The sequence below is a fragment of the Perna viridis genome, chromosome 14 (assembly GCF_037379345.1).
Source record: "Perna viridis isolate PV_CMFRI_1.1 ecotype Kerala chromosome 14, ASM3737934v1, whole genome shotgun sequence".
NCBI lineage: Eukaryota > Metazoa > Mollusca > Bivalvia > Mytilida > Mytilidae > Perna > Perna viridis.
Genome location: NC_142458.1, coordinates 25,646,877 through 25,773,445, shown reverse-complemented (window position 1 = coordinate 25,773,445; position 126,569 = coordinate 25,646,877). Strand labels below are relative to the sequence as shown.

Here is a 126,569-nt window from a genome sequence, read left to right as displayed (position 1 = left end):
TCCCTGTTCCAGTTTATCATTTACCGCTCATTGTTTGCAAAACGTCTAACAAAAGGGTAGCAAAACCCCCAAAGCCATCCTGAAACCATCCTATCACCCACTGTGTCGTGTATTTCTATTACAGTTAATGCCTTGTGACATCGAAAGCCCGGAGATGAAAAATAAAAATGAAACTTTGCTTATAAACGATGGCAAAAAAAAATAATATCGATAATGCATTTCTCAGGAATTGTGTCAGTCTGGTGATATTGCTTAAGATTGACTAATTTGACAGACAGTTTCGATTTAGAGATCCGACTTGAAAATTTAGAAACTGAGAAAGGCCAACTAGTAATTTGTAGTTCAATTATGCAGTATGTTGGATAGTTTTGTGTTAATTCATCTAGGTGTTCCATATAAATTAACATCGAACCTGAATATTTCACAAACTAGCGCACTGCATGCTACGATATATCACGAATTTTGTTAAATGTCCTTCGTAATCAGAATGGTGAATTAAAAAAAGTAAATCAGAGTTCAATACTAACCATTTACAACAATAACCTTGTGTTTTGATATATTTGAATTCGACCCGTATACTTTCCTTTAAATTCTGCTTCCATTCCATATTACTTTTTGTAAGCAAGGGACTTTTTAAGGGACAGATTTGCATATCTATGTATATGAATGAAATCTACAATTGCAATATTCAACTACACATTACCCCAGTTTCAAAGTCATTTATGTACACAGGATTCCACTTAATTACACGATTGATTAATGCGTATTTCCGTTCATTGCATAGCATTAATTTTCCGGAACCAATTAAATCATTTCCTATCTGATCCATGTAAAAATTTTTTCTCTTAATTGCATACATTTTGTAGGTCTAAACAAGACAAGACAACTTTATTGATAACCTCAGACACAATAGGTGTACAAGAGAACACTATCATATTACACAAATCACACAACAGTACACACAATAATTACAAAACATAAAAATAATGCACAACACATTATCAAGGTACAAAGTATCTAACGGATGAAAGGTTGGTTTTCACAACAATTTAGCAAGATTTCTAATAAATAATGCCAAATTAATGTACAGTTCTTTATTATAAAATTCAAGAAGCCGTTTTTTATTTATACATCTGCGAATTTTTAGTGGAGTCCGAGTTGCTCATTTACTTTTGTTACTTTGTATGTATGATTTTAGTAACTTTATGTTCTTTGTTGTGTATGTCTGTTTTCCATGTCTGGTCTTTGTCCCTGGATTACATTCTTTTGATTACCGCTATAACCTTGGTTCCCTTGATTACTCTTTGATACTTTCATGCTGACATAAAAAGAAATTTGGAATTCATTTCCGATTCCCTGCCCACAAAGATGACAAAGTCTTTGACCTTTTGGTATATTAGACCATTTACCTAACGGTATTTTCGAACATCTCAGTTTGACGATTTGGTGCATTTCACCTACTTCAAGTTTTTAACAAGTATGATTTTAACTCAAATTCTTCTCTTTTTTCTAATTCAAAATAAAATTCGCTTCTTGACGAGTTATTAGCATTTGAGGACCATGATTGAATCAATTGACCTTTTAACTGTCGTTCAGTATTCCTGTTTATTGCATAATTTTTTTTTCCCCAAAATGTTATGAAAAGTGACACTTTGTGGCTTTAACCATGTATTTTTAACAATTACTCAATTAAAAGGTGTAACTAATTCAACTGTTTGATATTATGTTTTTATAGTAATATTAATAAAAAAAAAGCCATATAACTTTATTTCTTTGATTGTAGTTACATCATCTTGATTTTATCATGTCTTAGAGTTGTTTGTATAGGAATAGGAAGATGTATAAGAAATTAAGACCATTACACCGTACCAAATTCAACATTCCTGATAATAGCATTTCACTGTTAATTGTATACTGTTTTCCTGACAAATTGGGTATGCGATTAAGATGAATCCGCTGTATCTAATATTGCCAGTGGAGACTATTAGGGTGCTGCATAAAAACTTGTGGAGTATTTAAACATGTGAAACTATTGCAAGCGGAGCGAGCCAAACTTTTTTAAAGGTTTTGCGCAGGTCAGAATATTTATTTGCAATTTATTAGCCATGATCAGAATACTTATTTTTAATTCACTAGCCAAGATTAGAACATTTGTTTTTTAGCAATTCAGATAAGACTATTTATTTTCCTACCTAATCAGATGAATTATTCATTTTCAAAATCTGTGCCAGCCCCCTCCCCCCTAAGAATCAAACGGTTGTCCCCTAATATGCAACGTATAAACAATGTTAACATGAGGAGAGTCCTTTGTTGTGAATGTCTGTTTTCCATGTCTTGTCTTTGTCCCTGGATTACATTCTTTTGATTACCACTATAACATTGGTTCCCTTGATTACTCTTTCTTCGTGATGTCATCACTAACCTGATTTGGTTTTGGTTGGCAAAAAATCCATTAGGTGGCAAAGGGTATCAGCTTTAAATCATCATAACTTTTCCATTTTTAAAGATAATTGAAAAATTCTTTTGGTTCCCAACATTGCAAATAAAATTCTTTTTATCCATGGAATTTTTAAATAAATATTCAGTAATTAGACTGTATGTACATAAGATTTTAATTATAATTTTATACAAAAATAGAGGTTTACATATGAATATCACTACAAATTTATTTTTTCAAGTATAACAGTTATAAATTCACATATATAATATGAATTATTTCATCTAAATGAAACATTTTACAGAACCAAAATTGGATATAAGATAACAAAGTTATAAAGTTTTAAAAATTGGGATTCTAATCATGCAATTGTCAATTGTTTATTTAGTTGTTTATTTGCCAACCAATTTGGCACTTAATGATATGCAAATTAGTGAATATGACATCACAAATGAGATTGGCGAACTCTCCTATACACAATCCTACCTTCAAAATTATGTGAACCGATTTGTTTACCGTGTCATTGTTTTTTCTTTCCCCTTTCGTCTACCCAGATCGTGAGCAACTCGGCGGGTGTTTCTAGAAAAGCAGAGGACGTTTTACTTATCGATCTTTATCCTTGGAATACAAATGTATATACTTATGACGAGTGTTCGAATCTTGGTTCCCTTGAATACTCTTTTAGTACCATAAATACTCTAAACTGGAGGCAAGATTTATATTCTTCATCGAGTCATACGTGTTTTGTTACAAAAATACTTGGGAATTTTAGCCCTAACAGGAATACAATAAGGACTAAATAACCATCATACATTTCTGACTTTGGGAAATACAAAAATAGAGGATGTGGTTTGATTGCCAATGAGACAGTCATCTACCAAAAGCCAAGCACCCATCAATAATTATAAACTTCTATAGGTCACCACAAGTCTTCAATGATGGGCAAACCCATACCATAAAGCAAGCTGTAAAAGGCTCCAAAATAAATGAAGTGAAACTATTCACAAAGGACGAAAATTGACCTTATCTAAAGAAAAAAAAACGTAAAACGAATCACAATGGACATAAAAACCAACGTCAACCACTGGACTTCAGATTCCTAACTTCAGAGAGGCACATAAAGTATGTTGCGGGGTTAAATATGTTTGTGAGCGCTCAACATTCCTCCTAGCCTGGCACAATGGTGGGAAAATACAACAATAAAACGAACGATCAAAATCTATCGAATTTGGATACAGAATTCAAAACAAATATGACAGCAGACGACAAACTGTATCTACCTCCAAACTGTACTCGCTTTTTCTGTAAGCTGGTTCAAAATGCAAGTGCAACTGATAAGCGCACCTTGTTCACTAAAGCAAAAATATAAAAAAGCAAAAGTTAGAGAAAATGTTTCATAAAATGGCAAAGTAAAACAAGATTTTTGTGCAAAGAAGCATTTTTAATATACAAATTAGTCATATATATTTTGTGGGGTCTTATCTTTTACTTATTGTCCAGCGGATATGCTTTCTATGCATTTTACACAAAAATGATGATAACAAATAAAACATTGTAATTATTTCTCAATTGATTACCATGCTATCCATTAAAAAAGGAATAAAACTACCTTGTTTGGAGAGTTTTTCTACAGCATGAATCACTTTACCAATGGCAGTGTCTGAATTTTATATGGACTGGTACTTTAATACTTACAATGGTTAAATCATAGTCAATGCCTTGGTATTTTGATTTTATCACCTAAATGGCGGCATTCTAAAAAAATAGATTAGGCTGTAGATATGTGTTTCTTATTTTTAGCTCACCTGGCCGGAGGCCACGTGAGCAATTGCCATCACTTGGTGTCCGTCGTCGTCGTTAACAATTTTTCTCCTCTTCTCCTCTGAAACTACCTGACCAATTGAAACAATAGTTTTTCGCATATATCTCCAAAACGGTTAGGTTTAGCCAAATGTGGATGAAATAAATGTCTTTAGCATGATGAGATCTGTCTGCGGTCAAATTGTCATTTTAATCTATTAAGCCATGTTGGAGTTATTGCCCTTTTTTTAAGTTTTTTGCTATTTTTTTTTATATTATTTCTTTCAAAAATATTCTCCTCTGACACTACTTGACCAATTGGAACCAAACTTGGTATGAATGTTTCTTGAGGTATCATGCATAGAACTGATGTGGGGATTTTTTATCCGTCGAAAAACATGGCCGCCGTTACTAAAAATAGGGGCCAGACAATAGTTTTTCGCATATATCTCCAAAACGGTTAGGTTTAGCCCATTTTGAAAGGGATAAAATTTTTCAGCATGATGAGATCTATCTGCGGGCAATTTTTTATTTTAATCTATTAAGCCATGTTGGTGTTATTGCCCTTTTTCAAAGTTTTTTGGCTATTTCTTTCAAAAATCTTCTCCTCTGACAATACTTTACCAATTGAAACAACTCAGTATAAGTGTTCCTCGCGGTATTCTGCATAGAATTGAAGTGGGTTTTTTATCCGTCGAAAAACATGGCCACTGTTACTAAAAATGGAACATAGGGGTCAGACAGTAGTTTTTCGCATATATCTCCAAAACCTTTAGGTTTAGCCAAATTCTTTCAATAGCTGAAATGATCCTTATTTTTAGGACTACAAAAGTCTTCCAATTTGATTAAAATACACGATCTGACATGTGCCAAGTCAAGAGTGTAGCGTAATTAAAGATTTAATTTTAATTAGATTGAAAGTCTTCAGGCATAAAATTTGTCAGACGCCTTCTTATAAGAGTCATTGCCCTTGACAGGGGAAAATGACAGTTTTTTTTTACACTTGTCAGCCAATGTCTTGAAAACTATGACAGATTTAGACTTTCATTTACTGAAACGATCCTTATGATAAGTCCTATCAAAGTTTTCTTGAGTCAAACTTGTTGAACAACTTCTTGTTTAATTTATTGCCCTTGAAAGGGAAAATTTAACCAGGTGAGCGGTTCAGGCTCCTGGGAGCCTCTTGTTTTACTTTAGAAGTGATTAGCTCTTTTAGATTCCCCATTCTCGTTTATAGATATCAATGAAATATTACAAAAGATATAGAATTATTTCGCTGATAGATTTTTCCATAAGTCAGTTTCCACAAACACTATTCACTTTTGGGATTACCATGACCAAGAGTACAATTTTTATATTTCCCCTCTGAAATTCTCCCTATATATTATGTATCAATTAAAGAATGTTTTATCGGTATTTGAAACGGGCTGATTTACTAGTAGATATGGTTGTTGAATTTCGCCAAAATCTGTTGCGAGATAATTAAGTTACACAACAACAACAAAAACTAGTTTGAAAATTTAGTTTATCAGAGATTGATTAAACAATGATTTTCACTAGAGTATGAATATCGAAATCTGGATAGCATGGAGCAACCCACGGTACAAAACAAGCATATCCACCCAGGTTCATAAGTACTTCGCTGTCTAAGAATCAGGCAAATTGCGTATAAGGTCTGACACATGGTGGAAAAAAATTGCTGAAGTTGAATTGTATTTTCCAAGTATATATATCTCATAACCCCCAGAAATACCAATCAAAGTGTTTGTAAAGTTTCCCTCCTTAAAATATTGATAGGTCAAATTGGGTTAATTACTTCCCTGTTTAGGAATCGGTCAAAATATGTATGAGGTTTGAAATTCAGATATCTTATTGCGTTATCTAGTTATCTGTACTTCATAACGCCCAGAAATAACCATCAAATTGTTTGCAAAGTTTGACTTTTTAGGATATCGATGGGACTGCACGATGGAAAAATGGCGGGAAAGTTTTCCTGCACCTTTTCCCTATATCAACAATCAAGAATTTCTTCAAGTCACAGATACTTCAGAAAAAATTTCAAAATACACGTAGCTTTTTGGGTTGTTTTCTTGATATATTGAATATATCAATATATAAAAGCCTAAATTAAGAAATACGATGTGTCACGGCCAATTCATTGCCTCATTCTTACACAGAATGGTACTGAAAAATACACTAATGGCGGGAAAATCTCCTGCACTTTTCGTATCAAAGTACTTAGTGACTTTTTGTATCGCACTAGATTTCTTCCAATTGGGCTTCTGGAACAAGGATTTGTGGCTCGCTACAAGATTGAAGTCATCACTACTTAAATTGTTATTGCCGTCATCATGAACTCGGCGTGGATTGGTACGCCGTGTATCCATCTGCATCATGAAAACTGATTTCTACAACGTATCATTGTTTTCCATTCCTCTTTCGTCTACATCGGACTTGATTTTTATGAGCAACTCGGCGGTTGTTTCTAGAAAAGCAGAGGACGCTTACCCTACCAGTGGACCTTGTCCATGCTCCCAATTTTTAGTGGAGTCGGAGTTTCTCATTTACTTTTGTTACTTTGTATGTATTATTTTAGTTACTTAATGCTCTTTGTATTTTTTATCTGTTTTCCATGTCTGGTCTTTGTCCCTGGATTACATGGACTATATTCTTTCGATTTCCGCTAGAATCTTGGTTCCCTTGATTACTCTTTACGTTAATATTAAAGCAGTGAAATAAATCTTGACACAGATGCTTCAGGAGAAATTATAAAAATTTGCGTTTTCTAGATAATTGAATATGCTTGAGACAAACAATTCCCAATTGAGAACAAAAATATGCCCGATTGCCAGATTCTTACACAGAATGGTATTTATGAAGGAATCAGTCGAAGAGAGACAACTCCATTTTTTAAGTTGAGTCACATGACTTTACAATCCGGTCCAATCACAGACGAAGATACAGATCTTTATAGGAGACACGAAGATACTGTTGCGTGCTGCCAAAGGATGAATTTTAGCCAAAACGACGAGAAGTGCTGTAAACAGTAAGTATATATCGAAGTGGTTTCCATTATACTGTAATTGCATTTTTTTGTTATTACATGTATATATATATGTACGTCATGTCTTCAAAATTAGTGCAACAATGTCAAATCACATTGTTTTGATTTGTGCTCGCTGAACCGTATCGGAGATTTAAAAAGCACATGTTTAGTTGTCACCATGAAATTGCACGATATTCGATTCGTGTATTTTACTCATTAAATGGACCTTTCTTGTCTATTATTTTACTTAATTAATTAAGTAACGTCTGCTTCGAATTGAAATGTTATCTTTACTGTTAAATATGCGGTTGGACATATATTCTAAATTAGATAGCCCCTGTTTCATTGTTTGTCTTATGCTGATAAACTGAGTTAGAGTTTAACTTTTTTCATTAAAAAAAAGTCTTTTAAAAACACCAATTTTAAATGATGTCCCGTAAGAGCATCCATACAATAAATTATAGGTTTTGAACCGAAAAAACGTAGAAGAATCTAATGTCATATTGGTCAGAGAGTAGATCTCACAATTTTCAAGACCGAAGCAATTCTCGACAATCTGCTCAACAACATGTTATTTTTCAATGAATATCCTAGATAGCTCATTTTTAGAGCAGAAAAATCAGCAATCTGTTTGTTGTTTTTTCTTGAATTTTGGGCATGAACTTGTTTCACTGGAGAGGACGAAAAATCTGTTGGCAAGAATTACTTGCTAGCAGGAAGTGTCACAGTGGGTTCTGCCACTGTTGGATACAAGGAACTATAACAAAAAATGCAGTTTATTTATTACAAATCATTTGCAGATTGTTAAAATGCTCAGATTTATAATAAGATTTCCATTTGTTTGGTTTAGAGTCAGAAACATTATTGGAAATCATCACTTCACACTTGCGGTTGTTATAGACGCTTTCAGTTTCTGGGTGTTTTTGGCGAGGTACACACTTTTGGTATTTGAAGCGGCAATTCTTTGCAAAATTGGTTCAGTTTGTTAGTTTAATCGGCAGAGAAAGATTTGAAAGTAATAATAACCGAAAGAATAGATACAGTATAAACTGAAGGAAGCCAAGAAGTAAGTTTGGATAACTAAAGCCTTGAAGTTCTAGTTTAATTTTGAAGCTTGTGGTTTACAAGCAAGCAGTTTCAAGAAGCTTTCAGGATAGTTGCAAACTACCAGGTTGTTCGATACTGTAATTTCTCTAGCTAGGGAATGGTCGCATTCCTTTGAACAGGTAGTTTGTAACTATCTGTGGGCTTTCTTGAAACATAGTGTTTCAAAGACTAGGTGTCTCAGAAGCTAGGTGTTCCTAGACTAAGTGTCTGGGCAAAAAGTTGCTCCAAGACTAGGTTCCTCAGAAACAAGGTTTTCAGGGACTAGGTGTCCCGGGAGCTTGATGCTCCAGGAACTTGGGTTAAGGCTAAGACGTTAGTTGATTTGCTTGATATATGCATTTGTTGTTTAGGCTTCTTGTTTTATTGGTAGTTTGGTTAATTTAGAACAATCAAGTTTTTATATGTGTCATAAATATTGAAGCACCTCAGATTCTGTGAAAACAGATACAAACGGCATTTTTAACTTATTTTGAATTTGATAAGTATTCAAACACGCCGAAAACATTACAGAACTAACTTGTGCAGTGCCTGCATCCATGTCACAGTAAACTCATGTATATTTAGATGTAGGCACATTGTATAGCTAGAAGATAAATAGGTTTTTCTATCATTTAATTAACCATAACAATTTTAATCAATTCAAGTTCAAACAATAATCAATTTTTAAAGTCTGTTCAAATAATTCTACAATATATTCCAATGTCTATCAAGTAAAAACCAGAGTAAAAGTAATCAAATAAAATCCAAAATAATGTTAACTATATTACAAATAACAGATTTGAAAATAAAATTTAAAATTCAATAATTTTCAAAAATCAAATTTTAGTCCAAAATGAAAATAATGAGTCATTGCATATAATCTTTTTACCCAGCAGTACTCAGTTGACTGGATGACTGATGGACAGTCATTTAGAGCCAGTAACATTGACCTGAGTGGCGTGAGGTTACTTAACCAAAACCTGACAGATTTCATAAAGCTTGGACACCATATTTATATCATTTTTACATAAACTCAATAAAAAAATGATATGTTATTATTACTACAGTTACATGTATGACAGATAAATGTAAATAAAAATTAACAGTAATTTAATAAGTTCATTTTTTAATTCTATGATTACAGCTCAAACTTTCAACCCTTAATCTTTCCAATCAAAGATAATTAGCTCAAGGCAAGTAGAAACAATTAACTCAAAACAGAATGTCATATGTCCTATATCCCAAAGTGTCATATGTTTTATATCCCAAAGTGTCATATGTCCTATATCCCAAAATATCATATGTCCTATATCCCAAAGTGTCATATGTCCTATATCACAGAATGTCATATGTCCTATATCCCAAAGTGTCATATATCCTATATCCCAAAGTGTCATGTCCTATATCACAGAATGTCATATGTCCTATATCCCAAAGTGTCATATGTCCTATATCACTGAATGTCATATGTCCTATATCCCAAAGAGTCATATGTCCTATATCCCAAAGTGTCATATGTCCTATATCCCAAAGTGTCATATGTCCTATATCCCAGAATGTCATATGTCCTATATCCCAAAGTGTCATATGTCCTATATCCCAGAATGTCATATGTCCTATATTCCAAAATGTCATATGTCTTATATCCCAAAGTGTCATATGTCCTATATCCCAAAGTGTCATATATCCTATATCCCAGAATGTCATATGTCCTATATTCCAAAGTGTCATATGTCCTATATCCCAGAATGTCATATGTCCTATATCCCAAGTGTCATATGTCCTATATCCCAAAGTGTCATATGTCCTATATCCTAAAGTGTCATATGTCCTATATCCCAAAGTGTCATATGTCCTATATCACTGAATGTCATATGTCCTATATCCCAGAATGTCATATGTCCTATATCCCAAAGTGTCATATGTCCTATATCACAGAATGTCATATGTCCTATATCCCAAAGTGTCATATGTCCTATATCCCAAAGTGTCATATGTCCTATATCACAGAATGTCATATGTCCTATATCCCAAAGTGTCATATGTCCTATATCCCAAAGTCATATGTCCTATATCACAGAATGTCATATGTCCTATATCCCAAAATGTCATATGTCCTATATCCCAAAGTGTCATATGTTCTATATCCCAAAGTGTCATATGTCCTATATCCCAAAATATCATATGTTCTATATCCCAAAGTGTCATATGTCCTATATCACAGAATGTCATATGTCCTATATCCCAAAGTGTCATATGTCCTATATCCCAAAGTGTCAAAAACTTAAATTACACAAAATAGTTTTTCTTTGTTTTGTTCTAAAAATATTCATAGTGATATTCATACTCACAAAAAATACTTCATAAAAAATAAAACATTACTACACTAAGTATTCCTTGACCTGTATATACATGCAAGTCATGCACATTTGTAGATGTATAATCCCAGTTGGGATTCAGTCTCGTAAATTTTTATTTGATTTACCTCAGGCAGGCTATTTTGTACCTTTGATTTACCTCTTATTATCAACCCTATTCCCAATGAGATTATCAACCCTATTCCCAATGAGATTATCAACCCTAATCCCAATGACAAAAAGTGTCTTTTTTTCTCAAAATTTATCATGAATTTCCCAACTGAAGCAAGCAGTATGAAAGTTAATTCATCTGTCAGTAGAATGAAGGTCATATTTATTGATGAGTCAGCAAATCATTATTGTCACAGTTTCTTGAGAGCAATTTCAAGACTGGGGAAAGAAACACATCTATTCTTCAATCTGCGACTTTTTATGACAGCCGATGTACGATAATTGTTTTGAAACTTCTTTTACCTTTGTCTTCCATCGGTTTTAAAATAAAATGTATCCGAAGTGAAAATTGCATTGTTGGTTATGTCTCATAATAGTAAATGAGTATATTTGTTAGTTTTTTCCCCAAATTGATAAAAAAATCCTAATCTCAGGGGCAGGGGCCTTATTTGAAAACAGGGTGGGTCGATCAATGGGGATGAAATCATATCTTGAAAAAGACACTGCATAACCTGTACACTAAATGTATTAATTGATGTAAATTAACATGTATTGTAAATCTGATGCACATATACATGTACATTTGTACTGTATGCATGCATATTGATGAGGCTTAGATTTTCATTTAGAATCACAGGAAAATTTATTGATCTGCCAAGCATTTCAATACAACTTCAATCTACATGTACAAGTAAATTTATCAGCATTTTAAAGTTTTAGTCTTTACATGTACTAAATGTACTTTTGTACATTTAGATACTTGATAAATGTTTTTTTTCTTACATGGTTATTTTATAAACTGTTAACAAAAAATTCAGATAATAAGTCATAAATCAACAAAAAACATTGATCTTAAGTAGTTAACATCCCACAACTTCCTCTATAACCCTAGTAATAGTATGAACAAAAAAGCCAGTACTGTACAATGTCAAAAATTTTTCTACTTCATGCTTTACAAGGGTTGTAAGCAAGAGATGAACCTACAACATGTACATGTACCAGTAATCAGGCAATACAAATCTTTTTTTTTTTTTGTGTTAAATTCAGAGAAAATATTTTAAATGGAGCTATCTAAAATTAGGTCACTTATTTTCTAAAATGCAAACTAATTGGGAAGTGCATTTCAATGATTAATGTAATAGTTTCGTTTTGCAACTTAAAATACCCATTTTGTTAACTGGATGTACAATGTACAAATTCGAAATGCTAAAATCTAGTGGTACTTGTAAAATCTTTTGATTTCTAAGATTGATGGACTTTTACTTTGGGTATTGTATACGGTATACATGATTGATCACCTCGTAATTACTGTATAATAAGCTTGAAAGGGTAAAGTTTTTAGTACAAGTTATTAATCAATCCAAAAGACTTTAAACCAAGACACAAATGTTCAAGTTACAGTCAAGTTTTTTTCTGTCTTCAAATGAAATTTAAAAAAAATTCTCATTTGTTTTCCTCAAGATTTTGCCAGTACTGCATTCTTTTATGTGTACAACTATTTTCACTCACTTCTTACTTTGTTGGCCCTCTAAAACTATGTCCATTGGTTGTAAAATTAGAGGCTCTGTCAAATTTTCGGTAGCATCGATTTTTTGCTCCAGGGGTTACTGCGTATTTTGTTAAAATGAAACTCTGTGATTGTGTTTTTAAAATGCAGTCTATATATACATGTACAAATGTGCATTTTACATGCATGTACATGTCCTTGAACTTAAATTCCTATTTACAGTCTGTCTGACAGGGTTTATCTTTTAAGATACCAACTTATTACTTTAAACTTTGGATTGACACTCCTTTTATCATCACATGTCAATTTGACCAGTTTCTGTTTTATTTTGAATATCATTCAGGTAGGCAAAGCATACATTATATCAATTTTGGGTTACCGGTATTGTTGTGATTTTACAATTTTTTACATGCATACATGTATATATTATGTACATTTTTTTTGTACATGTACAACTGTTTATATAAGGAGAATAGATATTGTGAATATGTCAAAGAGAGAACAACCCTACCAGGATGAAAAATGTCAACTCAAGGCTACCAATGGGGCTTTATTAAGTGACAAGGAAACCTTCAACCATAAGGTAGGCTGTGGCTGGCCCCAAAACAACATTATACACATCTATTTTTAGGTACATTGTACATGTACAAATGTACAAAATGTACATGTACTTAAATTTGTAGTTGTATCATACGTGTACATGTAAGAGCTTAATAATCTTGATATCTTATAAATATTTTGAATCAAGATTTCCAGGGTTTGGGAACAAATGTGTTGTTACCTACAATGTATTCATATGCCTGTTAATTTTGACAGTTCGTATTATAATAACACATGAACATCCTGTCAAAATTGAATGGTACATGTTTACTGCTGTCCACCACTCTGTCCAAAACTTTTTTTAGCCATTCAAACTAAACTGACAATTATTTTTATTGAAGGATGAAAGCTCCTATTGATTTTACATTTATTTTCAAAATTTACATGTAGTTACGGAGTTAAAGGACTTTTTGCATTTATAAAAAGTGTGGTTGTCTTCTTTTTATGCTCTAACTAAAAAACACTTTCTGCAAATGACACAAAACTTTTAGATATTCTTTGTATCCATAATCATAGGTTTTTATTCATTTTCTATAAAATTTCAATTTCAGGTTTTCGAATTTTGGCACATTTTAGCTCACCTGGCCATAGACCAAGAGAGCTTATGCCATCACTTGGCCTCCGTCGTTGTCATGGTCAAATTTTGGAAAATCTTCTCAAAAACCATTTTACGGAATTCCATGAAAGTTTGCTTATTTGTTCCTCAAGGCATTCCACACAAAATGACTGTTGTGATTTTTGATCCATAAAAACATGGCCCCTGTTACTAAAATTAGAACATAGGTGTCAGAAGGTAGTTTTTTGCAAATAAATCTGAAGTTGTTGCCTTTAGCAAAATTCTGGCAGGGTAATATTTTTTAGCATTAAGAGACGGACCTATGTCAAAATTTTCAAAACAATTCATCATTTGATGAAGGAACATAGGGTTCAGAAGACAGTTTTTTGAAAATGATTCAAAAACTGTTGCCTTTAGCAAAATTCTGGTTTAGGTCATAAAAATGCAATATAAAGCATTTGCTGCATTTGACAATTCAATTGATTTTAACTTAGCCTGTCTCATTCCTCAAGTTTTTCAAATAAGCAAATGGTTAACCAGGCAGTCTTAATGATTAAGCAGTAGTCCGAGGCCCAAGGCTTGTCAAAATGGAAGTGGGCCTTTAAAATTAACCACTACAGGCCAACAGTCACTATGTAAAAATTTCTGAAAAATGTATTTTGGGCCTGTGAACTGGAAAGTTAGTTGCGAAGACTGACCAGGTGAGCAATTCAGGCTCTCTTGAGCCTCTAGTTAGCACTGCAGTTTGGTTTTCCCTTTTTTTGCTCTCTAACTGAAAAATGCTTTCAGCAAATGCCATGAAACTTCGAGATATTCTTTGTATTCGTATTCGCAAGGTGGTTTTTAGCACTTTTTCAAAAAATAAATTACAAATTAAAATTGGCCAGTGTGAGATACATGCACATGTAAATCATAAGTATTTGGCATCACAATGTACCAATCATTCATTAATTATAAAAGTAGTGAAAAGGTTTTGGAGCTCCAAGTATTAAGTAGCAATCCAGCTAAGAATCATGCAAATTTTGCAAAATGTGATACACCCAAAAAAAGGCAAAAAAAAAATTTTATTTTTGTTATTAAGTTGTTTTATGGGTCTATATGATGAAGTGTACATGTATAATTATTCATTTCAATCTGTCTGTTCTAAGAAATAATTCATGAAAAATCCAATAGTTTTATTGTACATTTTTATTTACAATATATTTCAATGTCATTTACAGAATTATCTCCCTTTAATTTTGAATTCTACAGTACATTCTATATAATTTTTATCTCCCAAGAACAATAATTATATGAAAATCCACATGTTAATTTCTGTTAACTACAAAATTTTAAACAAAATATCTAAAATAAAAATATGTAGGCCTTCCAACTTTGAATGATTCTTATCTGGTGTATAACTTATTAGATGTATAAATTTATAATCAGGTGTTAAAGTGTGCTAATCCTCCCTCTTCCGCATGCATTCATAATCAAGTCCAAAATAAATCTGGCAAAACAGATATAACACCACTGGAGCAGCAGGTACTGCAATGGACCTGACTTGGCACTGGCATTTCAAATGAAATGGTGGGTTAATTCTAGGTTTTACAGCATGCTCAAACTAGAGTGCTACATTTCTACTTAAAGGCTTTGTTGGTCTTTAAAAAATGGTCCCAAAATTAACAATTTTCGGACTTAGAAACACTATAATGTTTGGCTTTTCAGCTGAAGGGTTTATCATGCACTCATGGCACAGCTCTTGATTTCTTATGGCATGGCGATTAAGTTTATGTAGTATTAGTAGCAGTAATTTTATGTGTAAATTATGGAAATTTGAGGGTAGTTTGCAACAAGTGCAAGTTAAAAGCTGACAAAATGCATTTTATGTGTATGTATTTTGTATAAATCACTCACTGATATACATTTACATTTGAAAATAATGTAACCATGTACACAAATGTACCTGATGTGCATATAGCTGAGAAAAAGGAATGTACGCACACAATGTGTTTTTGTCACCTGTGACACATCGCGAGGGGACATGGAAAGGCCGGCGGTCTGTCTGTCTGCGTTCTCTGCACTCTTTTTTGTTATGCTTTTACCAAATAAGTTTGTTTTTGGTATGTGGCCTTATTATGAAGAGTTACAGATGAAGTTTGACTTTGGCTACAGTTGTATAATTTTACGGAAATTATGGCCCTTGGACTTAGAAAATTTCAGTGTATTTACAGTTTTCCACACTTTTTTAGCTCACTTGGCCAAAGGCTAAGCGAGCTAATGCTATCACTTGGTGTCCGTCGTCGTCGTCGTGGACAAATTTTTAAAAATCTTCTCCTCTGAAACTACTGGACTGACAGGTTTTAGACTTTGCATGATTGTTCCTTAGGATGTTCTGCACAAAATGAATATTGGGATCTTTTATTCATGAAAAAACATGGCCGCTGTTACTAAAAATAGAACATAGGGGTCAGATTGCAGTTTTTTGCAAATAACTCAAAAATCGATGCCTTTAGCAAATTTTTGGCAAAGTAAATTTGTTCAGCATCATGAGATGGACCTATGCTTAAATTTTCAAAACGGTTGGTCAACTGATGTAGGAGTTACGGCCCCTGAAACAGTTTTTTTTGCATTTTTCACATGTGAAACTTTGAAAATCTTCTTCTCAAAATCCATTGCACAGAATTCAATGAAAGTTGGCATATACATGTATATTCCTTAGGGTATCCCACACAAATTGACCGTTGGATTGTTGATTCATGAAAAAAACATAGAACATAGGGGTCAGATGGCAGTTTTTTGCAAATAACTCAAAAACTGTTGCCTTTACCAAATTTCAGGCATGGGTAAAATTGTTAAGCATCATGTGAAGGACCTATGCCAAAATTTTCAAAACCATTCATTGACTAATGTAGGAGTTATGACCCCTGAAACAGTTTGTTTTGTTGTTTTTTTTTTCACATGTACAACTTTGAAAATCTTCTCTAAAAGCATTTAAGATCATTGAATGAAAATAAGCATAATAGTTCTTTAGTGTATTGTGCTCAAAATGACTGTTGTGATTTTTAATCCATGAATAGATGTGGCTGCCTATACTAAAAATGGAACTGAGGAGTATTAAGACAGGTTTTTGAAAAAAAATCCAAAATTGTTGCCTTTAGTAAAATTCTGGTTCAGGTCATGAAAATGCTATGAAAAGCATTTCCTACATTTGACAATTTAGTTGATTTTAACTTAGCCTGTCTCATTCCTCAAGTTTTTCAAATAGGCAACCAGGTGAGTGATTCAGGCTCTTTTGAGCCTCTAGTTCATAATGCTTTCACCAATTGATTTTAGATTTTGTATGTAGTCTTACTATAAGAAGTTACAGATTAAGTTTAACTTTGGTTAGGGTTGAATGATTTTTATGGCAGTTATGGCCCTTGGACATAGAAACTTTCACTGAATTTAAAATTTTCCTCACTATGTTCTTTTTTTTCACGGGGGACATTGGAACGCTGTTCTTTTTTTTCACGGGGGACATTGGAACGCTGTTCTTTTTTTCAGGGGGGAACATGGGAACACTGTTCTTTTATTCACGGGGGACATTGGAACGCTGTTCTTTTATTCACGGAGGACATTGGAATGCTGTTCTTTTTTCACGGGGAACATTGGAACGCTGTTCTTTTATTCACGGGGGACATTGGAATGCTGTTCTTTTTCTCACGGGGGACATTGGAATGCTGTTCTTTTTTTCACGGGGGACATTGGAACGCTGTTCTTTTATTTATGTGTGAATGTTAATCAACATGTTAAACCATTAAAAATAACTTGGCAGTTACTGCAAACGTAGTAATTTTCGCTATTTTTGTGGTGGACAGAAAAGCACGAAAGATAGTACACACAAAATTAATTTTTAACACTACATAACCCTTATCCTGTTTAGAATCAGTGAAAATTGATACCGCGAATATGCTCACTTGACCGAATCCGCAGAAATTACATTGTAGCAACCTCGAAATTAATACATTTACAGTACATGTATGGTTATAGATACATTGTGTAATTGACATTTACATTTGTATGCCATTTCAGTTTCTTTAAGCAGACACCTTTTTCTGTAATAATGAAATTTATTATATGTTATGTACATGAATGTAGAAAGTACCTGTAATTAAAATAAGCTCTTTGTAATCTGTTTAACATACATGTACATTTATATGTACAATGTACGTAATTTATGTTCATATGAAAGCAGTATTTCCTTCTTATAAAATCATATACATTATACCTACATGTAAATGTACATGTATCAGGGGTGGATCCAGAATTTCAGGTTTGGGTGTGAATAGAATTAAAGGCTGTGCAAAGTAAAGCAAAACAATTTTTTTGGTAGAATATACTTTTTTTGTGCTAACAGTGGGATAGTTGTTGAGCATGCTCAATGTACATTTTGTATACTTGATACAGTCTATTTTGTTATTTTTCAAACATAATTTACTAATATTTCTCTTTGTCATCATTGTCTAGATTAGGCCCAGAAACAGACCTGGTGTCCACCCCCTCAATAAATCTGTGCCTGCCTACAAATAGCTACATGTATGATATACATTTTTTTGTAGAAGCTACCTGTGTACATTGTCAGTAATGAACAGGTCAAGAACACTACATAACCTGAACACTTAATTATTTGTTGAGCAAGTCATGATATGGCCAAGAAGCTAATGTGTGGTTGCTTTTGATTGATATATTGTTTCCTGCTGGCTAGCTATTACAACAGGGGAAATATTCCTCTTATTCTTGACTTAATTACAAATCTGTAGCTTAATGTGTAGAATTTACAGTTTGGCAGAGTTAAGCATAGGCTATTCCAGATTCAGAAATTTATTTTTACAAGTGAAGAATCAATCTGTGCTTTCTTCCTTCTAAAACTAAGAAATAGTATGTACATTTACAAATGGATTAGTTTTGAGTTAAGCTATTCAATAATAAATATTTTTTAAAAGATAGCCAACACATTTTTAACCTACCAGTACATGCACATACACATTTGTACTGGTACATGTACAATGTATGTTAATCTTTTGGTTACTATCTGATTAAAAGTCTGATTAAGTTATAATTCATGTACATGTATAATACATGAAAGCAGTGGCATCTATACAGTAGTAATTTCTCTGAACTCAAAACTAATACATTTGTAAATGTACGAAGCATTTCTTAGTTTGAGAAAAAAATATTTTGGGTCAAATGGGATGTGTAAGTGTTCTCATACAAAGTGGGGGGAGGGAGCACAATCATGTCACAAATAGACACACAGTCTGATCATTACATGTTACATCAGATTTGTAATACTGGTACCTTTCTTTTCACAGTCCTAAGAGTAATTTTTCTCTCAAATAAAACAAAAAAAAATTGGAAAGAATTATGCGCATTAGTGGGTTCAAATTAGTGATGGTAAGATGTACTAGTTGGCCTTTTTCAGTTTCTAAATTTTCAAGTCGAAATTCAATTTATCGAATTATTTGTCGACACTGTCTGATAAATCATTTAAACTTTAGCCACAACTGTTGAAATCAATCCTGTCTTCATAAATGTGTACACCATTCCTGGGAAAATTGCATATTAAAAATTACTATGCCACTTACTAAGCAAAGTATTGTTTTTATTTGTCATCTCTGTCCTTTGACATGAGGTGATAACCATACTAAAATTTGCTAAAATTCAGATCAGTACACACTTTGTTCTCAGTTTTAGTTCATTGCATTTGGTGTTTTTGTTTGTATGTTTGTATGTTTTTTTTTTTTTTGGTTTTTTTTTTCAGAGGGATATGGGACAAGAATATCGTCTTTGGCAATAAATGATTTAACGTACCCTTTTGCCATAAGGGACTAATGCAAAGAAAAAAGAAAAGTTCCACTTTCATGAATGTTGCTGTTCTGAAATGCAGGAAATAGTGACGGATACATCAATATGTTTTAAGTGTTTCGGTCATCCTTTAATTTATAAGTTTGTATAAAATTTGGCATAAAATGAGAAAATAATAGTATTGAACCCCCTTCTTTATAACAGCCTCCTTGTGTATATAAAGATCCATCCCTGCACAAAATGTGAAGACAACACTTTCAACTCCACATCTGTCATTAAATTTTTCTTCTAGGTAGACACATTTTGTGTTTTCCTTACTAGGTAAACATCTAATACATCTAACATTTGTAAACAACTTAAATATTGAATGTAAATGAATGCATAGAATTGTTCTGCAGATAATGATTATAAGTTAGAAGTTAACTGGTAAAATGGATCATTGTATATTCAAACCAAGTAAATATTTAGCAAATTCAGTTCAGAGTGAAGGATGTTTATTGGTTTTGTTTATTGGCATAAATGATATGGAATCATACTTTATATTTTAGAAATAACTGTAAAAGGGAATTAAGTCATTGCATTTGACAAGGTATGTCAATGGAACTGTTTTCCTGCAGCAGTGTAAGAGATAGATACATACGCTATCTGTAGGCTCTGAGGACTGCTACATGTACATGTATATATCAGTTCTGATCCTCGATCTCAATTGATAAAAATATTTATGAATTCACTAAGCAATATTAATAAGCTTGTACATGTACAAGTTTGCTATTACTAACAAGAGGAAATGTTCTCGTAAGAAATTTGACCACAGGGTTCCATGTCAATGTAACTAGTATCCAGAGGGACATAACGACCTCATAATTGGTCTCCAGTCATAAACAACATATCATCAAAGTCAGTTTTAATAATTATAGTGAGTAATTAGTTTGTATAGGTTCTAGATTAGGTATTCATTCATGTACATGTAGTTATATGCATATAAATCGTTAACAGGTGCTTTCAGCATTTCTCTATGTGACTTGTGATTCTATGGTTGTACATTCATATGTTTGTTATTGACAGACAATTTATGTAGAAGCATTTAGTATTTTTATTGTGTAGCTTGTGATTTAACAGGGTTATATTCACTGCCTGCATTTGTTATTTTAATTGGAGAAAATTATTTTAAACCTAAAACTGGTAAGAAGTTTTATATTTCCTTTGACAATAATTTCTGATGATGATTATCAAATCAGTATAGAACTACATTTGTACATGCACATGTTGGACTGTTATGAAGTTTTCCATATGATTTGAGATATCAGTCCCCTCATAAAACGATACATTTTATGTAAAATAGGCCCTTGCTTGCACAGTCTCATACTCTCCACAAACTAGCTTTCTTTTGGCCCAGGTGTCTGTCTAAAGTTTGTTGTAAGGATTGTATACAATAGCTGACTTAATTATTTTGAAATGTCGGTCAATTACGTAAAATTGTAGTTGTGGAATACTTGGTCTATAAGAAGTTTTCTGCTTGGTTTTAAGTAAAATGATGTCTGGTTTATGTCACACTGCCCGAGTTTAATGTAAGCTATGGGTTATGAAATTGGCTAAGAAATTTTAGACAATGTACAATACAGAAATAGATTCTGGATTTTCTTATCTATGAAGAATCAATTATAGATTTTTTAGTGACAATGGTCTTGACCATAATTTAGAAATAAAGCATTTTTACCAGTAAGCTTGCTACATGTTCATGATTACATGTATGTGTATGTGTTTCAAACAGAACTGCACACAGTTTTTGCCTGAATTACCAATTTGTATACCTCTGCTAGTAGGAGGTATAATACAGTGATCATGCTGTCTGTTTGTCGATCCCTACTTCCACTCATCCATATGTCCTCAGTTTCTGCCTGCAACTCCTTTGAAAGCTAAATGGAATTAAACAAAACTAACACACTTTTTTAATGTTCATCAGATGATGCCATTGTGTGGCTCCTAAATTTAGCATTTTAATCAGTTTCCCTCATTTCATTTTTTTTTAGCTCAACTGGCCAAAGGTGTCGTCGTCGTGGACAAATTTTCAAAAATCTTCTCCTCTGAAACTACTAGACTGACAGGTTTAAAACTTGGCATGATTATTCCCTAGGGTATTCCACACAAAATGAATATTAGAATTTTTGATCCATGAAAAAACATGGCCACAATTACTAAAAATAGAACATAGGGGTCAGATGACAGTTTTTTTTGCAAATAACTCAAAAACTGTTGCCTTTAGCAAATTTCTGGCAGTGAAATTTGTCAAGCATCATGAAAGGACCTATGCCGAAATTTTCAAAACCATTCATTGATGTAGGAGTTACAGCCCCTGAAACAGTTTTTTTTTTGTTGTTTTTTTTTTTTCAAATGTACAACTTTGAAAATCTTCTTCTCTAAAACCATTTAAGATCATTGAATGAAAATAAGCATAATAGTTCTTTAGTGTATTGTCTCAAAATGACTGTTGTGATTTTGCCTATGCTAAAAATGGAGCAGGTTTTTGAAAATAATTCCAAAATTGTTGCCTTTATCATAATTCTGGTTCAGGTCATGAAAATGCTATTAAAAGCATTTCCTGTATTTGACAGTTAAGTTGATTTAAACTTAGCCTGTCTCATTCCTCAAGTTTTTCAAATAAGCAAATGGTTAACAAGGTGAGCGATTCAGGCTTTCTTGAGTCTCTAGTTTTAGGGGAGCATCGTTTACAACCTTCAGTAAGCTTTGCTCATAGCTTCGAATTTTTCTTTTAATCTTCTTTATAATACGGTTTTAAACAAGCAGACTTAACATTTATAAATCTATAGATAAATATGTTTTGTCTGTTCTGTTTTAGTTTATAGGAGATAATTACATAATAAAATTAGTTGAATAGTTTGCAGTGATGCACAACTGTTGGTTGGTAAAAACATGACACTGTTGTTATAAAATGGGGGATAAAATTAAGTTGAATAGTTTGCTGTGATGCACAGCTGTAGGTTGGTAAAAAAACAACAACTCTCTCATTATAAAATGGTGGGTTAAATTAACAGGAGGTAGAAGACAAGAAGAAGATTTATAGCTATGTACACTCCCTTTTGATTAACCTTGTACTGAGGTATTTTTATGAAAAAATCTTACTTTATTAGATGAAGAGTTATGCTTGAGATTTCCCAAACAAAGAAAATATTTGACTGACCATTATGATCCCACTCATATAAACAAAAATGTTTATATATAAATATATTGTTGGTCATTTTTGTTGGATGCTACATATAATGTAAATTCGGCAGAAATGTATTTTAGCAGTGTGTTTAAAAATGTCAGAATACCCAAATTTTACACCTGGTACATGGTATATGGGTTCAAATTAGATATACAGTGGGTTTGAAGTCCATAACCTATCTGGTATTGAAAGGGATCTCTGAGTTAAAGGGTACTGTAGTTTCAGGAATTTCCAAATTCAAAGTATCCTGGATGCTCTGAGTCATTCATCATAATACAGATTCCATCAAAAAGTCTCAATTTTGAGCTTTGACTTTAAATTTCAACATCCTCGAAACTACAAGTGTGAATTTGACCCTTAAGATTTACATACATACAAAAAATGTACTTTTGCACATTGATAGCAGTAAGGGCTTGACTTGGGTTGATAGTTACTGTGAACAATTATGTATTGAATGTGTGCCTTGTTATCTCAATGACATTACTGCTGCATGTACCTACTGTTAACCTTGTTTAAAGTGAACACTAACCTCCAAAATACTGTGAATAATTTACAGCCAACCTTGGATACTATACTGACCTCCATCATGGCATTGGTGTAAGCTACATGTACATCAGTAGTGGCTGATCCAAAAATTCTGAAAGTTATGAGGTGGGGTACTGTGATTTTCTTTAAGATAAATCTATATTCCCAATAATATGGACCCCCTTCTAGAACTGCCTATGATCATGCAGCTAAGCCTATTAAAAACAATTTGACCTATGGAATTTTGAATTTGTGGGTGCAGTTTTATTGCCCATAATACAAGCGGTTGAATTGTAAATTTCAATTTAGAAGTTAACTTTCAAAATTAGTTAATAGCTTTAGAAAATTCAAGCCAAATTTACACAAATTATGAAAAAAAATAGGTTCAGTAGGGTAAGAAGCAACACATTTTTTTAAAGCTTAATAGTAAAAAGAGCAGGACAGATGGAAGTTAGATTGGTGGGCATGGATTATACTTGTAAATATGTGAACATGACATGAATAGAAAATTGCCTTAGTATTGTACGAAGTAAATATACATTTATGTCTTACATTTGTAGGTGATTTTATTACATTTCATAATTACATGTTTTTATTCCACAGAATATAGACTGTCCCATCATTGGTCCTGTATCATCTAATTAAAAACATTGATATTGTTATTGGTTAAATTTGATTTAGTATAAATATATCTGTATATACTTCACTCTGTCATTGTTATCAAAGGAAGGATTGTTGGGATTTCCTAATTATTAACAGATTATATCTATACATTTCACATCAAAATATGTTTTGGGAAAGAACTCCTTCTGATATTGTATCTTATTGACCCCCCTTTTTTAGTATGAAAATAAAAAAAGCAATCTGGTTTCATTAATAAAAATTCCTTTTGATAATCTACTTAATTAAGATTACATTTACATGTATTTATTTGTTGTTAGTATATGTGTATTTAAGTTACACTTGGGTTTTTTTCCATGGGTGGGTGTATGATGCATTGAGCTTTTTATTTCTGTATAATCACTTCAGCATTTTGTTGCGATTATAAGTTGATTATAAACTGTACAGACAGTGTGTTGAATGAAAAAATTTAAAAGCAAAAAGAAAAGGATTTGAAATAGTTATAGTTAAATGTTCTTGGAATCGGAGAAGCTGTAGACAAATGCTCAGTTGTTTGTGTATTGTACATTATAAGTAGCTACAAATTTTCCAGTTTTTATCAGACGTTTTCTTTAGACAGCCTGTTAATGTGGTGATTATATCTATATACAGTGCATTACAATCATATGTTCTTGACCAGGTCTATGGCTATTGATTCTAATACTCCATGGTTCTGGTTTGTGATTAGATAGCAGGGGAATATACTTTCTTTCAGCCAGTGTTTGTTGATTAGCTCTAGATAACAATGGTCTGGTATTGTATAAACAACAGGTAGGTGCATACCTTTATAATTGTATATTCGGCTGAAAATTGTGGTTTTAATTTCCATATTAATAACTGTATTTTGAAGCAATGAAGGTTGTACAGGGATCAAGTTGACTTATTTTCAACTTGCCCCAAAATTGACAAAAGCTGTTCCGTATATTGTATATCAATGTACAAGAAAGATTCAAAACTGCAGAAGAAATGATTAAGGTAGACCTGGGGTAAGGGACATAACACTTCAAATCAGTGATACATGTATGTTTGTGTCATATGCAATAGGGTATGTAAGTCTCGTCACGTGACTCTGTGTGATTTCATGAGAATGGGTCCGCATCTCCCATTCAAATGCATAGAGATTCATCATTAACATAGCATTGAGTTCAAAGTTAAAAGCAAAATATATTTTTGTGAAAAAATACTGATAAAAAATGACAAATATCTAGTTCTACTGAATAAAAATGTTAAGAAAAGCATAGAAATAGAAGATTTTACATAGTGATACAGCGTTTTCATTTCCCAGAAGTGAACAATAAAATGCAGACCAGCCCTCGGATTTCAATACGTTTTACATCTAAAATTCTGGAGGGAAAACTGAATCTAGAACGAGACTTACAAATGCTTTTTCATCAGTCTTTCAAGCTTCCCTTTGAAACAGAATGATATCAGTCCAGGTTACTTTGATGGTTACATGATGTTGGTATAAAATGGTGAATACAAACATTCCAGTGATTTGTAAGAGTTGTGTCCCTTACCCTAGGTCCACATCATTCTTTAGCTTATCTATAAGATGTGCCATACATTTACTTTTTGCAGAAGTTATTTAAGAATGACTGTTATATTTTTTCAGTCTATGAAAAAATAACCTCAATCATGTGGTGTGTACTAAATAACCTGTGCAGCAGGTTATTTTAAAATGTTCACCACAGGCATTGAATTTATTTCAAGTTGGAATGTCTGTCTTCCTTATAATGATAGTAGATTTTTTTATTTGGGTTTATTTATTAAAAATGTTTAGATTCAAACTTTTTCAATGCAATGGAGAAGTTCTACATGTGCAAAAATGTAGTTTCTCATCATTATATAATAATTTACTTGATATTTCCTTTCAAAGTTGTCATCAACACTTAGTAATTTATTTTCACAGTTTAGGAATGGCAAACAATTTTTAAGTGTGGCCTTAATTTGTAAGCCTAAAAGTTGTTAGGAGAAAACAGACTGACAGTTTGTATCAAGTTAGGAAACCAAAATAACATTTTACTTGTTTAAATTTAATATACATAGTTCTGTATATGACAAGTTTGACTAAATCTATATGTATGTTTAATCATCTACATATGTTTTGACCTCTAAGTGTATTCAATGAGTCCCGAGTAATTTTTGATCAGATATTCATTCTATGCAATATTATTATAGGATAATTTGTGATTGAGAAAACATTTTAATAGAAAGTTACATAGCACATATACAACATTGTGTGTGATGAATAGAAAATATAAAACCATGTAGGAATTGCTAATTTATTGTGCAGTCCATAGGCCAAACAAAATATTATGTGCTTCTGCTGTAACCTACCCTATTTTTATTCTCCTACCGGGACTTAAGATTTTCACTCCATCTGTCCATCTGTTTGTCGTGCCGTCTCTCGGTCCATCTGGTAAAAAACTGCAAGTTTTTCTCACTTTTTTTTCTAAAAGCTTGCAGTTATTGAGCTAATTTTTGGTATGTGAGTCTACCTTGATGAGTTATTGTTCAAGTTAACATTTCGTTCCACTTCGCTGATTTTTTCCAAAGTTACCAACTTCAAGTTTTACTCGCAATACCAAAATTTCATTTTTACATTTTTTCAAAGAAAACTTGTTAACATTAGCTCAGTGTCACAATATGTTAATGTAACAAAAGATCAGGTAATTATTCATTTAAATTGGTATGGAATTTGAAACCTAATCTATCCAATTGTCCCAGCATAAAACTTTGCAAATCGGGGTCAGTGAAATGGATTTGAACATCTTTCTTGTCTTTGTTCATATCCTTTCTTCTGTTCAAAAAGGTCATTTCCTCAGTTTGTCATTTATACTTGATGATCCAAGGTAGTATTTGGATCAGTAATATAAACAACTGGTATGGGACTATGTATTGTTTTGCAATACTCTCAGAATGGTTGTTTGTATAATTTTGTAGAAATTTTTTTTTTCAAAAGCACCGTCATCCCAGTCTAACTATACTATATGTTGTACTTGACATAGACAGTCTGTCTGTCCAAAATCTCTTTGCATCACCTGGCAAAACAATAATCAGTATTTAACACATTTTATACCTGGCCATATATGAAGTGGTGAGATACATGTACATTGTATTTTGTAGTACACTTTAAAAAGTTGCCAATCTTTCGTCCCTCAATGTCTAGAGAAGATATTGAAGTGTCATGTAGTATAGATCAAGTTTAAATTTCAATTTGATTGGATTATTTACACAAAAAGTTTTTCCATTTTAAGTTGTTTAACCAGCAAATTTTTTTTTAACATGGCGAGGTTGAGAAAGACAATTATATAAAATTATTGTTTGTTTTATGTACTTTTTTGACTTTATAACACATTTTGTTTGTGTTATTTTTACTATCTGAACAATACTAGATCTCCCATGTTGCGGTATATTTGAATACTTGCTTGGATGCCATATATTTCCCTATATCATATATTTAGATTAAAATTTTTGTATATACATTATGAGTGTTTGTTTAAACCCATCTCGCATACCCTGTATGACTATATCACACCTCTAGACCTATCTAGCATACCCTTTCAACACCCCTAGAGATATATCGCATACCTTACAATGCACCCCTTCACAAACCATATTTGAAGTATGGTTAAAATGTATGAAATGTTCAAATCTATCAAATGCTGTATCAACCCTTGAGCTATATCATCCCGTGGGAGTCTTGGTTTTGGTAAAGCATGTGATACAGATTTTGACATGTAATATTCAGTATATACTATATAATGTTATGCCAAGTCATACTACTAAATGATACAAAATAAGACTAAAAGTTTTGTTAGTATTCTTAGCATAAACCACATACTACTGTTCATAATTTTTGCCATTTTCAAAGACTTTTCAGTTTTTGTCTTTATTTTTCAGTGATGTATGTTAAATAATGAAGATAATGTCTTCAAACAACCCTAAAAAGAAACAATCTGTGGAGAGTAGTTTGGTTTGTACAACACATTTTTTTCTGCTACAGTTACCTTAATGGGATAAATGATCTGAAATGGCAGAGCGTCCAAACTTGAAGGAGTTGGAAGAAAGAAATATACATATCATCAGCGAAAGTGTTGAGACACCAGGTGGTGTTAGTATTGGCAATGATTCTATTGTCAGCGACTATTCTGTTAGTAGTCAAAGCCACTTCCTTAGGGGGAAAACTGAGAAAGATGAATACGTCAAATCAAGGTTAAAAGTGGAGATTATTCATGAAGTTCTGGAAGACAATAGACCGTGTGGGATAGGGAAATGTCGACCAGGGATTTTTCAATCTTTAGCTAATATAAAAACATTTGTGATATGTATGTGCTTACTAATGGTTACCTCAGGGACAATGTCAACAGGATATTTTAACAGTGTGATTACAACAATAGAAAAACGATTTGAAATTGGCAGTTCCATATCAGGATTAATTGCAGCGTCATATGAATTTGGATCACTTGTGACTGTAATTTTTATTAGTTACTTAGGTGGACGCAGACACATTCCAAAATGGATTAGTTATGGCATTTTCTTAATGGCCTTTGGTGCATTCCTGTTTGCACTTCCCCATATCATTGCAGAAAAGTACACTGTTCACAGGGGCATATCCTCCAATGCGACTGAAGAAAATATTTGTAAACTTGTTGATGAGGTGACTAGTAGTGGGTATAAGGAAAAGTGTATAGGTGAAACTTCAGGGAACTGGGTATATGTGCTGATACTGATCTCAGCTCAGGTGCTGATAGGAACAGGTGGAACTCCGGTGCTCACGTTAGGAACGACTTATGTTGACAATCATGTACAGAAAGAAAAGGCTCCAGTCTATCTTGGTAGGTGTAGAAAGGATATGGAACATGTTGATACCCTTCAGTCAGCATGAATTTTAATTTCTTAAGTCTACAAGTTAGAGGGGGTGTTGAATGGAGTTTTTCCCTCCAATGTTGTGGAGTCACTATTTGAAAATATGTCTTAAGCTTTTATGTTTTGCAAACATGCTAAGACGTGTTTAATGATTCTGGCAGTTGAACAAGATTTCAATAATTTACAGCCAAATATAATTGAAAAAAGTCCAATTGACACAATGTTACCCCAGTTAGATTCTTGGTTAAGACACTGTTGAGTTACGGTCAATGATAGTGGAGGTTCATGTACCTATACCATTCCACTTTGTAGAATGGAGAAATTAAAAGTCATGTTGATAAAAGTATATATAAGGCCAACCTGAGTTATTTACATTTTAAATGGGTAGGAAGGAACTTTTTATTGGTATGGCCAACCAATAAATTTTCAGAAAAATAATATATTTTATGTACATAATATGCAAAATATTTGTACTGTTTCATTAACTTTTAAATTAGTGGCATGGTTTGAGGAGTACCAACCGTACTGCTTCCTACTTTAAATTAATGTATTTATCTGTTAAATATCTTCTCACTGTTCCATTATTACAAATGTACCATTTGGGTATATTATAGTTCATGTGGACAAAACAAATATTTTTTCTCACTTCATTAACCTAGGCAGAAATATTTGAGTTACATGTGCATGTACAAACAGCATGGCTTATCAGCCTTAGAAGAAAAAATATTGGGACTAAAATGGTAAACATTGTTTGGACAAACACTTTGTATGACAACTGAATACCATGAAGTGGGAAATTTTTGTGAGGTTCTAATTTACAATATTCATGAGGTTTTGGGAATCAGGAAAATATAAGCTTGCCAAATTTAAGTTCAGATATTTTACTTACATGTATTATTTTCTTGATAAAAAAATTGAAGACATGACAAATAAAGACTCTGAAAATGTAATAACTCTATACAGCAGACTCTGCACCTTACAATTTTAAAAAAATGAAAGCATTGAGCAGACACTGCATACGACAATCCAGTAAGCATCACTAGTTGTTACCAAGTCAAGAGAGCACTGCACAGGGCTGTAATAAATCCTTATTAACAATAAGTATGATGTAACAATAGGAATGGAAATTGATTTCTACAAAATAAATACCACTACAGAATACATATGGAGTAGACCATAGGATCTATATTCAATTACAGTACGAAACCTATTGTGGAGTAGAAAACTTGATTAATGTTTTAAGATACAAATCAGTGAGTTTAATGGAGTAAATAAGTAGTAAGGTAAATTTAATACAAACTAGAAAGCTCACTAACATACTTTTTTTTACCTTCAAATTGATTTGGATCAAAATCTGAAACAGAATTATATAGAGGTTCACTACATAAATATATATATATATATATATATATATATATATATATATATATATATATATATATATATATATATATATATATAACTTTTTTTTTTGCAACTATGCTTTAACTAATAATACATGTACATGTATCCTTGGTCTTTTTTAGCCTTCATCTATGCATCAGGGGTCTTAGGACCAGTACTGGGCTATGCCCTTGGAGCTTTACTCCTGCAGTATTATGTGGATGTGTTTAGTTACAGCGTAAACATTCGGCCTTCTGACCCAGCATGGATCGGTTCTTGGTGGGGGGGATTTATCATCTGTGGTATTCTGTTGTTCATGTTGGCTTTTCCGTTTTTGTCCTTCCCACGGATAATGGTGGAGGAGAAACGAAAGATTTTGGAACAGAAATCCAAAGAAGATTTGTTGAATTTTGAAGATAAAGGTTCTTTACATGGAGAGGATTATGGAAAAGCTATTAAAGGTAAGGTCATTGGGAGGATTATGAAAAAGTTCATAGGATAATTATGGGAAAAGTCATGGGGAGAATTATAGGAGAGCAATTAAAAATAAGGTTTCAGGGAGGATTATTGGAATGATATTAAAGATAAGGTCAGATTTGTACTATTTGGAAAATAAAGGAAACCTATTAAAGGTAAGGTCATGGGGAGGATTTTATATCATTGAGTTCATTTTACCTCAGTGTAGCATGCCTGCCTCAAGACAGGAGGTGTGGGTTTTATCTAAAAAAAATATGAAGTTGACGTGAATGGAAATCAGTGGATAATATAGTGGAAAATGTACCCAGTTCTGGTTTTAAATAGAAACCTGACACTGCAACGGGCAAACAGATTATTATTTGCCCATTTTTCTCTGAAATATAATATAATATTCAGTGGTCAAATATTTAATTAAACATTGTAAGGTTTGAACAAGAACAATGTACATTGTGACATTACTTTAAAAAAAGTCAATTTTGGGAGGAAATAAATTAAACAAAGATACATGTATATTGAAAATAAATTAAACAAAGATACATTGTACATGTATATTTGTTAATTTCAACAGGATGTAAAAATCCAAAACGGGTTGTTATTCATTTATACTACTTGACATTTAAATAGTCCAATTTAAAAAAGATTCAGAACACATGTAGTAAATCAAAATTAATCTTTAAGTAATTTGTGTACCACAATGTACAGTAAAGTACATTTGTATCCGTGAAAAGTACTTTAACAGCATCAGTTATTTTCTCCCATTCTGTGTAATTTATAGCCCCACCAAATGAGTGGATGGTATATTGGAATCACGTTGTCCATCATTTCACCCATCTGTCCAAATTTATAGCCCCATCCAATGAGTGGATGGTATATTGGAATCACGTTGTCCATCATTTCACCCATCTGTCCAAATTATATTGCAATTATATCTTTGCTCCCAATGAATCAATTGATTTCAAATTTGGTATGATGCTTCATTTAGATGGAGCATACATACATTTTAAGTGAATTTGGTTGCTGTCCAAAATCAACTTGATCTCAGTACAACTGGGGGCATGCAACTTCATATTGATTACAATATATGTTTTGGTTTCCAGACATTCCTCGTTCTATGTTAAACCTGTTGAAGAACAAGATTTACGTGCTGACCAGCCTCGGTATCTGTTGTGAGATAGCTATAGTCAGTGGATTTGTTGTCTTCCTGCCTAAATACCTAGAAACACAGTTTGGTACTTCTAAATCTTTGGCTAATTTATTTACTGGTAAGTCAGATAGATTGCACAGCTACATGTATGAAAGGAGAGTCTACATGTATATGTTTTCCATTAGCCTGAGGCTTGTAAATTATCAAAGACTCCTTGATTTCAAATATGTCCTACATGTACATGTCTATTGGTGTTAGTACATGTAGTAATTGCTGTGATCAAAAGCTGATAATTTGATCAACACATTGATTTTGTTATTACCCATAATTCATCATTTTAGCCAAACTTTTCAGGTTTTTGTTTTTGGTTGTCAGTTACTTTGTAACACATGGTTTAAACAGTTTCAAGATTTACATGTAACACAAATACAATTTTTGATCTGCAAAAGGTACTTGGTATCAGACTTTACCTAGCATACTTGTACAGCTGTAGGCCAAGATACTTGTACATGTATACTAATATTACCATAACTTTACTGAGTATAATTAGACCAGGTAAACTTAAAAGGTAGATTCTGATCCAACCTTCACAAAAAATATGAGGCAGTGGGAGGATTTTATTTTTATTTCTTCCTAGATATTTACTAGCATAATTTTAACAATTTGAAGTATAGATACATGCATGTTTTAAATCCATAGCCATATCAGTATTAGAGAAGAAACATTGATTTAGTCAGATTTGTGTGTTATAGTATCTCAATGCTAGAAACTGGCATAAAAAAATTATGATTTTGAAATTTCCGCCCCAATTTTTTTTTTGGGGGGGGGGAGTGGATGCAAAATCTACTAATTAATTTTGTTTTGCCTTATTATCATTTCAAAAATACATGTAGCATTAGACTCCTGTACCCAAAAAAATTGCTTGCAATCAGCAAATACAAGTACATGTACATTTGTACATGTAGGTGCTATCAGCAGGAAGAAAACTTTCATGTACATGTAACATTAAAATTGATACATATACAGGAAATTTACAATGTAACACACCATTACTGGTATTATTGGGATGTCTGAAAAACATTTGTAGCCTTAGGGACATACGTCATCATTAAATTTTGTATCTGGGTTTTTTTCTTTTTCATGTACTTAATGCCTCTCAATTCCAATCCACTAATTATTTTACTGTTGAAATTTATCATTAAGATTCCATTTAAGCAAATTCTCAAATGGATATGATAGCATATGTTATATTGATTAGACAATCTTGTAATTATTTCCCTATACGGTATGTTACAGAATAATTTCTGTCGCTAAAGAGGAATTTTCAACCATGCCAAATTAGTATGAAATTTCTTTAATTTTTACCAACTTAGTTTTCTCCTTATATGGTCAAGACTGTCTCAGCAATCACCTGTATTCATCAACCATCTGTATTCAGCAATCACCTGTATTCATCAACCATCTGTATTCAGCAATCACCTGCCCTACACAGGCAAAATTATTTCACATGATTTTCACACGAATTTCACATGAATTTCACCTGAATTGAGCAAATAAACTAAGTGACAGAGTTCACATGAAATTCGGGTGAATGGAGCCTGAAATTCGTGTTTAGTGAATTTCACATGAAAATCATGTTAATTTCATTTGAATTTCATGTGAAGCTCGATTAACATGAATTTCACGTGAAAAATATTTGCCTGTGTAAGGGACTATAGATATCATGCATTCTATGTAAAGTTAACCTGCTAATGAAGACCACCTGTTTAACTTGACTATTATTTTGCTCTATCCTTTGTCATTTAAGACAGGTTTCTCTGTAAACAGTTGCTTTGTATTACTTATATGTTCAAAGTTCAAGCTAAAGTTACATGGATTATGTTTCTGAAGTTATTCCATGAACTAAGGAATTTTTTTGGGGGGGATGGGGAAATCAAACCCACTCAAAATGATATTCACAAGAAAAGTTCTTCCACTGTTAATGAAATATGAATAAGACTACTTTCTCAACATTCCATTTGGTAACTTGTCACTATAATGTCTATAGCTTTACTTCCAAATTCAATTGCTTGATTTTAATTAGTTTGAAAAGAAAATTAGAAAATTGCATCAGTTTGACCTACAAGGTTTCTTTTGATTAATTTCCATTCAGTATCATCATCACAAGCTGTTAGTAGGTTAGTAGGTCAGAATGGTGATATGTTGGTCATGTTTTGTAAGCATTATCTGTCTAAAAATAAAACATTGAGAACTTCTTTCATATACACAATTAAATCACTTATTCATGTTTACTTGGATAAATGTTACTTTCACTTTAAAGCAACAATAGGATATGTGGTATTATTGCCAATGAGACATTTTTGCTGCCCGTGATCAATCATTTTTGTCAGATTTTCAAACTCATCTATTTTTATCCATTTTATAGCATAAATGCCTTTTGGCCACTGACCCCACCCCCCCCCACACCCCCCACACACACACACTTTTCTTTGCGTAATTTCATTAAACACACCTTAAAATGGTATTTGAGAAGTTTTTATGAAAGTCTTGTTATTTTTTCAGAATTTTTAATAGATAAAACCTCCTTAAACAAAACCTATGGAAAATCCAGAGAAATCCTTTTCCCACCATCTATCTCAAAAATGAGCACACTGACCTACCTTTTTTCTGTTTATATTGTTGTAACATGAAAGATCTTTACAGATTTCACAACCCTTTGAAATCATTGATAATTTCAACAGAGCAGGGAACACCCTACTCATCCCTCCCTTTTATATTGTGGCAATCTAAATTTGTCGACCCTATTATCCTTGTGTCCCATCCCTATGTTCATTTTATCATCACTTTCATGTTCATCGCCTGAATATAGTTGAAATATTGCTGCTTGGCATTAAACCCCAACAATCAATCAATCAATCTGTACTTGAGCTTTTTGTTAATGAATATATTGATATGTCTCCCCTATTTTGATATGGAGATGAATTATTTTTGTCCTGTCCTTCACACTTTTTAAGTGCAACGCCTCCTTAAATACTAAACCGAGTTTCATGAAACTTTGTAGGTAAGTGAGGACATGATATGTTGTTGTGCATATACATTTGTACTAAGATTTTTTTTTATCCACTAATTTATGTTGGAGTTATACCCCTTTGAACTTCGGAACAGAGGGGAGACATACCTTGTTGAAAGCAGAATCAAACTTTAGTTTTTTAGATTTATCCTGTTATTAAAACATTCTCAGAACTAATCTCCTGTGCAGAAGGTATATTTACTATTTCAAAGCACCTGTACTTCAATACTAAATCATGTCCCCTTTTATGCAAATTAGTACAGTGCACTATAAACAGCTTTGCAGATTTGTTAAGAGTACTGCTCACGCCCTGTAAAATTTTTTTTTCACATCCTGTTTAGCAGACCCAATAAGTTATTGGAGAAATAAACCAGGGAAAATATTGTCTCAAAATTAAAGATTCCTTAGACGATTTGATATGGGCAACTGAATTGAATGACAAAAACAGGAAACCTGCATTCAAATTTCACCTTGAGCACTGGGATAATCTTTATAAGGTGGTTTAAAAATTCCTCTTACTACTTAGTTTGAATGTCAGCACCGTGCCTTGGTACACTTCTTATACAGATAAAAACATTGAAACATTCTGACAGCATTAGTATTAATTATAAATTTGAAGATGGAAGAGAATGCACTTTACATACCCCCTTTTTGTCTATCAAAGTGACCTTTATGACAGACATTGCTATACCCTATAAATGGTTTTCATCTGAAAATACATTACATACCTATTTAATACATGATGCAAGTGCAGACAATAGTTATTGATGTTATCTGAAGTAATAACAAAGAACTGGAAATGGTAAACAATTTTCTTAGAAAACTATAGTGATTCATTATTGTTGAGTAGGATATAGGAGTGCACTTCTTTTTACTGCATCAAGTCATCTGTTATTGACATTTAGATTAGAGAATAATAGATTTGGTTGTTTTCAATTTAGTCCTTAAATGGCACAGAGAGACCATATCCGACAGATAATTGTCCCTGCAATAAAATCTACTTAGCTTTCAGGAAGCTTCTTTTGTAATGAAATTCCATTGTATTTATATGACAATCAATAAGTACAAAAAAATGTGTAAGGAGAGATGATTATGGAAAGAAGGTTTTGTCATATACTACTTTCTGAAAGCAAAATAGCAGTGGTCTTTTGATTCCCTTTTTCTTTCAACTTTTTGGTGAGGAAAAATTAAGTTATTCATATCAAGCTTAAATTTTGAAAGAAAACTTAGAATTTTGGTAAACATTATTTTGAATTCAGGAATAATACTAGATTATTGATTGTGGCTGGCTAATTTTCATTTTAAGCTTTTCCGTGGAAACCTATAATTTTCACAAATCCTTAAACACTTCATAGTCCATACTTCACAGTGTGGATTTACACTTGTTGAAGATTTTTTCAGTTTGGCTGTCAGTTTTGTATTTTGTTTATACCCTGTTGCAATTGTTATGTTTCACCAAATCTGTTCTTTTTTTCTGTTCACAAGTACATGTACATGTAAGTTAAGCCGACACTGTTTAATTTCCCTTACATTCGTATAACTGTACGTGTACATGTAGTCAAGACATAGTAAGGAATGAAAGCCTTTTATAATACAGCACACTAGAGATATAAAAGTCTTTATCTCTGTTGAGGAGATTGTAACCAGAGAATGTTTATTCATTTTATGTGGATTTGACAAGATCCATTTTCAATATACCTGAGTTCTTTATAGTGTCAATTATCAGAAGTATTGTCTTGACTTTCCTTTCATTTTGTGACTGTCGTTGTCATAAAAGGAACACATGATGTTGTATTTATTCAGTGTTTCCTTAAGGCTGTTAGACAGGTGCAGAGTTACAAAGGGGACTAAAAAAAATTTATACTACTTTGCATGTAGTCATCATTTTTCAACTTTTTATCTCATAAACATTTCACCCCATTCTTCGCTCACAAATTTATTTGAATCTGAGCCCCTCCCCTGAGATCATGATCCCCCCTCAGAATGTTAGTATTAAACCAGCCTAAGGACAAGTTTTACTGTTAAAGCCTGGTTTAGGTAATGTTTTCTATGAACTTTATCACAGTATTTCTACTATTACAATACAATTTTGAAAGTGCAAAAAAAAGTTCTATCCTCCATATAAATCTATAGATATTGATTTAATATCAATGTTTAAAGGAAGAATAATGGTCTAAGTACGGTTATTGACCTTAATTTATATTGTAACTGTCTTTGGAAATTTAATGGTTTGTAGAACAGAATCATGCCATGTGAACAAAGGACTTGTCACCTCCATTAGCCATGCTGTTGTTGTCCAATTAGTAGTCTCTAGTCACTGACAGCAGTTTTTGCAGAATAAAATGTTTTATCACAATATTATATTTCCACAGTGACAATTGATATAATGATATAAGTACTTGTATTTGGCCTATTTTTAAAGTTTGTAATGTCATTGACCAATCTTAAATCATTATTTATTACATTGACGACATCAACTACAATTTATACTGCAATCATTCTATTTGAGCAACCAAAATGTGTTAATTGTATATTTATTGGTGCATCTAAAAAGGTGACCCAAAATATCTATAAGGGAAAATTTTATTGCCAATATTTTGAAATTAATCTGATAATACATATTATAAAGTAAAGGAACAAAAATAAAAATCGACATATTTCTTGAATCTGATATCTGGAAATTATATCACACCTAAAAATTAACTAGATTATTTCTGTCCTAAATAGTCCAAGTCTGTGTGTACAAACATACATTTTGTAGTTGCTTTGATTTTAGGTGAAGGGCATTGTTGGTGACCTTGACCTATTAACTTGATATACCAGTACCAGTGATTGAAATTCTAATTATACCCCTAATCAATGAGTTGGTGGTATATTGGAATCACCTTGTTTGTCTGTCCAAATTTCATCACAATTATCTCAGCTCCCTATAAATGGATTTACCGCTTTCATGTATGGCTTTATAATTATGGGGCATACAATTTTAGGTGCTGTCAGATGTTATGTTCTTGTTTCCAGGGATTATGCCATTTTTCAGTATATGGAATAATACAAAAATTTTTCGTCAAAAAATCTCTGCTCCAAATAAAAAGATTGATTTCAAATTGGATGTGTGGCTTCCTATAGATGGGGCATATATTGTAAATGGCTTTGGTTGCTCTCCGAGATCAACTTCCTGTATGTTTTTCTGAACCTGGTTTGTGAATAGCTCTATTCTGTACCTTTTTACAGATATCGTGGTTGACCCATTTATTTTAAAGTGAGCCATTCTACCATTAGCAACAGTCACACAAGTCAGTGCTTCCTCTATTATAGTTAATATAAGCTGTCAAAGAATTAAAGCTTACTATACTTAAGTTTTATGATGACAACTTGGTCCTATTTTCTATACGATTTGTTTATCTAAGCTGACATTATGTAATTACTGGAAAATTACTGTAGTTTTAATATTATTTTACTATAGTTGATAGAAGAATTTCATTCCTTTTGAGCTGTTCAGCCAATTAAAGATTATTGTGGATTTTGTTACCTTGTTATACATTATGTCTGTCTGTTAAAATCTCTGAGGCAGGCTTTCTATAAGCTGATATAAGGAGATTGTCAATTTTTTGTCCTTATGCTTAATTAGAATTTTTTTAAGATGTCTGTTGTTACCATGACCAAATTAAGTTTGAATTGGTACTTAGTCCTCTTTGCCATTTGTAGATCTAAATATAAAGTTATTCAAAACTTTGTCAACTAGTAACCAAATAACGTCTGCTCTTGCTGTTAAATGTACTGGTAATATTTCTTTAACACAGCATGAGCAGATGCTCAGAAGATATTCTTTGTATTCCCCCTGCTTTGATTGTGGGCTGTATATAGTGATAATGGTGTCTCTCTGTTATTTTGTTTTTCTTTTTGTCGGTCCTAAACTTCTGTGTAGAAACAAATCCAAGAAGGAGATGGGGTAGGAGAAAGCTTGACCTGCATGTATATTTAACTAGTTGCATAATTTAACCAATAGACTTCAATTGACAAAATCTTCGTACTTTTGCAGGAGGAATAGGTATACCAGGAGCAGTTGTTGGGATACTTATAGGGGGATTTATATTGAAGAAATATCAGCTTCATCCGAAAGGTATATATTTGTAGTTAGTCAGACTTTTGTCTTTTTCTTTTCATATCAATTACCTGTTTACATAGTGAGGCACATTGATTATATATGAAGGAGCATCTTAACCGTATATGGTCATTCTCAGGTATTCAAACTCACTTTCAAGAGTGGAAGGTTCTTGACTGTTTTAAGTTTAACGAGACAACAACTCATTGTAGTCCACTTCAGAGAAACTTAAGAGTCCTCAACAAAGTGTCAATGAAACATATTCTAAGTCAAGGACCTAGGGAAATGACATTTCAAAAGTTCAAGGTCAGTAATTGAGGGTCGTGGGCCAAGCTTCGTTAAAAATCACTAATTGAGATTTTACTTAAATCTTCAGTTTCAAGTAATTTGATTGGTTGAAATTTGAGTTGAGGAAGGATTTGAAGAAAATTTCAATTTGAGATGTTTTATGAAACTTGCCCCAGGGCCAGGGGTAAAATTTGGGATTTTCAAGATGGTAGCCCAGCCCACATTTCTGTTAAATACTCTCTATATATAACTTAATTAAAATTCTACTGGGATACTGGGTGACTGCTATTTTTCACCTCTGAGGACCATGGACCATCACTAATTAGAACCGATGAATTTTTCCCCTAGACTACAGAAATGAAACTAATGTTCCTCTAATACCTTTCTATTTTGACAGGTGCTGTTAAGTTGGCTTTGGTGCTTAATACCTTTCTATTTTGACAGGTGCTATTAAGTTGGCTTTGGTGCTAGATGGTCTTGCCTTGGTTGGATTTGTAACATTCTTGATGCTGGGATGTAACAATGTCAAAATGGCTGGTGCTACATTTCCATACCATGCTTATGTCAACAGGTAAGAGTTCAAGGTCTTTATCTTTGACCCATAGAAAAGTATTACTGATAAATAACTGATATTCGTGGGATGCAAAGTGTTGAGGGTTTTGCCAATAAGTATTACAATTTTAAGTTTCCCTTGAAATGTAAAATTTCATGTAAAAAAACTATGATAAGAAGCTTTAATCATCTTTTGAAACCTTCAATTCAATACTGTTCAAACTTCATACAAAGAATATGAATTGATATCAACAAATAAACTTAATTCTCTTGCAGTTTTAAGAGTTAAAGTCAAAATGTCCAATACATGAATTGCTTATGAATGATTGGATTTTCATTTGGTTCTAAATCAAAAGTAGACATTTTATTTATATATTTGTCATCAGAATTAATTTACCACTATACCATAAGAGTAAACTACATGTCTTAAAGTAAACTACATGTCTTAAAGACCCTAATTCTTATAAGAGTAACTGATTCACTTATAACTCTATTTAGATACATACTTCTTACTGTGTATGTGTTACTCAATTTCATTTAATACAGTTGAATTTACATCTTTTTCCTATTATCTTCATATGAGAAATTCTATTAAGTTGAAAATGGATTTCTTGACTGAAGAAAGTTTGTTTACTGCACATGTAATTGTATTCTTAATGAAAACTAAATTGACTGTGGTACTAGTCTGAGTTCTATTATCATACATTCCATTAATCATTAAGTCTTTAAGGATTTTACAAGGTTTATATTACTAGCTCTGATCCTTGGGAATCAAGTCAATATCTTGTTGTGAAAATGTCAAGTTATTGCATCTACCAGCAAGTGTGCAAGATTAGTAATTATACTGTCATTGTTAAGGACACTAAGACTTTTAGAGCTGATATTCATGGTGTTTTAACTTGCCACAAGTAAATGGAGTATCCCTGTGAATTATATCGATTCTTATAGGTCTAGTCTTTTTTGATTATATGAAAAGATGCCGCCTATGTGTTGCATGAAGTGGTGACCTCTGTGGAGCACAGTTTTTACTGTCACATAAGTGAATTTTTTAGGTTAAACTTATCTATGACATTTGAAATAAGAATTCTAAATATTTATTACCATTTTATCACAGCTGTTTGAAGCACATCATCAAGTGATCCTTGCCAAGTCTATTCATCAGCCTTAATTCTAATTTAATGGTTGAACTAGCAAAAAAGTTTGTGTGCAAAACTACAAGGATTAAAACATTTATAAGACCATTTCCAATAAAAGTTTTGCAATATTTAAGTTCCAGACATTTAATAAACAAACAGCCTTGTCCATGTATGTATATTAAAGAAATACTGATATGATGACAATATTTGTATATATTCTGGCTATGTTGGTTGATATTTTTGTGTCTTAGTAATTGATTAAAGAAAGAAATTTACATAATGTCCTTTTTCAACACAATGTTGTTGTTGTCTCCTTGACATATTCACTCCATTCTCAGTTTATTTCTGATTCAATTGTTTTACATGTATTATTTTGTATGACTAAAGTTCATTCTCCAAAACTCATTTGTTAATTGCTTTGAGAATTGATCTATTTTAGATAGATACAGGGATACTGTTGACATATAGGTGATATTCAATTCTAATCTCAGTTCATTGGTAAATACAGATGTTCAGTCAGCTTTTTACAAATGAATTATGAAAAAATTGCAATATTACAACTCAACATATAAAAATTTAATGCTGATTGAAGAAAACAGTCAAAATCAATTTTTGCAAGTTGGGTTTTAAAATTATTACTGGAATCTAATGGCAGGTAGCTTAATCTTTCATAATGTAGAAACTGTTACCTTACCATATATAACATAATCAATTCTGATTAACTCATTGTCATTGTAAACACTGTTATTTATGTCTCCTCCCACTAGTGGGGACACTATTTTTACTCTGTCCATTGTCTGTATGCCTGTTCATCACACTTTTGTAAGTGCAACTCCTTTGGAAACTGCAGCACCAAATTTCATGAAATTTTGAAGATAGTAAGGACATGATCTGTGGTTGTGCATATTTCCAGGAATTAATGATCCACTGAATTTTGTAGGAGTATACCCCTTTGAACTTTGGAATGGAAGGGGGCATATGTTTTTGAAGGCAAAAACCAATCTGTACAAATATTAGGTAGATTTAGGTTACAGACCACCAATTCAACCAATGAGCATTCGGAACGTACGCAAAAATAGTCCTACGCAAAAATTACCCCTGTTCCTCATAGTGCTGTGAAAAAAGTTCTCATCTTATTTAAAAAATTTAAACAGTTTCTGAAAGGAAAAACATTTCTGTACATTTTATGGGTGCATTTTGCTTCTTGTGATGTGAAGCCTAATCTCCATAATGATTTTTAAATATACCCCTATCTTGTGAAAACACTGGGATTTCCCATGCTATTTATAGACCCTTCACTTCCGGTGACCAGTACTGCACTGCAAGTCTGCTAACCCCACATGCCATTCTGAGGATGGTGAGCTGACATATGTAGAATCATGCTGATATATAGTCCTCTGCAGGTTAAAGTTAAGGTAAAGTCCAGAGAAGCCATTGAATATTGTGAAATTAGCATAGAAGCCTATGGAAAGTGGAATTAGTGGTTTTTAGCCTTAAGTTGAAGCCATGGCAAAATGAAAAGTTTCTTGAAATAGCTTTAAACTACTTGAAGATCTTGTTAACTTTGCCATGAGAGGAATACACTACAAAAATCCTTCAAAATATGCATTTTTTTAAGTTATAGGTCCAAATTATGGAAAATTGGTCTTTTTGGCTGATTTTTATGTCCTATCTTGTAAAAAGTGTAGAAAATTTAGTAAAAATATCAAATATTAAACTTTGAGGGCTATATTTACCTAAATATGGTGGTAATAAGCACTTGAAATCAAGTTTTGTGTAGATTTGAGCAAAAATTAGGTTAGAAATGAGGAAAAACTCACTTTCATTACTGCGGTTAAGGCCATATCAGCATTCCCCTATGGCAACATGGAAAATCCATTATTGAGTACTTTTTTTGCTTTAGGTGCCCTTTACTGGTCATGTTTTAATGTGAAAACACTGTATTTACAAATTTAAAGCCAAATATATCACCTTTTGTGAAAATTTAAAGATTTAGGATTTTTTACATGTGATCAAGAAAAAGGGGGAGGCATGTCAGAAATAAATTTTTAAAAATAGACCAATTTCTCAGAAAATGATTACTTTTAAAACTATTTCTTCATTAATATTGTTAAAAAACAAGTTGTGATTGATATTTTTTATTTGAAAAGTCAGAAAAAGTTCTTTGCAAATATTTAATGCATTTAAGTATGGTAGAATATTGTCACTTTTTTGCTCGCACAACTTGGTTACCCTATATTTAAAAATCAAATATTTAAAAAAGTGCTTGTCACATCTCACTGAAACTTTGCAAATGCATTCAGTATGTGTGTAGGAAGATACCTGTATAGTTATTTATTTTTTCTAAGACAAAAAGTGACTGTTTAGGTTACAGACCACCAATTCAACCAATGAGCATTCGGAACGTACGCAAAAATAGTCCTACGCAAAAATTACCCCTGTTCCTCATAGTGCTGTGAAAAAAGTTCTCATCTTATTTAAAAAATTTAAACAGTTTCTGAAAGGAAAAACATTTCTGTACATTTTATGGGTGCATTTTGCTTCTTGTGATGTGAAGCCTAATCTCCATAATGATTTTTAAATATACCCCTATCTTGTGAAAACACTGGGATTTCCCATGCTATTTATAGACCCTTCACTTCCGGTGACCAGTACTGCACTGCAAGTCTGCTAACCCCACATGCCATTCTGAGGATGGTGAGCTGACATATGTAGAATCATGCTGATATATAGTCCTCTGCAGGTTAAAGTTAAGGTAAAGTCCAGAGAAGCCATTGAATATTGTGAAATTAGCATAGAAGCCTATGGAAAGTGGAATTAGTGGTTTTTAGCCTAGATACATTTTTCCACAAATTTTGCATTGTTATTACAACACATGACGTTTTGTCAATTTTATTATAAAACAATGTCTGCTGTGAAATTTTTATCATACCTCACTTAACAAGTGGTGGTATATTGGAATCAACTTGTCCGTCCATATGTCTGTCTGAATTTCTTCACATTTATCTCGGTTTCTAATCTCAGACTAATTTCAAATTTGGTTGTGTGGCTTTATACAGGTGAAACAGACACTGTATGTGTGTGGCTTTATACAGGTGAAGCAGACACTGTGGTGTGTGGCTTTATACAGGTGAAGCAGACACTGTGGTGGGTGGCTTTACACAGGTGAAACTGACACTGTATGTGATTTTGGTGTGTAGCTTTTTACAGGTGAAACAGACACTGTATGTGATTTTGGTGTGTGGCTTTATACAGGTGAAACAGACACTGTATGTGTGTGGCTTTATACAGGTGAAGCAGACACTGTGGTGTGTGGCTTTATACAGGTGAAACAGACACTGTATGTGTGTGGCTTTATACAGGTGAAGCAGACACTGTGGTGGGTGGCTTTATACAGGTGAAACAGACACTGTATGTGATTTTGGTGTGTAGCTTTTTACAGGTGAAACAGACACTGTATGTGATTTTGGTGTGTGGCTTTATACGGGTGAAACAGACACTGTATATGATTTTGGATGTAGTCTGATATAAATTCCATGTACAAGTGTGCTTTTTCATATTTTCTTTGTCATTGATATGGGGAAAAACTTCCAGAATTCCTGGTTTTTTTTTGGTTTTTTTTAAGTGTCTGTAGGGGGGGTTGGTCCATTGAAAATCATATTAATTTTAATTTTAGTTTAGAAATATTGATAATTTAATTATGAGTTCCAAATTAGTGTAAAAATTTCATCTAAAGGAGTATAGAAGTATATATAATTTGACCTTGAGTGCTGAAGAACATGTAGATTTTAATAAGTACAATTTATGCGTATCAGTTTATTTAATTTTTTTCAAACAATGTAGGGCTGTTAATACTTCCTCTAAATTCAGAGTTAAATTTAATTGAAATATCATGTACTATAATTCATGACTTTGAAGTTTACATTACATCAGCATTTCATGTTATAGTCACGATTTTTAAGTTATAATGCTAAGCCTCAGTTATGCCATTTAATTAGTTATAAACCTATCCTATTACTAGTAGATTAAGACATAGTATTCAGGTTTTGATGGAATACTCTGTCATTGATTGTCCTTCCCCTGGGCAATACATTTAATTAACTTCCACTCCTTGCCTTCATAATTTGTCAATATTTCGTATTAAATTTAGAGTTATGTCCCTTGGAAGATAACACAGAATTGAATTACACACTTAAGTATATCTAGTCTGTTTTTTTTTCTAAAAACAAAATAGCACCTTAATTCCATAATTGTGGCAAGATCGCTTGCTCATAATTCAATAAAGTTATGATATTGTTGCAGAATGTAACATTTTTGAAAATGTAAAATTTTAATTATAGTAGTGAAGCACTCTTCTTGAGTAAGGGAATTCGTGACTAAGTGATAGCCCTGTCTAGCTGAAGACTTCAAGTTAGTTGTTCTGTTATCTATGTCTCTTGAAGAGGGAGATTGATGGCTGGTGTTTCTGAGTGAATGCTTCCTCATGGGCTGTGGTGCTTGTTGGAGCTAGCCAGTTAAAATCCAAGTTAAATATACAGTGTTAAAGCAAGGTTAACTGATTTGCTCAAATCATGAAATGTCTCTGTTCTGAAATATTTCAAATGTATTCTTGAGATGTGGCTTTGAATAAATGAATTATAGATATACCATTATCAGTCATGCCAGATGCCCAATGTTTTCATTGAGCTTGTAAAATCCTATACACATCAACTTTTACACTTTTTCTGATTTGATTTCAGTACTAACCTGGATGAGTTTGACCTTGGTAACCTTGAGGCCAACCTGACTTCTACATGTAATATAAACTGCGACTGTTCAACCCGTGAGTCTCAGCCAATCTGTGGTATCAATGGTATAACCTACTTCTCACCATGTCATGCTGGTTGTACTCGCTTCTATAGCTACATTACTCCAGAGGAGAAACTCATGGTAAGTGTTACCTCCAGAGGAGACACTCATTGTACGTAGTACCTCCAGAGGAGAAGTAAATGGTAAGTTCTACCTTCGGAGGAGAAACTCTTGGTAACTGCTACATTGTGAAGGAGCGACTCATGACGAGTGAGTCAGATAAAGATTCCTATATTTGCTCCAAAAATTTTTCATACAGAAGTTCAAGGTCAGTTGTGGAACTTAAAACCACTGAGGATGCATTATTTATAGATGAAAATGATTACTGAAGATTCCTCCTTCATTTGATTTATGAATCCACGATAGTTTATATTAGGTATAGTGGTTCAAAAGTTATGACCAAAAGTAAGTTGAAATTGTATAGATTTTATTGGTCCAAAGGTCACAAATTATCCAAAAAAAATTGTTTTACTACATTTTGGTATGTCCGTATTTCAGAAAGAAGCGATTGCAGTTTACTGAAACTGAATAGATTTAAATTTGGCCTCAGCAGAAAACTTTATTTGTAGACATTAAATCTACCTTTTTTAAGCCTTATACCAACTGAAATAGAAATGTATTGAACTTTTTATGCTTTCTCAAATCTTAATTCTCAAGAATTGGATATTGAGTGTGGCTGATAATGGAAAAAGTTCATATTTCATTGATTCAAGTCACCAACTCATTATGAGATTCTATTTTTATCTAATTTTGTAATTACTGCAAAATACCCCTTTTTCAATTAATAATACTGAAAATGTTGCATTTTTGACGGAATATTTTATTTACTTCTGCATCTTAAATGTAAAATGCCGTTAATGAAGTGTGATTTTATAACTGGAAAATTCCACTTCTGGTGATTGCCCAACTTAATCATTATATTAAATATTTATCTTGTTACATCAATGTTTAATTCCAAAGTCAGTGCTGTGTCAAGTTTAAATAATATATCCATAATTATCTCACCTGTACTCTGTTTTATTTCTGTTGTATCATGCTGCACCTTGCAAAATTTTTGATATTGTCCATAGAACTTTATTCCTGGTTTTTAGACAGAATCGCCAATTTTCTTCATATTTATGAAAAACTTAATGCTGGTAAATTACCATGTATTCCAAAAATCCTTTCACTACAATTTATCATATGAATTTTTTCGCCTTCATTAAAGTTGTTTGACAGTAGTGTAAACTACAACACATATTGTAGATATGGAAACTTTTGCATGTTTTTTTTTTTTTTTTTTTTTTGCCAAAGTCAGGGTAACAGAATATTTGTGAAAATAAACCACATGTTGAAATTTCCTTGTTTCATTTATTTGTATATCTTTATTTGTCATCACCACCACATTACATATGTATAGATATATTGTGCATAAAAGTACAGTATTTACAACATAGTGTATGTGTTAAGCCAGGAGGGCACACATTCTTAATAATAACACATATAAACTTACAAATTTGGGCCAGTTAATTTTTGTTACATGAAGACATTAATTCATGAAACAACAAAACATTTGGTCGAGTATAAAATTTACTATGATAAACTTTTTTATAGCCGCTAAAATGTCTGATTGCTAAATTTGCAGCCATGTGAAGTGTTTGACCAATCAAACAGAGAATTATGACATGCAAAACTTTCCATGTTTACAGTTGTAGTATATTAATCTGCTTCGATTTATACATGTAATTTCTTTTATTTAGAACTTCAGTGGTTGTTCCTGTATCATGGATAACCTTAACATTTCACCAGAGGTCATCATGTCACCCATAGCAACCAATGGTCCATGTAAATCGACTTGTCATAATTTAAAACCATTCCTGTTTTTACTTGTGGTTGTGACCTTCACTGTGGCTGGTACACAGATGCCCTTGTTAATGGTGACTTTGAGGTAAGTAATTTATGACCTTGAATTCTAAAGTTGATATTTATCAAACAGTCTCAAATTCTGCTAGACTTTTACCCATTAAGGATTTCATTTGGATTCAAATGAGTTACCATTTCAACACAGTATTTCTTTTGTAGCCTCCATAAAGATAGTACATGTAAACATGTAACCATACACTTAGAGGTCACTGCATTATTCAAAATCTTCATGTTTATATAAAAAAAGCAAGATTGTATAATTATTGATGTACTTAGTGTTTGCTACATGTACTGGGTATATGTGTTGGATTAAAAAGATGTTCAAGCATTTTTTTTTTTACAAAAAGCAATGTTCAGTTTTTTCATAAATAAATGATATCAGTGATTGCCAGGGTTTCTTCATGTTGATGCTCCACAATCAAATTTTGGCAGATGTTTTGGGAATCATCTTGTCTGCCCATTTGTCAATCTTCGATAGTTCCTGCTCACATGCACTCCATGTGAGACTCACACAATTTGGGCCCTGTGCAGGTCCAGGTTTTAAAAGAATAGGCCTGCAGCAGCGCTAAGCTTGTCGTAAAAGGCGACTAAATAGTGCTCAGAACCCTAGCCGGGGGGCTAGGGCGCTTTGCCCATAAAGCAACTTGGATGTGTGCCCCAGGTGGTTGAATGGGGTACCCTTGGCGTGTTACATGCTGGGGTTGTCAGGCTATAATACGGAAAACCTGACCCCTAACCATAGTGGTGCACCGTGTTGGGAAAGATGCCACGTTCCTCACACATTAAAGAACCCTACTGTGGTATTCTCCCTGAGTAGGAACCATAGGGCTCCGCCACAGGAGGCTAAATTGCCCGACCCTACCCACCTCTCCCTATTTCCAGTGGCAATCAAAATTTGTCGACCCCATTGTCCTTGTGTCCCATCCCTTTTTCATTTCATCATAATTTCATGTTCATTTTATCATCAATTTCATGTTCATCGTCTGAATATAGCTGAAATATTGCTGCTCAGACGTTAAACCCCAACAAACAACAAACAAAAAACACACAATTTGGAGCTGTGTAAGTGTCATTTTACTTTGAACTTTCTAACTTATGCCAAATCTCATACATTTGCATCTTGAAATCTTGGCGGTCCTGCATCTTATCTATGTGAATTAAGCTTGAAGGTACCACTCCTATTTTTTTGGTTTTATGGATTTTAATGAAATGTTATATAAAAATTAGGTATCATTTGTGTATGTGCATAAAGCAAGATAGTTATTGCTGGACTCTTTGAAAGGGAGATAATCTAACAGGAATATGTAACATGTTACAAGCAGAGGGGTATCTCTCAGTGAGTTTATTCACAGCTGAGCAAGATAATTATTGCTGGACTCTTTGAAAGGGGGATAATCTAACAGGAATATGTAACATGTTACAAGCTGGGGTATCACTCAGTGCGTTTATTCACAATTGAGCAAGATAATTATTGCTAGACTCTTTGAAAGGGAAAAATTCTAACATGGGTATGTTGTATGTTACACGCAGAGGGTATCACTCAGTGAGTTCATACACAGTTATAGTTTTTGTTATGTAGGTCAGTACATGAAGAGGAGAAGAGTTTTGCTCTGGGATTGCAGTTTGTTATACTGAGGCTTTTTGGTAAGATAATATATTTAAGATAGTCTTCAGCCTATATTTAGGCAATAGTCAATATATAAATCTATAAATAGGATAACCAGTTGGTTATTGTGAATAACCAAAATATGATCACTCCTGCCTAGAATACATTAAGATTTAATTTATGCACAGAACAAGTGATCATATTGAAAAATCAATAGCTTCCATTGTGTTTTAGTGTCATTTACAGAGTTATCTCCCTTAATTTTGAATTCTATAGTGCATTCTTTATAATCAATTTCTACTACGAACAGGGGGTTATATGAAAATCCTCATGTTAATACCTGATTACTATAACATTTTAAACAAAATATAACAAAAAATGTGTTGGCTTTCCAACCATCAGTCATATTTTGCATGAATCTCAGCTGGAGTATTACTTAAAACTTACTGAATGATATGTTCAGCCTATACCCAAATAGTTTGATTTGATGAGTTGTGTCAGCCTACATTCCATCTTTATGATGTGTTGTGAAGATTTCAGCCTATACCCAAATAGTATGATTTAATGAGTTGTGTCAGCCTACATTCCATCTTTATGATATGTTGTGAAGATTTCAGCCTATACCCAAATAGTAGGATTTGATGAGTTGTGTCAGCCTACATTCTATGTTTATGATATGTTGTGTCAATTTCAACCTTATTTCAATTTGTGACATGTTTTTTTTATCCAATTCAGACTACATTTTAACTAAATGACATATTGTCTTAATTTCAGCCTATATTCCAATCTTATGATATGTTTTCTCTATTTCAGCCTATATTCCTGCCCCAATCATGTTTGGTAATACTATTGATACATCATGTTTGGTTTGGAATGAGAAGTGTGGCAATCATGGATCCTGTGTTCTGTATGATATTGAACAGTTCAGATATAAATATGTGGGTAAGTTACAATCACTCTTTTTTTTCTTTTTTTTTTTTGCCAATTAAGTTGCCAAAAATGATTGAGGTATCTGATTTGGTCAGCTGTCTGTTTGTACGTTGACTTAACGTATGACAGAGAATTATGGGAATTCGAATTGCAATTGGTCACATATGACCAAAACAAGACAGCTTCGCTTATGAGATCAACAACAATTACTTCATTATCAGACTTAAAAATCATTCCCTGACATGTAAAATTCGATCTTTCTCACATTAATTATACCAGTAGTGATAATGCTGATAGGGGAAAAAGCTTTTATCTTGCTTGTTGTAGATAGTTTTTTTTCAATCAAAAGCTCCACCTTCTAGACCTTTCGTACTCAGATTTTAAAGTAAAGATTTTAATTTGATAAAAATTCCCATTTAACTGTAAAGCTTAATTGCCCTTGATGTAAACATCAATGGTACTCTTGAACATGATATTATATTATTCTTATTTCTGTCTGAAACTTTGTCCTTTTAAGTTTGATTCAGTTCTTTTCTGTATTGTGTATTGATGATGTAAAAATAATTTCTTGTCCGATTTTTTTTTAGGAATTTCAGCTGGACTGAAACTTTTAGGTGGCATGCTGTTCTTTATTGTATGGATCATGATGTATATAAGAGATAAGGAAGACACTGGTACTATAAATGTATGTAAATCTTTGGTGAAAATTGATGTGAGGCCGGATAGCCTGTCTGTTTAGTAGGAGAAAGAAGATTAAGTAGCCATTTCATTGACTTAGCTAATGGATTAAATTTTTCGTTTTTGTTACTGGCCATCACCGATGGGTCTAGGGTTTTATCCTGGGCAATGGTTTAATTTTGTGAGACAAACCATGCTCTCATGTTTTAAAAATAAGTAAAATCAAATTGTAAACCTTGAAATGGATTCAAACAAAGGTTGATTTAAGTAAATCTTAAGAATATTGGTATTAATATAGTACCTGAACCAATCCATGAAACTAAAATTTATAATAAATCAACAATCAGTTTCCAATCAGTCAGCGATCTGTCAAACTGGTTATTGCATCACATGACCGCTGAATGGTAAATATATCTTACAGATTCCATTTTTTCTTTTGTCAATTTTTACACATATTCACTAAATGCAATTGATTAAAACATCAGTTAATTCTCTTATTTTACATTCCTTGTACAGGGATTATCCTGGGATGGGCCCTTTCAATTTTATGGCGAAATGTGTTGAGATAGAATTAAATAGTTCATTCATTTGGCTGGGCCCCTTGATAAGGCACAAAAATAAACTGTTTATTTGTGCCTTTTGACAGTAGTAAGTGATTTCTGGCCCATCGAAATTTTGCAGTGGCCCATCTTTTTTCAAAATGCCCCATTGAAATCATGAATATTTCCATTGGCTCCCATATAAAATGGGCCATTGGCCCATTTTATGATCCCATAATGTTCAAAAGCCAGGGAAACCCCTGCTTGTACTTTTAACAAAATATAGTATGTGGTTTTAATATCTTAAATTTACATCGTCTGGATATAGCTGAAATATTGCTGCTCGGACGTTAAACCCCAACAAACAAACAAACTTAAATTTACGATAACATTGATATGGTTTTATATTGCATTCGTTCCACAGGAAATTCTGAAATTTACATGAACTGATCATCCGTCATTTTACATGATAAAACTATGATCAGATCATTCACTGGTCATCAGTTATCAATGACCAGTGAACGATCTGATCGCGGTCAAATAGTTGCATGGATTGGTTCAAGGATATGTACACAATGTAAGTCTCTTAAAGATGTTGATATAAGTTAATCTCAAGTGGATGATTATTAGTGAATCTCAAATTACGATCAAAGTAAGTAAATTAAAAAAAAAAAAAATAATGCAAATCAAACCTGATTTTCTACTGCCTTAAAGCAGAATTCTAGTTTTGCAAATCCAGATTTTACTGTTGTTTTTTTTTTTAATGTATATTTACTTCCGATTTTACTAAGTTCTACTTGGTTTGTTAACCTCGTAAAATCAGGTCTGGTAAGATAAAGATCAGTAGTAGCAAATATTAAAATAGAATTAATGAATGTAAGTTACATTGTCGGTACTTCTAGGGTAAGGTTCTATGTTTATTTATAAATACCATAAAATATTCAATATATTACCTGTATACTTGTATTTAGCAAGAAATGTTCCCACCCATAGAAGTTAGGTTTATATATTTATATGATATAGACTTACATATCTTACATATTGTTTTCCAGATACGAGACATAATGAACTCCATTTCATCAGTTGATAAGATGGACCTTGATTACACACAGAGACATTTCAATGAACCATCTCCATGTCATGGTGAAGCTGTCAAACATATTGGTGATGGAGACTCATGTAAACATGTTAGGGATGGAGACAAATATGGTGGTAATGAGGATATAGACACACATCGGTGGAAAAGGAAATATAAGCACCGCCATAAAGATATCGCTGATGATGTTTTAGGAGGTGATTTAAGTGACGGAGCATCAATGCTTCCCTCAGAGTCTACTGTGTGAAATAATCTAACATTTAACCTGAGTTCAGTGCTTTTCTGGGGCCTTTTGAATGTGCTTTTGATAAATAAGTATTGTAAGTGGCAATCTTCTTGTCACATATTTGTCCTGTATTGTATAAAACATTCACATCTGTTTTGCTGATGTAAAGCTATTCATGCTGGAAAAGTAAGAAGTTCTAAAAATTGTTGTGCATTCTATTTATATACTAAAGGATTTTTGGGCTATTTAATAATGGAATATTGTTAATTAATACCTTAATATTGAAGGAAACATGTTTTTTTATGTTTTCATTGGGTAGCTGTACCACAAATTAAAGTTACCAAACAAATCTATAATTAAGATGACAATAAATGACACTGATTTCCAACAAACAGATGAAAATTAACTTCTTAGTTGTTATCTTACTTAAAAGGAAAGTAACTCACATATTCTTTTGTTTTACTGAATCAGATTTTAGTTGTTTCCAAAGTTATTAGGTTTTTCTATAATGAAAGAGTCTGGAGTCGATATAAGTTTTTTACTGTTAGTGAATTTCAGGGAAAAAATAACCACAGTATAAAATCATTTCTTTTTGTTTCTATTACATGTATTTTTGGTATTTTATTTCGTCTGAAACAACCTGTAGATTTTATAATCTGCAAATTTAATACTACCAATGAAGTGTTTGTGTGTAACCTTCAAATATAGTGCTATTTACCATATGGTGCGTTATTTTGGCAGATGTCAAATTTGGCCATTTTGAGTCAAAAGAGTACACAAATCACTTTGGCATTACTTATATATTTTGTAATTTATTTATTTGGATATTAAATGATGTACCTTAATATTTAAGCCCATAATAAATTTTCAGTGGAATTTATTTTGGTCCTTACAGACAGACAGCAGAAATTTGCCGAAATAAGCGCACCAGTTAAAATGACCTGCTATACAGCAATTCAGTCATCCATATACAGATGTAAACAGGTTTTTTTATAACTGTTGTTAGAACTTTTTGAGAGTGTTTTGTTGTGGACAGGTCTTATTAAAGTTCATATTAACACATGTATACTATTAAATTTGTAGAGAATTAAATAATGTGACCTACACATTGTCATGGAGTATTAGTTGTACTTATTTTTAGAAAACAAAAATCAAACGGGTAAATATATACATTTAGAATATGACCTTTACATTGCCTGTAGGATATTGATTGTACTTTTTTAGAAGACAAATATTGAACAGGTCAGTACATGTATAATTACAAATGTGAGTCAGAAGCTTTAGTCAGTAGTATGATGTGCAATACTGTTTTTGATGTGAAACAAGGCCACACCAAATATATTTTACGTTTTACAGTCTTCCCAGTTAAGCAGTAGTCTGAAGCCTAAGGCTTGTCAAAATGGAGGTGGGCCTGTTTACTCCTTTTTAATTTTCTTGGTGGAGTCAGTTTACTCCTTTTTAATGTTATTGGTGGAGTTGGTTTACAGTTAACTTCTTTATAAAGTAAAAGTTCAGTTTTAATAGAGGCATACATTTGAAAATGTTGAAGGTTTTGAAGATTTAAGTTGTATTTATAGATAACTCATAAAAATAATTGGCTTTTTTTCCCTTACCCTAGACTTCAATGCTTAATTCATTGGGTTTACATGGGCTATTTTTTGCATTTTACCAGTGGTAATTGAACAAAACATATTTTGCAATACATTGTATTTCTGTTTAAATTTATATGCTTAGTAAGTATTCCCTTTAAATTGAAATGTATTTAACTCTATATGAAAATTTTCAATGTTACTATCACTTAGTTCAGACAATAGAATTTGAATTTCTTCAATGGATTTGTTATAAAGATATATCTTGTTACACATGTATTTGATTTGGTTTTACCATTCATGATTTATTTGGTGTGGCCTGTCTGTTTTTTGTTACCATTCATGATTTATTTGGTGTGGCCTGTCTGTTTTTTGTTTGTTTTTTTTTTTTTGATTGAATTGGTATGACCTAGCAGTTTTATTTCGTCTATTCAGTGATCGAAAGCAACATGCAGCATTTTGTAATTTTGTAATTTATTACCATAGATTTAGATTTGGCAGAATATTGATGATATTTTTGTACTGTTTGGTAGCTCAGTCATAATAGTTTGGTAGAGTCAGTCATAATATACACGACCTGCACATGCAATGCAAGTTTTATTTATGAATATCAGTGTTTAGTACAGTTGTCAGTAGTAGTGATTCAATATACTCAATGTGTTCATATGTATTCCGTGTAAACATGGGCAAATACAGTGGACCTATGTGTTTAAAAAAAGGCCTACGAAAAAAAGCTCTTAGTTACATATGATTTAGCTTGGTATAGCTGTCCAGTATTAGTACAGATTTCTTCTTTCTATCTGTTGGTCTGTCTGTCCAAAACTTGTAAAAGACTTCAAGTACTTTTCAATTTTGAACATTTACACCTTTCCATATTGAGGCTATGCCTAATGAAATGTTAATGGTGTTTTTAAAGATTGATGAAATATGATAGTCAAGGTGGAACACCTAGTAGTATAACTCAGTTTATCTGATACTTAAAATTGCATCTTTACAGCCAATACAACTGTGTCATACCCATGCATGTTGTTACAGAACATCATTATTTTAACTTGTTGCACAATGAAAACAATGATAAAAGGTGACATCTGTATCAACGACAACTTTATAACAAGTGATAGCTCTTTCATAGTCATAAAAAAATGTCTAATATGCATCATTATTAATCATCATTTTACTTTTAAAGGATATTAATGAATATATTTGTACTAGTCTTGCAGAGGAAGGTAATTACACTTTAATAATCAGTTTTAATGTCATCAGTGAGGGGGAAAGGATTTTATTATATTTTTTTTTGTGATTGTACTTACAGTATGTCTATCATTAATTGTATAAACCTCTTTCAAAGTCCATATCATATATGTGTAGAATTTCAAAGTCCATATTATATACGTGTAGAATTTCAAAGTCCATATCATATACGTGTAGAATTTCAAAGTCCATATTATATACGTGTAGAATTTCAAAGTCCATATCATATACATGTAGAATTTTAGAAATTGGTATTATCTAGATTGTCCTTATATTCAGGCATTAATTTGACTTAACTACATTAACTTGTAAAAAATAACATGTACATTTATGTAAATAGTTGATATTAAGGAAGGAAAATGTAGCATAGGTTTTATACATGTGTACAGACTTCATCGTACTTTTATTAGTGGGTACCAATTTTAATTTCTTGGTTTATGAAAAAATTATCAGTTAGTGGATTCTTGAATTTGTGGATTTGACAACTCTATCAAACAAATAAATGGCAAATTTCATTTTCATTGGGAACCTGATTTCGTGGTAACTGAATCCAAGAAAACCTCAAGCAAAAGTACTTTCTCAGCATGTTAATTTATGTTTTAAAATTATAGCATCAGGGAGCTACCATTATTTTTGAGGGGGGTCTAGGGTCAATATTTATCCAGGATTTTGTTTTGCTGTAATTTCTGTTTCTTACTATTTTAATTTACACTTTCCAATCATCTGTGATGTTGTAATTAGACAAAATTCTAGTCCTGGACTTTAAAACTTTTTTTTTATATTTGATCCTAGCCAACCCCATCCTAATAGAATAGATGCTGGTACATGTGTGTACAATACTGGTGTTTTTAGTAGACATTTATATCATGAGTCTCATTGCCTATTGTAGACATTTATATCATAAGTCTCATGGCCTATTGTAGACATTTATATCATAAGTCTCATTGCCTATTGTAGACATTTATGTCATAAATCTCATGGCCTATAGTAGACAGGTATATTATAAGTCTCATTGCCTATTGTAGACATTTATGTCATAAATCTCATGGCCTATAGTAGACAGGTATATTATAAATCTCATGGCCTATAGTAGACATGTATATTATAAGTCTCACGGCCTATAGTAGACATGTATATTATAAGTCTCACGGCCTATAGTAGACATGTATATCATAAGTCTCACAGCCTATAGTAGACATGTATATCATAAGTCTCACGGCTTATAGTAGACATTTATATCATAGGATTGGTCATTTAACTCTCAAGCATACATTTCAAGTGAAAGTTGATGTTATCCCACCAACCAACCATTGTTTTCATTTTTTTTCCTCAACCTTTTGGAAATGTAATGTGAATTCCATCCAAATGTTTATTTTTTTTGGTGTAGTGTATTGTTATATAGAAAGTTTTATAGCATTGAAATACAGCCAGGATAGTTTTTTAACTTGGTCCCTTATCTTAGATGTTTTCATACATGTATCAGGCAGGCCAAGAATTTCAGATAGAGGGGTTGTTAATAGAATTAAAAAGGGCCCACGGTGTGAAACAAGAAAATCTTAGGTGGTAATTTGTGTCAAAAATCAAGATTTCATGCAAAAAAAAAGAACATTTATTTTTTTAATTTATGGGATGTATAACTGGTATGGCCCTATGAATTCTTGTCTGCATTTAGTTTTTATTTATTATGTGTCAATGGCCTTGTAAGCATGAACAATTCTTATTTTATATTCAATGGGAAATTTTCATTACTATCAGAAACTCTTACCCAATTAACAGAATATCTTAATGTAAATATTGTATATGTTGTTAATATGTGAAGTATAATAGGTTACACTTTTATCAGAATCAGTTCTGTTCTTATTCAACAGTTGTTTTCATTGTTTCCATTTAATTGTATCATTTTTAGCTCACCTGGCCAAAGGCCATGTGAGCTATTGCCATCACTTGGCGTCTGTTGCGTAGTTAACAAATACACAAAACTCTTCTCCTCTGAAACTGCTTGACCAATTAGAACCAAACTCGGTATGAATGTTCCGTGGGGTATCCTGCATAGAACTGATGTGGGGATTTTTGATTCTTCGAAAAACATGGCCACCATTACCAAAAATGGAACATAGGGGTCATAGAGTAGTTTTTTGCATATATCTCCTAAACCGTAATGTTGAGCTGAATTCTGACATGGGGGAAAAAGTGTTCAGCATGATGAGATCTATCTGCGATCAAATTTTCATTTTTATCTATTAAGCCATGTTGGAGTTACTGCCCTTTTTCAATGATTATTGCTATTTTTAATGTTATTTCTCTCCAAAATCTCCTCTGACACTACTTGACCAATTGAAACCAAACTTGGTATGAATGTTCCCTGGGGTGTACTGCATAGAATTGATGTGGGGATATTTAATTTGTCGAAAAACATGGCCGTCCTTACTAAAATTAGAACATAGGGGTCAGACAGTAGTGTTTTAGATATATATCTCCTAAACCATTATGTTTAGCTGAATTCTGATTGGGTAAAAGTGTTCAGCATGACAAGATCTATCTCTGGTTAAATTTTGGTTTTAATCTGTAAAGCCATTTTGGAGTTATTGCCCTTTTTCAAACGATTTTTGCTATTTTTAATGTTATTTCTTTCCAAAATCTTCTCCTCTGACACTACTTGACCAATTGAAACCAAACTTGGTATGAATGTTCCATGGGGTATCTTGCATAGAACTGATGTGGGGATTTTTGATTCATCGAAAAAAAAACATGGCCGCTGTTACTAAAAATAGAACATTGGGGTCAGACAGTAGTTTTTCACATATATCTCCAAAACTGTTAGGTTTATCCCAATTCTTTCAACAGCTGAAATGATCCATATTATTAGGACTACAAAAGCCCTTGTAAGAGTTATTGCCCTCGAAAGGGGAAAAATGACTTTTTTTTTAAATAGTTTTCAGTCAATATCTTGAAAACTATGATAGATTAAAAGAAACTTTCAATTGTTGAAAAGATCTTGTAATAGTCCTACCAAAGACTTCTTGAGTCAAAATTGTTGGACAACTTCTTGTTTAATTTATTGCCTTTGAAAGGCAAAATTCAACATGGTGAGCGATTCAGGCCCCTGGGAGCCTCTTGTTAATTTGCATTTTTGTTAGCAAATGTTGATTTTTTTTTTTTAACTGTGATCACATGCTGAAAGTAATGAATGGAGATTATGCATTGTTTATTGTGATATTTATATTATTTGGGCATTTAAAGTTCTTCCGAGTTTGTGATACTGAGAATTATTGACATTGTTCTTGACAAACAGGCAATTTAAATACAAGTCCATCTAAGAGTCATTTCAAATTAGAAATAAAGATTCATTAAAAAAGGGTCACTTTTTTTAATATTACAAAAGTCAGTTTAAGATGGCCATCATTGGTTGGACAAGAATTTTTCTCACCCACCCTTTTTTGTAAAAGAGTTATTGCATGGGTTAGCTAAATTTGAGTTGTCTCCCTTTAAAAGAACATCAAGATTTCCTACTACACAATGTGATACCATTGTTGAATTTCAGTACCTGGTATTTGGTTGCATTTTAAATAAAAATATTCTCAGTTGGACAGCTACTAAGGAATGGTCAACTCTTTTTGAAAGTGGTGTTTTATTTGTATTGTATCTTCTGTAAGTTTCTTGAATGCAAAATAAATGCAACATTAATTAAACTGAATGTATAATTTCCTGAGTTATGTAAATGTTCTATAAATAGTGTTTTATGTTGAGCCCCTCAGAACAATGCAATTTTATATTATGTTGACATGATTTGTTATGGTTATCTGACCTTAGTTTGGGGTTATCTCCCCTGATTATACTTCTTATCCACTCCTTGCCAAAACTTGTACAGTTTTTGTCTTCCTTTTGTTTGACATGATTAGTTTGCTTGAATACACCTTTAAATTATATAGATAGCAGTGATTTATCAAATGAATATCCCCAGCACAAAAATTCTGTTGTGTCACTTTCAAAATTTCTCTAGCGAATACATTGATTCTGCATTAACATAAAACAGCCAATTTTATGTTAAAAATAGCAAAAAATTGTTGAGAAAATCTGTAAGAGAGAAAAGGATACTGTGGAATTTCAATTTTTCCAGTACTTAAGTTCTATCATATACATGTACCCGTAAGAAAAAAAATGATTTAATATTATTTATTCAATGATTTTTAACCTGTTCATCTTGTTGATAAATATATAACTATTGTGATATAAAATGTATATTTTCAGGGATGTTGTGGCTGGTTCCTTGTTCTAGTAATTCAAAACTGTATCAGTTATTTTATCCTCTAGACACTAACCAAAAAGAAAATGATATAAATGTACTCAAATGTACTTCAAATGACTAGTGAATTTTTTTTGCAAAAGGGTTTTTGCCTATTTTCCTTTTGTTATGAGGGGAGCACAGCATTTTAATTTATATTTATTAAAATGAAAATGCATTATTGTTATTTACAAAAAGAGTTTCATAGATTCTTACATTTTTGTTGAAAGCCTAGCATGCTTCCTACTAATTCTGTGACATACAGCACAGATGTGTCTTAAAAAAGCATATCTGCTGTTAAAGCAGCTAAATATCTTTTTAAAATGAACTGATCAGCATTGCCCAGATGTTGTGCTTCAGAACAAGGACCAGTAGAATCTTCCTCTGTGTTATTGTTATATTGGCCTACAGTGTGTTGTATGAGCCTCTTTGTTTTGTAAATAAACAGTTCTTGTAATACGAATGTTTTTATTTAAACCCGACGAGCTTTGTGGGATATATATAGTTATGCATTCGTCCACAACTTTTTCATTATAATTTTATATTATGATACATTAATGTATATATCACAGTAGACTGGTTTCCGATCGCAATATTCAGGGACTTAATAATACTTCAACAGAAGTTTTATGTGGGTACGCCAAATTGTAATATTTGATTTCAGACTGACGTTTACTGCTTGGTGACCCTTTTTTAATTGCTCCTCGTGAGCTAATGCTCAATATTACTTGGGTCTGTCCTCTTTGAGCTTTTTCACATTTTTAGTTTGCTCAGCGGATGGTTGTTATCTTTTGCCATGATCAATTGAAACCACTGGATCAACTGATACAACCACATGATTTCTGATTATTTAGCTGTGGGATTCTTCACTAGTATTTTTATACCGACCGTTCGTTCGTATGATGGTATCACCGTTGGCGTCAGTTAACTTAAGTTTATTTACGAAAAATTATTTGATCTTGAAATTTTAACACATACTTACATTGTTGTAACATGACAGAGGACCCTGTAGTTTTTGGAAGATTTTGCCCCACCCCTTTTTTTTGGAATTAAGGGCTATAAGGGGAAAATAGTTGTTTTCATTAGAATTGATAGTCAAAGCTTATTGTTGATCCTATTTTTATGATTCAGATGTCAACCTATTCCTGTTAAAATTCTGTTTTTAAAGTTTTACAGAGTAGGCTTACATTTAACGGTTTTGGAGTTAACGGGGTAGAGAATTGGGTCACGCCAAAATAAAATCATGCTGCGCTCCGCGAATCTACTTATTTTACAATATGTTTAGTGGGTTCAGCTTTGCTCGATTTTTTTTTAGATTCTAACATTGTTTTTTTTTTTAAATTGATACTGGTTCTTCCTTTATTATCCCGTCCACAACGGGACACGTGAACTTAAAGGTCCAGCGGTCTGATCGTCCATGTGTCCGCACATTACATCTTCTTATTGCATGCTCTGATACCTACATTTCTCAACGAATGAGGCTTTAATTTATGCCAATTTGGCAGTTTCTTAGTCAAGTTTGAAATCAACGCTTTAATCATATACATAGCAGTGAAGTATTTCGAATCAACGGTGCCCTTATAAATGTAATATCAATATGAAAAGAATATTCTATTTTAATTTTCTTACTTCCTCCTGCAACACTTCTGTCCTTCTGAAAAGAGCCCGGGGATATTTTTTGCCAATTCAAAATATTTTAAAATAATCACAAATCTTACATGATAAGATCCTTTAACGAAAATGGAATGCTTCTTATGACAAAAACTTGGAATAGCTTCGCCTAATATTATACTTCATCGTGCATCATACATTTAGCTAGGACATTGGCTATTTGCCGACTTCTACAAAACGCGCTTTTTAGTGGGATCCTACTCTTCTGTTACGTCAGAAGCTTTGTGGTCATTTGGAAAATCTATTATAGTGAATGAAAAATATATATGCACAAATTGCAATATAATTTCCAAAATTCCCTTTTTACATATGTAATATATAAATTACAGACTTTTTCAAAGTCAGTATGTTATATATGGACCCGTTAAGTCCGAAGTCAATATACTCAACCAAAGTATTGACTCAGTTAAAAGTCCATAATTGATAAATAATTAGTCGCGCCGGCATAAGGCACCGACCATTTTTATCCTAAAGGAAGGGGGATGCAATTTGATGTTGGATAAAAGTTTTTTTTCGCGCAAGCGCAAAACTTATGTACATTTCAGCATAGAAAAGATACAATGAAGTAGGCACATGAAAAATATGTTTTTGTATAACCCATTCTATATTGCAATGATCTTGTCCGTGGGTCCGTTACACCTTTTTGGAACACATTTCTCAGCTTCTGTTGGAGAAAATACTTAAAAATTTGGAAATAATGCTTTTCCATGAAGATTCGTACAGTGTCTCTTCTTTTACAAATTCCTCGTATATCTACTACCCGTTTACATATGGTTTTTAATTATAAAAAATGACAGAAATAGTTCAGTCAGGTAAGTCTTAGCACGACGTAGCGTGCACTTTTTTTTATTATAATCTTTATTTATAAATATATCTATTTTTTTTCTGGTAATTGTTCACTTCTTTTACAAACTTATTTCGTTATAAAAATACATTTCCTTTCTTAATGTCATTCGTGTGTTTGGTAAAAGGATTTGAAAAATATATCGAGTATTATTTGAGTCGGAAATTGATTTGGGAAACAAATGTGTAATTTTTATATTACCATAGCATTGCTGGCATTTTCCTCCCAGATTTCCCTATTTCATCATAAAGCAATTATATTTTAATACAATTTTCTTGTATAGGAGCCAAAATCACGCGAAGATGCTGAAGTGCCAATGTGAATATGTACATCCTGTCACACGTGGAGTATATATCGTGAGATTGCACCATTTATATTTTTCTCATAACACCGCGTGAGAATGGCAATTTACTGGCTTTTGAATTAGGTCATCAACTTAATCAATTATTTTTTCAAAAATATTTTTCATTGAATTTAATCATTAAATGCCAACCCAAACGTTTTCGGTAATAAAATGATGTCTAAAACACAATTTAGGCCAAAGTCCTGTTATCCTGCATCCGTCTATAGTACGTAGGGTTTATTCTGGCTATTCCAACATTCTAAAATTTATAGGTAAAAATTATAAAACTATGTAGGAAAACCAAAACAGTTGTATGAACAAGGGATTAAGCTTGTGTATACTGTAAAAACAAAACTTTAATTGGAATTCTAAATGTCTTGGAATTACCTGTCCCATTTTTGCTGTATGTATGAAACTTTATTTTGGATCTGTAGAGGTTTCATGTGAAAATTCTTATGAATTTTAGACTTGCAAGTGTTTAAGTCATTTAAAGTTCTCTTTTTTAACAAATAAAAAAAGAAGATTTTTTTTTCATAATTTTATTAAATATTCAATATTCATGATAACAATAAGTCATTGATAATACACACTTAATAAGTACATAATATTCAAGGACTGATAACATTGTAAATAAATGAAAAAGCAGTAAATAAAGTTAAAGTACTCATGATTTGTATAAAAGAATCATACAATAAATACATGAATAAAACATACACAGCACAACAGTTCAAGCACTAATCAAAAGTTCACAAGTCTACTCTAGATGCAAAAGATGAGAAGCAGCGTCAACCAAACTGGACTGGTGTGAGTTCCTGGTTCTGTAAACGAGTCTTTAGTGGTCAGTCTGGAGTCGATCTCTTTTTTGCATTTCCGTTTCGATTTGCGTTTCCTTGGGACACATTTACCACTGGCTTGGTACTGGAGCAAGGTGCAGGCATGGACGGCATATAACAAACGAGAAACCATGTTATCATACCTGGGAAAACTTGGGTTGCTGCATTTGTGATGGCTGCTTCGTAGTCAAGGAAGAGTGTGGTTGGTTGCAGTCTGATGTTGAAGTTCTGGCAAGCGTCTAGTAGTATGGTCAATAGTCTTATGTAAACGAGTTGATCTTTTCCTGGTAGTAGACTGTACACGAGTGGAAACATTATATTCTAAATTCTCCCCGTTCAACCGAACATAAAATATTTATGTGCATAACTGCCCAATTTTCAAGGCAAAGACCTCTCACATACTAGTAACCATTATCTCATATATAGGCATAAATAATCAAAAAAATCATATTTGATTTTGTCAGGCACGGTGACCATGCTAATTTATTTTCACATACATAACACATATCTAATAAATGCTGTGTCCACAAATTGCACAAAATAGTCCAGAATTATTCATTTTCGCTGAAAAGTCCTCATGAAAACATACACTGACTGACACAATCTATAAATAAACAAATGTTATCATTAATATAAACTTATAAGAAATATATATTATTGAAATGTAAATATGTCTACAATATTTCTATCCGACGTGGTCACCGCCAAAACCTCGATAATTTAAAAACGTGCCAAATTTCTTTATATACTGCCCGTGCATGGCAAATCGGTTCATATCAAATCTAAGAATAGCCTGAACTATGACAATTACTACGCGTATAGCACATAAATATATTTACACTGTCAACCATGGCATGGAAAGTGTAGAGCTGGTAAAAAAGGGTAGGGCAAGCATAAAATGTACCATCACCGTAAACTGTCTCCTGCGGCAAGATAGGTAAGGTTCTGTCGAGTACTGAAGAGTAGTATGCGTCCGTTGGTGTTGTCGTCGGCGAGTAGGAATTGCTGCCCCGTAGTAGTCTCTGTCCAATCTAATTTATTGCTTACAAATTAATGTATATAAATATTTTCAGAATCTGTTTTAAATGTATATATATATTAAAAAAACTTATCAACTTTTAAAGATTTTTTTTAAAATTTGTTTATTAATTAACTGAATTTAATTTTCAGTCTATCTTTTTTTTCCAATATTTCAACATTTTAAGTCTATCTTTTATTTATTTATTACCATGAAAAAAGTTATAAGTTTGGCAAAAATAGCCCAACATTTCTCTAAAACACATTATAATTTTGCTAATAAAATGTTTAAATCCAATATTGAATCCCAAATTTACCTGTAAAATTAATTAGGCAATAATTACTAAAACAACAAAACCTACTAAAACAACATCCATTGTTCTCTGCTTGTAGGAATATCCAGAATATATATTTTTAAAATGTTGGAATAGCCAGAAGACACCGTACGTAGAAATCATATCGTGTCGAACCATACTTGACACAATGACTCCAAAATTGGAGACGAAATTCATTACATTACGGAGTATGTAGATTTATAAAATGCATCACCGAAAAAAGAAGTTTAAACTTCTCATAAACTGTAAATGTATGTTTTCCTACGTTTGAATGGGTGAATGTGTGAAGTATTGTAGCAACGTCTGTGCCTTTTCCGACGCAGTAGGTATAGTTTCCGTTTTTCCCTTTTGACCTTAAAGACGCTCTTCCATGGAACACAAGTAACCTGATCACGATTCTGTTTCTCGATTGGCCAAATTGATACTAAGTAACTTAGTGGCGTTCGAAAAAAGGTGTATCGAAATTGACATTGTGTGCTATGTGTTATATCCTGAATGAAATGCAGAAAAGTACTTGCTTTTTTTTTGGATAATTTATTATGTAATTCTCTTTACCATTGTATCTACCTATCTGTACCATTGTATCTACCTCTATGTACCATTGCATCTACCTATCTGTACCATTGCATCTAGCTACGTTGTATCTGTACCACTGTATCTACCTGTCTGTACCATTGTATCTACCTACGTTGTATCTATACCACTGTATCTACCTGTCTGTACCATTGTATCTTCCTATCTGTACCATTGTATCTACCTAATCTACATAACAACTTTGAAATATAATTTTGAAATTAACAATTACAAATTTCTGAAATTATGTTTGCACATGCGTAAAAACGTGGAATATGAATCCCTGAAATGTATGCTGTTAACCAAGCTACTAATGCAATCCAAGTGAAAGATTTCTGCCGTGACCTTGAATTTAAATTATACACAGACCCCAGAGTTAATACTACTGTATATGTATTCACATTGATTTTGGGTCAGTTAGCGTCTCAAGGTTGACAATTAAACACTGAACCATTTCTTTATACTAGTATATTAAAAGAAAATATAATGATAATTTGATCGCACCGTCGGAAATCACAGGATATCTGTGTCACCCCTCAATGTAGTCGGTTCTGATACAAAGGCCGCAAATATATATACATATATATATATAATAAACGTCTAAATATGTTTAACATCACCAGAAGATGGTATAATCTGTTATCCGAAATATTCAATTTAAATTTAAAATCCAAGGAAGGATATCTGTTATCCGAAATATTCAATTTAAATTTTACCATCTTCTGGTGATGTTAAACATACTTAGACGTTTATTTTATTTATTGTTATGTTTCGCATCGTTTTTAACGATCCATCACCCCGTAAGAGTGATTGTTGACTATTATTTAGACGATTATATATATAGCGGCAGTTATATTGTGAGCGAGTTCCTACAGTAAACGAATAGTTTCGAGTACCATGGCAACCAACGCTAATAAGAAAGCTCTTGGGTATGTCATTAAGGAAAGTTCAGGTAGATGTTAATGGACTGTGATGACGAGGGACACAACTATTCTAAAACTGGATTAAATTTATATTTAATTAGCACAAATATAGCAATAAAATAATCTAAGCACACATACATAAGATGACTTAAGGTTGATTCCGTAAATGCAATTGAGTGAACTGATGCATGCATTATAAGGGAAGTCGGCAGTCCTTTTGATTTATGAGGTGGAAGTCGAATTTGGTGACAAAAATTTACAACATTACAACGCAATTACGCATTTTTTAATTTAAAAAAATATAACAAAAATATCTTACATTTACTATTTCCTTTTTGTTCGTTTCGTCCCTTTTCATTAATGTTCATCACAGCTCAGGGTAAAATTGAAAGTACCTTGCTAATCATGGGTAACATTGCCAAATTCGCAACTAATTTACCTTTTTTCCCTGAAATTTAGGAAAAGTTGGTAGAGAGAAATAGAGAGAGAGAGAGTTAATTTCCGATCTGTTACTGCATTCTACACATGTACCATCCACACCGTGTTTTCTAATATACTGTTACAGCTTCCGAGCACGTGGACTTCCATATGTATCGTCAAATTATAATCTCATTATCGGTTAATAATACATATATCAACAAGTTTCCAAGAAAATTTTTTTATTGAGGAATTTTAAGATGACGCATGCCATAAATATCGAATTACAGCTAGGGTATATACTGTGCGTTGACGTATAGTAAAAAATATTTTTTTATGGACTGTAAAAGTAAAATCGTTTCAAAGAATTTGTATTCCCTGCCAAGCAAAGAAGATTATGAAAGGATTGATCACCATATAATCTCGTGACACGACCAGTATTTTTACCTGATTTAATAAAGAAGGATTGTTTCATGCTTTCATAACAAAAATATTCCGTAGAATATGACAAATATGATATGGTCATGAGGTAAAACTGTTATTAAGTATTTTAATCACATTTCAAAAGAGGAAATATAAGTTATCGTGGCTACGTGAATCTCGATTTTCCTGATGAAATGATAGATACATGACGACCATCTCATCGTGATAATATTCTCTGACATGAGTACCAATTCAACAGTGTTGTCAAACACAAGTTCTACGAATGGAATCGTACTTTCAGATGGCGCATACCTTGCTATTGGCTTATACATGAGTGCTCTGGGTAAGGATCTTTCCTTCACTTATACCTTTCTTCCAACATTGTATCTTCTCCCTCGCTTTCAATCCGACTTCCATGCTCATTGTATATCATCGTTCAAACCTGGCGCTGATTCTTTAGAGAGGACCAGGTTGACGTCCCTCAAATATTTAAGAGAGCAATTTCTTAATTTCTGCATGAAATCTTGATATTTTAAAAATGAATACTTTGTACACAAAAACAATTTTTGATACGATATGCTTTAATTCTTATGTACATGTCCAATATTTCTTGCTTATTCTGTCACAAACTCAAGTGTTTGGTCGAATTTATAAATTTTAACTGCAGTTCTTTATTCTTTAGCAAAGAAAGCCTTCATTATGCGCTATCCGCAGTAATTTGAAAATCTTATTACCTTCTGAGTCGAATTTCGTACAAACACGAATTAGAAATAGAGCGTCTTGAGAAATTATCGTGGATTATCAGATTTCTCAAATTTCTATTTTTATCATTTATCATTTGCCAAGGGTACCACGCATGGGAATGATATGAAGTGCATCATATGTCTAACATATGAATCGAGCGTGGTGTGATAAACATGTTTCAGTTTACATATGCTTATCATAAATATGATTATTATCTTTTAAAAGCATATACTTTGTGGTTATCATTAGCAAGCCAATATTTACATATGGGAATCTGGTAAATAATCATATTGTCATATTATGTTTATGTTAATTATCACAGTCATGATAATCAATCAACAACTGTAATGATTGTCATATTTACATATGAGAATTATGTTAATTATTATATGATAATCCATTAAAATATGAAATGATTATCATAGTTCCAGATAAGAATTATGATAATTATAATATGATAATCGATTAACATATGTAATGATTATCATATCAAGTAAAAATTCATAATGTCATATTATAAATATGTTAATTATCACATGATAACATATGTTATGATTATCATATGTAGCACATGTGTATACCATCCCTTAACTATTTCGATTGGTGACAATGTGATAGTCTACTGTTACAAAATAAGGTTCTACATTTCCATTGCAGGTATATCTTCTTTCTTCATGAATTTGTTTGTTATCATTGTGTTGATGAAGGGAAAGCCGAAGTTTCATGCCATCCACAACGCATTGTTACTAAACATAGCTACATCCGATCTCCTCTTGTCTGCTATTGCCTACCCATTCAATACCGTCGCTGGATTTTCTAAACGGTAAGTTATTCTACTTCAACTCACATTAGAACCATGATCTGTATTGTTGATGTAGATATACAAATTATCATTAACTTGTAAAAGTAAAAGATTAATAACCTTTTGAACAAACTATAAATTATATGTTAATGTGTACATAGGCGCCAAGCATTTAATTTACAAGGGAGGGCATAGGGCTAGGATGTGTTAGGAAAAAAAATATTCCAAATTTTAGTGAAAAGAAATTACTAAGCCATGAACAGAAAAAAAAATATGATTCAGTATTTTCCACCTTAGGTAACAGTGTAAATTTCCAAAGTGTGTCTTAAATTTGGATGGTGCTGAAAAAAGTAACTGCCACTTGCTGGAAAAAATCAACTCAATGAAAAATCCCAGTACCCTCTCCATTGAGAAGAAAATAGTTCGTGTCTAAACTTGAACAGACATTCTGACTGGCTTGTTTTTACTGGTTTTGTTCCGTGATACCATTAACGATTTCAGCCCTGCGTAAAGAGAAGGTCGATGCCCCTGATATGGAAGTCTTATATTATGTCAGAGCTTGCCAAGTAACTTGGATTTTTAGAACTTAATTTATCTAACTTCTCAAAAGTGACCAAGTTTAACGGTCGACACCACATCATGAATACCTTGATCAATATAGTGTGGCCATCTCCACCATGTGAACGTATTTATTGTTTCCAACTTTCGCTTCAACCCGGTTTTGACATTTTATGAGCAACTCGGTGGATGTTTCTAGATGGAAGAAGATATTGCCCTACCGATTCGCTTGGTCCATAGTCTAAGTGCTTAACTAAGTACATGTTGCTCATTTATACCTTAGTTTTATGTGTTTATACCTCTTTAGCTACTAGTAACTTGTGTATGTATTTTCATGAAAAACCTTCAATTTAAGATGACTCGTCCTGCTGTTAGTCGATATTTAAAAAAAAAATAAGTACGCTTATATAGAGTCTAATTTTTCTTTGTAGTTGGGTCTTCCCAGACGCAGCATGTGAGTTTGTTGGATTTTGGGTTTTTGCTCTGGCACAAAACAACATGAATACACTGGCTGCCATATCTTTGTGCAGATATGTAATCGTATGTAAGCCGCAATATGGTACGTTAGGAAAACACATAGGAGAAACCATTTATTTTTTCTATTTGAGAGGCTTGGATCAGATTAAGTTTTCATGGCATGATGCTGTCGTTGTCGCCCCCGGCATCAGTGTACGCAATCTGGTTTCCGAATACTTACTAATACCTTCAGTACATATGTAAGTGCAAGGATCTCAATCAAATGGTACCACAAGATACCATTCCATAGATGAATGTTTAGGGTTGTTATTTGGACCAGAAACAAGCATACTTTTTTTTCTGTTTTCCATACAATAAGTTGAGTGAAGCTGAATGAATTCAATTGAAGTTATTTCATAATAAGTCATACCGTAACAAGAAGGATTGGATTGATTTTGGTGTTTCGGACCTGAACCATTTAGGAACAAAATAAAATATCCGGAAACAAGCATTTTCCATATTTCTGGATAATAAGTTGAGCAAAAGTTCACAAAAGATATTTTTGAAATTGAATCGTACCACAAAGGGAAGCCTCGAATCTATTTTCAGGATTGTTGTCTGAAGTTTGTAGGAACCGTAAGCTAATTTAAAACGAAAAAAAAATACTCATTTTGTTAGTTTTCGGCAACTTAAAAAAGTTTTAGAATCTTCACGAAATAGAAATTGGTTCGGGATAAATGTTATTTTTTTTTTTTAGAAAAGGATGCTTAAACAAAGTGTCACGTAATCATTCGGTATATTGGACAAAGATTTCGCCCCTTTAATGGTGACAATTTGTACGCGCTTCAGATAAATTTTACTCCTAGGTTATCTCCTCCTTTTAACAACACATTCATGCTCACTTGTATTACTTTCCAGAATACTACCTGAAAAAGAAATCGACGATTTATATTATATTTGCAACTGTGTGGGGACATGCTCTTTTCGTAACAACTCCGCCCCTTCTTGGGTGGAATCGATACACTACAGAAGCTTATGGTGTGTCTTGCACGATTGATTGGATCGACAGATCGCCTTCTGTACTCGCTTACAAATGTGTAATCATTTGTATTTGCTATGTTTTCCACGTTGGTATATTTGTCTTCTGCTACACCAATATTTTAAAGAGTTTTAGTTCGGCATCTCAGCATGAAAAACCTAGAAAAAATAGCCAGACAGATGATCGAGTATTTCACATAGCTCTAATGGCGTGGAAATACAAGATGGCGGCATCAAAAATGGTATCCATGGTAAGAAGACATTTAAGACAATTTATAACGTTATTTTGTCATCACCATTCAAGCAAGCAGCATCATCATTGCGTATTTTAAGGTAGATCATACCTATCACGCAGAGCATTCTTTGCTGTCTTCATACAGACATGTGATAATAATGAAGTTTTTGAAATAATATAAAAATAATATATTTCATGTATTTCAAATTTGATCTTTTTACATAAAAATTAAAATGGTAAGATTTAAAAAGCATTAATCTTTCGAGGGGAGATAACTGGCCAGAAAATTCCTTCAAAGGGGAGATAATTAGCGGGAAATGTGGAGGAAATTCTGGCCAAAAAAAGAGTTTGGTGACCCTCAGTTTTTGTTTTTGAGATATAAAAGAATGTCAGTTATGTGTTCTTTATAAAAAGAAAATTCTAAGAAATTTTACCTTTTATTTTTTTTAAAGTTTGCCAAATATTGATTCCGTATGCGAAATATTGAATCCATATGAAATGTAGTAAATCATTGGCTTTTATAAGGCTCAATTATCTCAAAATCAAGTTCGGTGATATGTGTTTATTTACATAAAAAAATAGAGTATGTTCATTCAGGGTCATATTTTAGAAAAAAAAATAGGAAACTTTAACTACTGAAAATATTAGGTATGATCTACATCATTTATTTTTTGGTCATCCCTTATATGGTATATCACGATTTTGTAATGTGTGTGTGACTTTTGCGTCATACTTGTATTCGCAGTAAGATACTTTCTCGTTAAAATTTCAGTACATTTCAATGTATATATGGGTCATTATAGAAAACATGTATATAAATTTTCTGTACCAATCGATTAATACATCCCCTCATGGACAAATTTGGGAAATATTTGATATGAATTTTATCTATCGAACTTAGCCAATTTTACACTCCTTGAGACGTTAGGTTTCCCGCACGCGCATTGCCCAAACGCACGCTAAACTCTCACCAAAACACACCATAAACGAACGATTCTAACGAGCGCGCCTATAGTGCGTTTAAACACACGATAAACGAACGCTCCCAGTGTGTGTTTAGACGCACGATAAACGAATGCTCCTAGCGTGCGTTTTAACGCACGATAAACGAACGTTCACAGCGTGCGTTTAAACGCACGATAGACGAAAGATGACCAATTATAATATTAACACATAATGATTAAAAAGAAAATTGAATTAATGAATATAAATAGATTAATAATAAGAAATAATATAAAAATAACAGTTTAATCAAGGAAAATAGTCAAAGTACAAAAATAAACGAACGCTTCTATCGTGCGTTTAAACGAACGCTTCTATCGTGCGTTAAAACGAACGCTCCTGGCGTGCGTTCATCGTGCGTTCAAAACGAACGCAAAACGATGTTGAAACACACGACAAAAGATGCACGAACGCTAAAATGGGAAACGTAAACGTTTCAATGATGTATGATATCATAGAATCATACTTTACGTAATTTGTAACCGATACTGTAGGTTTTTTTTCTAACTTGCTTAGTGTTAATTTAAATATTATATGATTGTGCTACAGGTCTATAGAAATGTTATCGGTAGTTTTCCAAAAGTTCACTTTTTTCCGTCGCTGAAAGAATGGTGATTTTAGGGTTTTTTTCCCTATGCGATGGGGAACATGTTGTACATTCCTCAGTGAATGAGAGTCGTCTTTCTTTTCATATCTTATTTGAAAATAGTTTCATTTGATTTGGTTGTCATGTTTTTCCAGGCATCTTTAGCAATGGTAGCATCCTTCCTCATTTCATGGACGCCATACGCATTCAGTGCTATGTACGTAATGGCTGCCGGGCCCGAAGATAGCCCTGTTTGGGTTCTCGTCATTCCAACAATGTTTGCAAAAAGCTCAACATTGCTTACACCAGTTGTTTGTTCAATAATGAGCAGCAACTTTAGGGAAGCTTTTTTGAAGATGGTCGGAAGACATAATAAAGTCAATCCTGTAGGGATCGAGACCGAAGAGCAGAGGTGAGATCCATGTAAGCAGACAAGTATATTACTTGACCATATTTTAGTGCACGATTATCTATAACGCAGCAAGTAAAATCCATCAACTTAGTTAAAAATTCGGGGCATTTACTATACCCTCAATTGCAAAGTGGGGGTGTGCGGTGATACGGGTTCTGACGCCAGTACGTCCGCCCTTCCGTCCGCACTTCCTTCCGTTATTCAATGAGTACCCATCTCTTATCCGTTACTCCTCCTATACCACCGAATGGCATTCATTTTGATTGAAACTTTCACTGAAAAATCATTACATGTTCCCATTGTGTACCTCCTATTTTAGATTTAGATCTGACTCAATTTGGGGTTTCATACAGCGAGACATGGAGGGGCATCTCTTATCCGTTACTCGTCCTATACCACTGAATGGAATTGAATGAAACTTCCACAGAATCTTTATTACATGTTCCCATTGTACACCTCGTATTTAAGATTTTGATCCAAATCAAAATGGAAGTTAAAAGGTGCATGTCATAAAATTGGGGAGTGGGGCTATCGAATTAGCAATCGTGGCTCACAGTTTTTCAAGATTTAATCAATTCTTTTTGAAACATCTGTATATTAGGCAAAGGAAAACCTTAATTTATTTTTCTAACATGTATTTTTTTACGAGTTATACGTAGGTTTTTATACTACAAGTAGTTCTCCTCTTCAGGTTAGTTAAAGAATCTTGAATTTTGATCCTGCGTTCAAGAAATTGTGGCCACTTCACTTTTGTTGTATGAATTATATGAGTCGTCATTTTATGGTGACAGTACAGGGTAATTTTGACGAGTGTATATGACTAGCATTGATATTATAAAGTTTCTCCTAAAATTTAAGTAGGTGGTAGGTATTGTGCTTTATCTTTATTTATTTATTTATTTATTTATTTATTTATTTATTTATTTATTTTGTTTTGTTTTGTTTTTGTTTTTTTGTTTTTTTGTTTTTGTTTTTGTTTTTGTTTGTTTGTTTGTTTTTTGTTTTTTGTTTTTGTTTTTTTTTTTTTTGGGGGGGGGCAACACTCTGACTTTAAAAGTAATTATAGAAAAAAAAACAAAAAAATTAGGATACAATATTTTAGCTGAAAAATAGAGTTGGAAGGGTACGTGCAATAGATAGCACACATCTTTTTTTAACCAAACTGCACATATTATGATTATAGTCACCTCGCTCTTAATTAGCGCTAAAATCAAACGAAGCAATATAATATTTCATCCGTCAACAATTGCAAACGCTCTACAGATACATAAAGTAAAGCTAAAGACATACAGAACTTAATATTACTATTTTATTTTAGATGTCAACCTGATCATAGCAGACCAAAGTGTGCAATCACAAAGTATGGCATCTATGTTGGTGAGGATTAAACTATCAAAGGGGAGAAGACCAACGTCACTAGATCGTGTTTGTGGCACAGATCCAGCACACTCAACGTTAATTTGATGTCGAGGCCACATTAGAAAAAAGATGCGTGTTTCCTGTAACCCTACCCAACCCATTTTTTTCAGCTATAAATAGTGTTCACTAAAGTATTTTTGGTTATATTTTGATAAACCCCATTAGTCACTATGCTTCATCCATATCCTCAAAGTAAAACAAAAAGGTAAAATAAAAAAGTAAAACAAAAAAACAAAAAAAAATAAAATTAAAAAGTAAAATAAAAAAATATTCCTACCTTAGTACCTATCATTATTTTCATCCGTCCGAAAAAAAAAGTCGGTCCTATAAAGTATCACCCTTTCGTCGTCGTAGTCGTCGTCCGTTAACATGGTTTTTTCGCGACAACTTGAGTAAAACTTTTCAAATATTTTTGAATTTTTAGCCCATTGTTCCTAAGGACATTTCCGAGGGCCTTGTAGTTAATAGTTACGGAGGTTTTTGTCCCACCCCTTTTGGATTAAAAGGGATAAAACGGATGTTATCATTTGAATTGATAGGAAAGGTTCATTGTTGATCCGATTTATTATGATTAAGTCAATCTGTTGTTTTTAAAATTCTCTTATTTTTTTACAGGGTATGCTTATTTTTAATCGTTTTTGAGTTAAAGGGGTAAGGGGTAATGAATTGGTCCGATTTTGAATTATTTCATCGGATTTCTTTTTATGAAAAGCGTTGACTGCGTTTCAGAAATCGCGCACGGTTTTCGAGTTATAATAGGTCAAACTTTTACATATTAATCATGATAATCATGTTTTCACAAACATATGACAGTAATATGTTAGCAAGGCAATATTCATTCATTTGAAATTTGGAATGGAGTAACATTCTCCTCTAACTTCCGCAGAAGTGGAAAAGCCTGCCTTTTATTTTAATTTTAAGAAAACGTAAAACCCAAGTATTTTTGGTCATTTTTAATTAGTAATTTTACAGCAGAATGTGAAAAAAATAGTGAAATAAAAAAAATGCCTCCCTACCTTCCATATATTTGAGGTGTTATAAGAAACAGGCGTATTTATTTTTACCTAATTACAATACACAATTCAATATTTTGAACACTTTTTGATAATATGCTGGCTGAAACATTTCATTTTTTTATCACAATCACTGCATAAAAACTACTTTAGAACCACATAAATGGGGAAATATATAGTGTCATCTTTGATTTGTATTCAAATATTACATTATGTACACATGTACTACGTCAGGATATGCATATGACATCCGATTTTTTAGCTGTGAAATTGGAGTGGGACAGGGTGAGAACTCGCCGCCTTTTATTTTTTTCATTTTTTTAAATGATCCAGAAGACTATCTACAGTCCTAAAAACTTTGTATCCTCGGACAACGAAACAAGTCTAGGTACGCAGATGATACGGTATGTATGGCTGAATCCATAGATGATTTATAAAAAACGATTGACTTCTCAAACTACACTGATGCTTTGGAAAAAAAAACAACAAAAAAACGATATTTTGGAAAAAGTTCATCTGAAATTTTTAAAATATTTTTAAACTTCTACTCCGAATTATATGGCATATGGTGAACTCGGTAGATTACCACTTGAAATTGACTTAAACGTACGACTCGGATCTTATTGGACAAAACTTTTGGCCGGTAAACATTCCAAAATTTTATTTACTAGTATACAAACTTGCGAGAAATTTGAATGACCAAAGTAATTCTGCCCTTAGTTTTGTTCTTTATGTTGAGTAAATCTAAAACGAAAGTGGTTGTCCAGATATTTGGGAAACAGAAACTTTCCTAAATAATGAATGGCTAAAATGTGCAATCAAATAGAGGCTGATTGATCAATTTGTTCTAAAGTGGCCATCAACAGTGAATATTTAAATGTAGAATTTTCAAAACCAAATTTGAATACGAAGAATATTTTAATTCTGCAGATTCAGAACTACAAATCATTTATTACCTATCGAAACTGGTAGATAGCGAAAGCAGACTGAGTATTATGTAATAATATTGTCGAATGTTTATCCTTCTCGGAGAAACGCAAACAAATTTTACCAAGATATTATCTAAATCATTGCAATACATTCAAGTTTTCGAACTTGATTTTAACAAAAAATCCATTTCTACTTATTTAACTTTATATCCTGATAATTCCCGCATTGGTACTCCTAGCTAAGCATCCATCCCTTCTGTCTGTTCCCTTGTCTTTTTTTATAATAATACCAGAGAACAATTTTATGGAAATGCAAATGATCTCTTGGAGAATCTAAATCGTACTGGAAATTGGTTTAAGCCGATTTAGGCACCTGTTCTCCCACCATAACCCCATGACACAGTTAATGATACATTGGTATATGATGGAAAGGGAAAAGATGATAATCATACTCAATACTTATTTTTGTTCAATTTCGAATATTAATGATACAAGTTTACAATGCCCTGCATTTGAGAATTAAATGATGTCTTGGATATTATGAATTTTACACTAGATGATATTAAAGACATACTATAAATCCCTAAGGTGGGAAAGGCTGTTGGAGATGACATGATAAGTCATCATATGCTTATAAAATACTGCAAATACCATTTGTAAATCATTTTTACTCGGATGTCACGACAGTGGCTTCGAGTAATGACAACAGGGCTTCCGGCAGATAATTTCACGGACAGAAATGATTTCTTCAAATTAATGCGTGATTCTCTTTTAAACTTTAAATATTTCACCGATATCCCAAATGAATGATATTTCAAACATTTTTAAGAGTTAATTTTCAGCTATGCCCCGTGAATGGTATTATAATCAAAATCATTTTATCACGAAGCGTCACAATCAACATCATCAGCTGCCTTTTTCCAAGTTTAAGGTCTCAAGAACGTAAACAAATGCAATAATCTTATTTGCACGATATTTGTGTACATCTTTGTTTTGTTTTGCTGCAGGATGCAAGGGAAATATGGGTTCACCACCGAAACATTCTCAAACCTTAGTCCATGTCACGACCGGCACTCTATCATATTGCTTAAAAAATAAACCTCGGGAACCTATCTTGCAGGTTGCATGCCAAGCGACTTCCGAGTTTCAACTCCTTTGGTGTTTTGATTAATACTGTTTAACGCATCGCTACGCAAGGGCTGCTTTGCTGATATATGGAAAACACTGATAGTTAGGTCACTACACAAAAAGAGTGACAAATCACTAGCAATTAACTATAAACTTACTGCATTGAAAAGCTGTGTAGGTAAGGGTTTTGAAAGGGTTGTTTATAAATACATATTTAATTTTTTACATGAAAGATTTCTTTTATACAACTATCAGGCCGGTTTTAGACCAGGTCACTCGACTGTACACTAGTTAATAGAAATCTACCACAATGTGTGTCTTGCTTTAGAAAAAAACGGAAAGTCGTATGCACTCTGTTCTGTGATATTTCAACCGTTTGACCGTGTCTGACACAAAGGGTTGATAATCAAATTGAAATGTTATGGCCATTCTGGAAATATTTTGCTTATATTAGCAACCGAAAATAAAAAATATCTGAGAAAGGCTTCTCTTCATAACCCGGTGTCCTGAGTGCGGATGAACTACAAGGCTCCGTTTTAGGACCTTTGTTATTTTTAATATTCATGAATGATATAGGAAACGCCAAACAGAGCTTATGACACTTTATTGCAGACGATATATCATTTCTGCAAGAAATTTACCAGACTTAGAACTGAACCTAAATAATGATCTTAACATAATCAATGAGTTTTAAAAAAAATGGTTTGTGGCATTTAACCCTCTTAAAACTGAGTCAATTTCATTTTCAACCGTATCAAATATGCCAACTCCAAAGCTGGTGTTCGCTGGGGGAAATAGTAAAATATGTACGCTAGGTAGACAATCATGAAGATCTTGGTTGATATGGCAAGCCAAAGTGGACAAAATGACTATTTATAAATACTTATAAATATTTATAAATATTTATAATTGAATTTTAAATAATTATAATTCATTTATTAATATTTATAACTAACTTATAAATATTTATAATAGTGATGTTATTTATAAATATTTATAATGGTGATGTTATTTATAAATATTTATAATTCAATTATAAATATTTATAAATGAATTATAAATATAAATATTTATAAATCCAAGACATTATAAATATTTATAAATCCAAGACATCATAAATATTTATAATTCATTTATAAATTACAAAAACCGGTAGAACAGAGTAACTTTTCATCAATATATAATAGAAAGTAATAAATTATCAGGTTTTCTGATGTTCCATTACAATTTCTCTCGAAGCAGTATGCTATTCTATCAAAGAGGCTTGTGTACAGTGAGCATTCAACTTCACTACTCCTTCAACGTAAGGGGTTGTAATTCCGTTCCTCCACACCCCAACCTCACAATTCCGAGGGCCATATTGCATACCGATCGTTCCGGCGTTCTTTGAAATCGGCAGAATTATAGTGAAATATTTACTACTTAAAACGTTTTATACAGTTTCTTTACCATGACACGGGAGAATGTGACTAAACTGAAGAAAAACAAATGACCTATTTGATGAGAAAATCCAGCAATCCTGGAAAACCTTTGTAAAAGCAGTTTAAATGAACTTCACATTTGGTTTTTAGCTTTTTGAATATGTAATTCCGGTTGAAAAAATGCGGATTTTAAAATTTGCGAAACGAACATATTAAGTCAACCATCGAATTGTCTTTACCAACTTTTAGTTGTTTTGTCAAAAATTTATTGTATTCCGTAAAATAATTGACCTAATTCAAGATGGCGTGTCACTTTGATAATTACCTTCATTACAAATGTTTTCTAAATATTTGACACAAATTTTTGATTATTATCATTTGATTTCCGGTAGTTTAAATGTAAATAAAAGACTTTGAATATTTTAAAACACATGTTTAGCTACATGTAATTCACTTTTGCGGTGGCTTTCAACATGTCAGATGCTAGAGGTTACGATGGCACCGTCAGAAAATAGCTTGCCAGACAACCTGCTGGAGTATCAAGTTCACCAGACACACCTTTTCTCCTCTGGTGTGTATAATGGTCATGAATACTCGCTGTACATGAGATCCTGCGCAATGATGCTATTGATAAATCGATCAGACGTATACAAATGTCCCCGTCTATAGAACAAAGGATAGCTAAATCACAATGATTAATTAATCACTTTCAAAACTACAAGTAGATTCAAAGATACGGTTTTTCAAATTTATCCCCCTTTCCCAGGTAGCGAAAGCTTTTATTATTCACCCCCTCCCAACCCCTCATTTATTCAAAAGACAGCGGGAATGTCCGAGTATTTCCGGAATGCAGTCGCTAATTAATAGCATAAAATATCGCGGCTGTTTCGGAGTTTATGAAAAAAAGAGCGTGATTTTTTAACATAAGAAAATGAATTTTTAAAATTAAAAATCAAATTCTAATATAAGAAATTATTTTTAATATAAAAAAATTCTAAAATCGAGTTTAATATTAAAAAAATGAATTTCCAGTATTAAAATTCAATTTTTAATATCAGAAATGCATTTTCTAAAATTAGAAATTCAATATTCGAATGTTCTGGAAATCAAACGTTTTCCGAAAAAAAAATCTAGTATTTACCCGGAAATTATATACGATAACAAAGTGTGTAATATTCCTGAGACTGCAACAAACGCTTTTGCCTCAAAGATCATTATTTATTTGATTCAAATTTTAAAAGTGACATGATTACTGGAGATGAAGTTTCTAAAGCAATAATATACTTGAAGCTAAACAAATCTCTTGATCATGATCGTGTACAGAACGAACATATAAAATATGGTGGTAAAAAACTGCTTCATAACTACGATATTTAATCGTACTGTATATGAAGGTCGTATCCCGAGAAAGTGGAAGTGCGGTCTCTTAGTTCCCATATATAAAGGTGGAACAAAAAGGAAAACTACTCCGGAGAGTTGTAGAAAATTCCCAAACCCTAACAGTAAGGATTTCAACAGTATCTCGGCAGTATGACAGATTCCTCTAATCTACATGAAACTATATACCACAATATTGAAATGTCTAATAACAAAGTTTATATAGCATTCTTAGATAGTAAGCAGGCATTTCATTCAATATGGAGGACGGGGTTAATGTATAAACTGTATAATTTAGGGATAACAGATAAATTGTGGTGTATAATTAATGATATGTATATACTGATACGTATAGGTTACAGACCACCAATTCAACCAATGAGCATTTGGAACGTACGCAAAAATAGTCCTACACAGAAATTACCCCTGTTCCTCATAGTGCTGTGAAAAAAGTTCTCATCTTATTTAAAAAATTTAAACAGTTTCTGAAAGGAAAAACATTTCTGTACATTTTATAGGTGCATTTTGCTTCTTGTGATGTGAAGCCTAATCTCCATAATGATTTTTAAATATACCCCTATCTTGTGAAAACACTGGGATTTCCCATGCTATTTATAGACCCTTCACTTCCGGTGACCAGTACTGCACTGCAAGTCTGCTAACCCCACATGCCATTCTGAGGATTGTGAGCTGACATATGTAGAATCATGCTGATATATAGTCATCTGCAGGTTAAAGTTAAGGTAAAGTCCAGAGAAGCCATTGAATATTGTGAAATTAGCATAGAAGCCTATGGGAAGTGGAATTAGTGGTTTTTAGCCTTAAGATGAAGCCATGGCAAAATGAAAAGTTTCTTGAAATAGCTTTAAACTACTTGAAGATCTTGTTAACTTTGCCATGAGAGGAATACACTACAAAAATCCTTCGAAATATGCATTTTTTTAAGTTATAGGTCCAAATTATGGAAAATTGGTCTTTTTGGCTGATTTTTATGTCCTATCTTGTAAAAAGTGTAGAAAATTTAGTAAAAATATCAAATATTAAACTTTGAGGGCTATATTTACCTAAATATGGTAGTAATAAGCACTTGAAATCAAGTTTTGTGTAGATTTGAGCAAAAATTAGGTTAGAAATGAGGAAAAACTCACTTTCATTACTGCGGTTAAGGCCATATAAGCATTCCCCTATGGCAACATGGAAAATCCATTATTGAGCACTTTTTTTGCTTTAGGTGCCCTTTACTGGTCATGTTTTAATGTGAAAACACTGTATTTACAAATTTAAAGCCAAATATATCACCTTTTGTGAAAATTTAAAGATTTAGGATTTTTGACATGTGATCAAGAAAAAGGGGGAGGCATGTCAGAAATAAATTTTTAAAAATAGACCAATTTCTCAGAAAATGATTACTTTTAAAACTATTTCTTCATTAATATTGTTAAAAAACAAGTTGTGATTGATATTTTTTATTTGAAAAGTCAGAAAAAGTTCTTTGCAAATATTTAATGCATTTCAGTATGGTAGAATATTTTCACTTTTTTGCTGGCACAACTTGGTTACCCTATATTTAAAAATCAAATATTTAAAAAAAGTGCTTGTCACATTTCACTGAAACTTTGCAAATGCATTCAGTATGTGTGTAGTAAGATACCTGTATAGTTATTCATTTTTTCTAAGACAAAAAGTGACTGTTTAGGTTACAGACCACCAATTCAACCAATGAGCATTTGGAACGTACGCAAAAATAGTCCTACACAGAAATTACCCCTGTTCCTCATAGTGCTGTGAAAAAAGTTCTCATCTTATTTAAAAAATTTAAACAGTTTCTGAAAGGAAAAACATTTCTGTGCATTTTATAGGTGCATTTTGCTTCTTGTGATGTGAAGCCTAATCTCCATAATGATTTTTAAATGTACCCCTATCTTGTGAAAACACTGGGATTTCCCATGCTATTTATAGACCCTTCACTTCCGGTGACCAGTACTGCACTGCAAGTCTGCTAACCCCACATGCCATTCTGAGGATTGTGAGCTGACATATGTAGAATCATGCTGATATATAGTCATCTGCAGGTTAAAGTTAAGGTAAAGTCCAGAGAAGCCATTGAATATTGTGAAATTAGCATAGAAGCCTATGGGAAGTGGAATTAGTGGTTTTTAGCCTATAGCGCTGTTGTTTCTAATCAGTCCTGTTCATATTTCTTTCCTGTGCCACAAGGGGCAAGACAAGGGGTGTGTTATCAAGTTTGCTTTACTTAGTTTTTATTATTGAAATGCTAACTAACCTAGAAGCTTTTGATATTACAACAGGTGTTTATCATGTTGTTAGTTGTTGCTCCGCACTAGCTGATGATATTTCCTGTATTAGCCTGTCTCCTTTGGGGTTACAGAAAATGCTTGATGTGTGCTCACAGTATGCTCATAAATGGAGATTTCATTTCAGTGCTGAAAATTCAGCAGTTCTACAGTTCACCACTTACCCTCGTAACAATAAACTATTTTATCCGTGGAAGATAAGCCATGAGTTGGTTCCAATACAAGATGACTATATTCACCTAAGTGTGCAAATGAACTATGGATTTAAATCCATTGCATGAACGCACTACGAATGCGTGCTTTAATTGTTTGTTGGGATTTAACGCCTGAGCAGCAATATTTCAGAAAATGCGTGAAGGAAATGGCGTAATGCATTCTTTGCGATGAATAAACTAAATTCCAGTTTCATTTACCCGAATGTTCTTGTACCTTTGTATAAAACTATAATAGTGTTACTATCTACCCTATACGGATGTGAAGTATGGACTAACCTAAAAACTGCGGTTTAAACAAAGCATGCTTGAACGTTTTCAAGATTTTATTGATATTTTATTTGTCTCTTTTCATTCCTCGTTGATACGGAACGCACTCATTTTGGTTTCATTCCACATATTTTTGAAATTCTATTTTATTATGAGCTCTAAGAAGAATTTTTATCGACTGGACATTTTCCTACTAAACGTGTATGGAAATCAATTGTGAATAATTCCATTTGGCATGTGCTAGAGACTAACTGGAAATCCCGCACTAGTGTTGGTGGAGACTTCCTTGGGTTTCGAAATGTCATCAGCAGTGTCGAATTAACATCGTTACGGAAACAAGCAGAAACAAAGTATATTATGAAAAATTATTATTCTGTTACAAAACCCTTAACTGATGCTCCAAATATAACCGCTGGTTTATATACTCTGTACGTGCAAGGGATTACTTACATTTTCACGCCAGCTGTAGCTGCCCTGCTACAAAACCATTACAATACTCTTTTTGGGACCTTATTATTAAACAGTTTCCGTTGTGTTTGTTTATCAACCTGTAAGACCCGTGATGAATCTGACTTATTTATTTGAAATATTTCTGGGTAAATTGGTAAATACATCTAACGAAATAGATTTCTTCAATTTTATGAGACTATGTACTATTATGTAGCGTACGGTGTTGGTGTCATATTTGGTAACATCGAAATCGGCAAAATTTCGACGTCTTTTTTTTTGTATTGCGACGCATATCGTTCTATAATTGTTACATGTAAAAAGAAATGTGCTTATTTAATTATTTATATAAAATAACTCACACGACATGTTTTATTATTTAATTATCCGATTCCATATTATTTTTTCGTACATTTTGGTCAATTGAAATTATCAGAGTACATCCTGATATGGTAAATAGTTTGGCATCAATCATTTGAAAATGATTTGAAGGAAATTTTATCCTATGAGAAAAATGTTAGGAATTATGAAAACATATTTCGTGTGATGCGCTAAAAAAGTAAAACATCCTCACTAAAACAGAAAGCCAACAAACCTACAAACAAAAAAAGTCAGTACCCCCCCCCTTGCAGAAAGCAAATTGTGGAGGATAAAAGTCCCGATTAAAAAAAAAAGCTGATCGCATAACTTTAAAACAAATGTCTAACATTTTGTCTTCAGATCGATTTCTTTCCATTTTTACAGTGTCCACATCAATGAGGAGGCATTTGTGATATTGTAATACGCTTTGATCTTATCATTACGTCATGAAAAATATGACATCGTCTGCAGCACAAACTGCTCTTCCCAAAAAAGTTTTTTTTGGTCAAAATACGCCAAGGAACAACTTAGATATATTGGTGAAATGGGAAGCAAGCATTTCTTAATGTTACCCGTCCACATATGAAAACGGACGTTCTTGTGATCGAATAGTGCTTTCCCTCCGCCATTAATGGCATCTTTTAAATATTTATGATTATAATCCTAAAATAACAACCATTTTCGAACATTTTAATATCTATATTGCCTTTGATAACTCCACATTCTAATAGCAACATTTAAGTTTTCGTAACCAGTCCCGGTTCAGTCGAATGTGACACCAACAACGTACGCAACGTCTATAAATATAATTATTAAAATGTTAATAATTCGTTCTTTTTATTGATATTAATAAATGATTTATCAAAATGTTAACAATTCATATACATGTATTTATTGATATCAATCAAATATTTATGCACATGGTCGAAATATTTAATTTACAACTGAAATAAATTCTTCAAGAATCGCTTTTTCTTGATTAAACAATAAGTCCAATCACACACCGTACAACCACTTTGTATCATTTCGATCAACAGCAGCATGATATGTTAACATTCTTTGTTTACCTGTGACATGTGCATTATCGTTGGTAAGTAAATCTTTATTATTTACTTTTAATATTAAAGTTATGTATTGGGTTTTGAGTGAGAATGATGATTATATGCTATTTTATGAGACTACTATTTCTTTTCTCTTATCATCGGCATTTTCGTGGACTTTGAACCATTTTTTGTTCAAAAGATCACATCAAACCTTAACGTAATGAACTTCCACTAATTATATTATAAAACTACGTACTTTCCAAATTATCAATGATCATATATATGAAAGTATCATGTATAACCTTCATTTTGAGGTATGAAACATTATCTTATCTTCAACCGTTTTAGTGAAATTCGCTGTTATATAACGACTTGTGCAAATAAACTGATACGATCATCGTCCGATATATTTTCCTTCGTGATACATTCAACAGCAGAGTTATGATACGATCAAAAGCTGTTTTGTAAAATGTCAAACCTGTCGTTTTCTGTAAAATTGTGAAGATATTAAATGTTTTGATTGACACGAGTCTTAAGTTTTTGTTTAGTAATAAGTTTTCTGTACCGTATGTGGCTCGATAGTAGAATTTCTTTGGAAAGAGTATATATGTCCAATCATCATTTCAAACTTTTTTTTCTAATTTCCACTGCACTATGAGGCATTGAATGGACTGCTTATTATAAATGTTGATGGGTCCAATCTTCCGAAAGTAAAGTGCAATACATCAGCAGATAATGCGATGAACTTTGAGGGTCAATAATGATAAATGAGAAGGGTGTTAATCATCAATTCCCCATAATCAGTAATAGTGATGATCAGCAACGAGCACTTTTTGACCTTTCTTTCCAAATTCTTCTTTGTATGTTGAAAAATTGGCCAACCATTTAGATGTCTATTTGTTTCGGTTTTATTCGTTTGTTTCTACATTATAGGGAAACGGGATAGCCAGAGAAAATGTGAGGTTTCGGTACCCATAAACAGAGTTTGGGAAAAGAATAATTTTATGTCAGTCATTCGGACTTTTTGTCAGTTCCTTCTATAACTTATACAACAAAATCCCAAATTTTGTGTTGGACTTCGGACTGACATGGTGGCAAATGGTGTCAGTCAGGCATCATTTTTGTCAGCAAAAAACTTCGGACTCACACTTCTTAGGAAGGCTGCATAAACCGATTCAACCCTACTACTGGCTTTTTCTAGTGCCGGTACCACGTCTGGCTATGCCGAGTTCCTATATATATATATAGTCCAGCAACATTTAATTTTTTAATATAATTTTACATATATTTCAAGTTGTTATAAAAGGTAGTAAATTTTCAAACAGCTCGATTAGTGACAACTCTGTTCCGGGTCCCAAGATTCATTTCAAACTATTCAATTCCTTTTCCCTATACTTAATTTCTTTTTCATTATGTTTGACACTTAAATGTTCAATTAGGTAGGAAAACTCATCATAACCATTTTCACAATAGTAGCATATGTAGTTTTCCATGACTCATTCTTGATCTGAAAGGAACGAATAAGACAATTCGTAATAATTATTTGTAAAAGTTAATTTATTACATCTATTACTCAAATTTATTAACCAAGTTGGTCAGAGGCAATTATATCGGGATCATTCGTCGTAAACTTACAAAAAGGACAGAGAAAATGAAGCTACGCCGAACTTGTTCGATAAATTTGAGTAATAAATTCTCTTGAAAGATTATAATACTAATTTATAATGGCTAATATCGTTATATTTTAGTTATTTCAGATCACCGAGTGACTCAAATGTTCTAGCGTCTAAATCTTCCTGGGACTTCATGTATAGATGAACTATATAAATAGAATCATTGTGTAGCCCAATGTCACAGATTTAGCAAATAAATTGCAGGAACACTTACGGTTTATGAGTTAAATGCGAAATATATATACCCCTATCTACCCGGAAAATTGCTAAATAAAAAAAAACATAAACCCCTAGGATATTTGTGCTACAGTTAATATAAAATTCGCCAAGCGTAGCATGAAGCAGCCGTAGCAAGTGGTACTCTGAGGCAAGTGCGGTACGATATATTGTAATAGAGACACTGAACATTGGAAATTACAGTTCATTATGGACACAGCAACTCATTTGGACACAATATTGCACAATATTTTCAAATTCAATTTAAGGATAAAGGTCTGCAAACAGATAATACCAAATAAGCCATTTTTTACTGATGCATGTAGACTCGAGGGGTTTTGATATTGGTAAATATGTCAATTTAAGCGATTTTTCGGTGGGGTAAGGGTACATTTTTTAATTTATTCAAAACCCTAAGCGATATCACAAGCTACTTTCTTGATACCATTTTAAAGCTGAGACATTGGGCCACATGTTGATACCTATTAATGTCAATTAACTTTGTTTTGTTGAAAGAAGAAGTTCGGAGGATAAAAAAAAGCGTAAAAAGGGATTTTTGCCTAAATTAGGTATAAAAAAAATAGCAAAAAAAATACAAAAATGCTTCAATTTATTTTTGGCGCCAAAAAGGATTCGTAAATGAGAGATACAAGGGTAGTTAAAAAATCATATTTTGGTTGATGAGTGGGGGGATGCACGGTGAGCCCTCTCAGCCAATGGACTATAATTGATAACAATTTGCAAGCTGTTGAGAAAATAATTTGGACAGACGAACAGACGGATGGGCGGATAGACGGACGAACATACACCCCTCCCAAATTCGTTTGCGGGGGCTATAATTTAAAAAACGCGGCACAAAAATTTTAAAAGTTCATTTGTTTGGGGGGTGGGGTGGTGTCCCTTATAACTCGAAAACCGTAAAAGATATCTGAAAACTGATTCAAATCAAAGGCAGTATAAATGTAAAGGAAGAAACTAATAAAAAAATAAAATTAATTCTGTCAACTTTCTATAAAATCTGATTTGTCGAAATTAATGATTTTATGTTCTTTGTTGTATTTGTCTGTTTTCAATGTCTGGTCTTTTCCCTGGATTACTTTCTTTTTATTTCTGGTAGAATCGTGGTTCCCTTGATTACTCTTTGATATTCCTTACATTGTTCTCGACCCAACAAGGAGTTCACGTGACATTGACCAGATTAAATGCCATGGTTGATGTTAAGTGGTCAAATATTCCAAGAAGTCTTAGAGGAAAAGTGAGATTTTAAAAATATTTACAAATATTGCGAAATATCAACTCACTCAATTAAATTTCTAAGTCTCTGTACAGTAATTGTTTTCAGAGGAGTCGTTTTTAAAAGCAGTAAAAATGAAGTATATCAAGTGCACACAATCTCAGGAAGCTTAACCATGGTCAGTTAAAACTTAGTGATGGTTTAAAGAGAAAAAGCTTCAGAAAGCTGTCATTATAAAGATGGAAACTGTTTCGTTTTACCAGCTCTTTATGTAAAGTTACAATAATTATTACCATACTTAATGCATATCAGGGGCGTAGCTGCCTATACGCAAACACGCAGTTGCGTACTTTCGGAAAAAAGTAACAAAAATAAAAACACACATTTTAAAGATGAAAAAAAGGTTATTTATCACATATGCATACCATGAACGTAGTATAGGCTCTGAAAAACTGGCTCCAAAATCGTTAAAATTCAGAAGTTTCCCTCAGAGCTTTGCCTTGCCGGACTCGCTGGGGGCCTTGAGCGACCCCCCCCCCCCCAAGACCCCTCAACGTAATTTTGCGTACAACTAAAACAGGCCTAGCCACGCCCCTGCACATCAACATATGATATCTAACACCTATTGTAAGGTAGATCATACCTAATATTTTTTATACAGATTAACCAATTTTTTTCCTCTAAAAGATGACATTGAATGAACATACTGTAAGCAAAGGTCACCAAATTTGATTTCTAGACATTTTTGGGGGAAAAATTCTTTTACTCATACATTGAAAGAAATAAAAAATGATTCTGTACTTTCCCCATTATTTAACTGGCTGATTTTCAAATAAAAATATTGATTTCTGTTGCTGCTGAAATATAAATAAAAAGTTTGTGCTTGCATGAAAAAAAATTTCTTATCCAACTTCAAATGCTTGGTGCCTTAGTGTTACACTAAACATCCTCAAAAATTGTTTATATACCATACTGCATCAAAAACACTTAATTTTACAATAGCCTTACAGTAGTTGTCATTCAATTTCAAGCTTGCAATGTATCAATAGTTTCCTTCTTCTTTTCTAAATGAAATATATGTTCTGATATATATATATGACAGACATTTGTTTCCTGGAAAACTCTTAAATAATAGAATGCAAATAAGCCATTGCAATTTTATCAAAAGTAAAATACTGTGAAAGTACTTATATTCGTGGGTATCAAATTTCGTGGTTTAGGGGAAAAGCATGAGTTCTTGGGTTCTTCAGTGATGATCTTGTCATAAAATGTTAAGTAAATAATCCATTTGGTTGGGAATCAAATTTCTCAGCTTACCTTAGTCACAAAATCTACAAAAATTGGTACCCCACAAACAATAAACAGCTATGACACATTATCAACCCCAATATAACAACAACAAAAGGCAAGATTAAGTTTATTTTACGATCACTACAGTAAAAAAAGGCATATTATGTAAGAAAATGTAGGCCATAATGAAAAAAAATTCCTTCATATCCAGATGGATGAATAGAAAGACTGAAGGTTATTGCATTATGGCCCCACTCTTCTCCCTCTTAGAGTGGGATAATTAATGATTTATTATGACTGATGATAAAGATTCAATCCTCTTTGTTTTGGAAGGAAAAATGGGTATTAAACATAACACTGCAGTTTATATGTACACATCAAGTCCCATATTTTACTCAAATTTTGAAAAATCAGATTGTTTTAAATTTGGTGGAAAATGAAAATCCTAAACTAAAGATGTTTCATAAACATGACCTTGACAAATGAATATAATGATGAAAAAAATTTAAAAAAACTGATGAAAGAGTATCTGCCATTTTGTTTTAATTTAATTAGAATCATATTTCAAAAAGGCATAGTTACTATTAATGACACAGCAATAAATTGGGTACCCTTTAAAGAACTGAGGTAAAAAATTAATGTCATATCTTTCCTTCTATTTATCTTGCTATCAGTACTTCTTAAAATATATTTCAGTGCAATATTTCACTACAGTGGCAGATCCAGGAGGTTTTGGGGGTCACATCTCCCCCTTTAGTTTGAAAATTTAGTTAATTCTGTGCAAAGTTTGGCAAATAATAGCCTAGAATGTCCCACTTTTTTTTGGAACACCCCCCTAAGGGGATGGGAAGGCAAGGGGGCCATGGGTCATTTGCCCTTTCTGGCTGGAAAGGTTCCTACATCTAAAAGAAAACCCTGGTTTCTTAACAAATGGCCTCTTCAGATTGAAAATACAAATCTTAAAAAATCCAGAAAATTGCCCCTTTCCAAAATTTCCTTCTTAACCACTGCACTGCCTCCCACCCCAACTTCTAAAATTCCTGGATCCACCCCTGTACTTGACCACTATCTAGAATAACAAAGAATAAGGAGATACCTATTGTACATGATGATTTTCAGATTTTCAGGTGTCAATTATTGATTTGACAGTCATAAATTTAGTTACTGAAAACATGTAAAATCCAGTACAGTTAATCCATCCTAATGTTTAACACATCAGAGAATCTTGAAATGATACCTGTGTATAATAAACAGTCAAATACAGTGAAACCTGTCTAAAACAATACCTGAAGAAATTACTGTGAAAGTACTATTATTTGTGGGGTACCAATTTTCGAAGTTTCCATTGATTTGTATACAGAAATCCTCAGAAGCATTAATTCAAAAATCCATGAACTTGTGTTACTTCCCTAATCCATGAAAATTGGTATCCACAAATTAAAGTAATTTCACAGTTCCTGTCTAAATCAGTCACCTTCTGAAATCTTTGTCAATGTTTATGTTTTGAACCTCTGTATTGTGACCACCTCCCTAACCAGAATAAGGGGCTCAGTTTTTACTGTACTTAATACCCAGAAATTTATTATGTCATCTGATGAAACTGGATGTTAGAAGAAAAAAAAACACATTAGAATAGATTATCAACTGTAAATAAAGAAATGGTGCTTGAAATATGTTAGTACAGAAAAAATGAGGTATGTAAATACATTAAATATAAAATTTCGTATAGTTGTCTACATTACAATATGACATGTAAAAAATAGATCTATATTCCATAATTATGATAAAAATGTCAAGTTATTGCAATAAATATTGCAAATTAAAAAACAGCATTGGCTAATAAATAAATTATGCTTTTGTTTATAAATAAAAAATAAACATGATGTTGCACACAACGTACATCATGCTAAGAATACCTCCACTCAACCACTTCTGTGAAATTAATTTGTATGGTAGACATAAACCTGGAAAAAAGGGAGACATGGTACACAGCATCAGGCAAAAGAAATATTACAAATATCTAAGCATTCCCTTCAAAACAATCTGAAAAACCTGTTATAGAAAATTGAAACAGAGGAATGTACAGATGGACAGACAAAGTGATTGCAATATAGCCCCCACTCTAATGAGTAGGGTATAAAATATAACAAAACCATTAACTATTATAGCTTTAAAAATATTAATTTTTACAATCAAAGGTGAACAATAACCAACACACAACAACCTGGTTGGCGGTCTCATTGGGGAAAAAACAGAACAGTAAACACTTCGATTATTTTCACTTCAGTAAGTTGAAGAGTTACTTCCCCTTGCTTAAAATTTTAAAAATTGAAGTAAAAGTAAGGAGGACTATTTAGAGTGTATATGTTTATATATATGTATATATTAATGGCTGAAATACATCATATAATCATTGATAACTTTAATCTCTTTGAGTGTCTTATTTTTTATTAAAAAAAACTGACTGCTTTAATATGAGTGCACTAGGAATGACATCATTTGTTCAATAAAAGGTTCCACCCTGATCTATGAATAAATAAAATCTACAATTCTAACCAAGCAAAAAACTTTCAAATGTTACTAAATTGTGGAAAATAATACAGGCACAGGTATGTGTGAAGAGAATACCCTTCTTGTACCCAATGTGGGCAGAACCTATTAGGAAAATTTCTCATTTTCCCCCTTGTAATTGATTGACAATTATTGTGAAACTCATCTACCTGTGTTTCCCTATAATTGTCAGGCAATAACAGTGGGAAAGATATGAGAAATTTTCCTTGCTAGGCCCCACATTGGGCACCTTAAGAGTATCCTGTCAGCACTTACTTGTGAATACTGATAATTAACAGCACACATAACGGATCCATATTTATACTCTTTTTTTCATGTTTTATGAAAATATGTTAAACATGTATATATCTATAAAATATTTGCATGTAAGTGATAATTTCTCCACTAAGAACTCCCCTCACGCCGAAGTCAGGTGGTGATATAAGAGAATAGTGTAAAATCTGGACTACCAAAAAACAAATAAAAAAAGGGGGGATTCATCAACTTATTCAAACACCTCTGCTTTATTAACTCACAATCTTACAACTAACAACAACAATATCCTAACAACACTTACTAAACAATTTGCTGGCCTATCAAGTTTCACTGAATTTGTGCAAGACCAACATATTTTGATCTGTTAACTTTTCTTTCTGATCTTACAAAATGTTCTAAAATCTCAAATCTCACACATTTTACCTCTTCAGGTTTGACAGCTCAGCATTAAGTACTACCTGACTAATCAATCTCGCTCTGGGTTACAAACAAATTCCCAGTTTCTCACACTAACATTTCACAACACTACACATAAGAGTTATTTATCTATTATTTAAGCAAGAGACATTGCATTTACTGTATTTATAGTGATACCCAATGTCTATTTAGGCACTCCAACCTTATCTCTGTGATTTTTCATGGCTGCCGTGTGCCAATCAAGCTGGTCTAAAAGCTTTGATGCACCTTTAATCATGTGATCATTTGTTGGTTTGCCTTCTTCATCAAATGAATTTTGGACTTGTGGAATCCCAAAGATGTTTGATACAGAAAGAGTACCCATCTCACTAAGGAGGGCCCGTAGCTGCATTGCAGCTCTCATGCCACCATAAATACCTAAATAGAAAATAATAAAAGGTTTCGTCTGAAGAATCAAAATTAACAGTTTGATAGTTTCTCAGTCTGAGTAATAAGATATAGGTTTTTATTGAATGAATTGGAAGTTGAATCAGTCTGACTAATAAGATATAGGTTTTAATTGCATGAATTGGAAGTTGAATAAGGTTAACTTCACATCTGTAGGTACGAGATCACAATTAATGCCCCTTGACTTTCTGTTGTATATGAATATAGTTCTTTTTTTTTTTTTTTTTTTTGTGTTTCTTGCTATTTTTTTTCTTTGCCGCCCTAAACTTTATTGCTTAGTATTTGCTGCAGAAATGTAGGACAAGGATCAAATTTACAAGGGATTTTTTCATTCTGTAATTTCATGTGCAAGTTGTGATTTGGTCCTGTGGAAGAAGGTAAAAATTAAGGACATTTGGCAGTGGTCTCTGTTCATGTCTACAAGGGTCTTTGAAGCAAAGGTGCTGAATATAAAAAATGATGGTGAATTTTTCAGGCACTCTAATAGAAATCTGCTTTTATACATGTTTCCATATTGGTGAAGTTTTATTGAGTTTGAAGCGGTGGAATTTTTTTATATTTCAAAATGGGTCTGTTGAAATGCACTACGAAATTAATTGTTCTCGTAACTGTAATGGAATCCATTAAATGTAGGTACCAAGAGAGATAACTCAATCTTGTCAATGTAGCTTTCAATAGGCATAAAATATGTAAATTTTATTTTTGTCATTACATTACTGCATGAAGAATGTATTTATGTTGTACCAACAAAAGTTTTCCTCAAACTGATTGGACATTCTTCTTCTACATTTACCCCTTGTAAAATTATAACAATATTTCAATGTTTGAATACATAAATAAAAGTAGTAACTAACTATTGTGAAAGTACTTGAATTCGTGGAGATTAGGAAGAAACGCAAATTTGTGGCTTCTTGAATTTGTGGTTTTGAGGTTTACAGTATACAAATCAATGGAAATCTGCTTTTTGTCAGGAACTAAATTTCTTGGTTTGGCCTACCTACAACGAAAACCATGAAAATTGATACTCCAAGAACAATTGTACTTTCGAAGAAATTACATTACTACATGTGTATTAAAAAATACAAAACTTACTTACCTGCAGAGTAACAAACAATGGCACTTGGTTTGTAGGAGAAAATGGACCCAGGAAAATGGTCAAGCATATTTGTCAATGCTGGGGGTACAGAATGATTATATTCCCCACTGACAACAACAAATGCATCAGCCTCTTTGACTTTTTTCTCTGCTGCAACTAGCCACTCAGGGCAATCCTTCCGCTCAGGTCCATAAAAATGAACTGGTTTTTGCAGCAAGGGAAATGGCATTTCCAATGGATCTGTAAAGATATTAGTATGAAATTAACTCATTATCAAGCACTTCAATGAGCCCTGAAACTGAGAAAAACTAAAGCACAATATGAACAACAAGTAAAGAAATAAACCAGCAAGGACGTTAAAGTTGGAAGGCAATAAGAACAGTGGCACATTATAGAGTAGAATTGACAGTCAGTGCAATGGCCTTACATGACTTTTGGGTTAAAGAGAATTGAGATTAAGGTAAGGTTACTAAGGCCAAAAAATAGTCTTGTTTCCTGCTATCAGCAAGAAAAAAAAGGGTTGGTAGGTAGAGAAATTATTTTATTTTTAAAAACATTTTACATTGAGTTAATGGAAAAACTATCTGGACTTTACCAGTGCTTGAGCCAGAACGGTCATAAAATGTTTAGGGTAAGGCGAAAAAATTGGTAGGTGGGGTAGCAGGAAACATTTAGCCTTAATTATTTGCAATATCTGTCACATGTATTTATTTAAGGAGAAGATTATCATTATGCTACATGTACATCTAACTGCTTAAATTTATTTGACTTTTTACCTAAATTATGTGGTCTCATGTTTAGATTAAAGAACAGTCCACCTGAGTAAACAGTTTTCTGGTTGTCTTAAGTGTACTCTTTGTAAGATTAATACCTGGTCATTTATTATAAGATCAGGACAGTAGAATTCATATATATACATGTTAACCCTCCAATATTAGAGGGAGAGACTCCCACAGAATAAATGAAAAATTTAGAATCTCCCATATAAAAATGAAATACTTGTAGGAGGTATCAAAATTGCTATATTCTCTGTGAAAAATACTTAATAATTGAATTTTTACATTAATAAAATTTGCTTTTACATGAAAATCTCTGACATAAGACAGTGTCAAAGGGGGAGACTCTCCTATGTAAATTAATCCAAGGGTTAACAGGTGTGCTGGATTTAACCCCCCCCCCACCCCCCACCCCCCCAAAAAAAAGGGAGCCAAATCCATTGTGAATGCACCTTGTTATTACAGCTGATATGGGAATTGTCTGATTGGTAATCAGTCTCTATACATGTGAAACCTATCTAGCTAAATCAAACCCTGAGAAGTCCAAAATACCTGCCGTGATCAAACCCGGTATAGTCTAAAATATCTGCCTAAATCAAACCCTGAGTATTCTAAAAAAAAAAAAAACCTGTCTAAACCAAATCATGAGTAGTCCAAAATACTGCCTTAACCAAATCCTTAATAATTTAAAATACATGTCTGAACCAAACACTGAATAATTCAACAACCTGTCTAAACTACACACTGTTTAAAACCTGTCGATACAAATTGTATTTTTGAACCTTTGTACACTGAATCAATTTTAACATCTCTTCTCAGATATTAATGGAGAAAGGTTGCAAGACATGGTTTAATATTAAAAACTCTATAGGATTGAACAAACCATGCTCTATGCTAGAAAAACTATTTGATATGCTTATAAGCCCGATTATTCTATATGGCTGTGAAATTTGGGGAACCAATTGTAATTTCAAAAATAGTGAACCATTTGAACATCTCCACTTAAAATTTATAAAAGAAATCCTTGGTGTTCACAGTAAAGCAACACATTCTGCATGCTTAGCAGAACTAAAACAACAACCTCTCAAAGTCAAAATTATGGTTCAAGTTATAAAATTCTGGGAACACATTATTACATGTAACTCCAATAATACTCTTGTAAATGAAATATATAAAAATATTCTGCAAAATAATAAATGGTTAACAACAGTTCACAATGGGATAAAAGAACTTGGTTTTAATTACATTTTAACTGATACAGATCTACTTAAACACAATATATAACATATAAAGCAAAGAATCATTGATCAAAGTATTCAAAATCAACTCATTGAGAGATAATAAGAAACTTCTGTTTTTTTAATAAAATCTATAAGGTTAACAAAAAAACATCTTATGTTGATACATGTAAATACAAATCAGACAGATCTATAATTTGCAAATACAGAATTAGTACCCACTCTCTTTCAATAGAGAGAGGATGATACAAAAACATTCCAGCTAATGAATGCATTTGCAAATCATGTCAATTAAATCAAATTGAAGATGAACCCCATTTCTTCATACACTGTTCTGCCTACATTAACTACAGAAATGATTTAATAACTAAAATTAAAAAATATATAAATAAATAAATAAATTTATTAAACTGTATACCACTGTTGCACCTTGATCAAATTATTGTTCATATTAATTTGTCATATTACTTTTATTTGCACTTTGTTTTGTATTGTATTATGCCATAACCATTTAATGTAAATGTATTTGAGCTAATAAATATTGTCTATTGTCTATTGTCTATAAACCACTTCAAAAACTAACAGAAAACAACATAAGTTTGATTTTTAACTCTAACTCACTCCCAATACTCAAGGCAACAATTGATTATATCAACAACTGCCAAGCTTCCATTCAAAGTATAACGTTATAATTTTCTGGTTGGTCATGGCGTCTTCCACAACATTATACATGTAAATGATAGCAATGTTTTGTTTGTACAAATGTATGTGTATTATGTTACTATGTTATTATTGTGTTATGAAAATGTGTTTGGACAATAAATGATTTGAATTTAATTTGAATTTAACATGTAGGGAGTGACATTGTATATATCAAAATTGGTCCCTATTTACCCTCCCCCCCAACAGATACAAGTGAGTATTAAGCATGGGTGTAAAACTGTATATGCAAAGCAATTTACTTACCAAAAAATTCGACAACATAACTTCTTTGCTCCAGCTGTTTTTTCATAAACTTAGCAACACGGAGACCAAGTCGTTTTTCTCTAACTGTGCCTAAAAACAGTACAACTTTGAACTTAGACATCCTTTCTTCTTTTCTTATTTGTTCTAAATAGGCTCTGTACATAACACGATGCACCAGCTATAATGTGTTTTTTCCTTTACTTGCCAGCTGAATGAAGTGGCAGTCCTAGAGACTAGAGTTTAATACGACCTCTTCAGCTGGCATCCGTCCCGATTTTCGTTCTAAAAATTGACCTTTCTCGGTTATCTCCCCTTTTGTGAACCATGCTGAAAATGCTATGACAATCCAAAAGACGAGAAATAGGACGATATGTAATTACAGTTCATTATTTGCATTGTAATATGTAGAGTGCAACTTATGAATTAACTTTTCAATATATTTTAGTGTCAAAAACAAACGTTTCATTGTTTACATTACCGTCATTAGTCTGTATCAGTCAAGGAAGGCAAAAGGTGGAATGTATTGAAAGTCTGCTCTATATCTAGATCTGTAGATATATCTGTATAGATCAATACTATTAGTGGAAGTCTTTGGTAAGAGTGATAGCTTGCTATAATAAATAGAAAAAATTACCCCCCCCCCCAAAAAAAAAAAAAGACTTGTCCAGATGGGTATATACTGAATACAGTTTGCTGCATTATTTTTTTTAATCTGATTTAAAATATGCCTGTAATTAATTACAGGTTTATGCATTAATAATTAATATGGAGTAGGCATTGCCTAAATCAGCGAGCACCGTGAGCTTTACCATATGTGTACCATTTGTGCAAGATTCATAAAAATAATAAAGGACATTAAAAAAGGGGGGATTAAATCTTTTTTCTCAATAGATGAGTAACTTGAAAAAAAAATGTTTTCCCACAATCCCAAGCCCATCCCCCCTTTCCCCTCAATTTCAAAATGGTCGATAATTTTGTAGCACTTGCCATACTTTATGATTTTTAATCCTTAAGGGCATCTCTAGCAACATCCTTTTCAGTTTTAGCTGGTTAAATCAATTTGTACAGATACTGGAAATATTACAGTTCTCCATGGATGGTGGAGATATTTTGCACACATCATGTGAAGTAAACAAAATTCAGATGCAACAGATAGCTATAAATTCAAAAAAAAAGAAAAAGATTGCCTTTCCTGTCTTAGAAAAGCTATGCTTTGATTTGGATAATACAATCAGATTTATATTTTTTCCAATACTGTTTAGATTCTTGACAACAGCGAAGATACACATTAGTAAAACCACATTTTTCTGGAACTTTTTAAAAACACACCAAATTCGATTCAAAAAATAAAAAAAGACTCAAAAACTATAGATGAAGTTATTTTGTTGAAATGTAATCTTAACCTATATATTTTTATTTGTTCAATTTAAAATGCTCTGGATTATCCATTACAAGTCAAAGACTGAAGTCTTCAAAGTTGCTAATCGTCAGATATTCACTGTCCTTGATTTTAGCTTGCTTTCAACATCTGAAATGGTACAAATGCGATATTCTCTAAAATCAGGTGACTTCCGCTAAAATTTTGATATTATTGCGTACTCTTTCGTAATTGTTATGACCCGAATGTTTTCAGTCATCCAAAACAAGATTAAACAAATGGCAATGGCTATATATAGATATAGGTGTCCTGATAATATATATGACCTTAATATAATCAATTGTAACGAACGCCTGTGTTTGATTCAGAAACTTGGTAATATTACATCAATTCATTGTTAACCAGTCATTTCATCTTTTAATGCAAACTTCCCGTTTTAATGCAATAAAAAAACACGCATAGACATGTGTGTATGATATGTTTTAAAAAAAGTACGTTGTAGCGATCTTTGGGTTGCTTATGATATTGACCAGGAATCAGTTTAGGAACCAGATTAAGCAGCTGGCAATGAATATTTCATAAGTATAGGGATGTGCTAATGTATATGACCTATACAGACTTGTAACGAGCCTCAGTGCCTGAATCCAAAACTGGGTAATGTTCAGAGCTCACCGATCATTTCATGTAAACTTCCCATTCTCATACAAGCAAGAAACACACGTAGAATACATATGTTTGATACTTAAGATGTACATTTTTATCTCATATGAAGATAGAACTATGACGTTATGGTGGTAAACATGGTGAAGATCTGCAGCATTACGTGGCATATAACTACATATTTATGCAAATCATATGCAAATATTAAGTACTGAAATTAAGAGTGCAAGAAGTCGCTAACAATATTAGCGACTTAAAAATGATTGAAGGATGATTTTTTGTTAAAGAAAACAGCTGCAACAGATTCACTTTCAGGGTTCTCTGTACGTTAACCATAGGTACCTATGAAGCCTCACCTCGCTATGCCTGCTAAACATCAAAGTGCCAAGATTATCAGAAAAGAGAATCAAGTGATATAAAAATAGGAGATTAGGCAGTCATCCATCAAAAATACCGTTCATTATTCTTGGTCTTACAACAATACATGTACATGAAGTGTCATCTCTCGCATATTTTGAAGCATTTTTCTATTATCTTTCAAACTTTTGCCAAACCTCACCCACTTGTGTCTTGAAAGCTTGGCAACTCTGTTAGAAGAAGCCTTGTTGAACAAACATTCCCTACTTAAAAAATTGGACTTTTATCATTTAAAAAAAAATTGAGACACCTCTTTGAACCTCTTTACTTAACGTCATGTAATTATATTTACTGTGCATTTCATTAAAATATGCTGATTTCATTGGATAATTGACTTTTACACAGGTGTTTTCATGAGTCAGCGAAACAATTCTTCAAGCTATTTTTATAGGCCATGCCCACAATTAAGTGGACAATCACTGTGTATTATTTTCTATTCAGTGCAAAACATCAGAAGAGTGTTGTATTTTCTGCATTTGCTGAAACAAATGTAAATGCATATTCTTATGGTCATGCATTGCAGAATATGATTTATGTCAAAGTAATTAAAGTTGTGTTCTCATGTGCTGTGACTTTTGATTTGAACTTACTTTTTTTTGTGCTTGTACTTTTTAATTCAGCAAATGTACATCAGCAGTGCTCAAGTAAACTCAGAGTGATTGTTACAATGGTTACCAAAGTTATTAAGAATCCCCCTTTCACAGAACACATGATACAGAAGATGTTGTTATTTTTGTATGTTTATATAAAAAGTGATGATTCTTAAGAGCAAAAACAGACCAAATCATTATTTGAACTGGTCAGTTTCAGTCTATATGGACACATTATCTGATAATATTTCTACATTTACTGTGCTACACCAGGTTATACTGGTTGTGTAACTGTATGGCGTCTGAATCTTTAAATACAATTTCCAGATTTGATGTGTTTAGCATAGGCTTGCTGGTGTATACTTGTAGGTGGCATGCAAAGGAATTGTTAAAATTACCAATAATGTAATTTGAAAATGATATGCCTTCAAATGTGTTTATTGGTACAGTCTTGGTTTTATGATTGCTGTATCCATCAACAACATCAGACAGGTTTACAGGGCAGGCGTTTTTTGTCTGTGTAAATTGTATTTCCTTTTTATTTATTTTTTTCTTTCAGATTGAATTGTAAAACAAAACATTATGCTGTCCAAGAGAGTTTTAATATCTTTATATAAAGAAGCAAGCAAACAACATCCAAGAATCCGGCATCATTGTCATAGAATTTCATTTATTAGGTCAAGGTCAAATGATGTCAATGAAGGTTCAAAGGTTACAGGTACAAATATTATTTTTTATTTCCAAATATGGGTACACAGAACATAGGCAGATCCATGCGGTGGGCTGGCTGGCCCACTTGAAAAGTTAGGTTGATTATATTCATGTAGTAAAAATTGAAAATCACTGGAATAAGGACCCACTTAGGTCAGTCAGCAGGCCCTCATTTGGAATTTATGTATCCACCTTTGCAAAGGGGCAAAAAGCTGTTACAAAATATACAGAATCAAGAGTTATGAATGAGGGTACATGTAATACTAATAGGATAATTGATTGAAAAGAGTGAATATCCAAATTATGATCATGAAGTTCAAATTCAGATGCTGACCTTCAAGATTAACCAAACATTTTCTCTTCTATATGCTTTGCTGATCTGTGGCTAATGCAAATTTTAGACTATTATTTGAAACAGTGATACAATCTGACATTGTAGTTTCAATCATTATTAATACATTCTCTTAGAAAGAACACCTGATATGATTGATGTTTATTAGTATACATTATGTATATTAAATTATTTTTTGTAGATAAGCATGAGGTTGAAGACAGCACCCCAAGCAGGACACACAGTATACCTAATACTCATGCGAAAGTTACCAGTCTTAATGAGGTGCCAGCTAGATCATATTTAGAGGTCAAGGGTCACATAAATACTGACATTGAGAAACCTGCTTCTAAAGTGACAACCATTGCAGAATTTCAGGAAAAAAGTACAAATGTTGAAGTTTGGGCTAGTTCAGAATCCACGGTTGACAATGTTGTTCCTAAGGAAACCTCTGTGTCATGTTTTAGAGAAGCCTCATCTGTAGAGGTAAGAAAGCCAGAACAAACTGACATTGAGCAAGTTGTTTCCAAAGAAGTGTCAGTATCAAGTTATAGAGAAGCTTCATCTTTAGAGGTAAAAAAGCAAGAACACAATGAAATTGACAATGTCATTGCCAAGGAAACCTCCTTGACAGATTTTGACAATCCCTCCTCTCTGGAGGTCAAAAGTGAAGAAAGATCTGACATTGAACTTTGTTCTGAACTTGATTCTTCCATTACCCCTCACATTCAATCTCATGGAGAGTTAGAGGAATATAAAGAGACATCATCGGTGCCATCAAAGGCAGTAAAGAAAGCATTTGAGCCATTGTATCATTTAGCACGTTATGTTAATGAGTCAGAAACTTTGTCAAATCTTGTCAAGTTAGGTGTTAGTCTGGCAGAAATCGAGAAAAAAGTTGGTGCTGCAGATATTATTGTGAAGCTTAACTTTGAAAAGGATGTTACACCAGTACTAATGTTCCTAAAAGACCTTGCTATTGATGATAATGATATTGGCCGTGTTCTTACCAACAATCCTTATATCTTTAAAATAGATTTAGACGATTTAACGGTTAGTATATTTAAACACTCTTTTTTTTAGGACTAAACAAACCTAGTCTGTTTTGAAACCTTGGTATTAAGGAGGTAAACCTAGGGTAAGGGACATAACTCTTACAAATCATTGGAACATTTGTATTCAGCATTTTACATCAATATCCTGTAAGCATAAATGTAACTTGGACTGATTTCATTTTGTTTCAAATGAAAGCTTGATAGGCTTTGGTAAAATGGCATATGATATAAACATATCACTGATTTCAAGAGTAATGTCCCTTATCCTAGGTCTAGATCCTTAAATGATTCTATACAAACATTTTTAATGAAGAGTAAAGGGATGGCAGCTAATGTGAAGAATCCTGTGACTTTGAATTTGAAATTGAAGTCCCCCTTTCAGTTGAAATGGAAGCATATACTGTAAAAGACTTGTACTATTCTTGTTATATGAACTGAAGCAAAGGTAAACTGCCTGTGTCTTTGATATTGAAAGTGATAGTGATATTGAAGTGATCTCTGTAACGTTAAAATAAGGTGATTTACAGGAAAATACTTGGTGTGAAATATCTATCTATTTCTTTGTTTTGTTTATATGATAATTAAGTTACATGTAAGTTATGCTAGTAACACTCTTTCCCACTGTTTAAGGTAATGTTTCAGTCAAACTTAAATTGTTTCCAGTTATCAGGCTAGGCCCAAAAAATAGTCTTGATTATTGTTTCCTGCTACCAGCCATAAAAAGGATGGTAGGTAGATAGGGGAATGATTTATTTTTTTCTAAATATATCGAGAATGAATATGGTAAATATGTCAACAACCCCATCAGGATGAAAAATGTCAGCTCAAGGTCACCCATGGGTCTTCAATGAATGACGAGGAAACACTCACACCACAGGGCAGGCTGCAGCTGGCCCATAACAACATTATACACAGGTGCAGCATTGTACTAGAATACTGTACTTTGTACGTACATTGAGTTGATTGGGATACAATCTTGACTTAATGGTACTAGAGCAAAAATGACCTTGAAATGTTAAGGATGGGTACAAATAATTAAGAATTGGCAATAAAAAAAAACAAGGTGCAATAAACAAAATATGCACATGGAAAATTTATTTTGTTTTTGAGAAAAGTAGCTCTGAATTTAACTAAATTGGGGCATGTCAATATTTTTTTTATCCATTGAGATATAACAAAATTATTTTAACCAATCATATTACAGTATTTATCTCAAATTAATTTATTTGGAAATGGAATATGAGGAAGCAGGAAACAGACATATTATTTATTTTTATGGCCTATGGAACGTTGAGCAATGTTTTTTAGATGAAGAAAAAAAAATACAAGCTCTTCATCGCTTTTATTGAACCTAAATTCAACATATAATTAGTCTCAGTACTCATGTGTCATGGACACAAATAGTAAATTTGAAAAAATACAACATGAAGGCACCATCTTGTTGTTAGAGGATGTTGGACAAAAGAACAAGTTCTCACTTACATGTAAGAAAACTGTAAGAAGTTGTAAAATTTTAAAAACTTATTTCTACTATATACCGTATAAGTGGCTTTTTTTTTGAATGTGGAAAATTTCATGTTTTTCTTAAAAAACTGGGTGAGATGTTTTTTTGCGTAATGCAATTTTTCAAGGAGGCAAGAAGTTTAATGAAAAAGACAAGGATGAATAACTCTGTTTTGCCTTCATAAATAATTTGTGTGATTTAATTTTCGTGTTCTAACTTTGACAGTCAATAGAGCAAAAATCACCACGAAAATAACCACTTATTCGATATATGAGTTGCTATGTGGACTTGGAAGATAAAATGTTGGTTTGATGAGCAAGTTTTTTTCTATTGAGTTATATTTATTTTGGATGCTCAGAATTAAAACTTTTAATTAATTTTTTGTAGGTGAGAGTCAATTATTTAAAGGCCAAGTTATTTTCTGCACACCAAATTAAAACCATTGTAACAAGGAATTCTCGGGCTTTATCAATGACAGTAGAGAGGCTAGATGCTTGTCTAGGTTTCTACCAAAAAGAGTTTAAACTTACAGGTAAATAGCTAAACACATAAGGAATCATAGGAAGGAGAAGTTACACAGCTTAGGTACATGAGAGAGATTGGTTGACTGGTTGGTTGGTTGGTTAGTTGATTCATTGATAGTAGTTTAACATCCATTGGCAGGTATTTCATGCATTAGGACAAGAACATTTGTTCAAGTGAACACACTCTGCTTGTAGTTGGCTTATAAGTTGAGCCAGACTTTTATTGTGCTAGCTCACAGAACAACTTGCAGGAATATTACCCCACCTTAGGATATTATCCTAACTTAAAGTTAAGTATGACTGTGCTGGAGAATGAACCAATGACCTCTTATACTTGAGGTGATCCATACCAGTTAATCATTGGAACAGATTATGTGGGAGATTTTTACGTAAAGGCATTTTTTTTTATCATTATGTAAAATTCAATTATTTAGTTCTTATGTCAGAATATTTAGTCATTTTAACCAATTACCTCCCACAAATCTGACATTTATATGTGGGGGATTCTGAATTTTTCATTGATTTTGTGGGACCCCTCCCCCTTATGAAGGAGGGTTAACAGAGTGCTGTCTATGTAAAATTATGATGGGTCTATGTTGACAAACAATCAGTTTCTAACACTGCCAATGTCCATTTGTCAGGCCTGATACTGTCCCAGAAGCAATCAGTGAAACTATTTAATGAACAGATGACCAATTATTGACTGGTCATAGAAAATTCTGTAACTTATGACCAATCTGCCTGCAGTTTGGTTCTGTAAAATTATTGATTATTGATCCATCACCTGAAGACTTTTCATTTGGAAATATTTAAAGCTATAAAGTATACCCAGTAAAAATAAAATTACCAAACTGATAAACAGAAAGTTGGAAACAATTACAGTTAGCCTGACTTGGTACAGGCAATGGCATTTTCAATGGAAATGGTGGGTTCACTTTAAATTCAAAATGTAAAATCCATGTTTTGCAATTAATTTTTAGAAGGAAATTTATTTATTCATATCAAAATTTATACAAAATGCAATCGTCGGTGTAAAAAAAAAATCTTAAATCATATTATTGCAATATAGGAGCTGATCAGCAATTAGGCCAAAAATAATAATAATTTGTTTATGTCTGTTTCCTGGTACCCTACCTACCCAAGTTTTTTGTGCCTACCCTAAACATTATATGTCGGTTTTGGCTTAAGCACTGTTAGAGTCAAGATTACATTTATTTCCTCATTATCTCAATGTAAAATGTTTTTGAAAAGTAAGATAATTTCCTTATCTACCTATCTTATTTTTTTCATGCTTGTATCAGGAAACAAGACTGTTATTTTTGTGGCCTAATGTGGTATAAACTGGAAGCAATCATTGGCTTTATGGATCAGTTTGATTGTTCATGACTTATCAATAACTGATACATGATCAATAAGGGATTGTAATAGTTGTTGCACAGATTGGTTCTGGTACACAGGCAAAATTATTTCACATGATTTTCACCTGAATTGAGTTGATAAAATTTGTGAAAGAGTTATTAAAATCACATTATGGTCACTGTCATGTGATTCAAAACTTAAATTGAATTTCATATGAACTTTTCATAAAATTCACTTAATGTGAATTTTTTGTGAAGCTGGATTCACATGAATTTCATGTGAAATAATTTTTTTCGGCTAAATTAAATCTTTTGAACCCTTTATGTAACTTTTGTGGGTCTTTGTCACTGTACATGTAGGTCTGAACTCTTTCATTTTGGTGATAGCCTTCGAACAATTTTAGAATCTCCTGCTTCTTTTTCCATCTCTTGTTGGGATGATAAATCTCCACTTTCAGAACTTTCTCCCTTCTAATTAGACTGTTTTGGTTATCAATCATCTTCTTACTGCCTAAGTAACAGCATATACATGTATGTACATTAATTTCTTTTAGTTGAGGCATCTATTTCATTTCTTTGACATACCTATCTGTTGAGATTTGTATTGAAAAAAAATTTAAACATTTTACAAAATAGTAGATAATTTTTGCAGGAAATGAAGTGAGAAATACTATGACTAAATATCCTCGACTCATCACATGTAACAAGAATAAGATCAAGGTATGTTTCCTGTATTGGACTATGGTAACTTTAATGGGTGAGAACTTAAAAAAAATATGGTATAGATCAGGGCCTTATCTAGAGGGAAATGTTAGCAAAAAAATGTCTTTCTTTGTGCTCACTTCTCCCATTTGTCTTTGATGAGGAGAAGTTTATGTTATAGATTACTTTGAATAAAAATTTGAAGAAAGAGTCATGGTTTATATGATTGTAACAATCACCTTTGGAGAGCTTTGGGGCCATAAGCCCATTTCTTTGTCTTATACCCTTTACATTTTGTTGTAAGGGTGTTGAAGGATCTTTAAACTGCTCATTCAGAGTATATTGAAATTCAATAATAACCATAAAGTTTGCTATTAGGGCTCTTTTCAATTTTAATTAATCCATTGGACATCTGACTAAAAGTGGTAACTTAGGGTTTCAATCTATCCATCTATGTTCAAATTTTTGTAAGTTATATGCAAAAAGATCAAAATTCTAGTACAATTTTTACCATACTATGTAGATAATACACCGAGGCCTTGTACGGATAATGAACAATGTTACAGTGTATTACTCAATTTCTAGAATTCCCATTTTCCAATCGTCAAGACAAAATGTGCCAAAGGAAAGTAAATACTTGATGATATCATTTACTTTTCTGATTCTGCATACTGGTAATACTTTCATAAAAATATTTGAGTTATCTTTCTTTGATTTAGTAGGGTAGCTGAACTTTTAAAGTCAGTTTGACTAAATAGTAAGACACACGATTGTTTTAAGACTCATTTAAAGATTAAACACATTATAAATTGTTTTAGCCAATGGGAAAAAAATGATGACATTTCGTTAACCCTTTTACTGTAGAAATAAAAGCCTATAAAATCTACTTGAACATGTACTTTTGACAACCAGTGGTAGTGTTGAAATTTAATCAAGTTTTCCGTCTTTATGTGGACTGGTACTTAAATGATAATAATCAATGAACCAAGATACAGGTAAAATTCAATGTTAATAGTTTCTAAAAGTAAAAGTAAATTTGTTCCTAGTCTTTAGTAACACAGGTTATGATATTTTTTTAACTTACAAGGAGTGGGTGATATATTGGAATCATAATATCCATCCATCTGTCAAAATTTGTCACAGTTGTTTAGACTCCCAATGGATGGATTGATTTATGTATGTGGGTTTATTGATGTTATACATGTGTATCCTTTGTTAATGGAAATCAATTTGGTAGACATCTTTAATTTGAATATAGAAATTGAAATTTTGCTGAAATTGTAAAAAAAGTCACATATCATTTATTCACAATCCTTGTATTGCTCCATCCACATCAAGCTAAACTACTTGACATGTATTATTGATCTGTTCTGATCATTTCTTTTGTTTGACAGTGTGACAGGAGTGTTTATGGTGACATCTTGCTAGATAATAGCCTGTTTTGTGTTTATAATTAAGCATAGATTGTACCAGTTGATATAATGCATTAACAGCCATACTGACAATGAGTATTTTTTTATTTATTTCATATAATGATATTATGGTTTTTGTGATATATCTATCAATGGATTGATTCAGAAACTAAAGAATTGTGGGATTGCTTTTGTTTGTGGCATCCTGATTGGTCAAGATGTATTTTACAAGTATGCTGCAATGGTGCCAGGATGGAAGTTGAATTTCTGTATTGGTCAATAACTGTAAAGTATTGACTTAATATTTAGTAATTTCCTATATCTAGATGACTCACAGTTCAAGTTCCAGTTTTGTTCCAGTTGAATGAAACTTTGCTAAAGTGTGGCCCTTAAACCTGCATTTGTTTTGTTTTATTTTAGGTGTCCAGACTCTTTTAGGCATACTAAAAGATATTAAGTAGATATTTAGCTTTATTTATTAAAGTTACAAGATGAGTTCAAATTGTATTCCCATCAAATGAATTTTCACAAAGTGTGCCTTTGAACTTTTAGTTGTTTTTTTTTTTTTTTTTTTGTTTCGGTCGTGCAGACCACATCCTTTATGAAGCTATATCTTGATAAATTACAGTGTTGTTATAGAATGATTTTTAATAATTGAGTTATGTCCCCTGAACTTGTTGTATTTTGTTGGTAGGTAGGGTATTTAATGCTTAAAAGAATTTGGGGTCGTATAATTGTATGGTGCTGTCTGTGTCGTTGATGTGTATTGATTTAATGGGTTAATGACCCATCTATTTTGGAAGGAGGGGCCAAAAAAAGTTTTTTTTAAAGAATATGAATTATAAATAACTCCAGCTGAAGCATATGGATGTCAGATTCTTTACAACTATGGTCATACTGGCATTGATTTTTGGGGTTAGGATTTTAACCATTTAGGAATGAGGGAGAAAAAAGGCCCTAGACACAAGTGCTTTCCTGATGTGTGATCAATAACTTGATGTAATTGAATAAATCTCTTTAAAATTGTACTACATGGTGTAATACTTAAAATGAACGTGGAATTACTTTTAATTCACATATGGAGGGCATTGAACTCATCTACAAAATAAGAAAAAAGAAATATATGAATGCACATACAAAATACAAAAAGCAAATTATAGAGCATTATTGCGAATATTCAAACAAATACTATCTATCATATTGCACTTGCATGTTCAAAACATATTGAACACATAAATAGAGCACAACTCAACAATTAAGCAGTTAAAGTAATACCTGCAGTTAACTATAATAGTACACAAAATGGCCATTAAAGTTCTTTAAGACTCACTATAACAAGGTACCTTAGTAAACTGAATACTTACAGGGATTTCCAAAGTACTCTAAATTAGATTTGGTATCTGATCAATATATTTAATACAGGTTTTCATTTAGTATTACCAAAATTTTGTACTCAAATTTTAATTCAAAACTGTTCAAACTGCATTTTTTTTTATCAGGAGAAATAGGAGCAGTAGGATTTCAGACTGCAGGGATGGGGGATGTGGTTATGCTGTACTGGGCTTAATATGAATTAAACGATGAACAAATTAAGGCAAAAATAAACTTGGAGGTAGAGTTTGTGAAATATTATTATTTCAAGCCAAAATTTTTTTTCCCAATTTTAAGGGTGGTGGAGGCATATGCCTGTCCATGGATGTACACCTTGGTAATTCAGTTTACAATGGTCTTTAGACATAAAACCAAAAATGATCTGTTGGGATAGATTTCACACTAAAGTCACAAGAAATTCAAAAATAAATTGGGTTATGGGACACAGAATTTGTGTTTATTGTAGAGGAAAATTTGGAACTATCTCCAATAATACAAACTTGTCAGTGATAATTGTCACTGCTATGATTATAGCACTGATAAAGTGATCAAATCAGAGAATATAAACAGTGTTTGATAGTGATTTTGAACAAGTCTATGTGACAGGGTCTTTAAGTAGCAGTCTTTATAAAAATCAGACAGGAGTTGATTCATGCATATCAAAAACCCACCAACTCACTTTTATTTCTTATTCTTTTATTCAGAAACACAGACCACATTACCACACTTAGTTTTTCATCTGTTGTTGTGAGGTAAAAGTTACATAGATACATATATATATATATGAAATTGGTACTTTGCAAGAGTTATCGTTCTTGATTTGGTTGATTTCAGTGGGAAATTTATGTATGGTTTTTAAAAAAATATAGATCTGTTTACAGAAAAGGCTTTTGTTATGTAACTTTATACATATGTAGATCCAAAAACATAGTCTGTTTTGTTTTGTTTTTTTTTCTGCACCACAAAACACTGCCTGAATTTTATATGGGTTGGTACTTAAATGACTTTGAATATATATTCCAGTATTTGATGGCCTTGCTTTGTCCATAAGTAACATTTTGACAAGATATTATATAGCATCTTCTGAAAATGTGTCTAAATTACAAAACTTTTTATTGTCATGTTTATTTGACCTAAGGTCATGAAGGTGGCCATTATGATCTTTTTACAATAGACCAAATCTTCACCTGTGAGGCCTAAAGTAAAATTCTATTTGATAAAGGTTACTGTAGTCTATACCTAGAACTACTTGCTCTATCCAATAACTAAGTTAGTTTTGTATTTATTATAAATCTGATTCAATGTAGGGTACATACTGTTTACAATTGTCAGTCTCTCTGTCTAATAATGTCACAACTACTTGTTATTTTGGCACAAGCCTCGTATTGGCATTGGTGTGGTTAATGGTGTAGTAGTTTTTCCACAGTAGTCAAATTTGAAAGAGGGAGGGTTATGATAATGCCAAAGTACTTTAACTCCACTGAATGTTTTGCAACTGTCCCAAGTCAGGAATTGCTGGCCTCTGTATGTCTTGTTTCATTTTCTTTTTCTGTTTACTTTGCTGGAGTATTTGGGGGCAATTATTTTGCTGTACTTGTGTTCAATGTTTTAGGACCAGCTGCTGCCTGTCCTGTGGTGTGAGGGTTTCCTTGTCATTCATTGAAGCCCATAGGTTGCCTTAAGCTGATATTTTTCATTAAGTTGGGGTTGTTGTCTCTTTGATATACTCACCATGTCATTTGATTTAGGCCTTCGGGGACAACAACTTTTTTAGTGAATCCCTTTATATTTTAGCCACATACTGAAGTTGGTTTGTGGGTGACATGTATCAGTAGTGGGCATGATGACCCAATCTATTTAAAATTAGACCTATTAATTGTTCCATTCAGTTACGGCATTTAGGATCTAACACTCCATTCTACTTCTTTTCAGATGACCTTTTCAGAATTAGGTTTTTTCCCTTTAAATAATGCTTTCAAACTCATGAAAAATGAAATCTGATTGGCTGATCAGGTCATCAGAACAGAAAGTAGGTCTTATTCTAATTAGATTGGCATCAACCATGTTGAATCCCACTGTTGAATTATAATGAATTCTCTATGTTATTTAGGATTTCATGTCCTTATTTGCCAAAAAAATAAAAATTAACTTAACCAACATAACCAACATAAAAATATCAGAGTTACCAATCTTAATAAGATTCACCTAGCCACTAAAACTAGTTATAGGTGACTCTGACTTCTTTACTGAAATTGCTGGGGCGGGTCCAAACACTTTGAAAAGGAGGGATGGGAGCCAGGGTTCCTCAGAAAAAGGGTTGGTGCGAGGACAATACTTGCCATTTTTTGTTGATTTTACACATGAAAATGAAAATTTTCCAATACAATGGAGGGATGCCAATAAATATTTTTCATCTATTTTATGGCAGGGTTATATTTGTAAAACAGAAAAGATGTCAAAATTGTTTAATTGTCCTTTAGACATTACAGTTTGTATAAACTGACATAAGACAAAACAGTTTTTATCAAATGACATTAGACAGCACATTTTGTATCAAGTGACATTAGTCATTACATTATGTGTATATTATGATAGTGCTTTATATGTTTTACCCTATGTCTAGTGTATTGACATGTTTTTATGTTTGTTTGTCTTTTAAACATGTATGATGTGTGTATGCTTACCTACAGTTGGGCTAAAAGCTCCTGAGAGCTTATCTTACTTGTTATATGTACTCATTAACCCAACTTTAAATAAAAATTACTTACTATTACAGTTTGTATCAAATGACATTAGATATTATAGTTCGTATCAAGTGTCATTAGACATTACAGTTTGTATCAAGTGTCATTAGACATTACAGTTCGTATCAAGTGTCATTAGACATTACAGTTCGTATCAAGTGTCATTAGACATTACAGTTTGTATCAAGTGTCATTAGACATTACAGTTTGTATCAAGTGTCATTAGACATTACAGTTCGTATCAAGTGTCATTAGACATTACAGTTCGTATCAAGTGTCATTAGACATTACAGTTTGTATCAAATGACATTAGACAATACAGTTTGTATCAAATGACATTGGTCATTACAGTTTGTATCAAATGACATTGGTCATTACAGTTTGTATCAAATGACATTGGTCATTACAGTTTGTATCAAATGACATTGGTCATTACAGTTTGTATCAAGTGTCATTAGACATTACAGTTCGTATCAAGTGTCATTAGACATTACAGTTTGTATCAAATGACATTAGACATTACAGTTTGTATCAAGTGTCATTAGAGATTATAGTTCGTATCAAGTGTCATTAGACATTACAGTTCGTATCAAGTGTCATTAGACATTACAGTTTGTATCAAATGACATTAGACAATACAGTTTGTATCAAATGACATTGGTCATTACAGTTTGTATCAAATGACATTGGTCATTACAGTTTGTATCAAATGACATTGGTCATTACAGTTTGTATCAAGTGTCATTAGACATTACAGTTCGTATCAAGTGTCATTAGACATTACAGTTTGTATCAAGTGTCATTAGATATTACAGTTCGTATCAAGTGTCATTAGACATTACAGTTTGTATCAAATGACATTAGACATTACAGTTTGTATCAAATGACATTAGACATTACAGTTTGTATCAAATGACATTGGTCATTACAGTTTGTATCAAATGACATTGGTCATTACAGTTTGTATCAAATGTCATAAGACATTACAGTTTGTATCAAGTGTCATTAGAGATTATAGTTCGTATCAAGTGTCATTAGACATTACAGTTTGTATCAAATGACATTAGACAATACAGTTTGTATCAAATGACATTGGTCATTACAGTTTGTATCAAATGACATTGGTCATTACAGTTTGTATCAAATGTCATAAAACATTACAGTTTGTATCAAGTGTCATTAGACATTACAGTTTGTATCAAGTGACATTGGTCATTACAGTTTGTATCAAATGACATTAGACAATACAGTTTGTATCAAATGACATTGGTCATTACAGTTTGTATCAAATGACATTGGTCATTTCAGTTTGTATCAAATGTCATAAGACATTACAGTTCGTATCAAGTGTCATTAGACATTACAGTTTGTATCAAGTGACATTGGTCATTACAGTTTGTATCAAGTGTCATTAGACATTACAGTTTATATCAAGTGATAATATAATTCAGTGTTTCTGAGGAAATCAGTACTTACATGTACACTTCCACTTTGTTAGTGATTTTCTCTCCACTTGTGAGAGATATTTTTCTCACTTCTTAGTCAAGTTATTATTATTTTCAGCCATGTGAGGTTTCCTTTGAAAAATCAAACATATTCCACTGGTCAGTGGGTGTCTCAGATATAACATTGTGACATCACAATAAAACATTTTATTTTGACATCTTGAAAATACTAAGTAATTTCAGTAAGCAGTGTATTCTAAATTGGTGTTGTAATCACAAAATACAAATTTTAGTTTCAAAAGTGAAAAAAACACTACCAAAAAAATGCAAAGCAGAGAATTCTCTGACACCCAAGCTAGGGTAAGATTCGAAGTTCTCTACCAAGGCTCTGCCGAGTTCAAAGTTAAAAAAAAACCATCAAAATCTTGCATTCTCAGCAGTGTTAGTTTAATTACACTTTATTTAAATGTGTAGGATTTCCCACACTTGAGGTAGAAATCCCAGGTCTTTAATAGGGACTCTTGTAAGAACATAATACTCTGTAAACCAATTTAGATTAGCCAGTAATTTATCTAAATGCTAATTTTGCCATCAAGAAAAAAATCATGAGAATAATTTGTCACAAATAGGCCTCCTTTCAAAAGAATGTATTTCAGGAGAGAGTTAGTTGCAAAAAAGTTGAATATTCACGAAATTGGATTATCATCTTAAATTGCAAAAAAAAGTTAAATTGTATTTGCAAAAATGAATGGTACCTCAATTTAATTTTCTGTATTTCTCTTCAGTCTACCTCTAATGGACCCCAAATGTAAGAAACTATTGTAACTTATTTATCTGTGTTTTTTTTATAGACTAAGATTAGATTTTTGTGTGTATGTTTCTGAGATGTTAAGGGATGGAATTTTTGGCTTATAGAAAAAAAATACTTGCCAAAGAAGCAGTTTGACAAGCATCTATGATCTTGAGTAAAAAAATATATTTTGCTCATAGGAAATTATTTATGGATCTTTTTTGCTGAAATCTTAACAGGGTGAAAACTATTTCTGGCCCACATGATGATCTCAGTCAACCTCTCCCCTGAAATTTTGTTTCCCTGTCATGTTCCCCTGACAGAGGCAGTACTTACCAGCAATGTTTAGAGAATGGATCTGTTTTGTTAGATTTTGCTGGTTTTTTTGAAACACCATTATTTTTGAACATGACCAACTAAAATGATCTTGTTTCTTCTTTCAGGAAAGAAATTTATTCATACAAGATGTGTTAGGTTTTACAGCAAGTGAGGTTAAAATAATGTTTGTCAACAGTCCAAAAGTATTTCTGTCAAGTAAGTCTTTAAATTTCATACAACTGTTTAAGTTTAATTTGGTTTGGTACATAATCAAAACACTTCTTAAGTAACACTCCAGCTAAGAATCATGCAAAATGTGATTCATGGGTAAAAAGCCTACATATTTTTATATTTGATATTTTGTTTGAATTGCCTTAGTAAACAGAAATTTTCGTTCAGTTTTTCATATTACTCGTGTTCTTAGGAGATAAAAATTAAACAGTATGCACTGTAGATTTTAAAATTAAGGGAGACAACTCTGTAAATGACACTCAAGTACAATAGAATCTATTGGATTTTCAATGTTGATTATCTCCTAAGAGCAGGTAGATTTGAATGAATTATTACACATTTCATAGTATAGACCCATAAAACAACTTAATTACAAAAATAAAAATATGTAGCTTTTTTTTGTGGTGTATCACATTTTTCAGATTTTGCATGATTCTTACAAAGACAGCCACTTAGCTACAAAAGTTAGTGAAGTGGGTCTGGTTTCAATATATAAACATCCAGATCTGATTAAATATTATGTTGATCTTTGTCAAGTTCTGGATTTGAGGGATAATGTAGCCAACCAAATCAACCATTATTTATATACCATGTATATCTTACCAAAGGTTTGTATAAGGTTATGTTACTAGATTCCCATCCCATTCCGTCCCATCCTGTCCTGTCCCATGTTGTTTTCTGTAAAGATAAACTACTAAAGAACTACTTGTTAGATTTTAATCAGAAGTGGTATAAATGTTAAGTGGAAGATCAATTTACAAATACTCATTTACATAGAAGCAGATGGTTTCAAGAGGAGCCCTATTAGGAAACACATATTTGCCATTACCTCTGCTTATACTGAGCCAATAATAACTAAACTTGGCAGAGAGAATAAACATGATGGTTGCCAGAAACTGTTTTTGAAGATCATCTCCTCCGAAACCTCAAGTGACAATATTTTAAAATTTCATAGGATTGTTGATCTTTGAATTCCCTCTACAAATTGTGCACTTTTTGTGTAACTCAGCTACTGCAGGGAATGATGTAAAGAGGGACTACATCGGTGATTTTTATGTTTTGTTCTATTTGATTAGATAATATGACCACCATATTTGAATTTTCTAAATGCGCAATTTTGGCCTTTCATGTTCTTCTGTTTTTTAGCTCACCTAGCCAAAGGCCATGTGAACTATTGCTATCACTTTGCATCTGTTGTCATCATCGTTAACAATTTTTCAAAATTCTGACACTACTGGACCAATTGAAAACAAACTTTATTTGAATGTTCCTTTGGGTATCCTGCATAGAAGTGATGTCAGAATTTTTGATCTGTGGAAAAACATGGCCACTGTTACTTAAAATAGAACATAGGGGTCAGACAGTAGTTTTTTGCATATATCTCCTAAACCGTAAGGTTAAGTAAAATTCTGGATAAAAGTGTTTAGCATGATGAGATCTATCTGCGGTCAAATTTAAGCCATCTTTGGAGTTATTGCCCTTTTTCAACATTTTTGCTATTTTTAATGTTATTTCTTTTATAAATCTTTCCTCTGACACTATTTGACCTTTTGGCACCAAATTTGATACAAATGTTCCTTAGGGTATTTTTCATAGAACTGATGTAGGAATTTTTTATCTATGGAAAATTGTGGCCACTGTTACTAAAAATAGAACATAGAGACCAGTCAGAAGTTTTTCTCATATATTTCCACAACCATTAGGGTCAGCCAAATGTCTTTGAAGGATGAAAATTGGTGTTTTTTTTTTTTCAGTTTTCAGCCAATATCTTGAAAACTATGATTGAAAGAATGAAACTTTCATTGATGAAATGATCCTTATGATAAGTCCTACTAACAACTCCTTGTTAGAGTTATTGCCTTTGAAAGGCAAAAATTTAACCAGTTGTATGGCACACCAAAGCCACATTAATTCCGATAATATGCTTTTATCATAGATAATAACATATTATATGAATTAATGTGGTTATGGTGCACATTATCACACAAATATTGTCTAATTTTCCAGATTCAGATTCAATATTTTATTAAAGTCTCACCACATGTACAATTTAAGACATGTCAATATTATAATAAAACATAGTATATACAATAATTAAAGATTATCATATACTAAAAGTACATGTGCCATTCTATACAGAATTATAAGAGACAGCAAAACATGAATTAGTTGAATAAGACATAATATAAAAACACTTGTAAAAAGTAACTAAGCTTAAAAGATAAAATGTTATCATGAATACAGAAAACTGTTTCTTCTATTTAAAATATTAAAGCAGGTTTTGGCAACTATATCGAAGCATTCAACACTTTGAAACATAAAAATAAATTTATCATCATCAGATAAAATATCAAACTCTCTATTTACACCTTTGACTTCATAAAATAATTGTTCTTACAAATCTACATATAGAGGGCAAGCTAATAACACATTTGTCTCATCCTCAATCTGATCATTACATATAAAACATACTCGTTCATTGACCTCTTTATTTTCATTACGATTAGTTTCAATACGTAAGGGGGCTACGCCACACCTAATTTTGCAAATGCACATCTATATCTGTGAGTAATAGATTTACTTAAATATAATTCTGCTTCAAAAGTAGTTTTAAAAAAATTTTCCGTTGCCATTCAATTTTGTACTTATGAAACAACATCTTCTCAATTTGAGGAATTAAATTCTTATAAAATATATTATGTAAATCTGTATATAGATCTAAGTCACATTCTCTGAATTTTTCCATAGTTCTAAAACACCATATTTTCTTATTACAGATAGCATTTCTATGGCACCATATGAAAACTCTATGATTAATTCTATCTATGGGCATAACATTAACTCTAGCCCAGTGTCTAAAAACACAGCTCCATTGTTTAACATTCGGATGTCTCCAGCCCATATCCCCATTAATTACTTACTTACTGCCCTTTACGCCACTGGCATGTAGGGCAGCAACGAAGTTCCTCCACTCTTGTCTATCATTGGCAAGTTTCTGTAATGTGCCCCAAGTCTTCTTATGTTCTTTGACTTCTGCTTCAATGGTGCGTCTCCAGGTGATCTTTGGGTGTCCTCTCCTGCGTTTTCCCTCAGGTGTCCAGAATAGGGCTGTTTTTGTGTTGTCTTTTGGGTCTTTTCGCAGGACATGTCCTAACCACTTCCATACTTTTTCATAATGATAGTGGCCATGTCTTCTTGTTGGCATCTATTAAGGAGGTCCTGATTACTGATCTTAAGAGGCCAAAATATTCTTAGGATCCTCCTCAAACTCCTGGTGTGAAAGGTTGAGGGTTTGTGTTGGTCTAACTCTGTTATCCTCCAGCACTCTGACCCATAAAGCAGGATAGGCAAGACGCAACTGTTATACAATTTTAGTTTGGTGCGGATAGTGTACTGTCCTAATCTCCAGACAGGTTGCAATGCTCCTTTTGCTTTTGAGAGTCTAAGGTGGATGTCGCTCTCCGCACCTCCATCAGTTGTAACTATACTACCGAGGTATGTGAATTTGTTGGTAAAAGGTAGACATTGTTCGTGCAGTTTGATAGGTGTTGGTGTGTTTACATTAAACATCATAACCTCGGTTTTCTTTTTGTTGATGTTTAGCCCAATTTGTCCTGCAAAATTCTGAAGTTTCTTGGTCTTTTCTTGTATGTGTTGGTGGGTGTGAGAAAGCAAAGCTATGTCATCGGCAAAGTCTAGATCTTCCAGGATGGAGAAGGTATTCCATCTGATGCCTCTTGGTGTATCTTTCGTTGTTTGTCGCATCACCCAATCAATGGCTATGATGAAAAGTGTTGATGACATAACACAGCCTTGACGGACACCAGTTTTTACACTGAAATACATGTCGCTGTTGTTTCCGACTCTGCATCTGAAGTTCTTGTAGAAACTTTTAAGTCTATAAGTCTATAAGTTGTTGTGGTATTCTGTATGATCTAATTATTTTCCATAAACTTTCTCTTATGTATGCTATCAAAAGCTTTTTCAAAATCTATAAAGTTAATATAGAGTTGTCTCTGCCATTCAGTGCTCTGCTCAATAATATTGCGTAGCGTGAAAATTTGGTCGATGCAGCCTCTACCTGGTCTAAATCCAGCTTGTTCTTTTCTCAATAGTTCATCTACAGATCTTGCATTTCTTTTGATGACAACTTTGGCTAGTATCTTACTTGGGATAGAAATCAAAGTAATACCTCGCCAGTTATTACAATCATTTAATGACCCTTTCTTTGGTAATTTTATGATGGTTCTTTTGTTCCACTCATCTGGTACTTTGTCTTATTCCAGATATCTTGAAAGATGGGATGGAGAATTTTTGCAGATAGGTATGGATCGTTTTTAAAGAGTTCTGCATTGAGATTATCACTACCTGGTGCTTTCCAACTTTTCAGACTTTTGATTGCTGTTATGATTTCAGATATTTCTGGTGGTTCTATATCTATGTCAAGCTCTACTTCTGCATCTTTAATTTCCGGTTCTTGAGAAGGTGGTGGCCTGTTAAGTAACTCTTCAAAATGTTCTGTCCACCTTTTTTCTTGAGCTCTTTCTGAGGTTAATATGTTACCCTGTTTGTCTTTGACAGGTAAATTTGGAGATGATCTATTCTTCCCACATATAGTTCTTGTAATTTTGTATAATTTACTCTGTTCTCCTTTCTGTGCTGTTTCTTCTGCATTATTTGCTAGCTTTTCCATAAAATTCTGTTTGTCTGTTCGAACTAGTTTCTTAACTTCTTTTTGTATTGAGCTGTATTCTTGTTGGAGTCTTTCTTTTAGCCGAGGTGATTTGGTCTTATCTCTTTTGGCTTTAATCTCTCTTCTATTATTTATTGTTTTCCAAGTTTCAGGTGTTATCCAGTCCTTATGTTTTTGCTTTTGTCGCAAACCTAAACACTCTTCGCTTGTTTTTGCATATATGTCGGTTATTTTGTTCCATTTTTCATCAATATCATCCACAACATCTTCCAAGATATTTAACGCTTCATAGCGATTCTTGAGTGTTATTGAAAAGCCATTTTTTACCTTCAAGATGTGAAGTTTTTCTGTATCATAACGAGTGGTTGTAACTTTCTTTCCAGCTGCTCTGAGCTTGAGTCTGATATTTGCTGTAACAAGTTGATGGTCACTTTCTACATCAGCGCCTCTTTTGACTCTTACATCTAGCAAAGATCGTCTCCACATTCCATTTATCATGATGTGGTCAATTTGATTTCTGTCTCTTAAGTTTGGTGAATACCACGTTAACTTATGGATATCCTTATGAGGGAATAGTGTGCCTCCAATGACATAGTTGTTGATGTTGCAGAAGTCAGTTAATCTTTCACCATTTTCATTCATACTACCACATCCATGTGTACCCATAGTTCTTTCAAAGTTCAAGTTTTTGCCTACTTTTGCATTCAGGTCACCCATGATTATTTTGATGTCATGATGTGGGGTTTGATCTAACTCTTGTTGAAGTTGCTCATAGAATGCATCTTTGTCTTCATCGCTGGCATCATTTATTGGAGCACTGAAGTAGCGTCATATTAACTTGTTTACCCCTCAGTCTAGCCATGATCAATCTGTTGCTGACTGGTTTCCATTCCATCAGGGTTCTGTCTACTCCTTTCTTTAGAATGATGGCTACTCCCTCCTGATGTTTCCCATCTTCTCTTCCTGAGTATAGTACTGTTTCGCCTGTTGTTTTTATCTTTCCAGATCCTGTCCATCTACTTTCACTGACACATAAAATTTGTAGTTTGTATCGTTGCATCTCAGCTGTTATCTGTGCGAGCTTGCCTGTTGCATACATCGTTCTCACGTTCCAACACCCGATGTTTGTATTGGTTTTTACCATGTTGAGGGCCTCCCTAGTCATGTTGGTAGTCTCCTCTCGGCTTTTTCTACCTGCAGTCATGAAAACTCCACTGTTGGTGCGGTGGGGGCTCTCCTCCACAGTTGTAGATTTTTTCTTCGTTGCTGTTTCTGTAACATATCTTTTTTTTTACAAGTTAGGGTTGTTAGCCCTAAGCTTAACCCCCATAACTTGGAGAACCAGTAGATTTTCTGTAGGGGGATCCTTCCCTTAGATGGATGCATCACCATGCTAACGAGTACCATCTTTACAGATTTTCTGTCTGGGTTTTCTCCCATAGCCTTTGACTGTCCAAAGCCTTCTACAAGGCAGTAGTGTGATGCTATTTAACCCATAGCTGGATCAAGGTTGATGAGTGCTAGGGCGTATCCACACGCCGATGGGCCTACACACTGCATCTCTAGGGTCCTTGATACTCCGAGATCCTCTACAGTTTAGCCTAGGATACTAGACCCTAGTTACCGTGTGCTGTCGCGAGGAGGCACTGTAGAGGTCTTAGACTGGTAGAGGCTTTGTACTGACAAGAAAGACTTATGCACTCGGCTTTCTTTTTCACCTACAAGTAGGCTAGTCAGCGGCAGTAGTAGAGTCTTCGACTCCCTCTGCACTAGGCGCATATCCAATCCCTGTGATAATAATCACTAGTACACATCCCCATTAATGCCATCATTAAAAACATATTTACCTAGACCCAAAAAATACCTAATAGCTCTGTGCTGGACAGCCTTTATACATGAAATATCTCTGGTGACCCAGATTGCTGCACCATAGCTAACTACTGACCAGACTAAGCTATCATATAGTTTGGTAAAATTTTGTACTGGAAACCTCCATGTGTTTTACTTTTTGCAATTAATAAACTAAGAGTTCTACTGGCTGACCTTGCAACAGCTTTTGCCATTTCATTATAATCAAGGTGCTCAGTCAATAATAAACCAAGATAAGTATAGCTATCAACAACACATATTTGATTGTCACCACATGAAAAAAATTCTACTTGTTCTATTCATAGAAGGAGTTCTAAAATGTAAAATTTTAGTTTTATCTAAGTTAACATTCAGTAGCTTTTTATTACACCATGTATTAAGCACATCTTATAACAACTGAGGATCATTTTCAGACTCAGCAATGAGTACTGTATCGTCTGTATATAAAGGAATATTTACCTTTTCACCATCAATGTCAGTACCTATATCTAATGCCTTTACATCAGTAACAAGACTATTAATATAAATATTAAACAGTACAGGAGATAACACACAACCCTGTTTTAAACCTGAACTGAGTTGTGTATGTCTGTTTTCCATGTCTGGTCTTTGTCCCTGATTGCATTCTTTTGATTACCACTATAACCTTGGTCCCCTTGATTACTCTTTGACAATAAACCATTCTGTCATATTACCGTTCAGTTTAATCGCACATTCAACATGAAAATATATATTTTTAACAGTATTAAAAAAATGTGTACTAATACCCAGATGAATTAAATCACTGAATAATAAATTTCTATTTACTATGTCATACGCCTTCTTAAAATCAACAAACACAGTAAATGTAGACAATTTTCTCAGTTTTCTGGTCTCAGTAATAGACGTAATTGTATATAAATGATCAATTGTACTTCTACTACTACGGAAACCATTTTGCTCATCATGTAAAATATTTCTTGATTATAACCAAGATACAAGTCTGTTATTCAGAATACTGCAATATGATTTATATGAAAAAGGTACTAGAGTAATTTCTCTGTATGACTGAGGATCTCTCGGGTCTGATGTAGAACATTATGGTATAGGTGTTATAATTCCTTTACTCCACATAGTGAGAGTCTTACCATATTTAAACCATACATTAAATAACCTTTGTAATATATCAACAAAAACATTATTTTTATACAATTTTACAAGTATCATATCAATCCCTGGTGCTTCACCATTATTAGCTTGAGTTAATATCTTTAATACCTCATCAAAACTTATCTCAGAGTCTAAATATACATCAGAGACAACATCTAATACATGGTTATCTGAACAAATTATCTCCAGATAATGATAAAATGAAATTGCTTAACAAAGGTCTTTATGAAAAGCCTTCTTTGATATGTAATTATCTACAGATAAGGAATAAATTGATGTGATAAATTTATTTTATATTATTTTATAAGGCCTTATCTGAATTAATTTGGCAAAATTGTTCTTTACCACTTATCAAATTGACCAATCAGAGCCGTTACTGTTCTTTAATTTTTAAACAACCATTATGGTAAGTTCAGTACGTAGTAATTATACCAATCCCCCAAAAAATAGATTTTTTTATTTTTGATCTAATTTCAATTTTTTTTTATTTGATTTCAATTTTTTTTCAATATAATGTCCAAACCTTTTGATGTATCCATATAAATTGTCCTTATGCTTAAGTGTGTCAAAAACTAATGTTGTGTCCACACTTGCCCCAACTGTTCAGGTTTCGACCACTGGCTTCATATCATGCTGCGCTGGCGAAGCTTTTTATTGGACTATATTCTCATTTTTGTCTCAGAAAAATGATAAATATGATTTGGGTAGCATATCAAAGTAAATCTATGTTCTGTTACAGGTGAGGTGAAGTTCTCTGGAAACTTTGACTATCTTCACAATGTGATGGAGCTATCCCATAAAGACATTTTAAGATGGCCACAGATATTCAAAACAAGAACTCATAGAATTGAACAAAGACATAGATACTTAGCTAGTCTTGGACGTGCCCAGTACAACCCTGAGAAAGAAAATTTTGTGTCATTACACGATCTTGTTTCTGGAACAGATGATGAGTTCTGCGACAAGGTTGCTAAATCTCCATATGAGCAATATAATGACTTCTTAAAAATGTTATGAGAGGTAATAAATTTTTTTTTAATTTCAATACGAGTTCTTGAATTAAAATGATTTTGGTATGCCATTGTATTAGAATCAGTACTTCACAGTTCTATATCCGTTTCATGCAGTCATGGGCTATATGCTTTGAAATTACTTTAATTTTTAGCTCACCTGGCCTAAGGCCATGTGAGCTATTGCCATCACTTGGCATCTGTTGTTGTTAATCATTTTTTAAAGCTCTTATCCTCTGACACTACTTGATCAATTGGAACCAAACTTGGTTTGAATGTTCCTTGGGGTATCATGCATAGAACTGATGTGGGAATTTTTGATCTGTTGAAAAACATGGGAATAGGGCTTTTAATAAAAATAGAACAGAAGGGTCAATCAGTAGATTTTCACGTAGATCTCCAAAACTTAGGTTTAGCCAAACTCTTACAGTTGCTGAAATGATTCTTATTACAAGGCCTTCAAAAGTCCTCAGGGATCAAAGTTGTCAGGTGACACCTTGTAAGAGTTATTGCCCTTGAAAGATGGAAAATGATGTTTTTTTTCTCTTTTGGTACAGTTTTCAGTCAATATCTTTAATTGGTAGAATGCAACATTCAATTGCTGAAATGATCCTTATGTCCTACCAAAGTCTTCTTGAGTATAAATTGTTTGACAACTCCTTGTTAAATTTATTGCCCTTGAAAGACAAACTTTAACCAGAATCACCCCATTTTCAAACAGACTTAAATTAACATATTGGATTATCTCTTTTTGAGTCAGCCAACAGTAACTATATTCATATATGTATATGCACATCTACATAGCATACCCAACCTTCACATAAAATTACATCAAAATCCCTTGCACAGTTTAGGGGGGTGTTACAAGATTTTAACTTGTAAAACCCTTAATTTGGATTATCTCCCTTTAGAATTTTCCAAGGGTACTTAATATTTCTTTATGCACATCTAAATATGATACTAAACATTCCTATAAAATTATATAGAATTCCTTGAACATTTTAGGAGGAGTTGCACTTACAAGAAATGTGAACAGACAGATGGACAGTCAGACTGGGTGGTTCCTATATACCTCAAAACTTTGTTTGCTGACGTATATAATACAATAATATAATTTGTAAAAAAAAACCAACAAAACGAAACATTGATTAATTCATTGTAAAGTAAAATTTGATTGTAATATTTGCAATTTTCTTTCTTTTGTTCGTTTATTGTTTTGTATTAAGGATATGATAGATCATACATTGTAAAGTCCCGGATTTTTGGTGGTCTAATGTCAGTTTGTGGTTAAAGTACAGTTTGTTATATTTTTTATAGGTGGTATTTAATGCCCTGGGGTACATTCAACGATGAATTTAATGACTAGAATAAAACTGACAATGAGATTGACTTCAAGCTAGTTAACCTTGTAATATGAAACCAAAGCAATTGTAATTTGTAATGAGTCGTTCATTGTTCATTGTGTAAAGGCTCAACTATGGGGTAACATATTGAAAATTGTATTATCGTCACCGTGTGATTATTTTAGATGAATCCTAGTTCATCATTATTCATTCATTCAAATAGTTGGCTAAGTTTGAATAATATTGGTTAAAAACTTTTCAAGTTACAGATTACACAAAGTAGGTACCCACTTCTGACCGGAAGGGCGGAGCAACTGTTACACCTGCTTTCTCGTCGATGAGGAAGGTAATACATCGACGTTATTAAGTATTTTCATGTTTTTCTCGGGGAATTAAATGAAAAGATTCGGTAACCCCACACAGCAAGACCAGCTTATTCAGCATCATTCTCATATTTATTTACAGAGTCTGTTCATCCATATAAATACATAACTGAGGTTCGTTTTGATTTAAATTTAAGCTTCAGTAACATAAAGAAGTACACCTGTCACAAATTTTTATAAGAGAATAAAAATCAATCCGCAACGTGGCTTCAACAGCTTAAGAAATGGAAGCTTGGGTTACAAGAAAATCTCTTATTGATCGGTCAATGGTTACCGTTTTGGGGGGTGCCAGCCGGGATTCGTCAGAAAAAGGGGATATTATTTTTTTGTCAATTTTACGCATGAAAACGACAAATTTCCCAATAAAAAGGGTTGCCAACCCCCTGCATTCCCCTCTAGACCCGCCACTGTATTTATGCAGGGTAAAGTCTCATTTTCTATTCTGAATATTAAATAGTTTGTGGAATGTGTTCACAATATTCTAATGTTGCATTCATTGTTATTAAGAAAACCTCATGTAGATATCTTAACTATCACTTATTTGTAAACAGATACAGTGAACTTGAAAGAGAATAAACAAACTAATTTATATATGTACTTCCCTGAGATTATTGTTTCTATAAACAGCAGACAAGTTTGAAAAACAAAGACAAAAAAACTCGACACCCATCAAGTCCTTCATAGAACCTTATCAGTTTACTAGTATGGCATTTCAGATGTGTGTTCTGTCATTAATAATTTAAGATCGATCACACCAAATATTTCTAGTAGATAAATTTTCCTTATTTTTCTTGAAGAAGATATTGAGTGAACATACTTTAGAATTTTAATGTAAAAAATTTGATTTCGAGATAATGGCAAATTTTATATGGATTCGGTTGGGAATTTCACTGTTTCGCAAACTTTCAAAACAACTGGTAGATAGAATTTCTTCTAAATCTATACAAAGAACACTTAACAGACATTCTTTCAGTTTTCAAAAAGAAAATTGGCTGTCTCCGAACAAATTTCTTGTAATATTAAAAGAAGTTAAAATTCCTATTACATTTCTACAGAAAATTTTCCCGCCAAGTATAAAAGAGGCTTTACACAATTAATGTTTGTATTTTTACCGTAATGTATCAAAATTCTTTTAAAATAATTTAAAAGTTCTTTATTTTGTATTGATCAATCATACTTGTATGGGTGTTGACGGATTTTTGCCCAAGAACAAAACTAAACCAGGAATGGAAGTATTTAGGGGATAATCATTTGATTTTGAGGGGGCTTTGAAGAATTTTAAACTAAATATTTGGACTCGGACCTTTTTTGAAAATAAATATATTTTATCTTGAAGATGGGAAAATAAATATATTCATCATTTCTAATAACTCTTATCCGAACAGTATGCCTTTACATACATGTATATAAAAATAAAAAAAATGATTCGATATAATTATGTGGAAAAGAAATAAAAATAAATATTTTAATCCGAAGAAATATTCCAAACCG

At 32.7% G+C, this 126,569-nt stretch overlaps 4 protein-coding genes and 1 long non-coding RNA gene across 11 annotated transcripts; 3 read left to right on the top strand and 2 right to left on the bottom strand.

Annotated features, from left to right (window-relative positions):
• The first annotated feature begins 7,179 nt into the window (after nt 1–7,179).
• LOC148598773 (solute carrier organic anion transporter family member 5A1-like) lies at nt 7,180–60,224 on the top strand. 2 transcript variants are annotated; one of them, XM_088560219.1, is made up of 12 exons: nt 7,180–7,283; nt 27,701–28,635; nt 30,193–30,510; nt 31,624–31,788; nt 38,780–38,860; nt 39,575–39,701; nt 45,558–45,747; nt 47,406–47,593; nt 49,148–49,212; nt 49,988–50,116; nt 50,692–50,789; nt 52,374–60,224. In XM_088560219.1, exons 2-12 carry the CDS (start codon nt 27,831–27,833, stop codon nt 52,662–52,664), a joined length of 2,457 nt encoding a protein of 818 aa, XP_088416345.1. In that variant the 5' UTR covers nt 7,180–7,283; nt 27,701–27,830; the 3' UTR covers nt 52,665–60,224. The 2 variants fall into 2 exon arrangements, with proteins under 2 accessions (XP_088416345.1, XP_088416346.1); XM_088560220.1 differs by lacking the exon at nt 7,180–7,283 and adding an exon at nt 12,683–12,747.
• LOC148598772 (rhodopsin, G0-coupled-like) lies at nt 53,829–85,352 on the top strand. Of its 4 annotated transcripts, none has more exons than XR_015918347.1 (7): nt 53,829–53,885; nt 68,546–68,711; nt 69,680–69,807; nt 70,623–70,993; nt 72,721–72,977; nt 74,296–80,619; nt 82,432–85,352. XR_015918347.1 is itself a non-coding variant. In XM_088560224.1 (6 exons), exons 1-6 carry the CDS (start codon nt 67,385–67,387, stop codon nt 74,363–74,365), a joined length of 1,095 nt encoding a protein of 364 aa, XP_088416350.1. In that variant the 5' UTR covers nt 67,263–67,384; the 3' UTR covers nt 74,366–81,701. The 4 variants fall into 4 exon arrangements, 1 of the variants encoding a protein (XP_088416350.1); XR_015918345.1 differs by lacking the exon at nt 53,829–53,885 and adding an exon at nt 67,263–67,487; XR_015918346.1 differs by lacking the exon at nt 53,829–53,885 and adding an exon at nt 67,263–67,487 and having other exon boundaries at nt 72,721–72,988.
• A 4,086-nt stretch (nt 85,353–89,438) lies between these two features.
• Nucleotides 89,439–97,391, bottom strand: LOC148598771 (uncharacterized). The gene is made up of 3 exons (XM_088560225.1): nt 97,091–97,391; nt 94,111–94,350; nt 89,439–92,984 (listed from the first exon to the last, which is right to left on the bottom strand). The coding sequence occupies exons 1-3, from the start codon at nt 97,251–97,253 to the stop codon at nt 92,752–92,754; spliced, it is 636 nt and encodes a 211-aa protein (XP_088416351.1). The 5' UTR covers nt 97,254–97,391; the 3' UTR covers nt 89,439–92,751.
• On the top strand, nt 97,385–124,741 carry LOC148598769 (transcription termination factor 3, mitochondrial-like). 3 transcript variants are annotated; one of them, XM_088560222.1, is made up of 8 exons: nt 97,385–97,462; nt 100,695–100,853; nt 101,380–102,230; nt 104,124–104,268; nt 106,271–106,338; nt 114,526–114,616; nt 123,082–123,362; nt 124,358–124,741. In XM_088560222.1, exons 2-7 carry the CDS (start codon nt 100,718–100,720, stop codon nt 123,357–123,359), a joined length of 1,569 nt encoding a protein of 522 aa, XP_088416348.1. In that variant the 5' UTR covers nt 97,385–97,462; nt 100,695–100,717; the 3' UTR covers nt 123,360–123,362; nt 124,358–124,741. The 3 variants fall into 3 exon arrangements, with proteins under 3 accessions (XP_088416348.1, XP_088416347.1, XP_088416349.1); XM_088560221.1 differs by lacking the exon at nt 124,358–124,741 and having other exon boundaries at nt 123,082–123,387; XM_088560223.1 differs by lacking the exons at nt 97,385–97,462; nt 124,358–124,741 and adding an exon at nt 97,495–97,684 and having other exon boundaries at nt 123,082–123,387.
• Nucleotides 108,783–115,308, bottom strand: LOC148598770 (uncharacterized). Its single transcript, XR_015918348.1, has 2 exons — nt 115,235–115,308; nt 108,783–108,830 (listed from the first exon to the last, which is right to left on the bottom strand). It is a non-coding gene; the product is annotated as an uncharacterized LOC148598770 (long non-coding RNA).
• Nucleotides 124,742–126,569: the final 1,828 nt, after the last annotated feature.

What these genes read in the sequence shown, in the direction of transcription:
- LOC148598772 (XM_088560224.1), top strand. Translation starts at nt 67,385, where the DNA reads ATGAGTACCAATTCAACAGTGTTGTCAAACACAAGTTCTACGAATGGA. An exon ending in CTTATACATGAGTGCTCTGG is followed by an intron (nt 67,488 to 68,545) that starts GTAAGGATCTTT and finishes TTTCCATTGCAG; the next exon opens with GTATATCTTCTTTCTTCATG. An exon ending in CATCAAAAATGGTATCCATG is followed by an intron (nt 70,994 to 72,720) that starts GTAAGAAGACAT and finishes ATGTTTTTCCAG; the next exon opens with GCATCTTTAGCAATGGTAGC.
- LOC148598773 (XM_088560219.1), top strand. Translation starts at nt 27,831, where the DNA reads ATGGCAGAGCGTCCAAACTTGAAGGAGTTGGAAGAAAGAAATATACAT. An exon ending in ATATCAGCTTCATCCGAAAG is followed by an intron (nt 38,861 to 39,574) that starts GTATATATTTGT and finishes CTATTTTGACAG; the next exon opens with GTGCTATTAAGTTGGCTTTG. An exon ending in AAGACACTGGTACTATAAAT is followed by an intron (nt 50,790 to 52,373) that starts GTATGTAAATCT and finishes ATTGTTTTCCAG; the next exon opens with ATACGAGACATAATGAACTC.
- LOC148598769 (XM_088560222.1), top strand. Translation starts at nt 100,718, where the DNA reads ATGCTGTCCAAGAGAGTTTTAATATCTTTATATAAAGAAGCAAGCAAA. An exon ending in AAAAGAGTTTAAACTTACAG is followed by an intron (nt 104,269 to 106,270) that starts GTAAATAGCTAA and finishes TAATTTTTGCAG; the next exon opens with GAAATGAAGTGAGAAATACT. An exon ending in GTAACAAGAATAAGATCAAG is followed by an intron (nt 106,339 to 114,525) that starts GTATGTTTCCTG and finishes TTCTTCTTTCAG; the next exon opens with GAAAGAAATTTATTCATACA.
- LOC148598771 (XM_088560225.1), bottom strand. Translation starts at nt 97,253, where the DNA reads ATGTACAGAGCCTATTTAGAACAAATAAGAAAAGAAGAAAGGATGTCT. An exon ending in TTATGTTGTCGAATTTTTTG is followed by an intron (nt 94,351 to 97,090) that starts GTAAGTAAATTG and finishes ATATCTTTACAG; the next exon opens with ATCCATTGGAAATGCCATTT. An exon ending in CATTGTTTGTTACTCTGCAG is followed by an intron (nt 92,985 to 94,110) that starts GTAAGTAAGTTT and finishes TTTTCTATTTAG; the next exon opens with GTATTTATGGTGGCATGAGA.